Below are 144,179 nucleotides of genomic sequence, written 5' to 3' on the forward strand. Positions count from 1 at the left end.
AATTTAGCTGTTCTTGGATGCCCTGCTCCCAGTTCATTTGAAACCCTCACACTGCCATTCATCAAAATATCCATAAAAACCAATGTATATTGATTTTATAAACAAACTAGGATTACTATTCTTATAGTTTCAATATTACCTTATAGCTGCATTCATCCCGAAAGATGCCATGACCGTCCATCCCAGTATGTTCATGCTACAAAATTCAGCAATCCATAATTCTTCATTCTTATAAAATGTTGTTAATTCAAACTTAAAATTCACCCAATATTTTAAGTCAGGTCAAACACTATCTCTTATCTTTAATACGCCCCCACGAGATGTAACATTTATCGGAGACGAAGGAGTTCTAAAGCATCGAATAGATTATGAATCTGCCTTCAGATAATTATTAATACAAGCATCATTTTGAAATGCCATAAAATTATTGCTACGATATTATATTGCTACTGCTACATAGTAAATTATGAGTACTGGCTGCATCAATTTGAAAGTTTCGTTTAGATAATCATCAATCACATGGTTTAAAAAATAAGCAGCAATTAAAATGATTACCCACCAAATAGCCAATGCACCCACAGATACTTCAGCATCCTCTAGGTATCCAGCGAACAAAATCAATGCCATAAAATACCATACCTCCAAACTGCAATTGATTTATACACTTCTTCTTAAATTAATTCAAATATTTTTATTGACTAAATATAATTATTCAAGTGCGTAATAAATAAATATAAAATAATATCACATTGAATAAACATAATTGTTCTAAAATTCACCAATGAAAATTCGCGTTCAATAAAAAAACTAACAAACAAACAAAAATGACCAAATCTTTAATATTACATAATAACAGATTTATCACTATTTTTTTAACGACACATCATACATGACTCAAAATTAATCATTTATAATGTTAATTTTAGTTATCTCATATATCGGGGATTAAACAAAGGTTAAATTTTATTATTTGTATTTGTATTATGTAATATTATGAAATAAGTCTATGTGCATTAGCTTTTTTTTTAGTCTTAATCATTTTTAAATTTTATAATTTCAGTGTTGAATCAAACTGTAATCGTTAAATTTATTAAGACAAATTTCGTTATTTTGAAGAAAACAATTGTGCAGCAAACATATTATTACATGTGTGATGCTATGGCAGTTTGTTATTTTCACATATTAGTCACAAAAATTTTATATTATTTTATTTAGAGTTAATTGTATCATATGTAATCAAAGTATGATCCTAATTTTAAATTGGCCTCTAAAATTTTAATGTTTCAATTTTATCCCTAAGCTATAAATATTATTTTAAATTAGTCCTCAAACTTTTGAACATTTCAATTTCATCCCAAAACTATGACCTTCATTATAAACTGGTCCCCAAACTTTTTAAACATTCCAATTTTATCCAAAACTAAATGTATATGTTAATCACATCCCTTACTAATAAAATCGTTAGGCCAAGTGATATTATTATATGTTTGAAAAAAACTTTAGATTAAACTATGGTTGAAACTAATTACATATTTGGATGCATTTGAGGATGAAATTGGATGATTCAAAAGTTTGGGGACCAATTTAGAAAGAGGGTCATAGTTTCGGGATGCAATTGAAATATTTAAAAGTTTAAGGACTAATTTCAAAATGAAGGTTATAGGTTGTTGAAATATGATGCAATTAACTCTTTTATTTAATAAAATTTAACGTAGGACTGTAACTTTAAAATTCAAAACATATAATGATTAAAAATAATCAAATTGAAAGGTAAAGACTAAATGTAGTTCATTTTAGATTTTTCCCTCAACTATATATGAACCCTAACAAGTGTTATACTAGACTTACCATATCATTACTGCTGAAGCTAAAGACAATCTAACAAATCCCCATAAATGCTGAAACGCCTTCCAGGAGAACCCGGTCCAAGCCCGACCACAAGTGCCGCTAATTATGTACAAGAACTGACCCACGTCTATGAAAATCCACGACATATTCAAAACAATGGCTGCACCCACCAGCCCCCATCCCAGCTTCAGCATCAAGACCCAACTCAATACAACGTGCACAACCAACGCCACACCAGATATCACTGCCATCGCCACCATCTTGCTCTGCGCCTGTAAGAACTTCGCCATCGTAAAGTTAAACGCATAAGCAAACAGTTCCGGTATCATCCATATCGAGAAGATTCCGGCGGCCTTCGATATGCTTTCCGTTTGGCCTATTAGCCTCAAAATCGGAGCCGCGAATATGTATAACAAGCTTAGGAGCAAAGCGGTTGAGTTGAGGATGATCCATGATCTTTGCATGTATACCCCTAGCATATCAAGCTGCCCCGCTCCAAATGCTTGGCCGCATAGAGTTTCCACTGCACTTCCCATGCCAAGCTATTTAAGTTTAATCAAGTATTATTAGTATCTAATTTAAGTAACCAAATCAAAACTGTTAACCATGGAAATTTAATTCATTAACAGATTTACCATGATGCCAAAGGAGAAACCGGCGATGACGGTATTCTGGACGGAGACGGCGGCGAGAGTCAGAGTGCCAACATGTCCGGCAAAGACTTGAGTGATGGATCCGAAGGAGTATTGGCAGATGATGGTGAAGATGGCGGGGGCAGCAAGGGACCAGAGCTTCTTGGACTCAGTCAGGTACTCTCTGAAGAAGTCACGGACGCCGTCGATAGGTGGGATGTCTTCGTTGGTGGCGGTGAAGATGTTGGACGAGATGGAGCGATTCTCCTGGGCGCGGCTTCCCTCGCCAACTGGCTGATGAGGGGAAAGAAGCGATTGCTTAGCGTCCTCCATTGGAGACGATAAAAGGCAATGAATTATGATTATCAAGATAACAGTCCAAGATATATAGACGTTATGTTTTAACATAATATGGTATTGGGGAAGGATAATATATAAATAATTTTAAAAGTAAACGTATATTAGGGTAAAGTATACAAATGATTCTTTATTATATGGTAATGCTTTTTTTAGTTCCTAGACTATTGAAAATTACAAAATGGTCTTTCGATTATAGGACGTTACTTTGTTGAGTTTCTCTGCTATTAAAATTTATAAAATTGTCAATTGACTATTCATATGATCCAAACTCATTATTTTTCGTTAAAAAATTGACGGTTGTTTGAAATGGACATTAATACATTGACTTGGATATGATAAAATTTGATCACATAATTGTTTAAGGTTGTATTTAGTGGACCGACTCATCGTTTATATTATGTCATTGTACCAATGCTTGAAATATTATAACATTGAGTCAGTGTTTGAAAGAAACAACGGTGCCATTAGACATCATTAAAATATGATTTTATCATATCTCAGTCAGCAGGTTAAGGTCAAGCTCAGACGAACGTCAATTTTTTAACAGAAAATTACGAGTTTGAAACATATGAATAGTCGTGTGACCGTTTTGTTACTTTAATAGTCAATTAACTCAACAAAACAACACCCTATAGTCGAAAGACTATTTTACAACTTTTAATAGTTGAGACTCAACAAAACAGCACTTTATAATCGAGACTCAACAAAACAACACTTTATAGTCGATTGACTATTTGTATACTTACTATATATATTTAGATTTTTAAGATTGACTTTTAGCCACTCTCACGTTTTAATAAATCCACCTCTAGTGGAGTTTTTATGATATAATACTTCATTATGATTCAAGATTAGGTATACTTTAGGTAATAAAATTTAGTTTCGTGTTTAGTATATCGTTATTTTATAAATTAGAGGGTAACAACGACAATAATACAAATAATAAATTACAAATGTCAACTTCATTCAAGATTTTTAAGATTTGATGACCTTTATATTTATTTATTTATTATTAAAGGTATTAGATTTATATAAAATTTAAAATATTAGTAACTATTCTAAGAGATATTATTGGTTGTAGCGAAAGTATCATTCAAAAGTCAGATAGGATCGAAAATGACCCAACACAATTGTATTCTATATCTTTTCTGTAAAAATCATGTCTATAAATGAAAAATTAATTATACTGTATGATTTGATTCAATGACCATATTTGTTAAGGTTTAAATACGTTAGGATCCTATACTGTTTGAATATTTAAAACTTAGTCCTCGTGTTATAATTTTATGACATTGAATCTACATATTTTATTTTAATTTGAAAATCTTGGTTCGATATTGATTTTCATCAAATGTTTCCATGAAAAGGTAAAATAATCTTTTCAATCCTTCATATTTATAATTTTATCCTTAGTATTTAAAAATCTATAAAATATCATAAATTAAAAAAAAATTATATATAGGGAAATATCGTGTTACACAATGTAAAACTATTTTAATTTTACACAGATTTAAGACTGTTAGATGAATAAAAATAGATAGTTGAGATTATAGTAATTACTATAAGAAATGAGAAGATATTCACTGGGGAAAAAATAGCCAATCTTACACATCTATTTTTACTCATCCAATTGTCCTAAATATGTGTAAGACTAAAGTGTTTTACATTGTATAAGTGGATGTTAACCCATATATATATATATATATATATATATATCTGAAAATCAATAACAAAAAAAAATCTTTAAACAACCACTAAATATTTCTTCCTGAAATCACTAGGCTCGGGGATTTTAAAGTTTTGTTATAATTAATAATTTAATCCTAATAAGGTAATTTATGATGTTATAAGTTCTCATGCCTCGTAGGGATTCTCAATATCATTTTTTACCAAATAACGCATCTGCAGCTGTAGTTGTTGATAATGTAGAGAGAATCTCACACAGAGTAATTTGTGTAACCCATAACTAAGCTTACAAGGATAAGAAGAGATATTCTTATAAGGTACGATTTTGTGAGATATTTAATACAAAACAATATACTTTTTGAAGTATGTGACTCTCTGTAACATCCTCAATACCGGGTTAGTGATTAAATTGTAAGGTTTCAAAATTTGGTGATTTAAATTAGAATAATTGAGTGGTTTAAAGACTTATATGAGAAATGAGGGGTAAGATCAAATTGAAAAGAATGAGGAATGAAAGGATAGTATGGTCATTTGTAAAGAAAAGAAAAATATAATAATAATATATGGTATATATAGATATACGTGGAAGGAAGGAAACAAAGTTTAGAGGTTTCCAGAGTTCCCTTCTTTTTCTTCTTCTTCTTCACGTGTGAAGCCAAGCAAAGGTGAGTTTTCTCTTGAGTTGATTATGTGCTGAAATTTAAGTTTAGTTTTGATTATTAGATGCTAAGTAAGATTAAGGAAAGATTAATTTGCTTTAAAACAACAAAATGAAGAGTTTATGAGGATTTAAAGATTTGAAGTTTTTGAATGAAATATCGAAATAAAGTTTATATTGAGAATTGGAAGTTGAATTTGACTTGTCATCAAGTTAATTAAGGGATAGGAAGTGTTAGAATAGGAATTTGAACATGTTGCAAAACTAGTATAATTTTTGCAATTACATAGGAATGACTAGATTTGAAGTTAAAGAAGTGATTATGGAATAGAAATAAGTTTAAGTATGTGTATTAAAGTTAGGAGTATTAAAGGAAGTGAAATAGGAAGGTTTGAGCTGAAATAAGGTGATTTTCGAGCTCAAAATGGGATTTCTGGGCTAGGGGAATCGGTACCCATTCAAGGGGAATCGATCCCCCCTCAAACGAATATGAATTTCCAGAATGCTAGAGGGGAATCGATACCCCCAGGGGGGGAACCGATTCCCCCATAATGAAAAAAAAAGAAGAAGAAAGAAGAGAAACTAAACTATTAATCCCTTAAATTGGTAGGCTATTAGAGGTTAATTTCAAGACTTAGGCATCTGATAATCATCTTGAAAATTATGCTTATGTAGATATTGAACGTGACTTTGCTTCAAAGTAATCGAAGGGTTAGAATTGATTCAATTCAAACAAGGCTAAGGTGAGTGCATGTGCATAACATGATTATGTTAGTATATTCAGCTTTAGAATTGCGATAAGTCTAGATTTAATATCTTGATACATGATTCATTTAATATTATTAAATATGATATGAATTCATACCATATACATTATGGGATATACTATGCAGATTGTGGTAAGTCTATTTTCCAGATTAGAGCTTATATATGAATGAGTTACGAGATATCTATATTAGGTATATGAAGTGTGTGTGCTGTGTTTGTTATGGTTTATATGTATGAATGAGCATATGTATTGACATGTTACAGTATATATATATGATATGAGTTGTGTAAATAGGTAGATAAATGTGTTAAATATGTGAAATAGTTAAAATGATCAATATGATTTCATAAGAATATGAAATAAGAAGTATGAAAAGGACATAAGAAAGAATATGAAATATATAGAATATGAATATGAAATCATATGAGGGGTGACATGAATTATATGAAAATATGCTAGTGTGATGGGACCTAGGAACTAGTATACGTGATATATATACATTTATATAAGTTATTGGATGAAAAATGAACAAGAGATAAAAGAGATGAAGGATAATACTATAGGAGTATGATAAAAACATAAATGATGACATGTATGTATGTATGTAATGGTTATATGAAAAGGTATAGGTAATAAGATGATCATATGAACATGTGATAAAGAGCTATAGAAAAAGAAAAATGTGCTATGATGTATGAATATGTAATAAGGTAAAAGACAATGCCATGATATGAGTTATGAGAACTGTAAGTATAGTTGGCATGCCAAGAGTCGAAGAACTACCTATGTCTTTCGAGACATATGGACAGTATACCTATGTTCTAAGGAACATATGGATAGTTACCGAAGATCTTTATGACCTCTGGATAGTTACCGAGGATCTTTATGACCTCTGGATAGTTACCGAGGATCTTTATGACCTCTGGATAGTTACCGAGGATCTTTATGACCTCTGGATAGTTACCGAGGATCTTTCATTGAGCTGTGGTGACAGCATACGTGTGCACAACCTCATAATACTCGTATACCTTGGATTCTCAATAGTGTATATGGGCTTAAATAAGACATAACGAGGATGTATATAATTGTATCTTAATATGGTATTATTATGATTTATATTGGCTCATATGTGGTATAATACATGATGAGATGATAGTATAATTGTGTTTGGATAGTAGACGACCTGTTTATATTTTAGTAATTCTTTATTATGTAATTATGCCTCACTAAGTCTATGACTTAGCGTGTAAGTGTTTTTACACGTAGGTTTCGAAGAGCAGGAGAATCAAGAATAGGAATTTGCAGATCAACCTATCTCTACTCAGCGATCAGATCAGAAGTAAAGTCACAGTAGGTATTTTGTTGTATGTAGTGTGTTGGCATGTAAGAAAAGTGGTAGTTACAAATGCTCTGATTAGTTTTGTCTTGTTTTGGTTAACTCGTGTACAGTGACAATGTTATTTTAATAAAAGTTTTAAATTTCATTGGTTTTCGTTAAAAGATTAAAGTTTGAAAAGTCAATGTGACACCTCAGACTTGTATCCGGGTCGGATACGGGTTGAGGGTGTTACATTTAATGGTATCAGAGCTATGGTTTAGTCGATTCTCGGCATGAACCGGAGTCCAGAGTGTCTTAAAAAGTGTTCATGCCAATATAGTAGTAAGAACTTCTGATCTGATACGAGTAATGAGTATGTTGTTTAGCTGATAGAAATATTTGGTTATCTCTTATTAGATGTCAGGACAAGATAGCTCTCGGGGTGAAGCGAGAGATGATATATTAGCTGAAAGTAGTAATTCACCTGCCCTGGCCAAGCAAGGTGAAGGACAGGCACCCTTTGGAGTGCCTGTACAAGATCAAAATGTATTCTTCAGGACGTTGGGCATTATTTTGACACGTTTCCAAACTCCTGCATCCTCAATGCAGAGGATTAATATAGCCAAAGAGTTAAAGGGATTAGGAGCTCCAGAGTTCAAATGTGAAGCCGAAGAAGGTCCTGTTGTTGCGGACCTTTGGCTTAATGATGTAAAGATCATGTTAGAGGGACTCCACTGCTCTGATATGGAGAAACTAGATGGGATGGTCTCTTTGCTCCGTGGGCAAGCGAGAATCTGGTGGACGAATGTTATTCATAGGATGCCAAATGATCAGAAAACATGGTATTTGTTTTTAGAAGAGTTTAAGCACAAGTATATAGGAGATCAGTTCATCAGGGAAATGAAGCAAGAATTCTTGAATTTGAAACAGCTGAATCGCACTATGTATGAATATGAGTGTGAATTCAACAAGTTAAGTCGATTCGCGGCCGAATTGATTCGGACAGAGAAAGAAGCATGTGAGTGGTTTGTTGAAGGACTACGACCAAGGCTAAAAGAGATGTTGATTGTTTTGAACTTGTCATCATTTCAGGAAGTAGTAAATCGTGCTAAAGCTCTAGAAAGAGCTCAGAATGAGCGGTTTGGGGATCAGAAAGCTCAATCTTCCAAAAGAACGGGAGCTTCGTCGAGCTCTGTACCACCCAAGAGAGGTAGAGATTCTGGGTTCCAATACCAAGTAAGGTCTGAATCAGTGGTATCCTCTGCTAGAGGATCAAATCAGATGAGAGCTAGACAGACTCAATTAGGAAAGTCTGGTGATGGAAGAGCACAACAGAGACACTGTCAAATTTGTGAGAAATATCATGGTGGGGCATGTAGAGTTGAATCTGGAGCCTGTTTTCGATGTGGGGAAATAGGACATTTCATGAGAGATTGTCCATTGGGGACAGGAAAGCCTGTGCAGTCGGAGCGATCTGCTTCGATATCCCAGAGAGGATGGGGTAGAGGTAGAGGAAGAAGTCAGATAGAATTTTCTACTCAACAGGAAATGCGCTCTACGGCTAGAGTATATAATCTCTATATCAGTGAAGACAATGAGGATCCAGAGATAATAGCAGGTATCTTCTATTGTACAGTAAATGCTTTATGATATTAGTTGATATGAGCTTGTATAACCATATAAGAGTAGAGAATGGGTAAGAGAAATGCGAATTTAGTTAGAAGTCATTTTTTAAATAGTGTAGTGACAATTCCATTAAGGTACAGTGCTAAAGTAAACAAGATATGTTAGAAGTGTTATATTCGAATTCAGGGAATTTAATTCTCTGTTAATCTAATGGAGATATTTCTCAAGGGATAAGTAAGGAGATAGTGATTTATAAAGGAGTATATATATAGGGAATTAAATGAAAAAGGGGTGTAAAGTGTGAATTATAAGTTGATAAGGGGTAAGGAAATGGTAGATAATGTTATGAAAAGATTGATTGATTTCGTAAAGTATACGTTTAATAACATTTGAAGAGGTTTAGGGTTGTGTTCTAAGTTATAGAATGATGGAATAAGAGATTGGGTATGGTTATAAGGTAATTAGAAATGGATTGGGTTCTTTGGGAAGTGAAAGCAAATCATTCATTACAAATTGCAATGGGATAAAGTAGAGAAAGGAGCATGAGAACATTGAAAGATATGTTCTTATCGATATGTGTAATGGAAATTCGAGGATGAATTTTCTTAAAAGGAGGAGAGATTTGTAACATCCTCAATACCGGGTTAGTGATTAAATTGTAAGGTTTCAAAATTTGGTGATTTAAATTAGAATAATTGAGTGGTTTAAAGACTTATATGAGAAATGAGGGGTAAGATCAAATTGAAAAGAATGAGGAATGAAAGGATAGTATGGTCATTTGTAAAGAAAAGAAAAATATAATAATAATAATATATGATATATATAGATACACGTGGAAGGAAGGAAACAAAGTTTAGAGGTTTCCAGAGTTCCCTTCTTTTTCTTCTTCTTCTTCTTCACGTGTGAAGCCAAGCAAAGGTGAGTTTTCTCTTGAGTTGATTATGTGCTGAAATTTAAGTTTAGTTTTGATTATTAGATGCTAAGTAAGATTAAGGAAAGATTAATTTGCTTTAAAACAACAAAATGAAGAGTTTATGAGGATTTAAAGATTTGAAGTTTTTGAATGAAATATTGTTGAACTATGTTTCGATATAACAATTTAAGGCAAAAATGGTTTTTGGACTTGAATTGAATTTACAAAATGTTTTTGGACTTAATTGAATTTATTCAAAGTTTTTAAAAGGTTTCAAAAATAATTCAAAATCAATTAAAATTCGGATTTGAGCCAAAAATATTTTAAGGGGTTTCAAGATTGCCCAGGGGGTATAGATTCCCCCCAGGGGGTACAGATACCCCGGGTACAGATACCCCCCCAGGGGGTACAGATTCCCCCTGCAGGTTTTTGCCTCCGAGAAAAACAGAATGTCCAGGGGGTACCGATTCCCCCCCAGGGGGTACCGATTCCCCCCCTGTTCAACAGCCCAACGGTCATAATATTTGAATATTATGAAGGGGTATCGATTCCCTATGAAGGGGTACCGATTCCCTCTATTCTGGGCAACCTTTTTGAGTATAAAAATCATCCCCAAACGGCTCCAAAACATCCCCAACGGCTATATACGACTTCAAACTCATTCCAAGCTATAAATACAAGCTGAGGACACTTGAAGAAGAAAGAGAACAACTATCCAAGCAATCAAACACAAGAGAATAGTTTTTCAATCTTATTTCATCTTTCTCTTGTAAATATTTTGTTCTTGTGAGCTCAATCTTGTAAACACCTACCTTAGAGAGGTTTTCTTGTTTACACTTATTATCCTTTTGTAAAGGGGAAAGGTTCTAGCTTAGCCCATGTAAAAGCTAGGGAAAGGTTCTAGTTTAGCCCGGAAAAACTAGGGAGTTGTAAGGTTATCTCTTTGTCCTCAAAAGAAAGAACAAATTAGTGAATTTGTTGGAAAATCCTTGGTGAGGAGCTAAGGTAGTGGATGTAGACTTTGGTTGATAAAGTCGAACCACTCTAAATCGCTGTACAATTTTCTATCTTTCAATCTCCTTACTCCCTAAACACAAAACCGTTCCGACCCCTCTTTGCAAATCGTTCCGGTTGTCGTTTCGAGCTTCCGAAAATCCTAACAATTGGCATCAGAGCCTAACTCGTTAAGAAGGTTTAACCACCTTGAGACGATCCTCGAAGAAGCTCTACCAATTCCCGACACAACCGAGAAGATGGCTTCTACCTCCGGCTCGTTCCACATGGAAGACTCCCTACCAACCGACAAACCTCCATACTTCAATGGAGTCAACTATCATCATTGGAAGAAATTAATGAAAGTATTCATCCAATCCAATGATCTTGATGCATGGGAGATAATCGAGAACGGCTACTCTTCTCCAAAGAAGAAGGAGAAGAAGATGAGTGACAAAGAACGGAAGAAAGCTCAACTTAATGCCAAGTCCATGCACATGTTGTTTTGTGCATTTGGTCATGAAATCTATGAAGGGGTTTCTTCATGTTCAAGTGCCAAGGAGCTTTGGAATAAGCTTGAGGAAATCCATGGAAACAAGAAAGAAGAACCAACAAAGGTGGTGTCTCTAATGGCTTGTGAAGAGCCCGAGGTATCTTCTAACTCAAATGAATTTAATTCATATACGTTTGATGAGTTACAAGATGCTTTTAATAGGTTATATTCGGAGTTTGAGACCATGAACTCCAAATATAAGAAAATGATTTCAAAATTTAAAATCGAAAATGATTTTCTTTTGAAAACAAAAATAGATTTTGAAAGCCAAAATGAAATTTTGAAAAAGGATTTAGAGCTTTCAAAAATAAAATTTGAAAGTTTTGAAAAAGAAAATTTTGATTTAAAAGTTAAGCTTGAATGCTTAACAAAAGAAAAAGAAATCATTTTAAATAATTCATTTAGTTCAATAATGACAATATGCTCACATTGTCATTATCATGGTCATAAGGAACATACTTGTCCTTTGAAGAAAGGAAAACGTTTTAAAATTAGGCAAGTATGGGTTCCAAAAGGAACAAGGGGCATTGAAACTAACGTCCAAGGATCCAAAGCAATTTGGATACCAAAATCGAAATGAATGTCTCTTGTAGGTGTGTGGGAGCAATTGTGATGAAAATAATGATATTCAAGATGCTCTAGCCACACATGAAAAAGGAATGGGTAACCTCTAAGCTTAATGCTTTTAATTTTGGTTATTTGGTTGCTCATTTGATTTTAAGCATGCATGAGTTTTGGTTTTAAATGATTATGCATCATTGTTTTAATCTCATGTATGTTGAAAAGATGATTATGATGAACATTTTAAAGTTATATTAATTTTTAAGAATTTTTAGTTCATCATAATAAAATTTTGGTCAAAATTGGTTTTAATGCAAATGATATCTCTCTAACAATTGATATCAATTTTTCAAATAATTTAATTTTACAAATTTTAAAATTTTTGACCTAAATTTAAATGATTATGCATGTGGTTTAAATGAAAATGATATCTCTTTAACAATTGATATCAATTTTTTTATGCATAACATTTTTGGAAAACTTTATGCAAATGCACTTAATTTTAACAATTGATATTTATATCAAATTTCAACAATTGGTATTGCATAAAGTATTTTAGTCTTGGATAAATTGAATTTCATGTGCTACTAACTTGTTTGTTATTCTTTGTTGAAATTCAATTTTGTTTAAGTGTCAAGTTCTTAAAAGCTAAATTTTGATTGGAATGCATTTATTAAGGGGGAGCTTTTGATTTTTCAAATGATTTTAAATGTAAAATTTACTACTTACTCTCCAAAGTTATTTTGAACATCAAAGATTGAATTATTTTTAATATAACAAAAAGGGGGAGAAGTTTGGTTTAAAAAATTCAATTTCTTAATGAAAAGGGGGGAGCTTAACATTTTCATATGTTTTCCAACAACTAGGATCTTTTTCATTAAACATTTTATTAAGGGGGAGTTTTGCCAAAAACAATTTTTCAAATGTTTTGTTATATCAAAAAGGGGGAGATTGTTGAACTATGTTTCGATATAACAATTTAAGGCAAAAATGGTTTTTGGACTTGAATTGAATTTACAAAATGTTTTTGGACTTAATTGAATTTATTCAAAGTTTTTAAAAGGTTTCAAAAATAATTCAAAATCAATTAAAATTCGGATTTGAGCCAAAAATATTTTAAGGGGTTTCAAGATTGCCCAGGGGGTATAGATTCCCCCCAGGGGGTACAGATACCCCGGGTACAGATACCCCCCCAGGGGGTACAGATTCCCCCTGCAGGTTTTGCCTCCGAGAAAAACAGAATGTCCAGGGGGTACCGATTCCCCCCCAGGGGGTACCGATTCCCCCCCTGTTCAACAGCCCAACGGTCATAATATTTGAATATTATGAAGGGGTATCGATTCCCTATGAAGGGGTACCGATTCCCTCTATTCTGGGCAACCTTTTTGAGTATAAAAATCATCCCCAAACGGCTCCAAAACATCCCCAACGGCTATATACGACTTCAAACTCATTCCAAGCTATAAATACAAGCTGAGGACACTTGAAGAAGAAAGAGAACAACTATCCAAGCAATCAAACACAAGAGAATAGTTTTTCAATCTTATTTCATCTTTCTCTTGTAAATATTTTGTTCTTGTGAGCTCAATCTTGTAAACACCTACCTTAGAGAGGTTTTCTTGTTTACACTTATTATCCTTTTGTAAAGGGGAAAGGTTCTAGCTTAGCCCATGTAAAAGCTAGGGAAAGGTTCTAGTTTAGCCCGGAAAAACTAGGGAGTTGTAAGGTTATCTCTTTGTCCTCAAAAGAAAGAACAAATTAGTGAATTTGTTGGAAAATCCTTGGTGAGGAGCTAAGGTAGTGGATGTAGACTTTGGTTGATAAAGTCGAACCACTCTAAATCGCTGTACAATTTTCTATCTTTCAATCTCCTTACTCCCTAAACACAAAACCGTTCCGACCCCTCTTTGCAAATCGTTCCGGTTGTCGTTTCGAGCTTCCGAAAATCCTAACAAATATCGAAATAAAGTTTATATTGAGAATTGGAAGTTGAATTTGACTTGTCATCAAGTTAATTAAGGGATAGGAAATGTTAGAATAGGAATTTGAACATGTTGCAAAACTAGTATAATTTTTGCAATTACATAGGAATGACTAGATTTGAAGTTAAAGAAGTGATTATGGAATAGAAATAAGTTTAAGTATGTGTATTAAAGTTAGGAGTATTAAAGAAAGTGAAATAGGAAGGTTTGAGCTGAAATAAGGTGATTTTCGAGCTCAAAATGGGATTTCTGGGCTAGGGGAATCGATCCCCCCTCAAACGAATATGAATTTCCAGAATGCTAGAGGGGAATCGATACCCCCAGGGGGGGAACCGATTCCCCCATAATGAAAAAAAAAGAAGAAGAAAGAAGAGAAACTAAACTATTAATCCCTTAAATTGGTAGGCTATTAGAGGTTAATTTCAAGACTTAGGCATCTGATAATCATCTTGAAAATTATGCTTATGTAGATATTGAACGTGACTTTGCTTCAAAGTAATCGAAGGGTTAGAATTGATTCAATTCAAACAAGGCTAAGGTGAGTGCATGTGCATAACATGATTATGTTAGTATATTCAGTTTTAGAATTGCGATAAGTCTAGATTTAATATCTTGATACATGATTCATTCAATATTATTAAATATGATATGAATTCATACCATATACATTATGGGATATACTATGCAGATTGTGGTAAGTCTATTTTCCAGATTAGAGCTTATATATGAATGAGTTACGAGATATCTATATTAGGTATATGAAGTGTGTGTGCTGTGTTTGTTATGGTTTATATGTATGAATGAGCATATGTATTGACATGTTACAGTATATATATATGATATGAGTTGTGTAAATAGGTAGATAAATGTGTTAAATATGTGAAATAGTTAAAATGATCAATATGATTTCATAAGAATATGAAATAAGAAGTATGAAAATGACATAAGAAAGAATATGAAATATATAGAATATGAATATGAAATCATATGAGGGGTGTCATGAATTATATGAAAATATGCTAGTGTGATGGGACCTAGGAACTAGTATACGTGATATATATATACATTTATATAAGTTATTGGATGAAAAATGAACAAGAGATAAAAGAGATGAAGGATAATACTATAGGAGTATGATAAAAACATAAATGATGACATGTATGTATGTATGTATGTAATGGTTATATGAAAAGGTATAGGTAATAAGATGATCATATGAACATGTGATAAAGAGCTATAGAAAAAGAAAAATGTGCTATGATGTATGAATATGTAATAAGGTAAAAGACAATGCCATGATATGAGTTATGAGAACTGTAAGTATAGTTGGCATGCCAAGAGTCGAAGAACTATCTATGTCTTTCGAGACATATGGACAGTATACCTATGTTCTAAGGAACATATGGATAGTTACCGAGGATCTTTATGACCTCTGGATAGTTACCGAGGATCTTTATGACCTCTGGATAGTTACCGAGGATCTTTATGACCTCTGGATAGTTACCGAGGATCTTTATGACCTCTGGATAGGTCCTTCGGAATATTCATTGAGCTGTGGTGACAGCATTCGTGTGCACAACCTCATAATACTCGTATACCTTGGGTTCTCAATAGTGTATATGGGCTTAAATAAGACATAACGAGGATGTATATAATTGTATCTTAATATGGTATTATTATGATTTATATTGGCTCATATGTGGTATAATACATGATGGGATGATAGTATAATTGTGTTTGGATAGTAGACGACCTGTTTATATTTTAGTAATTCTTTATTATGTAATTATGCCTCACTAAGTCTATGACTTAGCGTATAAGTGTTTTTACACGTAGGTTTCGAAGAGCATGAGAATCAAGAATAGGAATTTGCAGATCAACCTATCTCTACTCAGCGATCAGATCAGAAGTAAAGTCACAGTAGGTATTTTGTTGTATGTAGTGTGTTGGCATGTAAGAAAAGTGGTAGTTACAAATGCTCTGATTAGTTTTGTCTTGTTTTGGTTAACTCGTGTACAGTGACAATGTTATTTTAATAAAAGTTTTAAATTTCATTGGTTTTCGTTAAAAGATTAAAGTTTGAAAAGTCAATGTGACACCTCAGACTTGTATCCGGGTCGGATACGGGTTGAGGGTGTTACACTCTCTTTAGGGTACTTAATTTATTCATGGATATGAGAGGGTAAATTTTTTATTATTAATGCATTCATATCCAAAGGGTTGAGTAATTCTATTGAGAAGGACTTGATGAACTCACTGATAAAAAAGTTCAGGTTTTACTCTTAACGAAATCATACTCAAAGATAGAGTGATTCTTTTGAGAAGAACTTGTTGAATTCATTGTATCTAAAACTAAGAAGATAAGGTTACAGAAACTATCGTAATGATTTCATATTCTTTATTCAGGCGACCTATATTGAGATAGATATGAGAATAAGAGATAATGCTACCTAAAGATGATGAGAATAAGGGAGATTATGACACCGATCATAAATGAAGATGTCACTGTCACCACCAATGAAAATTTGACTGTTCTTGGATGCCCTGCTCGTAATTCATTTGAAACCCTGGCACATTCATTCATAAAAGTTAACGCCTACCATAATTATTGATTAATTAAGATTAATATGCTTAGGGTTTCGATATTACCTTATACCTGCATTCATCCCGATAGATATCATGGCCGTCCATCCCGGTATGTTCATACAGCAAAATTCAAACTTCATATTCCTCTCGTATTTAAAAGAATTTAGTTTGGGATTGTTGTATACAAAATTAATTATTATTAATTAATTTTAGATTTAAATTATACCAAATTCCAATCATTTAATTTTAAGACTTAGGTTGGGTATAGATGCAGTACTCGCCAAATAGATAATGCATCCACAGAAACTTCAGCATCCTTTAGGTATCCAGCAGATAGAATCAATGACATAAAATACCAAATCTCCAAACTGCAAATGATTTATAGATTCAATCATTATTAATCACCAGACCTCTCTCTTTTCCAAAACTAAACTTGTTTGGAATCGGATATTCAGAAAAGAAAGCGATAATAATTTGAAAAAACCCTACTTTGTTTTGTTTTATTTGCTCGTTCGAAAGTAAATCTAATAGGCAAAGATTTGCACATATAATATATAAACATGTTGATGAAAATTTGTTATACTTGACTTACCATAGCATTATTGCTGAAGCTAAAGACAATTTAACAAAGCCCCATAAATGATGAAATGCCTTCCACGAGAACCCGATCCAAGCTGGACCACATGTACCGCTAATTATGTAGAGGAACTGAACCATGTCTATGAAAATCCACGACATATTCAAAACAATGGCTGCACCCACCAGCCCCCATCCCAGCTTGAACATCAAGACCCAGCTCAATACAACGTGCAGAACCAACGCCACACCGGATATCACCGCCGTCGCCATCATCTTTCTCTGCGCTTGTAAGAGCTTCTGCATCAGAAAGTTAAAAGCGTAAGCAAACAGTTCCGGTATCATCCATATAGAGAAGATTCCGGCGGCCTAGGATATGCTCTCCGTTTGGCCTATCAGCCTCATAATCGGAGCCGCGAATATGTATGACAAGCTTAGGAGCAAAGCGGTTGAGTTGAGGATGATCCATGATCTTTGCATGTATACCCCTAGCATATCAAGCTGCCCCACTCCAAATGCTTGGCCGCATAGAGTTTCCAGTGCACTTCCCATGCCAAGCTATTTAAGTTTAATCAAGTATTATTAGTATCTAATTTGACCAACTAAATGAAAACCGTTATCCATGGAAATTTAATTAATCAACAGATTTACCATGATGCCGAAGGAGAAACCAGAGATGAAGGCTTTCTGGACAGAGACAGCGGCGAGAGTCAGAGTGCCAACTTGGCCGGAAAAAACTTGAGTGATTGCTCCAAGGGAGTATTGGCAGATGGAGGTGAAGATGGCAGGGCCAGCAAGGAACCAGAGCTTCTTAGACTCAACCATGTACTCTTTAAAGAAGTCACGGACAACGTTGATCGGTGGGATGTCGTCGGCGCCGGCGCTGAAGGTGGTGGAAGGAGCAGTTGGAGGGTTTAGAAAGTAACTGGTCCTGACGGCGGCTGTCCTCGCCGATTGGCCGAGGGGAAAGAAGCGATTGCTTGCGTCATCCATAGGAGACAACAAAAAGCAAGGAAAAGAATGTAAATACAATAGTATAATTTGATCAATTATGGATAGGCCATTATTTAAAAGGTCGAGGCTTGGATGGTTCGCATTTGCGGCACGTGACATTTTGCTCCCTCATATTTAGGTTGATCCGGGTTCTACTTATCTGCGTTCGCGCGATTTTGTTTTTTAAGATATACTATATTTAGTATCGAAATTTTTATTTTATTTAATTTCAATATCTAAATATTATTTTTCTTAAATCATTTTTAACATTTAATTTAAGTTTTATTTTAGTATTCTACTATTAAAAATTTAACGATTTTGTTAACGTGTCACCATTAAATAATAACACTATTAATATTTTTATTAAATTTTTATCTAAATTTATTGTTATGTATGATTTAGGAATTCTTTTTCTACAAAAATTTATTATTCTTTTTCTTCATTATCAATTAAAGCACGAATTCTGTGGGATTATTTATTTATTTAATCAAATAAAGTAATTAAAGTAAATTAAATAAAGAAAACAATAGCACTAAAAATGATAAAATTTTCTTTAAACAATATTTAAATTAAAAATGATTAAAATATTATTATATAAAAGATTGTGGCCCAAGCCAATGCTTTAGTGGCTCCGTTGCCGCTTACTGCGATAATGATCTCCAACACTGTTTTCAGTCTTCTGACATTTAATTCGATGCCACTACTACCAATTCTATCACTGTCTAATCATTTACTTCAATGACTTAACAAATCAATACCAAACTTCAAGGCCACTTCACTCCCATGCTTCTCGATGAGCATGATAGTTAACCCAAAAAACAGTAAAAGTTTCAAGTTTAGAACGTTTCGAGTAAAGAAATATGTACTAACCATCATATCAAATGCTTGGATTGTTTTCTCGAAATCAACAGGCAAAGACAGATTTTGCCTGGGTCATAACTAGGCCCGTAAATATTCGAATAGAACTCGATTATTATTAAGCTCGATTCGATTAAAAATATATAAAGTTAAGTTTGACTTAATTCAAAAGTCTCGAGCTTAAAATTGTTAAGCTCGACGTGAACTTGAAATAAAAATGAAGATCAACTCAAGTTGAAAAAAATTAAATCTGAAATATTCTCAGGCTTAGCTCAATTGAAGTTTGAACTCGATCTCGGTTCAAGCTCGAACCTGAATTTTAAGTATATAAAAAATTATATTTTATTTAAAAAATAATATTTAAATATTAATATTATTAGTAATCTAATTTTAAATTTTAATATATTATTTTTTTCAAGTTACTTGTGAACTTTTTGAATCTAATATCATATAACTTGTTTCGATTCGTTAAAAATTTGAGTTGAATTCAAGCTCGATTTAAATTTATTCAATTTGAATATCGATGAAATTAAAATCAAATAATTTATTATCTGTTTAAGAATTATAATCATAACTTTTTAACTTCTAATCATTTCCCTTTGCGTTGGATTCTTTGCTTTTTTTTTTTTAATTGAACCATTGAAGTGAAAATAGGTTACACGCAGGAAGAGGAGAACATGCTAACGAGCCCAACACCAGAGCGAAAGAGGCCATAGATCCTCAAAACACAAAAAGGCCTAACAACAAAGTCGCCTCAAAACGCAAAGCGAAAGGAAAAAAGAATAATTTGTTGGGAGTTGGGTCCGAGAGGCTCTCATCCCATAAACCTCGTATCTAAGATTGTAAATGAATAGTGATTGGCGAATTGTTCGATGTTTGTATAAAATTTGATTATATTTGTCTATTAAGTTAAATAAGTGGATATAAATAAAATTTTTATGTTCATTTAGTAATCGAATAAACAAAATCATAGGTGTGTTTGATTCGTTTATTTTCACAAACAAACTCATTTATTAGTTCGTTTATTGACTCGTTTACTCAAATCTCCTTTTATATTTTTACATTTAAAATATTGATAAAGATGGGGACTAAATTAAACAAACGATAAACTTTTTAGTTTAAATTGTGAAGCCTAAAGAAATTAAGGACTAGTGGCATAATTTCACTAATTTTCTTTAACATGTAAATAAAAAGATAAAACAAAAGAGTGTTGGTTTTCGAACATTAAATAAATATATTCGTAAATGTTAAACGAACATGTTTGTGAATGTTAAACAAGCATGATCGCAAACATTAAACAAGCATAATCGCAAACATTAAACAAGCATGTCTGTGACATATAATTAAATGCGTTGAAAACAAAAAAAAATTACCTCTAACTAAAATTGAGATAAAACGTGCCGAAAGACAAAGATAAATGTGTCGAAATATAAAAATTTTATGTCATAAAAAATAAATTATTAAAAACAAAAAATATATAAAGAAAAAAAAAAGAAATATCAACGACGACTATTAACATTAAGATTACCTCTAACTAAAATTGAGAAAGAAAAAGAACAAATAACAGTTTAGAGAAAAGAAGGTATATTTAAATGATTACATTCATAGTTGCAATCTTAGGCTTATAATTAAACCAAGAAGCAAATATTGGCGTTGATGTAGTGAGATAGAACGGACAAGACATTAAGGGCCATGCCGCACCACCATTACCTTGATGGTTGGACAACATTGGCTTTTGCTTTGTATCCACCAAAGCTTACATCAATAAAGCAAAGTATGGGTCTTTTATTTCTTCAAAACCACCAACCATTTTGATTATTACTACGTACAAACAGTAATCTCACAAGAACCACAAGTTTCCCTACAAAATACACTCTGCTGCTATCACTTCTAAGGTATGTTATTCCAACAAATTTGATGCTTAGTGTCGAGTCCAAATCGCTATAGCATAGATCCTTCTAGTGGGCAAGATATCAAATATTAAATATGTTGTTACATAATCTGATCAGGGAACTCAGTTGGATTCATATGACACAAATATCAACATTCGGTTAAATATACATTATGAAGATGAAGTAAAATGAGATTTGCTATAGTGAATTAATAACAATAATAACAAACCGACACCTAATTGATCTAGTGGGACGATGTACTAAATTCCTTAAATAAGATCAATGATATGAATTCTGACGTTTGCGTATGGAACAAACTGAACCGGGAGGGTTGTTCAAGTGGATGCATTTATATATTGTCAAGTGGATGCATTTATATATTGTCGATCTATGAATAACAATCATGATTCTAAGACTGACATCAATGCACATAAAGGGTTGATATATAAACCTTTATGCCAGGCAAGAAGGATCTTTTTCTTCATCTCTTCCTCCACAGAATCTCTCACAAATTTTGTTCTTTCATTTCTCTTTTCATTATTAGAGTTTAGATTATAACTTTTCATCCTAATTAAAAGAGATAAATTATCTGCCGCCGCCATAATCTCTTTATTACTATCTACTCTCTTTGAGATCTAACACGTATATTCCTATAAAGAAATGTATGCAGGAGAGATAAATAGTAGGATGTAGTGTTGAGGTCAAGAACAATCACATTGCCCAAGACAGGATGATCTTGAGCAGTGAGCAAAACATTATTTTCATAAAGATCAAATAATTGATCACATTATTAATCATCACATAGTTTGAACCTCCAATAGAATAATTATTGTCTGATTATGTTGGTGTTCATGAAAATCATCACTCCGTTAAAAAAATGTTCAATAGATTTCCTTATCAAACAATATTAGACTGCTGCTGCTCTGTCAAGGAAAGTCAAATTCCAGTTAAAATTATTAATTTAAATACTTAAAAAAATAAAATGGATGGAGTATGAAGCTGAAAAGCAATTAACCCCTTTTGCTACCAAGTAAGAGTGGTCAACAATCCACGATTCTCTGTCCATTTACAACATGATCGGGTCAACCATTAAGCTTCTTACATTTCGATTACGATAATCATATTATTTTTCTAAAAAAACGAACAATAAATTTTTGACCGGAAAGCAGTAAAGGGAAGGCAATTGATGGTTCCGTTCAAGTTCCAAGCAAGTGCTTTTCACCTTCTAGTTTCTCAATAACGTCGTAATCAACGGTTTCTTTAGAAGGAAAAGTAAAAATATTGGTAATAAAATTGACTCCTCCTCTCTTTACTTGTTTCATTTTAATTTGTTGTTGTTATAAACATTTATTTATTATCCGTGAATTTCATTATAAATTCCATTCCACGCGCTGCGTCGAAAGTGGGATACCAGTAATAATATATATATAAAGCAGCACAATTACCTAGAAGAGTAGAGGACTTGCTAAAGAAACGTCTGTTGCAGCTCAGTTCATTGATTTGCCTACTTCTTGACTCGCGCGTCCAGGCTTACGTGTTATTAACCCCTCCCCTCTTTTATCTGGTTGTGCTGATGATGGGATCGGCAGAAGAGAAGAGAATCGAGGATGAGCTGTCGTATCCTATTTTGCTAGCCGAACGGGTTCGCGCTGCGGCGGAGGAGGCTGAGTCGTTTAAAGTAGATTGTGCGGAGGTCGGGAAGCAAGTGGATCGACTTTCCCAAATGCTTCGACCCCTAGTCCGGTCAACCACCTCGGTTCAATCCCTCTACGAACGTCCGATTCGCCGGGTCGTCTCCGAGGTTTCGAAGAATCTTGAGCGAGCTCTCACGTTAGTCCGAAAGTGCAAGCGCCAGAGCATCTTGCGCCGGGTCGTGAGGATCACGAGCGCCACCGATTTCCGCAAAGTGTCGAACCTTCTAGACGCTTCCATCGGCGACATGAAGTGGCTCATGGGAGTCCTAGACACCGAGAACAACGGGACTGCCAGCGGAATCTTCCTTTCCCTCCCTCCAATCGCCAGCAACGACCCGATTATTTCATGGGTTTGGTCTTACATCGCCACAGTTCAAATGGGCCAATTGGCCGATCGAATCGAAGCCGCTAATAACCTCGCTTCCCTCGCTCGAGACAACGACCGAAACAAAAAGATAACCGTGGAAGAAGGCGGAATCCCTCCTTTGTTAAAACTTCTTAAAGAAAGCTCCTCACCCGAAGCCCAAATTGCAGCAGCTAATGCGCTTTTTGCTTTAGCGAACGAGCAGGAAAGAGTTAGGAGTATTCTTGATGAAATGGGGGTTCCAATTGTGGTTCAAGTGTTGGGAGATTCTCCAGTGAAGGTTCAAATTCCGGTGGCTAAACTGGTGGCAACAATGGCGGAGCACGATCCGCTGGCTCAGGAGGATTTCGCCAGAGAGAATGTAATTAGGCCGTTGGTGACTCTGTTATCGTTCGAGACGTTTGTGGAAGATTCTAAGGCACCGTTGGGTAAGCAAAGCATTCATTCTATAGTTATAAATAAAGAATTGGAGAAATTTTCTTCAACTGGATCGAATTCAAGGAATTTTAGTTATAGACCGTATGGAAATTCTTACTCGAATTTACACTTGGAAGGAAGTAGTAGGGGAGGAAATCATAGGAAAGAAAGGGAAAATGAGAAGCCCGAAGTTAAAATTCAGTTGAAAATTAATTGTGCTGAAGCTTTATGGTTGCTTGCTAAAGGGAGTGTTTCGAATAGTAGGAGGATAACCGAGACAAAAGGATTGCTTTGCTTGGCTAAGTTGGTGGAGACAGAAGAAGGTGAATTGCAATATAATTGTTTGATGGCAATAATGGAGATTACAGCAGCTGCTGAATCCAATTCTGATCTTAGACGTGCAGCTTTTAAGACGAATTCACCCGCTGCTAAGGCTGTTATTGATCAGCTTTTGAGGGTAATCAAGGAATTAAATAGCCCTACATTGCAAGTTCCTGCTATTAGATCAGTTGGTTCATTGGCAAGGACTTTCCCAGCTAGGGAGACTCGAGTGATTGGCCCTTTGGTGAAACAGCTTGACAATAAGGATCAAGAAGTGGCAGTGGAAGCTGCAATTGCACTGCAGAAGTTTGCATGTCCAGATAATTTTCTCTGTATGGATCATTCAAAGTCGATAATTGAGTTCAACGGTGTTCCATTTTTGATGAGACTGCTTAGATGCGGTGACAGAGCACAGCTGCACGGGTTAGTACTGCTCTGCTACCTTGCCATACACGCGGGCGATAACGAGGCTTTGGAACAAGCTAGGGTTTTGACTGCCCTGGAGGGAGCAGACCGAATGGTGGTTGCACATCATCCTGATTTGAGAGAATTGGTGTCGAGGGCCATATATCAGCTCAACCTTTATCACACCGGAGCCCATCCGCAGAGGCAATTGTATGCACCTTGAATGTCCCCCTAAAATTCTATTGATCTGCATTTCAGGTTGGTATGAAGGCAAGCTGAGAGGGCAAAACACAAATATACAACATTTGGTCGGTTAGAAAAAAGGAATTGTTTTATCAAAGTTGACAGGTTCCTGCTCAACTAATTATTCACTGTTAAAAAAATGCTTAGATGCTTTATTGCTTTTTTAGTGAACATAAAACTGCTTGTGAATATTTCCATTTTTGTTATATGGACATTGAATATTTCCTATAGTTGCTAACAATAGTTATAGCCTTAATAATAAGAAGAATAAGAGTAAAGTTTATATAAATATTTATAAATTAATAATTAATTTTTTACTTATTCATATATTTATGCTCTAATCATATTATTTTCTGTCTTTATATTTCAATGATTTTATTATGTTGCATCTCAATTTGTTTCATATTTATTATAAGCTCCCAGTTATATAAACACATTTAAAAACAAAAGTTCAAATGTTTTCATATTTTATAGCAAAATAAAATTCAATAAGAGAATAAAAGTAAAACTTTAACATATATGTGTAAATGTGTTTTTAAAATTTTGAGTTTGGATGAGAAACATCATTGGCAAAGATGATTCTACCAAAAACGAGTCGAGCTCAATCCATTTGTGCCACAGGTAAAATTCCCCCCCCCCCCCAAAAGCCCACGACTCAACATAACTTCTCCTTTTAAGTACCTACTTTGTTTATGCTATGAAATAATTTTATTATAGATTTTAAAATTCAATATTTTAATTATAAATTTATTTATAATATAATAGTCGGTAAACTACGCCAGTAGCACCTAAATTTTAACCTTTGATCCAATTTAGTACCTTAACTTCCAATTATTTTAAAATTATACCAAATATTTAGTTTTTATTTCAATTTAGTATCTCACCGTTAAAAACTTAACATTATATTTTTTTAATTATTATTTAATCAATTTTATTCGAGTAATAAAATAATGACACGCTTTTAATTATTTAATTATTATTTAATCAATTTTATTCAAATAATAAGGTGGTGTACAAAACCAAGATTTAATTCCTAAAAGGGAGCATAAGAGGACTTGAAATCGGGTCTACTGGGGGAAGAGAGGCGCTTAACCATATGCACTAGGGCAGAATACTGGTTTGTCAACGCCAAGGATATTTAACTTATATTAAGCTGTCACTATAAAATGAAAGAAAATTGTTAGATATATGATTCGAACTTAGGACATCTCCCAAAATATTCAATCATTAAATCAGATTAAAAATTAATTTAATAAATACCAAAATTATTTTTTAACTTATTTTAATATAAAATTAAATAATTTTTTATTTTAATTTAAGATAATTAAATAATTATTTACATATTTTGTAAAATCAATATTAGTTTATTTTAAAAATCATATGATTATATTATAAGTAGTTTAAAATTATAAGTATTTAATAATTTAAAAATACAATTTAAAATTATTTCTATTTGTTTAATTATTAAAATTTAAATATAAACTTCTAATTTATAATAATTTATTAAAATAAATATAAATAATTATTTAAACAATTTTAAGGATATAATAAAAATTTTAATTTAATATTTTTCATAATTATTTAATCAAATAAATAAATATAAATAGTAATTTTAAATATTTATTGAATTATTTTCTTATTTCTAAATGATAAATTATTTAATTTTAATTTTTTATAAGTTAAAAAATAATTTTGGCATTTTATAGTGATATTTTAGTATATGTTAAATATACGCTTTGGCATTTAGGACCAAGGGTCTGCTGTAACTCAGATGGTTGAGAGACTCTCTCACCCTAAACCCAGGTTCGAAGCTGTAAAACCCTCCTTTGCGGATTTTTGTCTCCACCTTATTAGTCGATTTAAACTAAGTAAATAATAATTAAAAAATACCACATCGGTTCTGCCATAAAGTTTTTAACTTTAGGTACTAAATTAAAACAAAAACTAAATGTTAGGTGTAATTTTAAAATAATTAGAAGTTCAGGTACTAAATTAGATCAAAGGTTACAGTTTAAACTTGTTTTAATTAAATGCTAAGTGCGATTTTAAAATAATTAAAAGTTGAAGTATTAAATCAAATCAAAGGTTACAGTTTAAACGTTAGGTTAAGTATAAACGTTAGGTATGATTTTAAAATAATTGGAAGTTCAAGTACTAAATCGGATCAAAGGTTACAGTTTAGGTACTAATAGCGTAGTTTACCCTATAATAATTTGTAATGTAATTTACCTTAAAAATTAATCATTTTTATTGAGATTTCAACTCTATTGTTTGAACCATATATATTATAGTATATTTCATTAGAAAGAGATCCTGAATAAAGTCTTAAAAATCTATGTATTATATTTAAATTTTGTTTTAATCTCTATTATAAAAAGAAATATTGTAATCCTTATATTATACTTGAAGGTTCATTTTAGTTTCTTTATTATAAAAAATAATATCTAAGTCCTTGTATATTTACAAGGTTAACATTTGAGTCCAAAACACTAAAAATATTGTTAATAAATTTAAATATGTTTGGTTTAAACACTCGCCACGTCCATCTCAATTTTAAACTCGAGCAAGTTTTTTCTCTCTAACAACAGTTTCTACATAAAAATTTTAAATACTTATGAAATTAACTACAAAATTAATTCATTTTCTAACTTCAAACGTCTTCACTTACAATAATATTATAATAAAATTATTTAAAAAATATAATATTATCTCCAGGTGAAAGTGTCATCCCCAACTATCCTCCAACATTTTTGATAAAAGGTTGGTTTATCCTATTTGAACTCGAAGACTTATTCGAATACTATTTTATAAAAACATATTTAAATTAAACATTCTCAAACTAGACCGATAGTATTGTCTCATTGTCGTAGATATTATAGCTATTAGCTTAATGGAAGAATGATCTCAGATTGAACCAACAGAATTATAAAGCTTATGCTATGAGAGAACATTTACCCACTCATAAGCAATAAAATAGCTGTTCAATCTTGAATAAAATATATAATTGTAGACACACTTTTTCTGTCCATACGTATATATATTATGTATATATTATTATTATTATTATTATTATTATTATTATTATTTTCATTAAATTAACATACTTTTATTTGTTTTGTAAAGCCCAAACAGCCCAAGGTCCATTACAAATGGTGACCCAATGCCAACAAACCCAGTTGGCCCAGCAGTCCAACCCAACAGCATCCTAGAACTCTTGCAGACCCGAATCTTGGAGCAACCCGAACCAACCCAAGCTGTAACCCGAACGGACCTGACCTGAAACCCTAAAATAGATTAGGGTTTTCAACATCTCAGTCGCCAGTCGCCCCTCGATTTCCACCGTTAGATATGGACCCACTCAACGGTCCAGATCGCACTAGAGATTAGGGTTTCACAACCCTAAGCCCCCCACTCCAGCACCGTTCCAGCCGCATCCAACAACCCCTCCCCAGAGTTCTCGGCACCAACATCACCAAGTAAAAAAAACAAACAACAAGTCAGGATTCTCAACAACCGAAAAGCAAGCAGATTAGTCCTATTATGAGTTTAAAATCGAACGGAAATAGATTTTTTAACACTATAAATGGATGTAAAATCACAAGGCAAGAGGACAATAAATACTCATAAAATACACAAGAAAATCACGAGAGCAATACTCAAGAAGTCGAAGATTTTTGTAAATTTTTGAATAAAAGGTAAAGGTCTCACCTTTCTCGGTTTCGTGCTTGCATGTGGGTGTTTTGTATATTTTCTCTCTGTTTTGACCCCGAAAAAAAAAAGGTCGACTGATGAACATGGAGGAGGATTTCAAGAACTTTATTCTCAGATCTAGCCCTCCCTGAGGTGATTTTCAAAAAACCATTTTGATTTTTGAAAAGAGGGTGAAAGAGCTTTCTAAAAATGATTTTTTTTGTTCGTCACTGATAAACGACGACCGACCGAAATATGGGTTCATAGGAATCTAGGCGGCCGTGTTCTTCAACCTGAAGAACAAGTTAAGAGAAAACTAAAAGGGGGTTCGATCGGTTTGGAAAATAGAAGAATGAAAAGTTGTGTTTAATTTTTGGGTTTTATAATGACCCACCGACCTGACCTGTGACCCGATCCAACCCGGCCAGGATCCGCGTGTTTTCAATTAAAAAGGGGATAATTGCATTCACAGTCCCTCGTTTGTTTTTAAATTCCATTTTGACCCTTAAATTCAATTTTTACCCCGATTTGCTTTCTAATTTTACCACCCAATTTGATTTTCTTTTAATTTAGTCCTTCATTATTATTATTATTATTATTATTATATATATTAATTTTTTACGTTGCAATTAATTTCATTTTTTTCTTTATTTATTCTATTTATTTAACTTAATATATATATATATATATATATATATATATATATATATATATTTTCTTTTTATTTTTTATTTTTCATTTTATTTCTCTTCTTTTAGGGGTTTTATATTTTATTTTGTTTCATTTTTTTCATGTTGAATTCATTTTTTTATTTTAACTTTTTTCCTCTTTTCAACTTAGCTACATTTTTGGGTATATTTTTTTTATTTTTTTGCTATCTTTATGTGTTTATTTGTTTTTTTCCCTTATGTTTAAAGTATCATAATTTAATGTACATTATCTCATTTGATTTGTTTAGTGTTTTTACTTTATCAATCTAACATTTTTTTTAATTTCTTAAGGGTATTCTTTTAAATTCATTGAAGGTAAGTAATTTGGATCGAACTTTTATCTTTTTTTTAACTTGCAATTTTCTCAATTAAGACAACTGAAAATTAATTAGTACCGAAAGGGCAGTTCAAGGGTGTTAATCCTTCATTGACTGTAACCGACTCCCGAATCCGACATATTTTTGGTAAGACGCAGATCAAGTAAGATGGTATCCAATCAACCTAAATAATGTTTTTAAATGATCGGTGACGGCTCTAATATTTTCTCAAGTCGAAGCTTAATTCTAGGCCCACCCGAAATACAACTGCAACAATAATATTAAATCATTTTAATATAAATTAATATTTATGTTATTGTCACGTAAACCATTGAAAAGAAACCCAAAAAAGAGAAAATTTTGACACTATTTCTTTCATCATTGAACATTGTTAGTCATTGTATTCAAATTAAAAAAGGTTTACTAATTTCTAACATGAAAACTCTAATTTGATCTTCTTATGTCATTTTCAACTCATGCCTGCCTTTCAATTAAATTAAATTTAATTGATATTATTATTGATATAATATAAAATTTTATATATTTAAAATTTTATAATTATCAATTAACTTTAATTTAATTGATATTATTATTAATATAGTATATAAAAAATATAAAATTAAATATATTTAAATATTCATTTTTTTTAAATTTAAAATAAAATAAATTCTAAATAATCTGAGTATTATATAACAAAATTTTATGATGACCCCATGATCAATCAGCAAGTCCATTCAATTTAAAGCCTTCTAACCTTTGACCACAATCACTTGTTTACTGGTCAAAATTGTCGGAGGCGGCTTTCGCCTAACATTTCGCCTAACAGTCTTATCTGATGTCTCGCCTCAATACAATATTAAATTCAATTAGAGAATAAATTCATCAAATGAATTTAGTAATAAAAATAAATGTTATTTTTTAGAAATATAGGATTTTAAAATATGTATCTACCGTGTGTAGTTGGTTAAAAAAATTCTGAATAAATATTATCTTATAATCATTTAGATTTTGTAAATTGAAATTTAGATTTTGTTTAAATCTAATGAATTGAATAATAATATAATTAAAATATTAGATTTATTATTATTAAAGTTTACGGATTGATTACATGTTTAGTTAGTAGTAAATTTAAATTTTTTAAAATAAATGTGAAGTTCATTCATCTATATTATTATATTTTCTAATTATATTGCAATTATTATTAAAAAAAGAAGAAGTAAGACTGAAGTCTCCTCCACATCCACATGATGCTTTGGCAACGTAAACATCCCGCAAGATTTGTTGGGTCATAGTTGATCAGAGAGCAGTCCTCACACGTCTTCACTTGACTCCACCTTATATCACAATATTTGTTATTCTTCTTTCTATCCTACAACGTACCAAGTACCTCTTTTCCAATTATTTCTTCCACATTGCTCATGGCCCACCATTATTACAAAATAATATATATTTAAAAAAAATTAATCAGTTAATAATAAATATTCATATACTTTTATAAACGTCGTACTTAAACTCGAGACCTCAAAAGATAACAATTATTCCTTTAACTACTTGTTCAATGAATTAATCATAAATGTGAAACCAGCATAAAACATAAAATGAAATTCAACTTTTAATTATACACTGATACCATTATACCAATACATACAGGCACCGCGACGTCGACGTTGCATACCCCTACAAACCTAAACAAATGACACTGGTTTTGCCATGGGAAAACGACAAAGTTATAATCTTACAAGCTCTTCCTATCAAATTGTAACAAAATTCAGACCCCCATAAGGGTTCTGACAACCATCCATTTAAACCACATCTTTCCACAAGTGCTGTCATTTTTATTTTGAGAGAGAGCAGGTTTTTTTAATCCCCTTTTCAGTATTTATGGAGGCTTTGAAAACGGCCACTTCTTATGTAAACAATTTGAAGTGCCAAAGAGGAATTGAATTCGGATATGATTTGCAGCATGTTATAGTGGATATCACGTGATGTATACACTGAAGATTTCAGTGGCCCTACTACTGCGTATACCTCTAACTAGGTGGCATGTGCCATATTTAAAATCAGTATAATGACTTCAATGATTAAAGAATTGTAATTATTTATTAACGTTTTAAATTCGAACATGATGTCTATAAAAATATATGAATGTCTATTATTAAATTATTAAAAGTATTTCGAATATATACTACGGGTATAATCTGAATTCTCAGCATATTCTTATTACATTATTTACCGCATTGTTCCCTTGTCTCCTTTAATGGTACAGATGAAAACAGACTCAAGAAGAATGTATTACTTAAAAGAAAAGCTTTTTTTTAACAATGACAGATTAGCCACCCACATCCCATGTGGGTCTCCAATAATATCACTAAGTATTTGACCTATTAGGGTTGTTTAATGGTAGACAGTCTTTGTTGAAACGTGTTGAATCATTATCGCTTCAATCTCAAAGCTCTGATCCCTATAAAGCCTTGTCTAAAGTTTATATAATGAAAACCCCAGATTAGGTTAAGTCCCCCTTGTCACTTTTAAAACTATGCCTCCACATTCTCCTACTTTAAACAAATGGATTAACCCCCTTTAAAAAAAATAAACATTCCACTTTGATTATCCTAATTCAAAAGAATATTAATAGTTAGTACCGGAGAAATAGAAATGCAAGTGACATTGTCAATTATTGGTGTTGCAGAACTTGATCAGTTTAAACCCTTGCATAGGATTCTAATCCAGGTCTTACAACATGTGTATTGTCCTTTTCTTGGGGGTGGGAGATTGAGTTATATCACAAAAAGGTGAAAAGCATTACAAAGAATCTTCCCACTATCATAAGTCTTAAAAGTGATAATTATTATCGATATCCAAAAGAAAATATTATTTTCTTTAAAAATATTAAATTTGAATAATTTGATCCCTGAAAAGCCATGCTTAAAGTCTAAAAAGGGATAAATATGGCAGAGGCTCCCCTCAGTGGATCTTGTGTGCTAAGCGATTTGTCTCGGTCGATGAGCTAGTATATTGGAACATCCGTTCAGCATCTTCTTTGCCATTTTTCTTATTAATACATACCCATGACGATTGCAAATATTTTGAAAAATTTTGAAGCTTTGAATCTATTGGACACTTTATTTTTTACCAACTTTTGGCGTAAGTTGTATGACCCTTGGTAGATTTTGACTTGCATGTGTCCGCCACCCCCCCCCCCCGGGCGGGGAACGTGAACAGTTTCAAAAAAAGCAGCAGCAAGATATCAAATAAACTGGAAAATAAAAATTAAACTCAGTGAGTGCAAAATAGATTTGATACAAGCAAGAAAATATAGTTACTAACTAGTTAATACTACTACATATATAGAAACTTCCAAGGTAAAAAAGGGAAATGGAAAAGGAGTTAAATTTCGACATGTTATTTATTTAAGAATTCATCTGTACATAAACTTCTAGTGATCGCTACCATTAAAATACCCTAAAATAGGGGGGGGGGGAATGATGAACATGTTACAATAGATCATGGTGAGCTTTTTTAAACATGGCGTATGAAGACAGTCTCCAAATCCGGTGGAGTAAAGAACTGTCTAACAGTTACGTAATTACACTTCAAATTAGGCTTCCTCTTCATGGGAGCAGGTGGACATGTCAACAGCGTTGGAATTCTCGCTTCCCGTCCAGTTGGAGTGGTCGAACACGATTCTTCTTCTTCTTCTTCTTTATCTTTGCGATCATCCACTGGATTTGTGTAAATAGGGTTCAACGGAGCTCGTAAAGAGATGCCGGCAATGACCCATTTTTTGCCATCGGATTCCAAGCCTGCTCCTCCTCCATCCACCAGTTGAGGCTTCCCTGAAACCCCCATATCTCTTTGGAAGGGATGAAAGAATAAAGACGTAGTTTTCCCTTGTGCGGAGGGAATCAGTAGGAAAGGAGAAGGAAAGTCATGGAAAGGAAATGAAAAGGAAGAACATGGGAAGAATGGAGATGTTGGTTTAAATAAACAAAAAGGAGGAATTAATGGGGGAGGGAAGGGGGCAAAGCTTGAATGTTGTGTTTATACTGATCAGATAGAGATAAAAAAAGGAACCCGAGGAAACTCGTGAAATGACATAAGCAAACCCACTTCTATCCAATTAAAAAATTTGAAGTTAAAAATTAAAAATACTGACGGCAGAGGCAACTACTTCTATAAGTTGCCCGTGAAAATAGCTGACCGCGGGCACCCTTCCGAAATTTTTTTTTATTAATATGAATAATTACAATATAAAATTTGTTTAGAGATAATTTTTAATTATTTAATATTAAATATTTATACTTTTTATATTGTTGGTACTCGGATTTTAAATCCCAAATAATAATAGTACTTTTTTTATCATTAAAGCCAGTGGAGTTGGTGCTCTAAAAATTGGGGCTTAGGGATTGACTTGGATTTTGGCGCCAAACTTTGGGGTTGAAGGTCGTATGCTGAGCTATAGGATAACCCATGGTTTCCCTCTTTTATTTCTTTCTTTCTGCAGTTTTGGCTGTCTGGTTTCCGGTTATCTCGTTGCTGTTTGTAATATTTTCTAGAAAAAAATATTATAATTAATTACTATTATAGATATTGTTCAATATATTAAGAAAATGAGAAAAATAAAAAAATATATACCTATTTTATTTTTAAAAATAATATTAAATTTTTTGAATCTCTATATTAAAATTCCTAGATTTGAGAATACTATATATAGTTATAATGATTGTGTATAAGATACCGTCAACTACGATTATTATAAATACTTCTCATCTACAATTGAGACAATAATCTTTTTTGAGAAGTATCTTCTTTTATTTTTGACTTAAATACTCAAATATTTTCCATTATGTATTCGCTTGTCTTAATGGAATAAAAGAACAGATGATTGTTTTTATACCAACTACGACTCTCTATTAAAATAAAATAAAATAAATCATTAACGATCTATATATAACTCATTTGTTTTCATCACCATCGTATTCATTTTTATACAAATTTTTGTGATTAGATAAATCCTCAAACAAAATTTATATACGTTTAAATTAAGCGCATTACGTCTTTTAAACTACTTATTAAAAAGTGGTCGGTTGTTGAAGTTTTAAAAATTATTATTTAAGAAATATAATTTAATATTCAAACTTTATATTTTATGAAACAAAAAAACTCTAAATTTAAATGAAAATTACGGAAATAGTCCCTTTGGGGTTTGGCAAAGTTGCAGTTGTAGGAAAAATATGGATGAATAGATTGAATCATTACTATTCATGAAAAATAATTAAGTCTTTTATTTTTCATGAAAAATAGTTATTTCATTTTTTTCTAAAGGTCAAGTCTTTCCATGATAACCTTTTGATTAAAAGGTTATGATTTTTAATCAAATGGTTAAGTCATTTCATTTAAAGGTCTTAACCTTTCAATAAAGGTCTTAACCTTTCAATCCTCTCCCTATATAAAGGTTAAGTTGTGACACATTTCAACACACAACTTTCTACTATTCTCTTTCAAATATTTTACTTTTAATTCTCTGATTCTTTCAAAGTCATTTTCCGGTGATAGATAAAGACAAAGATTGTGTTCGATTGTTTACTACGGTTGTGCTTACTGTTGTGAACGTTTGTTGTTGTATCCTGAGAGACCGGCGTCCAACGTTACTTAAAACACCGAGGAGAGGACGAATATGTCTTAAGGAAACTGTTCATTCAGGCTTCAACAAAACTTTTCTTCTATTGATTCAGTTCCACCCGATTACAGGTTCTATTTTAATTTCACATTTTTTAAACGTTATTATTATTGAAACGAGATTTTTTAAATTATAATACTATTTTTTCAATATTTGCAACAACCTTAAGATAGAATTATTGTGTTGTAGTTCAATCTAAACTCAAATAGATTACCGTGGTAATATATTTAAGCTAATATATATTTCGTTTCATATTATATTTAAGTTAATATATATTTCGTTTCATATTATATTTATTATTTCGGTTTTGATTCCGATTACAGAAAAATGTCTGATACTTCATCCAATTCACAGTCCAATGCGATTGTCTCTACACAGACTCAGGCTGCGAGCCAAACGTTACCTATGACCATGAGTTATAATGAAAAGCCTGCGAAATTCAATTGAGAGAATTTCAAAACATGGCAACAGAAAATGTTGTTTTATTTGGCGACATTCAATCTGGCCAAATTTTTTAAGGATGATCCTCCTACTATTAGAGAGGATGAAGTGGATGCTGCAACCACATTCAACATTACCAAAGCATGAAAGCACTCAGATTTCCTATACCGTAACTACATCTTGAATGGTTTATCTGATGTATACAACGTAAAGAAAACGACTAAGGAACCATGGGAATCATTGGACCATAAATACAAAACTGAAGATGCTGGTGCTAAGAAATTCTTAGTTGTCAAATTCCTAAATTTTGTAATGGTTAATTCTAAAACTGTTGTGAATCAGGTGCAAGAATTCCAACTGATCATTCATGGTATTCTCGCAGAAGGGATGATTATAAGTGAATCCTTTCAAGTGGTGACCATTATTGAAAAACTTCCGCATGCTTGGAATGACTTTAAGAATTATCTTAAACATAAGAAAAAAGAAATGACAGTGGAAGATCTGATTGTGAGACTTCGAATTGAAGAAGACAATCGATGTGTGACTAAAAGGCTAAACAAAACAACCAATCATAACATTGCCAAGGCAAATGTGGTGGAAGTAAAAAAAGGACTTCAAGAAAAGAAAGCAAGCTCAAATTGAGTCTAAACTAGGACCAAAAGGCGGTGTTTCTAAGAAGCAAAAATTCCAAGGGAAATGCTTTAATTGCAATAAGATGGGACACATGTAATCCGAATGTAGGCTTCTAAAAAGGTCCAGAACAAAAGAGGTTAATGTTGTGACAGAAATTTCCAAGGAAGTATCTGAACTTGACATATGTGTTGTGGTCTCTGAAGTTAACTTGGTTGATTCAAATCCAAGAGAATGGTGGCTTGATACTGGTGCCACACGCCATATTTGTTGTGACTATGACTCCTTTGCTGAGTTGGTTTCTTGTGAGAAAAGAGAAAAGCTCTATATGGGCAATGCTGCAACTTCCAAGATCAAGGGGAAAGTCACTGTAATTTTAAAGATGACTTCTGGAAAAGAGTTGAAACTTCAAAACGTGTTGTATGTGCCTGACATACGAAAGAACCTTGTCTCTAGGACCCTCCTAAGTATACATGGCTTTAGGATGGTGTTTGAATCCCATAAGATAGTTTTATCAAAAGGGGGAATATTTGTGGGAATGGGATATGTATTGAACAATATGTGGAAACTCAATGCTATCTCTGTAAAAGCTAAAAATATAAATAAGAATGATTCTTCTTCTTTTTCTGTTTATATGAATGAGTCATTAAATTTATGGCATGGTAGACTCGAACATGTTAATTATGATACTTTACGTAGATTAATTAACTTAGAACATATTCCTCCATTTCACATTAATTATAATCATAAATGTGAAACATGTGTTGAAACTAAACTAACAAGGTCTTCATTTAAACCCATTGAAAGAAATATGTAACCTCTTGATCTAATACACAGTGATGTTTGTGACTTAAAATTTGTTCAAACTAGAGAAGGGAATAAATATTTTATTACCTTCATTGATGATAGCACAAAATATTGCTATGTATATTTGCTTAAAAGCAAAGATGAAGCTATAGAAAAATTTATTCTCTATAAGTAGGATGTTGAAACCCAACTTAACAAAAGGATTAAGAGGGTGAGAAGTGATCGTGGTGGTGAATATGTTGAACCATTTGGTCAATATTGTGCACAACATGGTATTATTCATGAAGTAACACCACCATACTCTCCTCAATCGAATGGAGTAGCAGAACGGAAAAATCGAACATTAAAGGAAATAATGAACGCTATGCTAAGAAGTTCTGGGTTGTCACAAAACATATGGGGGGAAGCTGTCTTATCAGTAAATTACCTTTTAAATTAGGTGCCTCATAAGAAAAAAGACAATACACCATATGAGTTGTGTACACCCTCCTACAATTACTTGAAAGTGTGGGGGTGTCTTGCAAAGGTAATGGCTCCTTTATCAAAGCAAATGAAAATAGGTCCTAAAACAGTGGATTGTATTTTCATTGGCTATGCTCACCACATCAATGCATATAAATTTCTTGTGCATGGATCAAAAAATCCAGAAATTCACAAGAATACGATATTAGAATCTAAAAATGCCTCATTCTTTGAAAATATATTTCCTTGTAAAATTAGAGAAGTTGGCTCAAGTTCAAGGAAACGAACTTTAGAAACTATTAATGAAAATAGTCAAGACTTCCAACAAGAGATTGAAGTCAAGATAGAGCCAAGAAGAAGTAAAAGGACACATGTAGAAAAATCCTTTGGATCGGATTTTCTAACCTATATGCTAGAGACTGAACCTGTAACTTATTGCGAAGCTATACATTCACTTGAAAGTAATTTTTGGAAAGATGCCATCAAGAGTGAAATTGATTCCATCATGCAAAATCATACGTGAGAATTAGTGGATCTTCCTCATAGAATTAAACCATTAAATTCTAAATGGATTTTCAAACAAAAAATGAAAGAAGATGGAACAATTGATAAGTACAAGGCCAGATTGGTTATTAAAGGGTACCGACAAAAGGAAGGTCTTGATTACTTTGATACATATTCAACCGTATCAAGAATAACTTCTATAAGAATGATACTTGCAATTGCCGCTTTACGTAATTTAGAAGTACATCAAATGGATGTTAATACCGCTTTTCTTAATGGATACCTTGATGAGGAAATTTACATGGAACAACATGAGGGTTATGTAACTCCAAGACAAGAAAAGAAAGTATGTAAGTTGGTAAAGTCATTATATGGACTTAAGCAAACACCAAAGCAATGTCATGAAAAGTTTGATAGTGTTATGATATCAAATGGATTTAAAATAAATGAGTGTGACAAATGTGTGTATGTCAAAATCACTGTTGATGGGTATGTAATCCTATTCCTATATGTTGATGACATACTCATTGTCGGAAGTAACAATAAAATGATAAAACGTACAAAAAATATGCTAAATTCAAAATTTGACATGAAAAACATGGGACTTGTTGACATGATTTTGGGCATCCAAATCAAAAGGTCATCTGAAGGTCTCATATTGACTCAGTCACACTATGTAGACAAGATTCTTGAAAATTTGGCAAGGATGATTCTGGTGTAGCCAAAACTCCGATAGATACAAGTCAACATCTATCTAAAAATAAAGGTGAAAGTATTAATCAAGTGGAATATGCAAGGATCATTGTAACATCCTCAATACCTGGTTAGTGACTAAATTGGAAAGTTTCAAATTTTGGTAATTAAAATAGAATGAATGAATAGTATAAAGATATATATATGATTGTTTAGGATTGAATTGAAAAGAAGAAGGAATGAAAGGACAAAATAGTCATTTGCAAGAAAAATTAGTTAAAGAAATGATATATATGAGTACACGTGGGTTGAAAATGAGAGAACACCATAGGCTTCCAGAGTTCTCTTATTTTTCTTTCTTCCTTGTACGTATAAAGCAAAACAAAGGTGAGTTTTCTGATTATTGAGTTTCTTGTTAAATTTAAGATTGGGTTTTGATTATTAGATGAGAACTAAGCTTAAGGAAAGCTTAGATTATCTTAAAATCAAAGGATGATGGAGTTAGAAGAGATTAAAGATTAGAGGTTCTTGAATGAAATTTTAGAATAGAGTTCATATATAGAATTGGAAGTTAAATTTGACTTGTCATCAATCTAGTTAAGACATATTAAGGGTTAGAAGTTGAATTAAATCATGTTGCAAAGTTGGTATAATTCTTGGAATTCACAAGGAGGATAGGATTCTGAGGTTTAAGATGAAATAAATGAATATAGAATGGTTTAAGTATGTGTACTGGAGTTAAGAATATAAAAGGGGATGAAACATGAAAGATTTAAGCTGAAATTGATGAGTTTTTGGGTTCAAGATATGAATTATGGGCAGAGTGCATCGGTGCACATTCAAAGTGTACCGATGCATCATGAGAAAATCCTAGAATTTGTTGAAAGTGCATCGATGCATAAGAAGTGCATCGATGCACTTATTTAAATTAATGAACATCGAATGTCATTAATGCATCGATGCATAAGGAGTACATCGATGCACCTGATTAAAATACAAACATCGAATATGATTTATGCACCGATGCATGGGTAGTGCATCGTTGCACCCGTCAAGGGATGCATCGATACATGGTGTAGTGCATCGATGCATACCTTCAATAAGAGATGAAAATAGCTTTCTTTTAGCCTAAGAATTAATAGTTTAAAATATATCAATTCGTATGCTGATAAGTATCAATGTATTACTATGTAGATTTAGAGCGTAATCTTGTTCCAGAACAATCGAAGGATTAGAATCGAATCAAGCAAGGCTAAGGTGAGTGCATTTTATAGTTAAAGTGTATAGAGACAAGACTTGTGATAAGTCTATCTCTGATAGTTGAATTAATGATTCCATACCCATGTGTATGCATACATATACTATTGTAATAGTGATTGCATGCATAATTCATTATATGTTCATATGACATTGAATGAACGAATATCATTGCCAGAAAATATAATCCAGGTATGTGAAATGCTGGAAAAGATTATGCGTTTACATGAAAAGTGATTAAAGATATATGAAATGAGAAACATATTCATATTAAAGCCCATGTTATATGATACGAGAGCTATAGGTATAGTTGGCATGCCAAGAGTCGAGAGTATATTAGTCCTTCGGGACATAGTGGTCCTTCGGGACATAGTGGTCCTTCAGGACGTATCCAGTGGTCCTTTGGGACGTATCCAATGGTCTTTCGGGACAAATACTGAACAAATGTTTGGTGCCCCATGAGGGAATTTATTGAGCTGTGGTGACAGCATTAGTGCACAACCTCAATGTACTCAAATACCTCTGTTCTCAATAATGTACATTGGCAATTGAAAGATAAAGTAAGGTGAAAGTGATACAAGAAAATAAGTTTCATCTGTACATGAAATGATTGTATCGGTTACAGTGAAATATATACATGCATATTGAAATGTTATGATCAAAGGGTAAGAATTCATATTCATGAATATATAGCTACATGTTTATTTAATGCCTCACTAAGTCTATGACTTAGCGTATAAGTGATTTACACGTAGGTACCAGGAAACAAGAAGAGCAGTACTAGAAGTGGCAAGAATAGCATCACTACTAAAAGATCAGATCAGAAGTAATTGGCAAAGTAGGTATTTTTGGGTTGTGTATAGAACTTTGGCATGTAATAAGTCGTTAATTACGAATGTTCTGGTCGATTTTGTATTTTGTAATCTCTTTTATGTAAATTAACGTATTTTGTTTTAATGAAAGTTTAAGTTTCCCTGTTTTTCTTTAAGTGTCAAAGGTTGAAAAGTCAATGTGACACCTCGAATTCATATTCCGGTCGGATACGGGTTAGGGGTGTTACAATCATAGGCAGTTTAATGTACCTTATGAGTTGCACTAGACCTGATATTTCTTTCAATGTAAGCAATTTAAGCAGATTTACAAGCAATCCAGGGGAGAAACACTGGAAAACAATTGTAAGGGTATTGAGATATCTAAGATATACTCAAAACTATGGATTGCATTATTCTATAGATCCTGTAGTGTTAGAAGGATTCTATGATGCCAGTTGGATATCTGATATTCAAGATACCAAAGGCACAAATGGTTATATTTTCACATTGGGAGGAGGAGTTGTGTCATGGAAATCCTCAAGACAAACAATTATAACCAGATCCACGATGGAATCTGAGTTTGTAGCCTTGGACAAAACTGGAGAAGAGACAGAATTGTTACGAATTTTTTTGGAGGATATTCCTGAATGACCAAAGATTGTACCCAAATATGTATACATTGTGATAACCAAGCAACAATTGGTAGAGCACAAAATGTAATGTATAATGGTAAGTCAAGACACATGCGACGTCGACACAATACCATTAGACAACTGATCTCAACTGGAGTTATTTCTATTGACTTTGTAAGATCAAAAGATAACATTGCGGATCCGCTAACCAAAGGGTTGAATCGAGATCAAGTTGATAAAACATTAAGAGGAATGGGACTAAAGCCCATGAATTGTTAAGACTCTATGTGAAGGAAAACCCAACATAGTTGACTGGAGATCCCAAGATCTAGGTTCAATGGGACAACCTACTTGCATAGACCTGGTAAGGTCACTGTGGGGGTTTTTTTATCCCCAAGCCCATTCTTATGATGAAAACAGTGACTAAAATGTGGATAAGGTTAAGCAATGCTTTTAATGACCAATATGTGTTTCGTTGAACCGAACAACATAAGTCACCTATGTGAGAGTGAAGTGGACCCGCTTCAAAGAGACTATTGGAGCATAGTTCTCTAAGCTCTTGTAGAACCAGAAGATGTCCACGGCTATATGGACATAACCATGAGAACCAAACTCTTGTCAGTAAGATATTTGTGTAAGGTATGTCATCGCTTACACAAACGACAGGTCAGTTCAAGGACATCACGTCTACGGGATAACCAGTAAGGTAAACATATTTTTCATAAGGGAATGTTCAAAGGGGGACACCTACCTATCCTATACAAATATCGAACGTAGAATCTATCACCACATTAACCTTTTGATTAAAAGGTTATGATTTTTAATAAAATGGTTAAATCATTTCATTTAAAGGTCTTAACCTTTCAATAAGTCTTAACCTTTCAATAAAGGTCTTAACCTTTCAATCATCTCCCTACATAAAGGTTAAGTTGTGACACATTTTAACACACAACTTTCTACTATTCTCTTTCAAATATTTTACTTCCAAATCTCTGATTCTTTCAAAAGTCATTTTTCGGTGATAGATAAAGACAAAGATTGTCTTTGATTGTTCACTACGGTTGTGCTTACTGTTGTGAACGTTTGTTGTTGTATCCTAGGAGACCGACGTCCAACGTTACTCAAAGCACCGAGGAGATGACAAATCTGTCTTAAGGAAACTGTTCATTCAAGCCTCAACAAAACTTTTTTTCTATTGATTCAGTGCCATCCGATTACAGGTTCTATTTTAATTTCACATTTTTAACGTTATTATTATTGAAACGAAATTTTTTAAATTATAATACTATTTTTTTTCAATATTTTGCAACAGCAGTTTTTAAGGACAAAATTTATCCCTTCTGAGAAAGAAGATTGAAAATGAATAAAAGATAAAATGGTAAGATCATGTCAGTGACAGCAGTAGCACTGTGGTCTAAAACGGAGAGTTTGACGTCAAATTATTGTCAGCTAATCAAATAAGCTTAGTTGGAGGATAAACTCGTCTGCAACACTTTCGGCAAAGGGAACAAAAATGTACAATCTTTAGCTCCTTAAGATCATCACTCACCGCCTGTCAGAGTCGGCCAACATACGATCATATTGCATTCAAAATTTCGGACAATATGACACCCAACAATCCTCAACGGCCCCCTCAATGACGCATATATTACAGCAGCATGTGCAGCCATGGATTTTGGCAGTGGAGTTTAATTAAAATTTTCAAAATTTAAAGATCTAATTGAAAATTTAAAAGATTCAAGGAGTTTCATAGCTAAATTTTCTTAGATAATGTAAGGGGAAAAAATGGCTCAAAGATGTTTGAAAAATTATCTTTTCAATTAAAAAGTTTTTTATAGTGTCTGTAAGAAGACGTTAAAACGTTTTCAAAAAGACGTAGGGAGCATTTTAGGAAGACACAAAGAAGATAAGATATTTTCTTCATCCTATATACAATTTGGTGAGATGTGTTCTTAATAAGTCTTCGGATCATTCAATTATCTTTTCAAAGATGTTATGTCTTTTTATTGACATTGTTATAAACACCTTAGTTGATAAAATTAATTCCTCATAATCTCATATGAGTCGTTATTTTTCTTTTAATGAATATTATCTAGGTTGAGTTTCATAAGATTTAAAAAAAATTAATATCTAAATAATTTTTTTAAAAGTTTTGAAATGAGAATTTCGGAAAACTTTAAATGGTCTAATAAAAAATATTCAAAAAGTTTGAGACAAAATTAAAATTTTTGAAAGTTGTAAAAGGTTTACTGCAAAATTCCCAAATTTTCCTCTGTGCATGTATTAGCATATGGGGGTAAAAAGCATGATTCAGAGTTTTTTTTTAAAAAAAAAACCCAAACATAATTCAGTAAAGAGAGATTCCATGAGAGATTTCAGTAGAGAAAAAAAAAAGAGAGAAACAGTGGGATAATCTTGAGTAGGATGAAGTTTTACAGCTCAAGGAAAAGGAGAAACACGATTCAAGTTCGAACATGTATAACAGAGCGGCCTGCAACAGCCAATTAATATTACAATACATCGATCCAAGTATCAAGGGCACTTCAACACATCCTTCACATCCTTGAGTGATTCCAGTTATCTTCATATTGATTCATGAACTCGTCATTGAATTTCTTGAAGCTCGACATGATCGCTGGCATGTCTTCCTCGGCAGGTAAAATTGTTGTCCTCAAGTGGAAGACCCTATCAGAAACAGTGAAACATTTAAGCATTTTGTAATACTATCAAAATAAATGGCAGAACTGATCCATGCAAATCATCGAACATAACTGGAAGGAAAATCCTCGACAAAGGGTATGTGGAGAAGTACCCGTCCTTTTGTCCGAATCCGGAACCTGGGACAGTGGAGATGCCTGTTGCTTCCAACAACTTGAGACAATAGAACACGTCTGGGACCTTTCCTGCCTTCTTGGCTGCTTCTATAGCTTTAGGAGGCAAGCGTATTTGAGGAAATGAATACATGGCGCCTGTAGGATTACCAAGAAGAAAACACTGAGGAACAATGGCGGAAAACGAAAGATTTCGAGTGATCAGTTGATGACAACCACAATTTACCTTCAGTGAAATTACAAACCACATTCTTGCAGCTGTTAAATCCATCAGTCATTATCCTTGCTCTTCTTCTCAATGATTCAAGGATTCCTTGGCTGCGAGTTTTAAACAGCATTGTCAGTTTAAACTTAACAGGAAAAACGTGCATCAAGTCAGTCTTCGTAGGCATACCTTTCCCTAACAAATTGCTCATATGAAATGTCTCCAGGTTTGAGTGGGTTGACCATCAATCCCATCTGTAAAGAGAAGAGGAAGCTTACTTATCTTACGGTTTAAGAGAACCGCAACTGAAACCTAAAATCGCAGAAAATCGGATGACATTGACTCACAAATATCTGAGCAGGAACATTAGGACTGAGTGCTATTGATGCAATCTTGTAGATCTCATCAACTGTCTGTAATATAAGATCAGGAAAGCAAAACAGGACTGAGCATCCATTCAATGATCGAAATTGTCCGATTCCAGAAGGAAGAAAGCCTATGATTGTTAAGATGTAACACAGCAAAGCAATTTAGTTGTATTGATAAATAGCAAGAATCATAATGAATTTATCCGTTTGACGATATCATCGAAGCAGGGAAACTTGTACACCTCTGAGAGTAATTTTAACATGGAAAGAAATTCTTGGCTCGCTCTGAAAAGCATGAAACTCGTTAAAGCTAATTAAAACGACGCAAACCTGGGGAGGAAGGTTGGTCATCTCAAAGTATCCCCCTCGCTGCCCACATTCACCCCAATATCCTTTAGACACAGTGTGGAAAGAAACGAGCTGCACTTCCTTGCTTATGGGAGGCCCCATATCCATCAAAACCTTCCATTGGTAAAAGGAAAAGAACGCAACTAGAAGAATTAGCATCCCATATAAATCATTCACATGTAGCTTGATCTAACAGCATGATAGAATCTACCTTTCTAGCACTGATAAAGGGACGCTCGTCTTGGTATATATTTTGTTGATAGACCTCATCTCCAAGTAACACTAAGTTTTCTTGGTAACAGAAGTTCAATATTTCTCTCAAGTTAGCTTCGCTGAGACACTGACCAGTAGGGTTCCCAGGGTTAATGATCACCATTGCTCTCACCTGGTCATATAAAGAATAAAAGAGTAAATATGGGAAGTTAAACCGTTTGGTGCCAGCCAAAACAAATCAGATTTTTAGGTCCTAACATGCAGAATGGGATTTTTTAGTCAAACAAATTATATACGCTTATGACTCTTAAGCAGACCACTTTTATCCATCATTTCAACTAATAATGAAGTTTGCGTAGTTTCTGACCATGTTTTTCAAATTCTTTTGTAAACGACAAAAACGAAAAAGTATACTAACAGTTATTCCTTTGAAGCGAGCCTGTGCAACTGATTCTCGAAGATTATTAATATCTAACCCCCAGTTTGCAGTCTCTTCCAGGTAGTATGGAACAAGTGAACCACCAAGGAGAGAGATTGTAGCCGAGTAAAGTGGATACTGTGGGACAGGAACCAAAATCTGGCAAAGGAAAAATTTTAATAGTATCATCAGAGCATTATGCACTGGGAACATAGTAAATCTCTAAATTATATTTCATAAGGTTGAATAAATCAAACTGAGACAATAAAAGAGATGCTACAGATAATGAAATTATCTTTTAGAAAAAATGGATGAGGAAAATATGTTACCCCATCCCCTTGGCCGCGGATAATACAATTCAAGATCTGCATCACACCTTTGCTGGCACCATCAGTGAGAAATATGAGTTCTGGGTTGCTGCCATTGGAAAAAGAAGCAAATAACCACTAAGCTTACAGCTTTGGTACCAAAAATGTGAATTTGTTTGTACGGAAGGCGATATCGTGAGTAATAGCATCTAGATTATCACCTAGGATACCCATCACGCCTTTCAATGAACTCAGCTACCTCCTTCCTGACTCCTGGAATACCTCTGGAATCACTGTATGCACCTAGATAGATAGTGAAGGAACAAATGTTATTTACATTGCAGATCATATTCAAATTCCTTTAAATACCATTGGGATCTGTTCATAGATCAGCTATAATAAGATACTTGTAAACTAATAACTAAAATATAGAAATAATTGAATTAGTAGATTATTTAACAAGTACATAGACAGAAGAAAACAAAGCGCAGAGGTATTTCAGATGGTTTAACAACAATTTTCATATAAATAGCTCAACGATATACCTAGACCACCAGAAGTCAGTGAAAGATAATGTTTTGCTCTTGCAAGTGCATCTGCGGGAAATAGAAGTCCTACATTAGGATCATCTAGCAGAAATGGAGCTTGGCACAGAGCAACCACCTGTAGTAGCACAGAATTATTGGATCAAATACATGCTATTAACAACTGAATGAGCAAAACACAGATTAATCCCAACAGCTGAAAACTGAACTACATAGAACTTAAATATACCTGGCGAGGGAAAGTCAGTGGTTTTTGTCCAAGAGCATGAGGGTTGCCAACATTTGTGAAAATAATCTGCAGATACAAAAATAAAGCCACGAAACAAATTAACATATACATGTCAGTTTTGTAACTGAAAATATAATGGCACCATGTTTTTAAAGCCCAGTTCACTAATCACATGCAAAATCATCAGCCATACTTCCCAAAACACCAAAAGTCTAAAATTCTGAAAAAACATACTTCCCAGCACATAGGGAACTCTTGTAAACTATAGGGATAACATATACTGCATAGAGGTTTATGCAGACATTTTAATTCCGTCACAAGAATTCCCTCGAGAAAAGTTCAGACAAACAATGAATGTAGAATCAACTCATCAAGGCAGGCATTTAACTAGGAAACTCTTAAAACACTAAATAACCTACAATTCCAAAAAGAAAAGAAAATCACAAGAACAAGTTCCGTGCTGTAAATAAGGACTGAACTAATAATGATAATTTCCGAAAAATGTATAAGAACAATCTGGAATTTACACATTCTTAGTTGATTACAAAAGCTAAAACCCCCAACATATAAACTACTGCTTCAACAAGTTGTTCAGCATAAGCTCAGAAGCAAGCAAAAACATACCTTCTTTCCTTCCTTCTGAAGCTCAGAAGCTCGAAGATACAATTCCCCTCGGACTGCATATTGAACTTTCTTCACGTTTTCATTCAGTGTCTCATAGTCTAATGCCTTAAGACCCATGATACCCAACTTCCTTCCTTAAACTTATCAATCTATGGACTCAAACCTGTAAGAAAACCTTAAGGCTTAAACCAGAAGTCAAATTTAACATTTTGATTTTGTATATTCGTTTTCCAGTTCCAATATGAGAATAACAATCACCAAAACAATTCGAACACAATAATAGAATCTCTCTTAAGCCTAAATCTTAAAAATCGGCTCCAAAGCTCATCTGACACCCAAAAGCACGCATCAACGAAAATGATTGCAAGGTATTAACTATCACTAAAAAACCCAGAATATTTGAAAATCCATGCAGAGAAATGCATTTAGAAATGAAAAAGGAAAAAAAAAAAGGAATCAATAAGTAAATGGTCTCAGTCAACAAAATCACATGGTTAACTTAAACACAAACCCAAGAATCCGCAAAATAATCAATTAAAGTTTCAGCACCCAAACTCATTTAATAGTGAATCACCAGGAATCCCAACAGATTACCCTTAAACTCAATTAGAAAACTGCAGAAACGCTAACCCGTGGGATGAAGTACACAGATTTTGTGTAGTTGGTTAAGTCGCAGGTGTCAGTAGACTTTTCATGTCGATGAAAGACTAATATATAAAAGATGTGGCAGTGTGTTAATGAGTTAAAAATGGCAGTGGCAGCAGCAGAACCACTGAAAATTGGATTATTTCAAAAAATGTGGGAATTTGGGTGTTTAATCTTCAAAAATCAAACGACAAAAAGGATAAAAGTGATCGAGGAAGTGTGGTGTAGGTTCAAACTGTGACTTCTTTGGTAGATATTGAACCTTGGAGGATTTCACATTGGTCGCATTCACCGAGTCCAAGTGTGGTTCATATTTGATTTCTTTGTAATGGAAATGGTAGCAGGGCAATTTGGTCAACATTTATGAGTGAGTCACTGTTGTTTTTTTATGGAATTATTTGGGTATTATTTAGCATAGTGACAGAATTAGAGGTAGACGTCTCATGATGGATGGCATATGCTTCTCCGTAGCTCTGATTATAACATCGTTGGTGATAATTCATCGGAGAAAGTTGCAAAATCACCTAAATAATGAGGTGAAAAAGTTTCCTCAAATAAGAATCACTGAAGTTTATTTTCTCAAATATAATTTCCATACAATAAATCGAAGAAGATGTATGGATTACACGACGTCTTTATAAAAACGTATGAAAGATTAAACATCTTCTTAACTTTTATGAATGACTTTGGATGCAAAAATAATGATGCGATTTGTTGATGTTCTTGAACTAAAGGGGGAGCTGGTCGAAGAGTAGACGCCATTGATGAAGTTTAGAAAGATGAAGAAGACAAGCACATAACCTAATGCGAGAAAATATTGTGTTTTCCAGGTGTCTTCCAGCAGATATCATATGATTCTAGCTTCCAATTGACACTGTAACATTCATCATATTTGAAAAAATAATTTATGTATCACCTTATATTAAAAAGTTTGTTCCCTCTATATTATCCCAAAAATTTTGCTGGAGATACATTTTGGGCATAAAATTTTTGAATAATGTTGTTAAAAAAATTGACCATATAAAGTGTATGAGATTTTTTTTTCAAGTAGGTGTTTGTTATAGTGCTTATTAGAAGTCGCTTGAAACACACATCGACTTCTGAAAGTTGTTTAAAGTAGATAACGTCTTCTTCTTATTTCATACATGCACGATAATAGAGATAACTGGTTGGTGCTGCAAAAGTTATCGAGTAATCCAGACGTCACAGAAGATGCCATGTGATTCAAATGACTTCTAATAGATAGTGTAACAAAGACCCTAGTTAAAAAATAATTTTTTAATCCTACACGATCAAATTTTTTCTAACACGTTATTATGACAATTTTATCCATTTTAAATATCTTAAAATATGAATATTCAATTATAAACGCCTCTACTTATTACTTTCAAATCATTATTTAATTCTATTAAAATTTTGAAAAATATAAAGAAAATAATTGGTTAGTCAGATGACTATATCTCTATTTTTTTATTTCATTGCCTTAATGGATTTGAAATACAACGTGGGCCGGGTTCACTTGGAATAATTAGAAATCTAGAGTCTATAGTCTACCTCATTTTCGAACTTCACTAAAAAATAATCAGAGAATTTAAGTGATAAAAAATGGCGGGATCTTTGGCATCTCTCCCTTCCACCGGTCCCTCTCTCGTACCTCTCACTAAGAGTCAACGAAGTCGCTCGGGTGGAGGTAACTGGATCGCCACATCATTTCCAGCCGCTTCTCTGCAGATCATCAATGAGTTCTCAAGCTCCGAAACTATCCTCGCCGTTTCTTTAAGCGGGAAGATCCTTGTAAGTTGTTCTTTACTAACTCTTCTAGATCAATCTCTTAAGCAGTTTATTAATTCTGTTTGATTGATCGTTAAAATAACGAGGAAAACGAATTTTCATTTTATCTGTACAAAGTTGACTGTTAAGCCAATTAGGATCTCGCTAGCTTTAAATTATTTGATCAATCTCTTAAGCAGTTTGTTAATTATGTTTGATTGATCATTAAAATAATGAGGAAAACGAATTTTCGTTTTATCTGAAATACATCGAGTGTTAAGAAAATGAGAATGAATCCAGGTTCGGAGAAGTGTGTTGATTGCTGATTTCTCATAGCCAGCATAGCAATTGCTCTCGATCCTTCTACTTTTCGAGAGCAAATTTGAATTTATATTCCCTTTTCATCGTCCTTCACTGTGTTTTCTTAGATAAATTTTCTGGAGCTTCAAGGAACTTGTCTTATAGTATTTACTTGTTGATTCTTTTCTTTTTCAATTCTCTCATTTATAATGTATAAGGAATGTTGAAAGTAGTGTAGACCAAAACATATCCAAGTTTAGACTCTGGCTGTAGTTGATTTGATCTCAAAATATCAATTCAATTTGCATTTTTCTTGTTAACAGATTGGCGGTTTGCCTAGCTCATTATTTTGCGATCTTATTTCATTTGGATTTGTGTCATCATGATTGTGTTCTGCTGTTATAAGGAATTGAATTCTGTTATTTGGAGTAGGAAGTGCACTACATGTCCAATCTGCACTTCTCCTGGCCTCAAATCCAATGCATCCCTGAAATTCCTGCTAGGGGCAGCAGAGCTGTGTTTGTAAGCTACAAAGACTGCGCTGACGAGGTAAGCCTATAAGGTTATAACAAGGGATACACATATAGATATGTTCCTTTTGCTCTTTCTTAAGGTCATTGTTACCGTTAAAATGTGTTTCATAGGAGCAAAACAGGAAAGGTATTTACGTGTTTGTAAAGTGAAAAAAGTATATAAGAACTGCATTAAACAAATGATGTAGGAGAAAAATGTTTGCAAACCTTCTTATTGTTTCTCATTCTAGAGCCACTTAATGAAGATATCGTCTCCCAAAGAGATCTTAGAATGGGAAACTATGCAGTCTAGGACAATATTAAGATATTTTAAATAGATCTAAGCAATACGAATTGTTACTTTTCCTTTGAAGGCAGACCTAAACAAAGTTTAGAATCTTTGTTCATCGCAGAAAACTCATGGAGCTCTATTTATATTTTTGCAGATTCAGAAGTTTGCTTTGCGATTTTCTACAAATCATGAGGCAGAATCATTCATGAATACTCTGCGGGTAGAAATGCAACTATAGAAATGTTTACTTCTTGTAATAACATTGACTTTTATTATTATCATAGATTCATCCATATCCAATAAATTTGCCCTGCTTCTGGACTTCTTTTCTTTTACACTGGAATGATTATTTTTCTTTCTCAGGAGAAGTTCAAGGGTGAAGTTGAAATTGAACCTTTAAACACAGATTTTGGATCTGATTTTTCACCACAATCAGAGTTCATATCTAGTAATGGACTTCCTTCTAGGTAGATATGAAATGCAACACTTACGAATTTGTTTCTTGCAGAATATTTTAATATATGTTATTGGATTAATCAGAAGACAAATTATTGGGAACACTAGGAGGTATGTCTTAAGGACAAATCTAAAAGGAGCTAATGACTGTCTGCAGAGACAATCAAGAGTTTAGTGATTTGAATCCGGATGGTTCTTACACACCACAAATGTGTCCCAGTTTGAGCTATGAAATTAGACAGCAGTCATTTGATCAAGATGTGATGCTTAATAACAATTCTGATGGTTCTTACGCTCCACAAATGTCTCTCGGTTTAATCTATGAAATTAGGCAGCAGTCATTCGATCAAGATGCAATGCTTGATAGCAATTGTGAAGGAATTTTTCCACCCTTTCCCCCTAGTTTCACGTCATTACTGACCAATTTCTGCCCTACCGCTGAAAAGGGTAGATTTCTTGACCTGAATATAGATAGGGATATCCAGCAACTGAATTCATAACACATTTTCCTCAAATGATGTAGCTGCCAATAAACCCAGAGTGTCTGAGGAAATCGATCTCAAATCCCAAATTGTGGTAATGGTTTCTAACTATTTCTCGATATTTTTGCTATTACTTTCAGTATTTAGAAGGTAAAGAGTACCTTATTGCTGCATGGTTTGGCATGTAACATTTCTTAAAACTGCAAGTTTTTCTAAATATGTCTACGAGATTGTTCCTTCATTGACAGTTCTGGTTTTTGTTTTGTTTTGTGCAGAAATTCATGGAAGATTCTTCCTTCCAAGGTACCTTCTATTTCTATTTCTATTTCACTTAAATTTTGCAAGGCCTGCAATCTCTGTTTGAATTGGGGCACTGTCTCCGTTAATAAATTGTTTGATGCCTATTTGCTAAAGTTTGAGAGATTATTTTTACAGATATGTTGACTAAAGTAGAGAAAATTATCAGTGACGTTGGAGCTGACATGCTGCTGTAAGTTGCTTTATCTGCTTGGGCTTTCGAACATGATCGAGGTGCTCATACATTGAATGCTAGGTTTCTTTTATTATTTTTATAATTAAGTGATGATACTACTATTTCTCAATTACGTTGTAAACAGACAAATTAGTTTATAAGTAATTATACTTAACTAACAACCTTGTAGCTGACTTACAAGTTCTAAGACCTCTCAAAACCAAAAGTCATTGAAATGCCACATGATTTCTGTTGACGAAAATGGGTAAAGAAAACGAAAGAACACGAGAATTTTACGAGGTTCGGCAATGTGCTTACGTCCTCGGTGCCTAGGCGGCGCTAGAATTTTATTCAATGATATTTTAGGTCTAGGTTACATCTCTATTTATAATAGAAAACCATGGTACATAATTACAAAATCAACCCTGTACCGTACCGCGGGGGCTACGCCCCCACACCCCCAACCCACATAATTCGTAACCCCACAACGAGACATTTTATGAGCCATACATAACAAATCTCCACCTTGGCGAATATCCTGCCCCTTGGAAACTTCAATGTGGGTTGGGTTACCTTGCTTCTTTAACAACTCGAAACATTCAACAAGTCCAAGCAATGCTTGAACTTGTCTGTCGTAACTGGCTTGGTGAACATATCAGCGGCATTCTCATCAGTATGTACCTTCTGAAACAAAACCTCTCCAGATGCAACCAACTCTCTGATCTTGTGGAACCTTACATCAATATGTTTAGTTCTAGCACGATACACCTGATTCTTAGCCAAGTGAATAGCACTTTGATTATCACAAAGCAACTGAACTCCACCTTGTTGAACACCCAACTCCTTCACTAAACCAGTAAGCCATAAAGCTTCTTTTGCAGCTTCAGCCGCTGCCATGTATTCAGCTTCAGTTGTAGATAGTGCCACGACAGATTGAACATTAGACTTCCAGCAAATAGACCCTCCACCAAGAGTAAACACATACCCTGTCGTAGATCTTCTATTATCCAAGTCACCTGCATAATCTGAATCCACATATCCTACAACCAAAGGATTATCCCGCTGACTCCCAAAAACAATTCCATGTCCCACAGTACCCTTTAAGTACCGAAAGATCCACTTGACTGCATCCCAATGTTGCTTACCAGGTTTAGACATGTACTTACAAACTTGACTAACAGCATGAGCTAAATCAGGTCGAGTACATACCATCGCATACATCAAGCAGCCAACAGCATTAGAATACGGAACATTTGCCATATTTTCAGCTTCCTTATCTGTCTTAGGGCACTGTTCTGATGAGAGCTTAAAGTGATTCGCCAATGGAGTGCTAACTGGTTTCGCGCTGCTCATCGCAAACTTTTCTAGCATTTTCTCAACATAACCCCGTTGAGATAGCCGCAGTTTCCTTGAGTCTCTGTCCCTGCAAATTTCCATTCCAAGAATTTTCTTTGCAGCACCTAAATCTTTCATATCAAATTCCTGACTCAATAAAGTTTTCAAACCGATAACATCATCCATGTTCTTCGCAGCAATCAACATATCATCAACATACAGTAATAGAAAAATAAAAGAACCATCATCAAGGCTCTTAACATAGACACAACAATCATACTCACATCGGTTGTAGCTAATCTTGATCATATAGGAGTCAAACCGTTTATACCACTGTCTCGGAGACTGTTTTAACCCGTACAAAGATTTCTTCAATCTGCAAACTAAATGCTCGTTTTCAGGTTGAGTGAAACCTTCAGGTTGCCGCATGTAGATCTGCTCCTCTAAATCACCATGCAAAAAAGCAGTTTTAACATCCATATGCTCTAAATGCAAATCCCAACTAGCCACCAATGCAAGTACTGCTCGGATTGAAGTGTGCCTGACCACAGGAGAAAAGATTTCATCATAATCAACTCCTTTCTGCTGTGAAAAACCCTTCGCTACCAAACGAGCCTTGAACTTCTCCCCCTCTTTTTCTGTTACTGCTGGTTTCTTCTTATACACCCATTTGCAACCAATCGGCTTCTTACCCTCAGGAAGGGGAACTAACTCCCATGTGCGATTGTGATTCAAAGACTCCATCTCCTCAACCATGGCTGCCATCCACTTGTCGTTTTCCTGACTAGTAACGGCATCATGAAAAGTAATTGGATCATCACTGCTAACAGTAAGTGCAAAAGATACCAAGTCTTCAAAACCCAATCTGTTCGGAGGCTTTATATTCGTCCGTCTCACCCTGTCTCTGGCGAGACTATAATCCTGCAAATCATCCGTAGTGGAACCACCAGAAGTCGGTTGAGAAGTTTCTGGTTTCTCAACTGGAAACTGCTCGAAATCTACCACTGTCGTGTCTTGCTTCTGCTGCAACATAGACTGTTCATCAAAAACGACATCTCTACTAATCACAACTTTCTTCGCAACTGGATCCCAAAACTTGAATCCTTTGACACCTTTCTTGTAACCCAGAAAAATGCACTCCTTCGATTTTGCATCAAGTTTGGATCTCTCATCAGCAGGTACATGCACATAAGCAGGACAACCAAAAATCCGTAAGTTATCAAAACTAACATCATGCCCAGTCCATACCTCTTCTGCAACTTTCCCAGCCAGCGATGCCCTTGGCGATCTGTTGATAAGGTAACACGCCATGTTAACAGCCTCAGCCCAGAAGTGTTTGGGAAGCCCCGCATTCAACCGCAAACATCTGGCTCTTTCATTCAACGACCTGTTCATTCGTTCCGCAACACCATTCTGTTGTGGTGTCTTGCGCACTGTAAAATGCCTCTGAATCCCATGCTCCTTACAGAATTGTAGGAAATGTGAATCTGTGTACTCCGTACCATTGTCAGACCGCAAACACTTGATTTTTCGTCCTGTTTGGTTTTCTACCTCAGCTTTCCACAGCTTGAACTTCTCAAAAACTTCAGATTTCTGTTTCAAAAAATACACCCAAACTTTCCGTGAAAAATCATCAATAAAAGTAACATAGTACCTAGATCCACCCAAAGACGATGTCGTGGAAGGCCCCCATACATCAGAATGCACATAATCAAGAATCCCTTGAGTTGTGTGCTTCGCAGTCTTGAAACGGACTTTAGTCTGTTTACCAAGAACACAATACTTGCAAAAATCGAGCTTACAGCTTTTGACACCATGCAACAAGTTTCTCTTGTGTAATTCTGCCATACCACGTTCACTAAGATGAGCAATGCGCATATGCCACAATTTTGTCGTATCATCACAGGACTCAACAGAGTGAACTCCACCTGCAACGGTACTCCCTAACAATCTGTAGATATTCCCTGCAGTCATCTTGCCTTTCATCACAGTCAATGCTCCTTTAACAATCCGAATGGTTTCCCTATCCTCGTCAGCCTTAGGGATAAAACCATTCTTGTGCAAAGTGCCCAAGGAAATCAAATTCTTCTTCAAGTCTGGGATATGTCGAACACCACTCAACGTCCGAACGGAGCCATCGTGCATCTTAATTTTGACATCACCAATACCAACAATATTGCAACATCGATCATCGCCCAAATAAACCGAACCAGAATTAACCGGCCTGTATGTCGAAAACCATTCCCTATTTGGCGTGATGTGATAAGAACATCCAGAATCAAGAATCCAAGCATCCGTCAATTGTGTCGTTGAAATAGAAAGCATATTACCCTCACTGCAATCAGAAGTATCATCCTCGACCACGTTCACAGACTTGGATGAGCCATCACGCTTCTCATCAGTCTGCTTTTTCAACTTCGGACAGTCTCGCTTCATATGTCCCGCCTCCTTGCACTTGTAACAGTGAATCGTCTTCTTATCCCTGGATTTGGATCTGGAATTCCGCTTCCCGGACCCTGCCTTCTCTGGCTTCCGTCCACGATCTCGATTACCCTTGACATATAAGCTATCGGCTTGAGAGCTTTCCCCTGCATTCTGCTTCCGCTGGTTGTGAGCCAACAAGGCTGCAGTAATCTCCTCAACGTTGATAGTCTCTTTCCCATATGTAAGAGTAGTCACCATGTGTTCGTAAGAGGAAGGCAACGAACACAACAGAATCATCGCTCTGTCTTCATCCTCAATTTTCACATCAAGCCGAGCCAGATCAGAAACGATTTGATTGAAGACATTCACGTGTTGCGCCAAATCGTGATCGTCCTGCATCTTCAGCCCATACAGCCGCTGCTTCAGATACAGTTTTGTCGTTAAGGATTTGGACATAAACTGACTTTCCAACTTCCTCCAAATTTCGTCTGGAGACGATAGATGCATGACGTGATACATGACCTCGTCCGCCAAGCATAATCGTATGGTTCCTGCCGCTCGCTGCTGCAATTCTTCCCAATCTTCCTCATCCATCGACGCCGGCTTTGTAGGTCGCAAAGCCTTCAAGATCCCTTGCTGCGCCAATAGATCCTTCACCCTCGTTTGCCATAATCCGAAGTTACCCTGACCATCGAATTTCGCGACTTCGAATTTTGCTCCTGACATCTGATACCAATTGTTGACGAAAACGGGTAAAGAAAACGAAAGAACACGAGAATTTTACGAGGTTCGGCAATGTGCTTACGTCCTCGGTGCCTAGGCGGCGCTAGAATTTTATTCAATGATATTTTAGGTCTAGGTTACATCTCTATTTATAATAGAAAACCCTGGTACATAATTACAAAATCAACCCTGTACCGTACCGCGGGGGCTACGCCCCCACACCCCCAACCCACATAATTCGTAACCCTACAACGAGACTTTTTATGAGCCATACATAACAATTTCTGTTTAGGATATTGTTAAGGAAAAGCCCAGCTGAAACGCCAATTCTACAGTAAAGTAAATTGTGAGGTAGATAGCACCGTAACAGATTCCAAAATCCAAAACTTGCCACTTGTCAGAAGATCTGACTGTTTGAGTCGAAATTATGGCATTTGTATGGCCGGCAGCGTGAATAGAATAGATAGCACCTAAATATTTACACGACGGAATACGCAATGAACGTTTAAGTTGTAACTCTTGTTTGACCAATGGTGTTGTTTTCCCTCCCTGTTAGTTTTTATATAGCCAGCAAAAGAAGGCTGCTGATAATTTTGAGAACAGATTAATAAAAGCTACTTTTGAGTTCCAATGCCTCTGGTTTAGTAGGCGAATAAATATTGAAGTCTACATATAGAATTATGCATGGCTTAATTATGTCAAGTAGTTGTTAAATTCTCAGTGCTCTGATTTAATAATGGTGCTTTTGTTCCTGTGCTTCCTATAGTTAGCAAGATAAGATTGCAAGCAAATTGTAATAGAGTTTACCAAAGCCTGTTGGAGCATGAAAGTGGGGGCAATAGAAGTGCCCGTAATATTTAAACCAGAGTAAAAAGTGTACTCTGAAAACCCAAAAAAAAATTACCTTTACTAGATAGGATTTCAGCTTAGAACTCCCAGCCTGAGTGCCTGTTAATCTAGTATTACTATCTTTTTACTGGACGTGAAAATACTTTTATTTAAATAATAATAATTCATTGTTGGAATGTATGCAGTATCCAAGTATCATAGCTGCTAATTCATTAATTACAGTATTTGGACCTAATTTCAAACTATTAAATTAAACAACTGGGAACACTCAATCGCCATAATAGAATATTCTGTTGCAAACCAGGAGACAGGCATGTCTATGGAAGGCGAGTTAACCAAGGTACTACAACTCGGTTTCTCTTGGCTTAGGCTAAAAAAATGTTAACGTCCTGTAAAATAATAGTAATACTCACATAAATATAAACCTCAGCTTATGTAGCCCTTGGACGTTTTATAAAAAATCTAAAACTCAGCATTGAACAAGCGAATGCCCTGCGTATTACAGCGTACAATATATTTAACCCACGAGAATGAGTAAGCTTCTCTATTGCATTTTCTTGCTTTAGAACTAATAATGTTACATATGATACGATTACACAATATAACATTAAAACAAACAAAAAAGTATGATATAAACTTAACATGAAATGAGTGTATAAGTTATTAATGACTAAGAAAGATTATGAAATTTTTTTATTTTGTAATCATTTCAAACTAATTAAAAAAGTCTTAACACGACATGAATACATGAACTATTAAGTCTAGTTTGTTCGATTAATCATGGCCTAGAGCCTAAAAGCAAGGATGGACGTAAGATTTTATATTAAAAAAAAAAATTTATAAAATTTTAGGGATGAAAATAAAAAATAATTAAACTATACATAATTTGAAATTTTCAGAGGCGACTGTCATCCTATGATCCATCTAAAATATAAGCAAAATAACTTCCATATTGTAAGAATCGACGAGTGTCCAATAAAAGATAAACCCATGACAATATTCCAAACTGTGGGTTTGCGAATTGTTTGTTTTCTCGTCTCCAAAGAATCTTAAACCTCTTTTTGCTTATAATAAACTTGGTGGGGGATTCCACTTGGAAGTTCTGAAACAATACCCCAATGAGCCAGCAAACATGTGCAAACAGAAATTAAAACAAAGACCATCATTTCTACCTCTTCCCTTTTCATTGCAAAGCATCGAGTTTCCCATGCTCATAACCATGGTTTCACTTTCACACCATCTCCTTGTTTGCCTTACGCTCCCTTTATTGGCAGCTCTACTTGCTAGAATCTGTAAAGCCGATGTTATGTTCCCTTTTAATTGCTCATCACAAGAAATCAAGAAATGTGATGCCTTGTTATACCACATCAATACTGGTCTAGACGACGACCAGATTGCCTCTTTTTACTCCGTTGATCCTTCCACTTTCCGCCCCATTTCCCACGGAAACAACAGGAATTACCTTATACCGGTCCCCTGTTCTTGTGAGGACATCGGTAACGATACCGTAGCATACTTCTACGATGCTTCCTACACGGTGAAAAAACATGACACATTTCAGGATGTTTCGACTAGTATTTACAGCGGACAAGCTCTCGAAGTTGGTGACGAAGTGAGTAGTTTCAATCCAGGGAACAAAGTACCAATGCATCTAATATGCGGATGCATAGAGAGTCCGTCAAAAACCATAGTCACATATACAGTTCAGCAGGGCGATGCTTTGACAAGTATTGCGACTCAGCTATGGACTAACATAAAAGACATAGAAAGATTGAACAGCAACCTGACTCAAAACCCTGATCTTATAATTTCCGGTTCGGTTCTATATGTGACTATGGACAATGATAGAATTCCAGCACCAATGAAAAGTGAGCAGTTGTTTCAATTCAAAGATCATTTTCTTTTTCATTTCAAAATATTATTTTTAGCAGATAAAAATGTTCACTGTTTTGTACTGATTTAATTATGGTATTCCTTGTTTTGCCATTAATTATCAGGGGGAGGGGGAGGAGGAAGAAGAAAATGGACAATCCTTATTGTCGTATTATCGGTAGTTGCATTTTTTTCAACAGTTGCATTGCTCATCTTTCTCATACGAAAAAGAAAAGGACAAAAAATGAGTGTGGAACATCCAAAGTCAGTATCCAAAAGCATGATGAGTGGAAGAACATTTTCATTGCAATCCCAGTTTTTCTACACGGAAAACATGGAAGGTCAGGAAGATTAGAACTACATACATAACCAAATATTTTTTTTTTAAATAGTCTGATGTGCTTAAAATGTAAGATCTATTCAGAATCTTTCTTAGCCATTCATAATGGACACACACACTCTAGACCCAGTTGCTCCAAGACTGAAGAACAACACTCCCTTTTACCACTGAAGCCACTTAATGAGCTATACATTACTAAAAATATTGATGAATAGAGTAATCCGTTTCTGGAGAGGAAGAGGTAATTAACTCATCTATACTGCATTTGCTTATTGTAGATGTAACAGCTTTTGAATCAGAAATACCAATGATATATAGCCTGGAGGAGATTGAAAAAGCTACAGATAATTTTGATGAAAAGAAGAAAATTGGAAGTGGGGGATACGGTTATGTGTACCACGGAATACTAAGATCAAAGGTACAAACTTTCGTTGCTAATTTTTCTACTTAAATGGAACGACTTAATCTTTCTGCACTTTCAGGAAGTTGCGATAAAGAAGATGAAATCGAACAAATCGAAAGAGTTCTTTGCTGAACTCAAGGTCTTATGCAAGGTCCATCACATAAACGTGGTAAATTTTCCGACCATTAACTCTTGTTAAATTTGTCTCAGAACATGAGTCATCATGTGTTGTACTTACAGGTTGAGCTCTTGGGATTCGCTAGTGGAGATGATCATCTCTACTTGGTCTATGAGTATGTCCAGAATGGATCACTCAATGATCATCTTCATGATCCGTTATTGAAAGGTCACCAGCCACTCTCTTGGATAGCGAGAACGCAAATCGCACTCGATGCTGCGAAAGGCATTGAATACATTCACGACCACACGAAAGCACGGTATGTGCATAGGGATATCAAGACCAGTAACATACTGCTTGATAAGGGTCTACGAGGAAAGGTACTAAAATGAACTCCATTGTATTATATTTACTGCTATAGTCTTCATGAGACAATGAATGTAATGTATTTCATTCGATTAGGTTGGGGACTTCGGATTAGCAAAGCTCGTTGAGAGAACAAACGAAGAGGATCTAATAGCAACACGATTGGTCGGAACTCCAGGTTACTTGCCCCCTGAGTAAGTTTTTAGTTTGCTATAAATCACTAATGAAATGTTCTTTTTCTTACAAAATCTGTTCCCAGACTGAGGTTTTTTTCCCGCTGTTTATATGGTTATGGTGGAAAGATCGGTGATGGACTTGCAAGTGACACCAAAATCCGATGTCTTCGCGTTCGGGGTGGTGCTGGCGGAGCTGATAACAGGCCAACGTGCGCTGGTTCGTGACAACAAGGAACCGAACAAAATGAGATCATTGATAACCGTTGTAAGTAAATTGATTCCGATACAATAACAGAAGAATTTAAGATTGAAACCTGTTCACTCACTCAAACATGTTTTCTATTTCTTTTCAATATTGTGGTAAGGTAAATAATATTTTCGTAGAAGAAAACCCGGAAAAAGCTTTAGAAGAAGTGATAGATGGAAGTCTTAGAGGAAGCTATCCTATGGAGGATGTATACAAGGTATACACACACACACACACACACAACCCTATCTTCCTTCAACAATCATAAAATGGAAAATAACATATATAGCTAGTGATGTTGCAGATGACAGAACTGGCGATGTACATACACACACACACACACGAACACATATAACCCTATCTCCCTTCAACAATCATAAAATGGAAAATAACATAAATAGCTGGTGATGTTGCAGATGACAGAACTGGCGATGTGGTGCTTGAGCGATGAGGCGGTGAACAGACCGGAAATGAGAGATGTTGTTTTAGCACTTTCCCAGATTGTGATGTCGTCGGTGGAGTGGGATGCGTCACTGGGAGGGAATAGCCAAGTTTTCAGTGGGATTTACAATGGAAGATGAAAACTAAACAACCTCCATTTTACTCATTTCTCAGCTATGTTATATTAAACATATATAGCTGCAAATGAAAAATAGAACTGCCTCGTTGTTATCTGTTCCATATAAGCTTTTCTTTTTAAAGAAAAAAAATTGTTGGGATAGAAATTTGGTTTCAGTCAAGGCATCAAGGGAGTTTGGAAGAAATTTGCGTAATTTTCTGATTTGTGTCTCTAATTGGAAAAAGAAAAACTTATAGCACATCTTTAGTAATCTAGTGGAAATTTAGGGATAAGTAATTTTTATTTTTTTTTAATTTCTTTTTAACTATATCTGTGATTTTTTAACATTAATCATTTAATTTACGATTTTCTTAAATTTTTTAATGATGTGATATTGGACATTAATTTACAATTTTGTTAAATGTACAATATATAATTTTAAAATGTCATATCATTAAAATGATAAAAAAATAAATTTAAAGTTAATATGGATAAAATAAATTTAAAAATCAAACTTAAAAAGTTGTCAAGTTTAAAGATTGGATAATGCTTTTATGTGCAAAAATTGTCAAGTTAATATGAATTAAATTGGTATAATAATGGAGTGTTAAGAGTTATTTTTTTCAGAATTAGAATCAAATTAAAACATAATAAATGAGGACTAAATTTATTATTATGTCCTATTCTTATTAACTTTTTAGCCAAAGAATGATCAACATTATTTTATAAATTTTTGTAATTGAAGGACTCAAAAAAGTGTCATGTGACCATTGAGACTATTTTCGTATTTTACCCCTATTAAAAACAATGCACAACATTGGCGCGTGAGTATTAAACGCAGCAAAGCGGTGTCGTTGACTTTTGTGTATCATTCTCTTCATGTTTCTTTTTTTAAATTTAGTCGGATCTTATGTTTCTGTCTACATACAGAGATTCTTTCGCAGGGATTATTATGCAGGGATTAATTTCCCATTACAGACGTACATATGATTTTAATGACTGCATATGAATACTGTTTAGCTATGTATTTATGTATTTATTTATACATGCATTACATTTTATCTAAATTTTTAATTTTCTGACTGTCGGAGGTCTTCCACGGAAGCTACTCTCAACCTGGCGTTAGGGTAGCTTACTACCCTACTCCCCTTACCTTATACATATGAAAATTGAATTTTGTTATTGTTGTTGTGGTATGGGAAGATGAAGGTTGAAGCCCATTGTTCTTACCATTTAAAATATGAAATAGAAAGAAAAGTAAATGAGTGTGTGGGCAGATCTTGTAACGAACATTCACAAAATATGGTTCATCTTCAACAAGCTCGCTCGACTTTGCACTCCCTTCATTTAGATCTCCCCTCTCTCGTTTGATTCATATCAGATCTCAAGTAAACCGTTAACCGCACCGATCCGATCTGCAAAATTACTAGGGATTTCGTAGGGACTAGTAATATAAAACCAAAGAATAAATGGCGGGGGCCGCATCTGCACTGTTTCTTCTAGATATAAAGGGCCGCGTTCTGGTGTGGCGTGACTACCGTGGCGACGTCTCCGCCGCTCAAGCTGAACGGTTCTTCACCAAGCTCATCGAGAAAGAGGTTCTTTTTGCAATATCAGGATTTCAATTTAATATTTAATTTCCGTTTAGAATAAATACGTTCCTTCTGTTTATTGCTTTGTTTTGATTTTTTAAGTTTGAATTTAGCTTATCTATACGTCGAATCAATTTTTAGATTGGTGGTGCTCTAATTCGTTAACATATCGTTGAATTCGGTCCTTTGGATTTGGCTCACAGGGAGATCCGCAGTCGCAAGATCCAGTGGTGTATGATAATGGAGTAACGTACATGTTTATACAACACATCAATGTGTACTTGATGATCGCAACAAGGCAGAATTGCAATGCCGCCAGTCTTCTTTTTTTCCTGCACCGTGTAGTCGATGTAAGCCAATTGTGTAATTTTAGTTTTGTGCCTTTTATATTTTTCAATTTTCGATTGAATTGTGTGTGTGTGTGTTACCTAATGAAGTAGTATATGGTATCCGTTCTCTGTATCGATATTAATGTTTCAGGTTTTTAAGCATTATTTCGAGGAGTTAGAAGAGGAATCTCTTAGGGATAACTTTGTTGTAGTGGTATGTGAAAATCAAACACATTTTTTTTCAATTTTTAGACAGTTCTGGTTTATAATTTTAGTCGAAGAGTTTAAATTGGCTCTTTTTCATGCTTCTGCCAGTATGAGTTACTTGACGAGATTATGGATTTTGGCTACCCTCAATACACTGAAGCAAAAATACTTAGTGAGTTTATCAAGACTGATGCTTATAGGATGGAAGTTACCCAGAGACCCCCAATGGCTGTTACCAATGCAGTCTCTTGGCGTAGTGAAGGAATAAACTACAAGAAGAATGAAGTAGGTGGCTTTTTTATAGTCATTCTTTTGATTTATTTATTAATGTCTTAAGACACTGGCTTATGAAGTTTTGTTCTTCATTTCAGGTGTTTTTGGATGTGGTAGAAAGTGTGAACATACTTGTCAACAGCAATGGACAAATAATTAGGTCAGACGTTGTTGGGGCGTTGAAAATGAGAACTTATTTGAGGTGTGTTTTCTGTTTGTTTCAAGATAAATGGTTTGTCTTTAAGGGAGTATGCTTTAGTTCTATATAGAACTCTATCTTTACTTATAGTGTGTAATTGCATTGTTTTTATGTGAATAGATTTAAGGTGGGTTTATAAAAAAGTGTCTATGTTGCAAAATTTATATTTAAACAAATATAGCATTCTAGAGAGAATGCATACTTATACTGTCTGGTCTGCAAGTTGCAAATAAAAGTTTAGCATTTGTCAATTTCTTGGGGGGGAAGGTGATGTTTATTGAAGTGGTAGACAACTGATATGATGAGACCTCAATTTCAATATACTTCGTGCAATCTGATAAAACATTATCAATTTAGAATTGGAAATTGGTGTCTCTTCATCTCTATTTTGCACCATTGTTGACAACCATTCATTTGAAACTTCTGGTTGTCATCCCATTCATGCTAGTTATGCTGGAAGCTATGATAATTTGGCATGTTCTATCTAGGCTATGTGATGTTAGGCAACTCAAACCTTCATGCATGTGACATTGTCCAAACAATTGTTTTTTCATGATATTTATGGCATCACAAAGTATGCTTTCATTTTGGAAGTTTTGTTCTAGGCTGCCCATTTATTTATTTGGGTTCAATTATCTTTTTCAGTGGTATGCCCGAGTGTAAGCTTGGGCTAAATGATAGAGTATTGCTTGAGGCACAAGGACGAGCCACAAAGGGAAAGGCAATTGATTTGGAGGACATAAAGTTTCATCAGTATATACCCTGACTCTCTTTTCTTGTTGTACTTTGTTTTTAATTATATGCTTTCTTAAGCATTGGCTGTAACTGCTACTGAAGTCTGATGTTGCTAATTTCCCTACGATTAATGCTTTGATCTAGGTGTGTACGTTTGGCCCGATTTGAGAATGACCGGACTATATCCTTCATACCTCCTGATGGTTCCTTTGATCTTGTACCAGATTAAAAAGCAACGTGGATGACGTGTTAGTGAGAGAAGCTCCAGCTTCTCTCTAACCTTGGTGTTTTCAAATTTCGAATTACAATAGCCCAGGCGTCTTTTGAAAAATTTTCTCTCTCCTCCGACATCCACCCATTGTCCGCTGCCACCGACAGCCGTCCGCTGCTGCCGCCGCCATACTCCGACCACCGTTTGAAGCTTTTTTCTCCTGGGAAGTTCACCGACTCAAGGTGATTCCAAATCTGGCTTTAGATTTGCGATTGAGACATTCAATTGACGCAGATCTGCTCGAAGTTCACCGTCGATTTACGCCTCTTCCCGCCGCTAGTGGTCGTCACCGCCTCACCACCGGACTCAGCTTCTTCTCGCGACCATAACTCCCTTTCCTAGTGTCGAAAATCAGTTCTATTTCCAGTGTACTGGTTCGGTGAAATCTTACCCTATCCAAGCTGTCTGTTTTTCCAGTTAATCCTCTTCCCAACTTCTCAGTTCTATCCATCTGGTTCGGTGAAATCTTACACTATCCTCCAAGCTGTCTGTTTTTCCAGTAAATCATCTTTCCCAGATCTCTCCATGGAACCTCTACGCTCGTCTAAGCACAGGCGTACTAGTGGTTTAGCTGCAACAACTGCGGCAGGTGCAGCGTCTGTGAACTCCATTAGTACTTTCTCTGGACCTGACAATGCAATCAATTTTTCATTTTCCGGCAAGGAAAAACGTGAGAGGGAGAGTGAAAAGGAAAGGACAAAGCTCCGAAGACGGAACAGGCGAGCCTTCACTAGACGTATGTTGGCCGGATTGCGGCAGTTTGGTAATTTCCATCTTTCAGAGCGTTCTAATATGAACGATGTACTGGTCGCCTTGGCCCGTGAGGCAGGTTGGACAGTTGAGGCCGACGGCACTACCTTCAGGCAATCGCCTTCGCCCCAAAAGCATCAAAATTCAAGAGTATTTTCAGCGAGGTTGGGTGATAGTCCTTTATCAACCGGGCGTTTGAAAATTGCTCTGCTAAAGCTACTTCAGACTATCACCCTTCTGTTGGTAGGATTGATGACAATGGACTGTCTTCTTCTCAAGGAGGGAAACAAAAGCTCGGAACTAATTCTGTAGTGCAGACAACACCAACTTTACCTATCGCTGATATTGTTCAGGATGGAACCAAGGAGAGCTTCATGAAAGGGTACTCTTATGAAAAGTTTTCCGAAGTAACGAGAAGGAGAAAAAATGAGTTTCAAAATTGGTCGAAGGATGGTCATCCAAGAATCGGAAATGGGATCAGAAATGGTTGTTTCACGATTTTTATCGAAAACCTTCCAGAGATGATCCATTGGAAGAGACTTGGGTTTATTTTGGCACACATGGTCATGTTATTGATGCCTTCATTCCTAAAAAAAGAAACTCGAAAGGGGTCCGTTTTGGGTTTATTCGGTATGCAACTATTGAAGAAGCAAGGAGAGCGATCTCAAAAATGAATGGCTCTCGTATCGATGGCAGCAAAGTTGGCGTTTCTTATGCTAAATTCAAACCTCGACATTCCTATTGGAGGAAGTCCTCGTTAGGTGTTCTTCGCAAGTCCGGGATAGAAGATGATTCGAGGAGGAATCATTATAAAGTTGAAGGTGTTATAGATGAAGAAAAACTTCAGGTGTTGAGCAATTGTCTAGTGGGGAGGTGCAAGGACTTTGTCAAAATTGGTCATCTCGCTAGACAAATGCAAGCGAAGGGCCTCACTGGCTTTACCTTAATGAGAGCTGCTGGTAATGCGATTTTAATGATTTTCGAAGACAATGCTTCATTGAGAAGTGTGAAGAACAATAAATCAAATATTCTCGCAGAGTGGTTCTCCATAGTCGAAGCTTGGTCAGAGAGTTTGGTAATGGAGTGTCGTCGAGTATGGTTAGTTTGCGAGGGTGTTCCTTTTCACGCATGGAATTGGGATACTTTCAAGAACATTGTTGATAAGTGGGGTTTATTAGCTATCGACGAAAGTTGTCAGTCTCCATCATCTTTTGATCGGGCAAAAATTCAAGTCCTCATAAAGGCTGATGCGAGAATTGATGCGATGGTGGAATTGAAGGTTGGTGACAACTTCTTCAAGGTCATGGTGCATGAGATAGAGCCTTCATTCAAACCAAACTCTTGGGCTCCTGAAGAATACGAGTCTCATTAGATCTTGTCTCTTCAATTGTGGTTTTGTTTTTATCTATATGGTTGTAGGTATTGCTTTTAATTTGTATTATGTTCTGTTGCGTTGTTTTAATCCTACTGCTAGTGGCGTAATTAGAAGGTGATTAGATTGTGGCTTTGGATGAGGTTATATAGGGTTAAGGTGTTTGTTGTAATAGTGTACATCACCATGAGAGGATATTTCGTGGTGTCTTTTATATCGGGTATTATTATCAATAAAATTTGAGGTACTCTTTTCTTCCTTCCAATGTTCGTTAACATACTTTTAGTATGTGAACGAATACGAAGGGAGTTTTTAATGAGACCTCCAACTTCTATCAAAAAAAAAAATGGTTCCTTTGATCTCATGACATACAGACTTAGCACTCAGGTGAACCATTTTTCTTGAGTTTTCACTCCCCATTCCTTCTTTCTTTCTTCCATTTCCTTCTTTTTTCTGTTTTTTATTCAATATGATAATTGATTATAATTATTGTTTCTGCTTTTAGGTAAAACCACTCATCTGGGTGGAAGCTCAAGTGGAAAAACATTCAAGAAGCCGTGTCGAGATTATGGTAAAAGCTAGGTCTCAGTTCAAGGAGCGTAGGTATTGGGGGTTTTATCCTTGTTCCTTCATATTTCATAGATTTCTAGGTGGCTTATTATTGTTTAGACTATCAAGATCTCATGAAGACAATTATTCTTTACAGTACTGCTACAAATGTTGAGATTATGGTGCCTGTTCCTGCTGATGCTTCCAGTCCAAATGTCCGGACATCAATGGGATCTGCAGCATATGCACCCGAAAATGATGCTTTAATGTGGAAAATAAGATCTTTTCCTGGTGGGAAGGTATCATCTGCCAAGTCCAAACTTCAAAAAAAAAAAAAAAAAACTTTGCCGCCATTATACTAATTATTTTGAAATTCATAACATTAGGAGTATATGTTGAGGGCCGAATTTACTCTTCCTAGCATAACAGATGAAGAGGCAACTCAAGAGAGAAAAGCTCCTATTCGTGTGAAGTTTGAGATTCCATATTTTACTGTTTCTGGGATACAGGTATGCCTTCATATCCTTTAATTTTATTTGGTTATGCCAAATGCAACTTTTTTTTTTGTCAATCTGTTCTTCCCCATGCTCAAAGATCAGTCAAGAACTAGAGTTTCTATCTGAATTGGGGAGAAGATAACTTTTCACTTTCATTATTAATATTTATGTTCCTAACATGCGAACTAATATGCTTGATCATAAAATTATTATTTTTTAAATGAATACATCACAAATGAAAAACACCAAATTTTGAATTTTGATTTGAGTTTTATAGTTGACTGAGAGTTAAGGTGAAAGATAGCCTAACAATTGGCCTAGAAACTCATAAATTCCAACCCAATCCCTGCAGACATGTAGAAATTCATAAAAACAACAATTGGATGCATACCCATGTTTGAGTAAACATAGATTGCTGGTGCTGGGTGTCCAAGGTGGTTGTTTATGGGTGGTGGGTGGAATGGATTAAAGATAGCAGTTTAACATGATGTCGGCATATCAAACATAAACTGCTGACCAAACATTTCATGTTTCATTCAAAGATTATTTTAAGGACGATTGGATAGCATGCTAGTTTTGCTTGCTAGCTGCTAGATATCCATCATAAACATGCTAATGATATAACTTTATGAATACGGGTCCATCTCATTCACTTGGTAGCACAATGTAGATAACTCTTGGATCTAGGAATTGCCCCCTGAATAATACCAACTAATGTTTGTGTTGCAATTGCCCCCTGAATAATACCAACTAATGTTCGTGTTGCAATTGCCCCCTGAATAATACCAACTAATGTTCGTGTTGCGTTTGATAATTTTCCTAATTCACCTGTTGGGGTTTGTCAGGTTCGTTATCTGAAGATCATTGAGAAAAGTGGTTACCAAGCTCTTCCATGGGTACGGTACATTACAATGGCCGGCGAGTACGAACTAAGACTTATTTGATAGCCATTGTTTTTAAGTTGTCATCTCCTATGAGCTTTTAAATGAGTCTGAATCATTGGGGGCACAAGAATACAAACACTAATCATTGGGGGCACAAGAATACAAAAACTAGTTTATAAAATCCTATGAAGGGCATGCAAGTGTGTTTTCCTGTGAAAAATCCTTTCTGCTTCATATTATACTTCCCTGTGTTTTTTATCTAATAGGTGTGCAAGAGTTTTGAACTTTTTTTACTTACCTTATCAAACTTGAAATTCAGTACTGTGAATTATCCCCCCCCTTTTGTTAATGATTTTTTTTTTGTAACCTCAGTGCAGTAGGAAATCATATGATGCTTGAGACTGTTTTAAGGGAAATTGTTTTTAGTTAAGAAAAGGATTTTAATGTGTTTAGCTTTGAAAGGGAACAAATGTTTTTTTGAAAACACTTTCAAGAAAAGGATTTTTGTGTATTTTTGCGTATTGTTTACGTGCACTACCATCATATTTACTCATTGACAGTAGTATAACAGTCAAGCTCGAGTAGTGTTGAGCTTGACTATATTCAAAAAGGGTTTGTGTTTGATTCGACTTGAAAACTTACGAGTTTAAAATTGTCAAGCTTAACTCGAACGCTCGTGAATTTAAAATTTTTAAGCTTCACTTGAAATAAAAAATTGAAGCTTGACTCGAGTTTGAAGAAAATTGAATTCGAAATATTCTTAGAGTTCAAGTCTAAACTTTAAGTACATGAAAATCTTTATATATATATATATATATATATATATATATATATTTAAAAAAAACAACGTACTAATGTTAATAATAATTTAATCTAAAAAAATCTAAAATTTTAATATATTTTTCCGAGTTGTTTGCGAGTTTATTGAATCGAATATTAAGTAATTCGTTTTGACTCATTAAGAATTCGAGTTGAGTTTGAGCTTGAGTTAAATTTATTAGAATAATAAATTGATTAAACTATAATCAAGTCGCTAGAATAATTTATTATATGTCAATTTCACTTACTACCCTAATTGGTACTGTGGGGTTTTTCATGTTTTTATTGTCAATGTCCGGAAGTGGAAGGCAGGCCAACTGGCCAAGGCTAAACACTTCCATAAAGGGTCAGGGCAGGAACAAGAGTAGGAAAATTCTGATGTTTGGCATCATTTTCATTATTTTTGGGAAATGCATAATGCAAACAAATACCTCTAACGTTTGACATTATATGTATTTATGCCCAAGTCGTTTTTTTGGATTAGTCGTACCCATCATGTTTAAATCTAATCCAAAAGTCACCTCGGTTGGATGGAAACCGTCAATCAACTGACGGTCAACGACTCTAGCTGACTAAGCAAGCACAGTTCATCAACGATGATGACATGACATGTCCACATTATTAATATATGCTGACGTGGAATTGACACATCAATATAAAAAATTTTATTTAAAAAATTAATTTCAATTAAAAAAAAATTGGTGGCAAAGGCATGCCATAGGATGGCCCTTGCCACTAGGCCGAGTATGCTATTCAGTTTTAAAATAAAACAAAAGATTATTTAACCCATATTATATGTTCAGGCCAACCATTTTCCATGGTTTTGCATTTCTGTCAGCTTGCATTGCCCCCAACTGCTGCTTGTAGAATTTTGTAGATATCTCAACACTTCGTTTTGCAAGCTTTTCCATCCTATCAGAGCTACTTAATGCCTTCTGGAACTCTTCCTCCCAGTACTTTTCATTCTCCGGTCCCAAATTCTTCATCTCCATCATCTTCAATGTCCACTACCACATTATCTTGATCCTCTGCTTCATTTTCATCTTTGCCATCATCCTCATCATCCTCAATCCAATCCGTGAACTGCTCCTCACCCGAATCTCGACGTCCACCGTAGGCCTCATCGTCATCCTGTGCATCACAACCCAACTCCATCTCCTCCAACTTAGCCTTCCATTCCTTTGTATAGGGATGCAAAAGTCGCACGGGATGGTTCTCCAACAAAAACCCCAAACACCTGGACTTCCCTTCTTCACTCAACTTCTCAAACCCTTTCACCACATCATCCACAAAAGCCTTTTGACTCACCTTCACAATCTTACACAACCCTTCGAAATAAAAACACATCGCCACACTCCCGTCCTCATTTTCGACCTCGAACAAGTAATCCCTTTCCGTTTTCGGATCGAGAAACGGTATCAATGCGTTAAAGAGCTCATCTTGGTCCTCAAATCTACACTGGTAAACAGGCTTCTTGACATAAATGATATCTGGTCTCGTCCAAGCTGCACATTGGGTAATCAATTATCTAGCTTTGTTTCCTAATCTTCCCATCAAACTCCACTTATCTAACCTCTCGGTTTTCTTTGCTTCAATCACAAAGTCCATTGTTCCCAAGGCAATTCATTTAATCTCCATTTTGGGTGTCTAACAAACACCCAGAAATACCTAAAACCAATGTTTTTATCCATCGTTTCCAATCTTTTCCCAAACTCTGAAGCCATCTCGAACTGCTCAATCTTCTCCCATTCCTCATGGTTCTTCACTTCCCCTATCATTGTCACCCTTTCATCCGAAAACCGTCTTTTTCCATGAACCGGACCATCCGGTCATACCCTAGTCCGATTGCCTCCAGCTCATCTTCGGTGAGGTTATTAGGATAGTTACCTTTTCCCGGTTTTTTTGACAGGTAAAATAGAGATTCGGCTCGCTTTTCCGATGCCCCATTGTCGGATACTTGCTAAACCACTTATCTTCTGCAGAACCGAGAGTGACTGCCCCATGGAAAATGGTTGGCCTGAACATATAATATAGGTTAAGTAATATTTTGTTTTATTTTAAAACTAAATAGCATACTTGGCCCGGTGGCAAAGGCCAGCCTATGGCATGCCCTTGCCCCAGGTTTAATTCCCCTTCCTTGCATGTAAGCAAGAGCCTTTATTCATTCTTGCCATTATACATTAATAAGAGAGTGACATGTGTCACTTTTTTTTATTGGTGTAAAATTTTAATTGAAATTAATTTTTTTAACCAAAAAAAATTGTTAATTGTCAATTCCATGTCAGCATATATTAATGACGTGGACATACCACATCATCAACACTGATGAGCTGTGCTTGCTTAATCAGCTAGAGTCGTTGACCGTCAGTTGACTGACGGTTTCCATCTAACGGGGGTGACTTTTGAATCTGATTTAAACGTTGTGGGTACAACTACTCCAAAAAAAATGATTTGGGCACAAATGCATATAGTGTCAAACGTTAGGGGTATTTGTTTGCATTATGCCTTTGGAAAATAATCACGTGGGCAGTCTTAATATACATCTAAAAAAAACGTTATCAGTTTTTTTATTATTTAAATAACAAAACCGGTAAAAAATTATCGAAAACATTATTATTTCTACCGGTTTTGTTATTATTGTGTGTTTTACCAGTTTTGTTAACAAAACCAGTAAAAACTACCGGTTTTGTTATTTTTTCTACCGATTTTTTTTATTGTTGGAAACTTTACCGGAAATATTAAAACACATTGATATTTTAGGTAAAAATAATAATATTTTAAATAATTCTTTTATCAATTTTATTATTTAAATAATAACAAAATCAATAACACATTTTTTAATTATATGTTAACGGTGTCCGTATAACTTTCCATTATTTTTCCTTTGAAGGGAGCGGAGGAAACGTGGATGTAAGTCAAACATGGATTGAATTTTGGATTATAAATACGGTTTGATTTTTCCTTTTCCTTTTCTTTTTATCATCAGCTAATAATCAGATTCAATACTCAAATAAAATGTCACATGGAAGATTATGGGTTTAAGGATAATATAAGTCCTCAAATATCTAGAAAAAAAAATATTTCTTGAATTTTTTCATCGATAATTTTCGTTGTTAATCATTATTTTGCTGACGTCATCGTTAACTTTACTAATTAAAAGTTAACGTGTGAATGATGAAATGAGAAATTTAATTTTTTTTTGGAAACTTTGATGATTTGATTGATTTTTACACAAAGTTTGAGAGTTTATTTAATATTTAATAAAAAGTATATAAATTTAAAATTTTAAATAAATTGAAATATTTAAAAGTATTTAAATATTTAAAAATAATAAATGAATATATTAAAATTTATAAAATAGCTTACAATTTATTAAAAGTAATACAAATTTCAAAAATATTTTTGAAAAATATTAAAATTTTAAAAATAAAAGTAGTAAGAAAATCAATTTTTTTTCTAGTCAAGTCTTCAATCTTGCTACTAGAATGTATTTCATTCTTTTAACATATTTTTAATGGCATCAGCAATATTGAAGTAACTATATCTTTTAAGGTTCTCTACTAGTTTAAACACATATTGCACCTATGTGTTGTTTATGATTTAAATCAATGTGTTCTACTAAAATCAAATTTTGATATTTAGATGGAGGTTTATGAATATGTGTGTTTACTTTCCAAAATATTTCTAAATACATTTATCAGAAGAACACTATATAAAACCACCTCCAACTCTTACCGCAAGAGGACGCTACCCTTAAAGCAGAAGCTTGCAGCAAAGCTAAGCTAGTATAAATTGCAACTAAATTATTGTCCAAGGATCCGACTAAAATATGAAAAATCATGTCTTGGCTCATATGATGACAACTGAGTTATTTGCATCCACTGGTAATGATGGCAGGCCTTGTCTACTTTGTCTTGGAAGCAAACAAAACATTAAGAAACCATATTCACAAATCTGTCACCTCAATGGGACATTTTCCTTTTTATTCTGTAATCTGCATTGTGTTTTATATATGTCCAGTGTAGGAGACAAGAGATCCCATCCCATGCATTTTATTCTTCGTTTGGTGGCATAAAAGTATACTTCGAAGTGATAATTAAGTTATTTGCTTTAATAATGATAATTAAGAATTTATTAAATCAGCGATAAATGATTCATCTCTTTTGATTTGATTTTTTGTGTTGGTAGCGATTATTGATTTAAGTCAAAGTGCTCTGTCTCCATAAGGAATTTGATTTTTGTATTGGTAACGATCATTGATTTAAGTCAAAGTGTTGCGTCTCTACAAGGAAGTAGAACAAAGATGAATGAGACTGAGTTCATCTAGATCACATCTTGCCTCTTGATCTTGATTTCATCTAGGCGGCGATAGATTTGGTTTTAGTAGGTCATTTAGGTCTCCCAAGGTCATATCAATGAATTGTAATATCTCGAATGATATTAGATATTTAAGATCATTCTTTTGAAGACATTTCTTTCTATACTTTCTCGAATTATATATCACACTCATGCCATAAAAGTTGCTTAGCAGAAATATTTTGCAAGATTAAGCAAGTAACATACATGCAAATGGGTAGATAGAGCCGACTGCTTAAACCATATATATAAAGCCCTATCTTTCTTTTCCAAGCTAGAAAGTTAAAACTGCATTCTAAACTTACTCCCTATGGGGATAAAGTCTAAACACTTAGGATATACACTTATACACCTAAAGACGAACAGAGGCCTTTTGCTCTCCATCACAACTAATAGTTTCCATTCATGGTCCCTTTGATTGTTGCCAACCTCTCCAGGAAAAGGTTAAACTCGTCGTCAGGACTCAGCATGCTAATCCGAGTATAATCCGAGTCAACCCCGAAATTTGTTCCGCCCCTAGTGATTATCTTAAACTCCCTTAAGAGATTGTCACAGTCCAAGCCATCCTTGATCTTCAACCATGCAAAGGCTGTACCATTGGGAAAAAGAAGAACAAATTTCATAAGTTTCGATCAAATGGGTGCTTTTATTATATGCCAAAAATGATGAATTACCAGGGCTTGGATCAGTGTCTTTTCCCATGAAGGTGCAGAAATCTCTAGGAAACTTAGGCAGACTGAAAACACCATTGCGCTTAACCACCTCCCGTAGCTTTTCCCATCGGTCCGACATGAGACGGTGGCCATATTCGAAGAAGTTTTCTTCTTTCTCAGGCCCGGGATTCGCGCAATCCTCGGCAATCACATTGAGAATCTTGGCGGCTCGAAGCTGAGCTTCCTTGGATACCCCGATGCTGCTCAGCTCTATGTACTTAACCATCTTGGCAGCCACTTCTTTATCCTTACAGATAGCCCAGCTGCAGAACAAAATGGCTATATATTAAATGATCAAAACATTTTTCTCGATTATTAATTATTTCAAGGGAGGAGAATCTTACCCAATGCGAGAACCAGCATGTCCAGTGGCTTTGGAGAAGGTGAAGAGCATAATATCATTATCAGCCTTACCAGTAATGGGGGTGTATTGGGGCCAATAGTAGGCTAAGTCATGAATCAGTTTACCACCATCGCGATTCACAACCGCTTCTCGAATCGTTCCATCGGGGTTGTTCGGAGAAGTCACCAACTCCACGTAAGCTCCATCTTTATCGAAGGAGTACGCATCACCTGCCCATTTGTACAACCCCGAATGAAGAAACTCTGTCTCCTCTGGATACGACTGCTAATTCGATATCGTAAGTGAACAAAATGCACATAAAAATATACAAAAACTGCTCAAAATATTGTTTAAAGTGGCTTTTTTTTTACACCAAATTTGGAACCAGACAGTGGAGAATCAGGGGGTTGACTCATCACATGGTTTAAGAAACTAGACATGCCCATGTTACCATGTTTTCTCTAAGATCCAGAAACAATGCCTACATGCATATGTTTGGAAAAACTAGTTATTACGTTTTTAAGAAAACATGTTTGTTCCTCTTCCCATTTCCTTCCACAGTAATTTGTCTATTCCGCATTCGAGACAACCCCATAGTGTAAATGTTTCCCGATGTCGTTTCTGAACCATCCTCGATGAAAACGATAAGAACGTAATGAATCCAACACGATGTGGGATACATTGATTTGACTCAACCGAGTTATAAAAAGGGCGGGGGGGGGAAACAAGTCAAAGGTCAATGGAATGAAGGGTTAAAATTGTATCAAGAGGGTTACCGAGTAGAAAGGGGCAGCGGCGACGACACTGAGGGGCTCATTGTCAGGATTGTGGGGGGAAGAGAGGGCGAAAAGCACCGCCTGGAAGAGCTGGGTCGAGCCAGTGCCGACAACGACATATCGGTCGTCGTCAATCACCGCATTCCCGACGACACGATGGAGTCTCCTGATTGCATCATCGAGCTCCGGCATCAAAAACCAGCACAAGTTTCCAGGGTCGCTGAAGTAGCTCATCAAATCATGACCGGGGATCACGACCGTACACTTGTCTCCCATTCTCCTCCAGTATGGCTGGTACATGGTAGGATCGCCACTGTGAAAGAGGGAAAAGAAAAACTCCCATTTATCAAACTTTCAAATCAGATCGCAATGCATGCAATGAAGTGGGATTTTAATGGAACATCAATCAATGCAACAGTCAGAAACCCCACTACTGAAAGGGGAAAGAAAAGGACGGGGATGCACAAACCGAGCCAAGTTGATAACGGAGTCGGAGGGGGGCGTCTTCTTGACGGATGAAACGACGGGATTCGTGGCGGAAACTGCCTTGTCAATGCCGACCACCATTTTCGCTTCTCTAAAACGGATTGCGGATTCCTCTCTTTCTAGTTTTACTAGTCAAATACTGTTGTGGGTGTGATTTGGAGTGTGGATATTTGGAGTTATATATAAGCAGAAAATGCAAGAGCTTCGGTGGTGTGGTGCATGAACCCTTAATTCATTTAATATTTGGTTTCGGATTCTCAGATTTTATCGCTTCAAACCGACAAAAAATGAGGTTTTAAAAGGCAAAAACTCTTGAAATTAGTAAATCCAAAATCTAGATTTGTACTTACCATAAACAACACTTGTCTCTTTTTGTCTTTGGTGCGCCTAACTTAATAGGATGAGGTGTTAGACTAGATTCCTCACAGAATTACAATAAATACAAATAATTAAATAATAATGAACTGGATTTCTTTTAAATATAAAATAACGAATTAGGTTTTAATTCAATTAAAAACTAAAATTTGATCGAGTCGTATTTATAAATGATTAAAACTGTAGTATCAATTTTGCCATTGTGTGTCTCGTGGAGAGTTTGGCAAGCATGGCGTAATTATTGGAATATGAATGTAGTGGTTCCAAGTTCTTTGAAGTCATTCCTTTTGACTTGGGATAATTTGTCTATAAAGCCTTCGTTAAAGCTAGCCTTTGTGGAACTTAACTTTTGTGGTATAGTGTGGACTATTTGGCTTTGTCGGAACCAGACCATCTTCAAGGGGAGGCACTTCGAAGTTGATTGGTTATGACCTCTCTCTACTCAGGATTGGTTTCTGGAGTAAAAGCAAGTGACTTGAATCCTTTTCATCCATTAACGAGATTTTTTTTTGCCCGACAGCCTCGACCATAAAGAGTACAAAAGAGCACACACTCATTGTCGGACCTCGGTTTCCTCCTTCGAAAGAGTGTTTTTTAATGTAGATACCGCAGTTAAAGGAAGTTTCAAAGAAGTAGGTATCAGAGGAATTTTAGGCGATCATAATGACGTTATACTCATTCGTTGCTCAAAATCCATTGGATGTTTGGACCTCACTGGAGCTGAACTTGCAACTATCCTGGAAGCGAGAAATGTATTTAAATCATCTAAATGGTTGAATTATTATAAGTTGATCATTAAATCCGACAATCCGTTACATGTAAGCTGGATTGAAAACCATAGTATTGCTCTATCTAGCTTTGCTGAAATTGTATCTAATTATGCTGCTTATCGTACTCAGTTTTCATGAAAAGTGTGTTTTACCTTTAGAGAACGAAACTGTAATGCTCACTCTTTGTCTCAAGCTGGTATTGGAAGACATGCATATTCCTCTGCTATGATTTTCATCGGTTAGGTAATTCTTTTAGTATTTTTGACATTATTTTTTTTCAATAAAGTTGCTTTGTATTAGTGTTTTACATTACGGGAAATTTGTTAGCACTAAATGCTGGGATGCTTTAACATAGGCTTGGGAGTGTTACATGGGAACGATATACGTTTTTATGATGAGTTAGGGTTTAAAGTTTTGTTGATGTGTTAAGTGCGGAATTGTTACGTCACACTCTGTAAATATTGATGTGTTGCACTCTTATTCATTAAGTTAGATATAAAGAAAGTTTTTAACGAGACACACATCAATGTATTCAAATTGTATGATCGTTGCTATATTAAGAATCATACTTTTTTTCTTTTAAAAGTATATACACGAACTTAACGTGGTAATTTGATTAGTTGGTATGAATTTTGATTTCAAATGTACGTTTGGCTTAAATTGTTTATATATTTACATACATTATTGTTGAACTGCAATTGTCGGCTTCACACCTAAAAAGAAAATTAACGACGACTTAGAATTAAATTAGTATATAAATCACAGTATTAATGAATTCATAAGGTTTGTTTGAACTTGTCGTTTACATGTCTAATTGTTGGGAGAGGCGAAGTAGGCATTGGGCCTCGTTCCTTGCATTGTTGAACGCCGTGGTTTATTACATGTTTAAGCACTAATCATGTTGGTTAATTATTGATGTTTATGGTTCAACATTTTAAGAGATATTATATTAGTTTCTGCCGATGAGATTTATATAGTTTGGTTGCCAACACATGATGTGACGAACGTCCGAATATTTTTTGACCGATTGTCGGCGTTAATTTCACGTGTTTGCAATTATCATAGCCCATGTGCCTTTTCATATTACGTATGCATTCGTTTTCCTATAGTTTTTTTTTCTTTCCTATTAAGAGAAACACAAATCTTACTTGTTTTATCATTAAAACTGAACTAATAAGTTAATGCATTGTAATATTACCTTGATGGTCAACAGATTTTTTTATAGGAATATTAGTAATGTACGAAATATATATATATATATATATATATATGATACTTAGTTTACTAATATTTAAATCCTATTTTTATCTTTGTAATCGACGGCGATACTTGTCTTAGTTTTGATCGTCAATCGTCATTATTCGTTGCTATTTTATTTTATTTTGTTATGTTGTATCTTTACATTTTTTTTATTTTTTATTTCTAATAAATGTCTTTATGGTATGTTTTCCTTTGTCTTTATGTCATGTTTCTTCTGCCTTTTGGCACATTTCCGATCATTTGACTGTTATTTTCGTTTATCTTTTTTCTCAGGGTTGGATTTGACATTGTCACGGTTAATCAAGATGGCGCTCATTTGTTATCACGTTGATATTTTCTGCTTTGGACTCTCGAATTGGATTTGGATACGCTATTTACGTTCATAGATATTTTTCTTACGTCGCTCGATTCTGATTTACGATTTATCGGTGGTCTTTCAATAGCTTAATCTCCTTTTTTGGTTTGTTTACCAATTCAATCAGATTTGTTTGTATCTACTTTTTATTTGAGTTTATTTTGTTAGCTCACTACAACAAAATTGACTTTTTGTGGCGTTTTTTACCTATAGCGGCATTTTTAAGCGCCGCAAAAAACACATGCGGCGATATGACAAACGCCGCAAAAGTTCGCAGCGTTTGGTAACAAAAAACGCCACAATAGGTAACGATATATAGCGGTGTTTTTTCAACAAAAAAACACTGCTCTCAAGCAGTAAACCAGTAAAACAATATGTATATATATTCTTTTCCTATTCGAAAGCTATTATATTTCTCCATTATGTTAGCTTTCTGGGGTTTCCCCATTTTCATAATACCAACAAAAAATAAATGAAAAAATTCAATAGTGAGAGAAGGGTTCAAACCGTTCAATCGTGAGATAACTGTTTGCCGGTGAGAGGGTCGATTTGGTCGCCGGGAGAGACAGAAGACGACGTCGCCTGGAATTGTATGAGGGTCGTTGTTGTACCAGATAAATCCCTTTTAGAGAAGAAGCGTTGTAATGATTTTAGGAATCGGGCAGGAGAGAAGGGTGGGGCATATATTGACCATTTTGGCGGCGTTTTTTAAAAAATGCCACCATAGTACATGTTTTTGTGATGTTTTTATAAAAACACCACTATAAACAAACATATTGCGGCGTTTGTACGAAAAACGCCGCTAAATTATTACTCTATTGTGGCATTTGTTTGATAAACGCCGCTAAATTACTTCTCTATAGCGTCATTTGTTGGATAAACGCCACTATAAACAACCATGTTGCGGCGTTTGTATAAAAACATCGCTAAATTACTACTCTATTGCGGCGTTTGTTGGGAAAATGCCACTATAAACAACTATGTTCTGACGTTTGAGCTATAAACACCGCTACATTACCACTCTATTGCGGCGTTTGTTGAAAAAACGCCGCTAAAGTATAATTTTGTGGCATTTGGATTGTAAACGCCGCTACATACTTAAATTTTATGGTGTTTACCCTGAAAACACCGCTAAAAAACACTTTTGCTATAGTGGCTTTTTAACATTTTTCTTACATTATCTTTTGTGATCTTAATGGCTAGTTTCTTGTGTTAATGTGGTTACATGAAAATGTTCTTATTATGTGTTTTAATTTATGATTGTGATTGTATACTTCCATTGTAATTTGAATATTTTTTTAATTTTGATAAAACTAATGGCTTCATCTTGTAAAAAAAAATTCCAATTTCAAGAAATATATATATATATATATATATAAGGAAGAACACAAAAATTTGTGTCAAGGGATGCGAATATAAAAATTTATATTTAAAATTTAGGAGTGCGAGATTATAAAATTTCAAAGGATGTGAAATCAAATAATTCAGATAAAATATAAATAAAAATTTTATTAACTAATATAAAAGTTTCAACAATTTCAAATATCGTGTATATGATAGGAATTCATATTTGAATAACTGTATATACTCGTATCTAATTTTCAACTGACCTTATCTGCATAAAAAACATGTTTCTGCGATGAAGATTAAATATTGATAGGGATGGGTAGATCAGATCTTGTAGGGTCAAGCCGCGACCAAGTTTTTCTGCTACCTTTATCAAACTTGAGTCTACTTGTCGGTTTATATCAGTATTTAAAAATTTATAATTAATATACTACTATTTATAATACAATTTGATTTAAGATTATTAAATAAGTAAAAATTAACAGATAAAATTAATAATAAAAAATAAAAAGATATTTATTGAAAAAAATAATCTCAATTATCGTTTTTACTTATCTAATAATTTTAGATCAACGTAAAACTAAAAATATATATAATTTTAGGAGAGATAGTTGGTATGCGATGAGTCGATTAGTTTCCAAATGGATCTTTAGTTTGTAGGATTGGAGGTCATTTGGGCCTACACACAGATCCAATTAGTGGCCCAATGAAGATTTGGTTCTTGCTATTGAGTGGATTGTTCTTTGTATTATTCAATTTAGATTAATCGATTAATGTGTTGGATGATTATACAAAAATAACTTTAACTATGTTAGAATTTTACTGATGTGTTATCTCTAGCCAATCAATGAATATCACTTGACTTTAAGATATTAATAAAGTTAAATTTTTTAGATTAAAGCACGTGACTGTTTTCAAGTTCACGTACTCGGTAGATTAAAAGATCAAGTATCAAATAGCTCTAAAAAAAATCCATGTACCAACTAGGTACTTAATACCAAGTGCAACATTTTATTGTTAGAGACACGCGGCATTCATTGATTGACTAAAGATGATAGATACATAATGAATATTTTAACAGACTTAAGTTTTAAAAACTATTTAACTTCAACTCTTCATTTTAAAAACAAATTTATTATTTATTATTTTTCATTTTTATATTTTATTCAATTTGGTCCTCCTATTGTAACTCTTTACAAATTCTTTTTCCTATTTATTCTTTGACTCATCTATACTCTCATTAATACTTTATTTGAATCAGTAATGAGCGATACTATAACACTATAAATAATTACATTTAAATTTGAACAAAATATCAAACAAATATATTTGACTCGACTTGAAAAAAATTCAAATTATAAAATAATTCTCATAAATTTAATTAACTCTATTTTTTTTACTTGACTACCCTACCTACATGTAAGGGACCAAGTCTTACATTTGACCTTTAAAATACTATCACGAATTCCAGAAATTAAAACTTTAGGATCAACGTGACGTAAATATTTTGCTTTCGTACAATCTTTTTAAAACATTGTTTAGAGCTATAAATAATACCACCAATTCCCCTCATTTGGTCGCATAATTGTGGCGGATCCACAATGGGGATATCCCTAGCTTTCTCTATTCTCACTTTCGTTTCCCTTATTCTCTATTTCCTTTACTTCAACCGTCGTTATCTTCCCCGTTTCGTTCGTGAATCAACGCTATTCAACCACGTACTTATAATCGCAACCTATTTGGAATGGGCTTGTGGTTTTTGTATTTGCTATCCTCTACTCCCATTCCACCATTACGTTCCGAGTATCCTGGCAGCTGAGGTTGGTGCAGTGCAAGGAGCGGACAACGACGAGTACTGGTAGCTAGCGGTGCCGGTCGATGCCGGTACCGAATGCCTTCTTTGCCCATATAAAGTCGAAGAAGGAGAAGAGATATGTGAGATGATATGTGGCCATGTTTTTCATAGGTTTTGTTTAGAGAGATGGACTCGACACCCTAACCCTGCATGTCCCATTTGTCAAGGTCCTCTTGATCTAACCAGATCGTTGGTCTCGGAACTCTACTGGTGGCGATGTTGCGGATTTCGAGTTCTTCCCACTTAACAAACCGGCAGGCCGGCATTACACTCGGTGGCTCCGATAATAAAATAATGTGCATGTTTCATGTTTTAGTGCATAATATATTTTTTCTCGGTAAATGTTTATATTAAGTTTAAATATATATATATATATATATATATAAAAAGCTTAAAAACTGGTCAAACCAGATAGTGTATAATATCTTCTTAGGGTTACTAAATAGGCTTAAATCAATTTTTTTCTTAATGACTTATTATGTTTGATACGCTTAGGATAAATATACTATGGTGAATCAAAAGATGACAGCCTAAAAAAATTATAATAATTATATTTATTTTAATATTTTTCATGGTTCACTTATAATGTTAACTTATATATTACTAAAAAAAACTTATACATTTTCAGTAAATTAAATTAAATTTATAGAATTATTTTTTAAAAAAAGTTGAATTTTACTACACTAACCACGGTTCAGCCAACAATACATTTTTTTTAACTAACAATACTTAATTATTTTTGGTGTATTAAAATCGAACAATTTGAGATTTGTTGTCATGTAAATTCGTGTTTTAATAAAATTTTAAATAACTGATTCTAATAACCTTTGATTGGATTTTGATAATTTCTGCAATGTTGTTTAGTACAATTTTGTTAATCTTTTGTATTTATTTTTTTAGGAATAATGTTAATTATTAACATAATTTTGGATTAATGTTGATGTAATTGTTTATCATTCTATACATTTTCAGTAACTCCTTCGCAAGATAGTGGCAGCCTCTAATAATTTTGATTAACATTTGTAATATATTTGTAACATTTGTTAAACTTTTGTCTTTTTTATTAAAAAAAAAGGTTTGAAACATTTTTGATAATTTTATATGATTTTTAATTCTAAAATTTTTATATTTACATAAACTCATAATCTAATTGAATTAAATAGAAATATTTCCGGTTAAATTGAGATCCCTACATCCTTAACATAAACTCATAACCTAATTGAGCGGGACACAAATTCTAAGTTCATTAAGCCTAAACCCAGAACCACTCTCAGCTACACTCCATTTCGCAGTCGCTCAGGGCTTTCTTTCATTTCCCAGAATTTCACCCAAATCCAAAGTAAATAACTAATTGAATTAAATAGAAATATTTCGGGTTAAATTGAGATCCCTACATCCTTAACATAAACTCATAACCTAATTGAGCGGGACACAAATTCTAAGTTCATTAAGCCTAAACCCAGAACCACTCTCAGCTACACTCCATTTCGCAGTCGCTCAGGGCTTTCTTTCATTTCCCAGAATTTCACCCAAATCCAAAGTAAATAATAAAAATAAACTCTAAAACCCTAACCTCTCCTTAAGCAAATCGATGGCATTGATGCAGCAACTGGGACGGACCAAGAATGTGACGACAAGATCAAAGAAGTACTTAGAGGAAGCACTTTACAACCGTCTTTTTAAGCGGCAGCAGCAGCTGTGTAACACCCCAATTTAGGGGCTAAATTTAAGAAATTATAAAATGGTGAATTAAATTGGTATTTGGAAGAAATTTGGGGATTAAATTGTAATATTTCAAAGTTGGCAGACCGTTTTAAGAAATGCATGAAGTTTAGTGGCTAAATTCATGATTTGACCATTTTTATTTTTGGGAAAATATAAACCCCCGTGCGCAGCGCAGGTTCAGCAGATTGTTTTCAAGATTTTCCTCTCCAACAACTCTCCTTTCAATTCCGATCTACTCGTCGTCCGACCTCCAAATGATGATCCGAAATCATCATCGTGTTCGTTGTCAATCGAGGAACAAAACCCCTCAAACATTTCGTCGTGAATCATTGCCGTTCGTCGTGAATTTCAGTCGGAAGTATCGTCGGTAATAACTCGGTTTTAGTTTGTTTTTCATCGATTCACGACGATCGGGTCATCCGTTTACGACACCTCCCACACCATCGCGTTCGTTGCATCGTTCCGAGTTTGCCGGTGTCATTCTTGGTCTCCGTCGACGGCGGCGCGTGAGGAGGTGAAGCGGTCAAAGTTTCTGATTTGTTGAAATCGAGCTCTCCGCCGTTCAAAATTGTGAACCGAGCATTGTAAGTATCTCGAAATCGTTCAAAAATAATTTTTAGAAATTTTTCCGGGATTTTAGCACTGTTCACGCGCCCCCACGCGCCGCCACTGCGCGTGGGGAAGAAAAAAATGACCAGTTTGACCGGTTTTGGTGCACAGTTGACCGGTTTGACCGGTCACAACCCGACCCGACCCGTTGACCCGACCCGACCTGTTGACCCGACCCGTTGACCCGTTGACCGTAGACCGACGTTGACCACTGTTGACCAAAACTTTGACCGGCTTTGACCGGGCATTAAACGACCTTTGACTTCGACCGAGTATACCTATCCTGACATTTTTCGACGTTCCAAATCCGATTCCGCAGTCCATTTTTCGAAATTCAGACCCGAAGGCATCGAAATTGCCGGTCAAACCTGTTGACTTTGATTTTGAATGAAAATTCTGAATTTCTGAAAAGTCATATTTTATGCTTTCGACGTCCTGAATCTGAATCCGAAGTCCGTTTTGCCAAATTCGAACCCGGTAAGCCGTCTTTCACTGATTTATCACCCGATTCGATCTGTTTATCGTAATTAAGCTCCGTTTCTGATATAATTTATGTTGATATGTATCTGAGGAAATTATTGGAAGTTGAATTGAAGATCAAAGGCGTTCGAATGGAATTTTTATGGTCGATCAGTATTGCACGGAAATCGAGGTAATACTTTACTACCTCTTTATGCTTTATGGAACATGTTGATATTGATAAATGCATGATTAAGATAATATTGGTCTCATTTGTGTAGTTAATTAGTTTCTACACTCGATCTGAATACGGTAAAAGGGTTCAGTAATTGATTATGGTTCAGATGATTTTTACAAGAAATTGAGGGATTGTTAGAATTAAATTACAAGTTCTGTGCTTAGTGATAAAGAAATTAACATGGGTTTGTAACTTATAGTTTATTTCATCAAAGGTTAAATGTAAAAGGTACTTGGATGGGAAATTATGATAATACTCCGGTAGGGTAAAATTACGAAAATACCCTTAAGTTGGAAAATGACAAGAATTGTCTCTGGAAGTGGATTAATAAATCTGAAAAGAATTATTGATCTGCTAAAACTATTGATGTGCATAAGAAATGTTAGTTTTACTTGGAAATTATGGATAACCGGTTTTTAACCCTAAGAAGGTTATGCTAGATACTAGAAGCCTTTTAATCATTTCAAGATCAAAGAATGTTCGAGGAAGCAATTAATCATAGGATCTCTATATTATATTTTCGTTAAGAGATATATCGAAATTATCTGGTTAAGAAATTACGAAAATACCCTTGAGAGGTAAAATAGTCAGAGTTGACCCTGAAGGAGAAAGTACTTTGAGGATTTGTACTTAACTCGATTAAGTACAAATTTAATTATTAATATTCTGTCTTTGTAAAGAAAAATTCATAATATTGCGTTTGTAAAATCCGAGAAGGCACTTGACCCGAAAATATCTGAGTTATGAGTAAATACCTGAAGAACAATTTATCGGAGGGTGCTCTTTTTTCATAATTGTTCGAACGAACTGAAATAGATGATAAATTGGAATTAAATAATAAGACCGGATGAAGGAAAAAGATTGAAATACCGTGGATCTGTAAAATGACCAAAATACCCCTGTAATGGAAATGACCCAAGAATATCACCAAGCTCAGGAATGATTGAATATCCTCGAGCTCTGAAATGAATGGAATAAAATTGAACATCAAAATTACCAAAATACCCTTATGGCCTAAATTAAGTAAATGTCTTGGATTAATTAAGGAATCCAAGTAAGCATGGGTATTAGACTACCTTTAAATGTAATGGAAAATAATTTAAGTGAGTAGATCAACCCTAAAGCTATGTCAATACCTGAATGACATAGATATTACTGGAACATGTGTTCGTCTTCTCAAGTTTGGCTCAATGATAAATTTTGGAAGTATTCAACTCAGCTCAACTCTAGATCGTATTCAGTATTAAGAATTGGACGTTTGTTCGACAATCAACCACGAAGACCAAATTTAATGGAATGGAAGTACAACATTTATCTGAAATTCAGGAACGTTTGACTTACTCTGGAAAATCCTGAAGTAACTGGAATGGAGATGACTGCTAAATGAAATAGGTAACCTCAATGACTGAGGATTTAGTAAGTGATTTGGACAAGTCTGGAAACTCTGATGAGTTTACGTAGTGTACAATTACAATGGGTTATGAACAAATTAATCAAGTACGTCAGCATTTCATGATATTGTGGAAGTGTGGAAATGAAATAAAGACATTGGAAGATCTATTCAACGATGATTTCGAAAATGGTCTATGGACAAGAATTGTGGTATTAAAGTAATACCCTGGAAAACAATGAATTGACCAATTGACCATTAGTTCTGGGAACTATTCATGTAAGAGTTGTCTGATAATCCGATCAACCGATATAGAATATAAATGTCCTGAACCTTCATTTCTTCCTTATCAGCTCAAGTCACATTCTGAATAACTGATGATTCTGTCAGTCATTGAACTCTTCCAATAGTGATTATGAATTCCGATATTCTATCGGTATACTGAAGATCCGTATTCCTCTACTTGTTAAGATTATCCAATATCTTTGAATACTATCTGTAAATTCTAGTGTGTTCCCTACTCACATGAATATTTTACCTGATTTTCGATTTGAATTCTGATCTGATACTTGACATGGATTCTGATCTGATATCTGACATAGATTCTGATCTGATACTTGACTTGGATTCTGATCTGATACTTGACCTGGATTTTGATATGATACTTGACCTTATTTATATTTTGATTTTTGATATATCCTTTTACGGACGAACATATTTTACTTGGGAGGGTAATGTTGGAGGAAGTATACCTGGAGGCTCCTCGGCTGTGTGCTCAGGGCCAACTGGACTTGATGGTGGGTGTATGGTTCTGGGGAACCTACACAATTTGGACTTGTTGGATGGGGGTATATACATATATATGTTTTAAAAGATCTGTATCTTTTTACTGGTTTTATGGGAACCCACTAGAAAACCTATTCTGATCTCCTGAACTCAGTCATCCGAAATATTTCTCTGAACTGAAAGCTCATTGTTCGTTACTACCTGAAATATCCGTAGAATCTCTGCTCAGTATAAAGATCTGTAAATGTCTGAATCGATAAGGAAAAAAATATGTTTATCTGTATCTGCACGTTCTTCAGCATCATCTGGTAGTTCTGTATTACTGAGCTTTCCAAAGCTCACTCTATTACTCACCTTTTCAGGTTAAAAAAAATTGTACCAGTGCATCTATCGACTTCAGTAAGGGAGTTCTTCCGGCGTTGTTGCAGAGAATGGTACATGTGATTAGGGGGCATGTAATTGTATTTTGATTTATATACGAGTCTGGAAATCTGTTTTATTTTTAAATAGTGACAACTGATTTTATAAGTTACATGTTTCAATAAAAGTTTTAAAATTTCCGCTATTTTTACAGTGGGTCACTCCGGTGGCCCTAATGTGACTTCCCGGATCGAATCGGGCTACCCGCATCGGTCTGGGGGTTACAAGCTGAATCAGTTCCTCAAGTGCTCCAAGCGTGTCTACAAATGGGAAGTTGACGAGACTCTAAAGAAGCTCTGCGACCGTAAGCTCTATTACCCTGCTCTCAAGGTTCGTTTTCCTCTATTGGATCAAAGATTCGGGTTTATCAATGGTTTTTATGCTAATTTATTATGTTATCCTAATAGATATGATTCATGTGAAGCTTTGTTGATTTTGTCTTGTGAAGTAATATGAATATGGGCTCATTTCATTTCAGCCGTTTTTATTCATTCGACTTTAGAGTACTTTTTTAGTTACTTATAAACTATGATTGTGTTATTCTAAAAAACAAGTGAAAGATTCAGAAGCGTTTTAAGATAGATAATTCATTTTGATTATCTCGTTATTCTACTTTCCCCCGGTTTCTCTTGTTTCGTTATTCTAAAAAACACAGTTTGCTTTTAGAAGGTGACATTGTCCAAAATCATGCAGAGACTGGTGCCTGGTTACGTATAATTGTTGATAATACTTGGTTCAGAATTTTCATACGAACGTATATTTCTCGTAATTCTGCTTTTTTCTTTCCTATTCTTATGTTTCATTAGCTATATCTGTGCACGTTTTTTTAGAAGTTAACATGTCCAATCGTGTGGAGATACATGCTTTTGTTCAGAATGTCTTATAAATGTATGTTTTTCTCTGTTTGAATTTACTAGTTACTAATTCAAAATGGATTGTGTATATCATTTTGTTTGAGTTTACAGCTCTCCGAAATGATGGCGACTAAGCGGGGCATGAATAAAACTGTTAGTGATCAAGCTATCCATCTTGATTTGGTTGCCAAAGCTCAAGGGGTTCCTGCGGCTGAAAATTACTTTGTCGATTTTCCTGAATCTTCAAAGAACCATCTAACTTATGGTGCCCTTCTCAACTGTTACTGTAAGGAACTGATGACTGAAAAAGCAGAAGCTCTCATGGAAAAGATGAAGGATCTTAACCTTCCTTTAGGCTCCATGTCTTATAACAGACTCATGACGCTTTACACGAAGATTGGCCAGCCTGAAAGGGTACCAGAAATCGTACAAGAAATGAAATCATGTGGTGTCATGCTAGATTCATATACTTATAATGTTTGGATGAGAGCTGTGGCTGCTATGAATTATATATCTGGGGTTGAAAGAGTTATCGAGGAAATGAAGAGAGATGCTGAGGATACTGATGATTGGACAACATATAGCAATATAGCATCAATTTATGTTGATGCTGGCTTGTTTGAGAAGGTAGAGAAGGCGCTTAAGGAACTGGAAAAGAGAAATGCTGACAGAGATCTTTCTGCTTTCCAGTTTCTAATTACATTGTATGGCCGACTGGGAAACTTGCGTGAAGTTTATCGAATATGGCGTTCATTGAGGCTCTCTTTTCACAAAACAGCCAATATAAGCTATCTGAATATGATTCAGGTGCTGGTCAACTTGAAAGATATATCCGGAGCAGAGAAATGCTTTAGAGAATGGGGATCGGGTTGCTCTACTTATGATATCCGGATTCCAAATGTCTTAATCGGAGCTTATGTCAAGGTGGGTTTGCTAGAAAAAGCTCTAGAGCTGAAGGAGAAGGCCCGCAGGAGAGGAGCGAAGCCTAATGCCAAAACTTGGGAGATCTTTTTGGATTATTACTTGAAAAGTGGGGACATCAACATGGCAGTTGATTGTGTGGCCAATGCAATTTCGACTGGCAGAGGAGATGGCAGAAAGTGGGTTCCATCATCCGAATCTATTGGGACGGTGATGCGACATTTTGAGCAGGTAAAAGATGTTGATGGGGCCGAAGATTTTGTAGAGATTTTAAAGAAAGCTGTAGACCATCTTGGAGAGGAAGTGTTTGAATTATTGATCAGAACTTATGCAGCTGCGGGAAGGAAAAGTCCCATGATGCGTTGCCGTTTGAAGATGGAAAAGGTTGAAGTGAGTGAGGGAAGTAAGCAATTGCTTGAGGTGATTTCGGTCGAGTGATTTTTCTCTAATGTGTTTTTTTCCCCTTCTAAAATTTCAATTCCTGGAGAAGTGATTTTGAATGGCTTTAATTATCTGCTGTTATTTTAGTAATAAAATGCAATTGATAATTATCATGTTGAACCGATAGGTAATATAGGACGATCTTGTTGCGAAAGACGACTATCGGATAGAGTAAAAACGTAACTAATAATTTGAGAGAATAAAGATGAAGATAAAAAAGACACAAAATTTTCGTGAAAAACCCCTAAATAATATAGGGGAAAAACCACGGGCAACGGTAGAAGAATTTCACTATGAAAAAAATAGGAATTACAATTTCTCTCGATCTACCAAGGAGAAAACAATGATAATTTTCTCTTGATAAAAAAAGGAGAAAATAACTCTCAAGAAACTCTCTAGATTCTCTAGTATTGGAAGAAAGTTAGAATGCTTTGGGATGATTTTGAAGCTAAATGGGATAGGATATTTATAGTTAAAGATTGAGGACTAATATTATAAATACCCTAAAATTAAAGTGACTAAATTAGGTATTTTACCATTTATAATTTCAACAATTTGGTGCCTAACTTGGACCAATTTTCCAGCCGCCCAAAGCACCCCCATATGGTGCCAGTCGCCCATGCTTTGACATTTTAACAATCTCCTACTTGAAGATTTGATTGGAACAATCATATCTTCACACCATTCTTTCTACCTTGTACTATCATGTTGCTTATGTCTCTGACAGGCCACCAGGAGGATCGACACTAGATAAATTTATCAGTATTGATTGCCTTCGTCATGAAATCTGCTATGTTGTCTTTGGTATGGATCTTCAGCATATCTACCGTCCCTTCTTCCACCTTTTCACGAATGAAATGGTATTGAACTCGTATATGATTTGTCCTTGAATGAAATGTTGGATTTCTTGCTAGATGCAAGGCACTTTGACTGTCACAAAACAGAGAGACATACTCTTGATTGAGCCCAAGCTCCTCCAATAGCATCTTCAACCAAATTGCTTCTTTACTGGCTTGTGTAGCTTCTACATATTCTGCCTATGTTGTGGATGTAGCCACAACTGACTGCAATTTTGAAACACAGCTTACAGCTCCACCAGTAACTTTTAACACATATCCTGTAGTAGATTTGCTTTTATCCAAATCCCCTACATAGTCAGAATCGACATACCCACTGATTAGTAAGTTCGATCCTCGGTAACATAATGCAACATTTGAGGTCCCTTTGATGTATCTCAGGATCCTCTTTACTGTATTCCAATGCTCTTTGCCAGGATTCACCATGTACCGACTAACCACTCCCACTGCTTGTGCAATGTCTGGTCTTGTGCATATCATAGCGAACATTAAACTTTCCACTGTTGATGCATACGGTACTCGAGACATCTCTATCCTCTCTTCTTCACTGCTAGGACTCATATTGGAGGATAATTTGAAGTTAATAGGAAGAGGGTTAGAAATTGGCTTACAATCTTGCATGTTGAATCGTGACAACATTTTCTTCAAGTAATTCTTTTGTGAAAGCCAAATCTTCCTATTACTTCTGTCTCGGTGAATTTGCATCCCTAGAATCTTGTTTGCTGATCCCAAGTCCTTCATTTCAAATTCCCTAGCCAGTTGTGCCTTCAATTATTCAATATGATCTTTGTTGGGTCCTGCAACCAACATGCCATCCACATACAACAACAATATAACAAAATCGTTATCACCAGACCTATTGAAATAAGCACAAGGGTCTGCATTAAGTCTGTTGTATCCAAGGCACATAATAAAGGAATCAAATCTCTTATATCAATGCCTCGGCGCCTGCTTTAAACCGTACAAAGATTTGTTTAACCTGCAAACCAAGTTCTTTTTTTCTTTTTCTTCAAAACCTTCAGACTGAAGCATATAAATCTCTTCTTCAAGATTTCCATGAAGAAAAGCTGTTTTAACATCTAGCTGCTCTAGATGTAAGTTAAATGTAGCACACATTGCCAAAACTACTCAAACTATTGTTAGTCAAACCACAGGAGAAAAGATTTCATTGAAATCAATACCTTCTTTTCGAGCATATCCTTTGACCACCAGTCTTGCACAATACCTCTCAACTTGATCGTCACCATTTCGCTTAATTGTGGAGACTCATTTGTTACCAATTGGCTTCCTTCCGTGTGGTAGTGGCACAAGGTCCCATGTATTATTTTTATGAAGGGCTTCGATTTCTTCTTGCATCTCCATCATCCACAGTGAAGCATCTGAGTTATTTATTGCCTCCTGGTATGTTGATGGCTCACCGTCCTCTGTTAAAAGGCATTATGCAATATTACCTTCTATAACATAATCTGAGTGCCAATTGGGACTTCTTCTCATACGATCTGATTGACGAGTTCTTGGAGCTTCAGAACTCTCTGGTTCTTATTCATCATGTGTTGGTTCTGCTTCAGAAGAATCTCCTTGTTCAAACTCCTTTTTCACATGTATCTGTGTAGTTGTTGACTTTTCAGTGCTATCATCGTCTTCTTTTCTTTGTAGTTTATCTTCTACAAAGATAACATCCCTGCTAATGATCACTTTGCGGGCAGTGGGATCCCACAAGTGATACCCCTTTACACCATTAGCATACCCCAAGAATTTGCATTTCCTGGATTTTGGATCCAGTTTTGAAATTTCTTGGGAGTTGCACATCACGTACACAATACTTCCAAATATATGGAGGTTTGAATAATCAGCTGGTTTACCAGTCCACATCTCCATTGGTGTCTTCAGCTCTATTGCAGTTGATGAAGCTCGATTCACCAAATAACAGGCGGTATTGACTGCTTCTGCCTAGAATGATTTTTCTAGGCCTGCATCCCTCAATATTGCTCTTGTTCTTTCTAACAAGGTTCTGTTCATACGCTCTGTCACTCCATTTTGTTGAGGAGTGTTCGCCACTGTGAACTGTCTTTTGATGCTTCTTTCTTGCAAAAGTCATCAAATTCTTCACTTGTATATTCTCCTCCATTATATGTTCTGAAACACTTGATCTTATTTCCATAATCAAGTTCCACCCGCGCTTTGAAGTTTTTGAAAGTGGAAAACACGTCTGACTTCTTTTTAATAGGATACACCAAACATCTCCTGGAGTAGTCATCAATAAATGAGACAAAGTATTTTGCTCCGCCTAGGGATGTAATTGGTGTTTGTCATACGTCAGAGTGAATCAATTCAAGAACACTTTTACCTCTAGAATTTGATGTGTTGAATTTCAACCGGTGCTGCTTACTTGTTATGCAATGCTCACACAAAGGAAGTGATACCTTTGTTAAGCCTGGAAGTAGCTTTTGCTCCACAAGGACTTTCATTCCTTATTCTGACATGTGTCCAAGTTTCTGATGCCATATCGTTGCAGAATCTGAACTACATTAGGCAACAGAGGCTTCTGCTTCTAGCAAAGTTTCTCCCTTCAGCATGTATAAGTTTGCAGCTATCTTTTTGCCTTTCAGCACCACAAGCGCTCCACGGAACACCTTCATGATTCCTTTCCGTGTTTCAATCTTACTTGCATTATTATCCAACAATCCGTAGGATAATAAATTTTCTTCAGGCCTTTCACGTGTCGTACATATCGAACAACTTTAATTGTTCTATCATACATCTTCAATTTGATGGTTCCCACGCCAATGATCTTTAAGGCATGATCATTGCAACTATACACAGATCCTCATGAGACAGGTTCATAATGATAGAACTATTCTCTTCTTGAGGTCATGTGATATGTTGCTCCGAATCAATGAGTCATATATCTACATATCTCTTTCTACCTTTCACGGTGGTTGACGCTTCATAGCATAGAGCATCTCCATCATCTGAAGTGTTGTAGTATTGCCTTGTGGATTGGAGTTTTTATTTAGACTCCAACAATCCTTCTTCAAGTGACCCTTCCATCATCTGAAGTGTTTGTAGTATTGCCTTGTGGATTGGAGTTTTTATTTAGACTCCAACAATCCTTCTTCAAGTGACCCTTCTTTCCACAGTTGTAGCACTTTAAATTCTTCTTGCTTCTTGACTTCGATCTACCATGTTTGTGACTGCTGCTTTGGTCACGTTCTGTTGATCTCCCTCTCATCGTTGTCAACGCTTCTGCTTGTTACAGATTTACTTGTCTGTCTTCCTTGTTCTTGCGCCGATTTTCTTCTTGTAGAACAGCAGCTGCAACGTCATCGAAGACTAGACTGGTGACATTACTGTTTGTCAAGTTGATGATGAGTTGATCATACGAATCCGGTAGACTTTGAAGTAGAAGTTTGGCACGTTCTTGTTCTACTATTTTACAGCTTAAGGATGTAAGCTGAGAAAATAAAGTGTTCAGTGTGTTTAAGTGCTCCGTCACTGAAGTAGATTTTGACATCCGGAGAGTGTACAATTTCCTCTTAAGGAAAATTTTATTGTGCAATGATGTGACCTCGTACAATTTGGTGAGATGATCTCATATCTCCTTAGCTGTCTTCTTCTCCTCGATGCTTGACAATACTTCATCTGCTAATGCTAGATGAAAGTTTTCCATAGCATTCTCGTCCATTTCGATCCATTTGTTGTCATCTGTGAAATCTACTGACCTTTCACTGATAGCTGGTAGACAACCGTCTTTCCTCATGATGGCCTTCATTTTCAATTCCACAATGAGAATTTCTCCCATTGAATTTTTCAATATCAAATTTCGTTGCCATAGCTTCTTTTACGGATAACTCCCACTATTTCACTATCGTGAATAGTTCTCTGGAACCTTCAAAGAATGGGTAATACCTTCTTACTTTCTTATGTTGGATGATCCACCTTTTGGTGGCAACCACAAAGACAATAAGCAGATATTACATACTCTAATCTGGCTCGGATACCATTTGTTGCGAAAGACGGCTATCGGATAAAGCAAAAACGCAACTAATAATTTGAGAGAATAAAGATGAAGATAAAAAGAGATACAAAATTTACGTGGAAAACCCCTAAATAATATAGGGAAAAAAACCACGGGCAACGGTAGAAGAATTTCACTATGAGAAAATAGGAATTACAACTTCTCTCGATCTACCAAGGAGAAAACAATGATAATTCTCTCTTGATAAAAAAAAAGAAAATAACTCTCAAGAAACTCTCTAAATTTTCTAGTATTGGAAGAAAACTAGAATGCTTTGGGATGATTTTGAAGCTAAATGGGATAGAGTATTTATAGTTGAAGATTGAGGATTAATATTATAAATACCCTAAAATTAAAGTGACTAAATTGAGTATTTTATCATTTATAATTTCAACAATTTGGTGCCTAACTTGGTCCAATTTTCCAGCCGCCCAAAACAGCCCCCATATGCTGCCAGTGCCCATGTTGAACCGATAGGTAATATAGGACGATCCATTCTAGAATATTCCTTTCATTTAGTTTGTTTGAGAAGAGATGTAATTGACTCATGCTATGTTATGAGATAGGATCTTTTCTTCTTCCTTTTGTTATTGGCATTTTATAATATATTTTATGGTTATATTATAGCAGCATGCAGTTGATTCATATTAGAGTAGGATACCATATCATGCCATCTCTACTCATTTTTATTATGCAATTGAGCTTCCCTCCTGTAAGGGCAGTCCTAAAGGCAAAGCTGCCATGTCCTCTTGTCTTCAAGAATCTGAATCCCCTGTTGGATTATATCCAAAAGTGGGATAGGTTCTGGTATTCTGTCTTTATCTGCCTCGATGCTGAAATTTTATCTTGGACCACCAAAAAAGGACCCCAAAAAAGCAGAAGTTTCTTCCCCCTTAGATTCTTAATTATCCAGTCCCTTTAGAATCACAACTTGTTCCAGTTTTCCACCCATCTTGAAACATACCTCTAGCCCGAGGCTCGCATTGTAATCCGTCCAAGCTTGGCCAAGGTTAGCTTGTCGGATTAACCTGGCCCTTACGGAGGGTCTCACACTACTTAGCCCTTGCCAATTGCCATGAGGTTAAAGACTAGAAAAGTATCACCAAAATGAAAGGCAAGGATATCAAGCATGGTTTTCTGACATATTTGAAGATACAAAGATGTCTAACTGGCCATGTTGGACGGAGACTGGGAGATGGAATTTTCCAATTAGTTTCAGTGATGAGTCGGTTTCAAATGTTCTATAATGTCCATTAAAGGACCCACAACAATCCGGTTATTCTAATTCAAAACAGCAGGCACCTTTAAACTGAATTTAAAGCAGCAGCAAATAGCAGCTACTAGGATCCATCAACTAGATTTGATATCTGCAAATCTCAACCCAACAATGCTTGCCAATTATATGCTTATATTTACACTATATAAGTTTATTTATGTATTTGCTTGTGGTTTAAGTAAAGTTTGTAATTTCATAGGAGTGGACCACCAACTTTGCTTCTAAGTAAAATCATTTTTTTAGAGCGCATCATTCCTTGCTGCTTTAAATGGGCACTATTATTCTATATATATGACCTTTCTATTAATATTTCTCCTCTTTTCATATAACATCTATTAGCTAAAAGGTGTTAATTAAAACTACCTTTAAGCAAATTTTGACAGGAGGTTAGGTCCAGAAATAAGAGTATTTTTTGTTAATTTTATCATAAACGTATATAAATATTAATATAATATTTTTTAGCACTTTAAATAATAAGATTTTTAAGTGAAATAATCGATCATTCTCTTTCCAATTTTTCCCTAATGATGACTTTTGTTCATTTCAGTTTGAATATTTTAAATTAAGTCTTGTATTAATGTTTTAGAATTTAAATACTTATTAAGTTATTATCTTTCAATATTTAATCTTCATTATGTATCTAAAATCAATGAAAAATATGAAATAATTTTAAAACTTAAATCTTTAATCGATTTCTATTAATTTTAAAATTAAATCATCTAAATTGATCCTAATTTTGTACTTAAAATCAACCCAATCTATAAAAATTACTAAACTAAAATAAAAACTCAAATTTGACAGAAGATCTGAGTATACAAAGTGGATAATGGCAAGACAAGAAAGCGTGGATTTAAAGTTAGACGGTACCTTTACCTAGAATATATGGGAGGCGGGTTAATACACGGTTAATATACGGCAGTACCGGATATATTAAAATGTATTTAATAAATTCGGTTTAGCGGTACCTATTATGTTGACAACTAATAATGTTTTAGGTAGAAAAGATGAAAAACTATTAAAAAATTTGGTAACCGGTAAACTTTGGTTATCGGTAAGTATCTATCCTTTTTATAAAAGTGTCCATACTTTTAACATATCAAGTAAATTTTACCGGTTTTATCATAATGAATCTGGTTTTGTCATATTTTATTGTTATATTGTAAAGTATCTATCCTTTTTATAAAAGTGTCCATACTTATTTCACTGTGAAAATATATTTATTATTATCTTTGGTTAATATTGTTAAATTTAAATTCTAAATAATATTTTATAAAATATCAAAACAATCAAATAATTTTGTGTGTAAATGAAATTATTAAATTAATATTGTAGGTGGAAAACATGAAACACTATTAAAAAAAATTGAAACATAAATTACATAACTTTAAAAAAAAGTATATATCATTTTTATAAAAGTGTTTATACTTATTTCACTGTGGAAAACATATTTATTATTATCTTTGGTTAATATTGTTAAATTTAAATTCTAAATAATATTTTATAAAATATCAAAAAATCAAATAATTTTTGTGTAAATGAAATTATTAAATTAATATTGTAGGTGGAAAACATAAAACACTATTAAAAAAAATTGAAACATAAATTACATAACTTTAAAAAAAAGTGTCGATCCTTTTTATAAAAAGTATTGACACTTTCAATATAATAGGTAAAAATATGATGTAATAGGTAGCGCTTATATAATGTAATAGGTATCGTTTATAATGTAATAGGCAGTTGTAAAGTATCTATCCTTTTATAAAAGTGTCCATACTTTTTTCACTGTGGAAAACATAATTTAATGTTATCTTTGAGTGAGTTTTAAGATATTAATTTAGTAATTATAGGCATCTAATGATTTATTTTTACGTTACGATATATATTATTAAATTAAAAACAATAAACATATATATTACATATTATTATTATCTTTGGTTAATATTGTTAAATTTAAATTCTAAATATTATTTTATAAAATATCAAAACAATCAATAATTTTTTGTGTAAATGAAATTATTAAATTAATATTGTAGGTGGAAAACATGAAACACTATTAAAAAAATTGAAACATAAATTACATAACTTTAAAAAAAGTATCGATCCTTTTTATAAAAAGTATGGACACTTTCAATATAATAGGTAAAAATATGATGTAATAGGTAGCGCTTATATAATGTAATAGGTATCATTTATATAATGAAATAGGTAGTTGTAAAGTATCTATCCTTTTTATAAAAGTGTCCATACTTTTTTCACTGTGGAAAACATTAATTTAAGGTTATCTTTTGAGTGAGTTTTAAGATATTAATTTAGTAATTATAGGCGTCTAATGATTTATTTTTTACATTACGATATATATTATTATTAAATTAAAACAATAAACATATATATTACATATTTATTATTATCTTTGGTTAATATTGTTAAATTTAAATTCTAAATATTATTTTATAAAATATCAAAACAATCAAATAATTTTTTGTGTAAATGAAATTATTAAATTAATATTGTAGGTGGAAAACATGAAACACTATTAAAAAAATTGAAACATAAATTACATAACTTTAAAAAAAAGTGTCGATCCTTTTTATAAAAAGTATGGACACTTTCAATATAATAGGTAAAAATATGATGTAATAGGTAGCGCTTATATAATGTAATAGGTATCGTTTATATAATGTAATAGGTAGTTGTAAATTATCTATCCTTTTTATAAAAGTGTCCATATTTTTTTCACTGTGGAAACATTAATTTAAGGTATCTTTTGAGTGAGTTTTAAGATATTAATTTAGTAATTATAGGCGTCTAATGATTTATTTTTACATTACGATATATATTATTATTAAATTAAAAACAATAAACATATATATTACATATTTATTATTATCTTTGGTTAATATTGTTAAATTTAAATTCTAAATATTATTTTATAAAATATCAAAACAATCAAATAATTTTTTGTGTAAATGAAATTATTAAATTAATATTGTAGGTGGAAAACATAAAACACTATTAAAAAATTGAAACATAAATTACATAACTTTAAAAAAAGTGTCTATCTTTTTATAAAAGTATGGACACTTCAATATAATAGGTAAAAATATGATGTAATAGGTGGCGCTTATTAATGTAATAGGTATCGTTTATATAATGTAATAGGTAGTTGTAAAGTATCTATCCTTTTATAAAGTGTCCATACTTTTTTATTGTGGAAAACATTAATTTAAGGTTATCTTTTGAGTGAGTTTTAAGATATTAATTTAGTAATTATAGGCGTCTAATGATTTATTTTTACGTTAGGATATATATTATTATTAAATTAAAAATAATAAAAATATATATTACATATTTATTATTATCTTTGGTTAATATTGTTAAATTTAAATTCTAAATATTATTTTATAAAATATCAAAACAATCAAATAATTTTTTGTGCAAATGAAATTATTAAATTAATATTGTAGGTGAAAAACATGAAACACTATTAAAAAAATTGAAACATAAATTACATAACTTTAAAAAAATTATCGATCATTTTTATAAAAAGTATGGACACTTTCAACATATTATAATGTAATAGGTAAATTTGCAATGCTATCAGTATAAATATACCCGTTTACTTATAAAATAGGTAAATATAAGCCTACCTATTACATTATATAAGCGCTATCTAGTATGTTATTGTACTTTATAATATTTTCGGTTAAATAATATAACATAACCGGTCTAAATTTTAACCGGTCACTTGTTTTACCGGTCACGCCGTATATTAGCCGTTTTTTAGGCGCCGCACCGCAGAACTACCCAGAATATATAGGTCTATTCTTCCTAATTATTCTTTTACCTGCAAAAGTAATAAAAAGTAAAAGAAAATAAATGATTGGGTCTAAATGTAGAATATATCTTCAAAAATTAATTAAATATTTTAATTATTTAGTAAAAAAAGTAAAGAGGTAATACAATTTATAACTTGCATTTAAATATTGAGAGGGAAAAAAAGCATAGAATGCATGGGATTAATAACAAAAGGACAATAATTAGTTGATTTTAACAAGGAAGAAAAAAATTTATAGAAGCAAGCATAGAATAATGATATTGTCCCTACAATAATAGCATGCGTGTAATTAATTTCATAATATATTACTATAATGTATAATGAAAGAGGTTGTTCCATTTGCTGCTTTTATCATCGAAAGCCGAAAGTACCCTAATCAATGCATAATAAAATTGAACTTTCGCCAATAATGCCTTCACTCAATAAATGTTTATAGATGGAAGGTTTAATATGTAAAAAGATTTAAAATTAAATATATTTAAATATTTAAATTTATTCGATTTAGGAACAAAAATAATTTTAATAATCTAAATATTAAATAAAAAGTATTTATAAACCTCTCTTTCAAAATCCAAACCACTTCCCCACATATATATTTAAAGATTAATTAAATTTCACTAAATGAAAGTATTTTTATTTATATTACTAGTAAAATATTTAATTGTGCTAAGATAGTAAATTAATTAGATATCAATTTTATTAGAAAAATGAACAGATCATTTAAAAAAAAAATACTGTTAGAAAACTTCTTATGTCATTTATTGTTTTTATACAACATTTAAAAAAAAATATTTTTAAACATAAATTGTCCGACCCCAATTTAGAGTGTAAGGCGATATTTTTCTCTTTAAACCCATTTTTTTCCTGTTTTTCAAGATTTTAATTTATCTTTCTTTTAAAATATAATTTTTTTAATAATATTATTATCGTGTATGAAATATTTTTAAACCATATAAAAGTTGATGAGTACATCAATTTGCATGAACCAAACAACTTCAATAATTAAAGTATTTATTGTTATCGTTTGAAGTTCTGAGTTCGAGTACTGTAAATGTAGTAATACGAGTCTTCATTATCGAAAGATTAAATTTTTTTGAAAATATTACATTATATTTATACCAAATTTATATATATATATAAAGTTGATGAGAGATAACGAATTATATGGTGACATATTAAGAAAAAATAATTAAAAAAATCCCCAACCGATTTTTTATAAATACAGATTAAATAATTTTTTTCGCTAAGATGATTGTTTATTGTATGAAGATAATGTAGAGAATGGCTTCTGTCGTAACCGGTTTTCGTCCGAGCACGAAATATTATACTTGGCAGGGAAATTGATGTGAATAAATAATTTTGAAAATAATTTGTGAGTCGCCATCGGCCTTTTGGATCAGGTAGGTCGAATACCTAAAAATTATGTTCTTTAAAAGAGTTTTAAGAAAACATCAATTAAAAAAAATGAACTGATCTGCGTTTTATAACCAAAAATTCGTTCTTTTTAATAATAAAAAGGGATTCGTGGTCGGTTACGTTTAGGGAAGGATTAGCACCTCTACAACGCCCAAAATTGGTACTTTTTAATTATAAATTGTCTCTATTATTAAAATTTAAAAATTCAAAAATATATTTAATTTATAATCCTATTATTTCAAAATTATATAAAAAAATTTATTTATTTAAAAATATCAGAAAAGAACTTCTAGGTGCTTAAGACAGCTCTTTTCTTTGATATTGATAAATATTAATTTAAATAAATATTGTTTAATTTTTAATTTTAAAATATCAGAATAGGACATCCAGTTGTATTAAGACTGTCATTTTCTTCGATATTAAAAATAAATATTTAAAAATTACTATTTATTATATATATTTATGAATACATGAAAATATTTAAAAATATAAACAAATAAAATAACTACCACTAAAACAATTTTAAAAAACAGTAAAATAAATGAAAACATATAAAATAAATGACTAAATTACAGTAAAAATAAAATTAAAAATCTAATTCATAATTAATCAAAATTATAGGGATTAAACATGCTATTTCTTTATTTTATTTATTTAGTGACTAAAATAAAATTATCTAAAATTCGGATATTAGAATAAAATAAATTAAAAATATAAACTAAGGATTAAAATATTATTATTAAAATTAAGGGATTAAATCTGTTATTTATCCTAAATATTATTTTAATATAAAGGACTAAAATAAAAGAAATTAAAATTTAAGATCTGAATTAAAAGTATTATAAAATCGATTTAGTGACTAGAATGTAAAGTTTACAAGTTAGGAGGACGGCGGACAGGGTTTAACTATTGTCTAATTACGCGCATAGTCCTTCCCGAAACGACGTCGTTCGGGAAGGCCTATAAAAGGTCCAAAACCGGCTGGCCCGAAGGGCCAGCTTCATTTCTTCATTTTCCTTCTCTCTCTCTTCTCTGAGAGAGAGAATTTTCTCTCGCTTCTCTCTAAAACAGAGAGAAGCCAGCCGGCCGGCAGCCGTCAGTCGGCGTTCGTCCGCCGTCAACCACCGTCGCCGGCCACCGTCTTCGGTGGCCAGAATTTTTTTTTTTACATCGAAACGTAGATCGGACCGTCCTAATGACGGTTCCGATGATATTTTCCTTTAAACGGCTCCCAATCGGAGCAAATCTAAAAAAAATATCTTTCTTTCTGTGATAGAGTCATTCAAAAGGTTGAATAAGTTCTTCTCTGGAAAGGCTGATGCGAATCTATCTCCTTCTGTGATAGAATTATGCAAAAAGTTGAACAAGTTCTTCTTATTATGAACTTCTTCTTCCTTCTTCAGATGAGTTCTTTTCATTATGAACTTCTCTGGAAAAGCTGCTCCATCAAGTGATAGATTTGAGCAAAAGGTTGAACAAATTCTTCTCATTATGAACTTCTTCTTCCTTCTTCAGATGAGTTCTTCTCATTATGAACTCGAACTGGAAAAACTGATCCATCAAGTGATGGATTTGAGCAAAAGGTTGAACAAATTCTTCTCATTATGAACTTCTTCTTCCTTCTTCAGATGAGTTCTTCTCATTATGAACTCGAACTGGAAAAGCTGATCCATCAAGTGATGGATTTGAGCAAAAGGTTGAACAAATTCTTCTCATTATGAACTTCTTCTTCCTTCTTCAGATGAGTTCTTCTCATTATGAACTCGAACTGGAAAAGCTGATCCATCAAGTGATGGATTTGAGGAAAAGGTTGAACAAATTCTTCTCATTATGAACTTCTTCTTCCTTCTTCAGATGAGTTCTTCTCATTATGAACTCGAACTGGAAAAGCTGATCCATCAAGTGATGGATTTGAGCAAAAGGTTGAACAAATTCTTCTCATTATGAACTTCTTCTTCCTTCTTCAGATGAGTTCTTCTCATTATGAACTCGAACTGGAAAAGCTGATCCATCAAGTGATGGATTTGAATCTTTGCTAAAATCTTTGAAATTCCTGTTAAAAATTCAACATAGATGAAAATGAATGAAAATGCACCTATTTTTGTAAACACCTAAAATATGATGCATGAATGTTGAGTTATTTGATTTCAGATTGGTGAATTGAGTATTTCTTCAATTGTAAAAACCCAATAGATTTTTCTTCTTCAAATGAGAGAATCTATCATCTTTGATTAATGTAGATATAATGTCACAAAATCTCTTGAGAATAAAACTCAATAGTATAGGCTCTTGAAAAGCTTGCATTCAGGCAACATGTTGATTCTGATAACAACTCATCTGATTATGAAATGACCTTTCAAGATGATTTCACAGATATCGATAATTCTTTTAATACCGAAAAATCTTGAATTCTGATTCTGATGAGGAGAAATAACTGTTATACTTGACAAAAATGGGATTCTCAAGGGCTGAAACTTCAATAGCCATGTAGAGACGTGGTCCAGATTCATCAATTGCAGAATTGGCAAATTTTATATATGCTGCTCAAATGGCTAATGTTACTGACACATTTCTTCCGGTACAAAATGGGAAGCCATTATACAATGATCCCAATTACAAGAAAAGGCGAAATTTGGGCTATGATTTTTGGGAAAGGAATAAGCAAAAGAAGCTTGATTAGAAACTTCTTAATGAAGACGATCATGCAGTTCATCTTTTAATTCCAATGATTGGTTCTGTAGTTCTTACCAAACCAGATCAGATAACTCAAAGAACACTTCCATAAGATGCTATTGAATTTCCTTATTTCTACTATGAGCAAATTCATCTTCCAAATTCAATGATTGGTTCTGCCAAACCAGATCAGATAACTCAAAGAACACTTCCAGAAGATGCTATGAGTAAATTCATCTTCCAAATTCAATGATTGGTTCTGTCAAACCAGATCAGATAACTCAAAGAACACTTCCAGAAGATGCTATGAGTAAATTCATCTTCCAAATTCAATGATTGGTTCTGTCAAACCAGATCAGATAACTCAAAGAACACTTCCAGAAGATGCTATGAGCAAATTCATCTTCCAAATTCAATGATTGGTTCTGTCAAACCAGATCAGATAACTCAAAGAACACTTCCAGAAGATGCTATGAGCAAATTCATCTTCCAAATTCAATGATTGGTTCTATCAAACCAGATCAGATAACTCAAAGAACACTTCCAGAAGATGCTATGAGCAAATTCATCTTTCAAATTCAATGATTGGTTCTGTCAAACCAGATCAGATAACTCAAAGAACACTTCCAGAAGATGCTATGAGCAAATTGCATTTATTCCAATTAAGGTTTGGACTGGGATATCACAGTACTTATTAGATGTAAAGCCATAATTTGTAGATTTGAAACATTTTCATACTACTACACTGACAATAGCTATATTCATAACTCTGCCAATTAAGAACAGATTTTCTCTTATTCTGCTTCCTCCATGTGCTGATGCTTTTTCATTGACAAAGAAATGATGGCTTTCATGTGATCCAAGAACAAAGTTGAACTGTTTAAAAACATGTACAGGAAGTGCCAAATTGACAGAAAGGATCTGTAAGGCTCTTGAAGGTTATGACAATGAGCCACCTTCGAGTATCCAGAAGTATGTTCTTGATGAGTACTGAAAATATAATCTAGTATGGGTTGGAAAGAATAAAGTTGCTCCACTTGAACCTGATGAGGTGGAAATACTTCTAGGTTTCCTTAAAAACCATACACAAGAATCTGTATAGAGATATGTTTCCCAGTGATATCAATGTCTTGTTTCTTTTTGCTGGAATCAATGCTGCAAAGATCGCATTCTACTGTCTTAGTATATCTTTGAAAACAGATGTGCAAGAACTGAATGGTGATCGGTTGGAACAATTGATGAGTAGATTTGGCGGATTCGACCCTGTTCAAGATGGTGATGATTTGCTTACTTTGTATTCCATGTATTTAAAAGTATTAACATAAAGTGATATTCAGAAATCTTTAAATTATTTCAAAATTATGTTAATTCAATAAAAGAATAAATTGAATTTTCAAAAATAAATTGAATCTCAAATAAATTGAACTTGAAATAAATAGAATTGTATTCAAAGTTATGGCAAGCATAAGAATGATAAAAATTCAAATGTCTCAACAAATTATAAGCATAAGTATTTCTAAATTAATCAAGTTGACACAATTTAGAGTAATGATGTAAGCTTTTGTCTGGAAGATCTCAAACGTTGTCAAAATGCTTGTAGATGTGAATTTTCTCCCAAACTGTCAAAATCTTAAGAGGGCTCAATTGCCAGATGCCTAATATCAACCTGCATTTGAGCCGCCTTTTCAGGTTTTCAACTCAAATCCTCCATTTGGTTGCAAGATGCCCTTTGCGGGTTTTCACCTTGACCCCCCTTTTTCTTTTTGTCTCTTTTTCTTTTTTTTTTTTTTTTTTTTTTTTTTTTTTTCTTTTTTCTTCAAGCATAATATTTCTTGACAGAATCCGAGTTTATTGGATTTCTCAGAATTTTCCATCCATTTCTGCCAAGATCAATGCTCCTCCGGAAAAGGCCTTTTTCACAACGTATGGCCCTTCCCAATTAGGCATCCATTTCCCGCGGAAATCTTTATGTATGGGCAAGATCTTTTTTAGTACTAGATCACCCTCTTGGAACTCTCTTGGATGTACTTTTTTTTCATGAGACTTCATCATCCGTTTTTGATACATCTGTCCATGGCAAATAGCTTTCAATCTTTTTTCCTCAATAAGGTTCAATTGATCAAATCTAGCTTGGATCCATTCAGATTCATCTAATTTTATTTCTCTCAATATTCGAAGCGATGGAATCTCAATTTCAATTGGTAAGACTGCTTCCATCCCGTAGACTAAAGAAAAAGGCGTTGCCCCAGTAGATGTTCGAACAGTAGTTCGGTATGCATATAGAGCAAAAGGTAACTTCTCGTGCCAATCTTTGTAAGTTTCAGTAGTCTTTGTAATGATTCTCTTGATGTTCTTATTTGCTGCTTCAACTGCCCCATTCATCTTTGGACGATATGCCACTGAGTTTGCATGTTTGATCTTAAACTGTGCACAAAGTTCGGTCATCATTTTGTTGTTCAGGTTCAGAGCATTGTCTGTAATGATCCTCTCTGGTAGGCCATATCGGCAAACTATCTCTTTCTTTATGAATTTGCAGACTGTGGATCTCTTAATATTGGTATATGAAGCAGCTTCAACCCATTTGGTAAAATAATCAATTGCCACAAGGATGAAACAATGTCCATTCGATGCTTTCGGTGTGATTGCTCCAATGACATCTATTCCCCACATAGAAAATGGCCAGGGTGCTGTCATTACATGTAAAGGAGATGGGGGTACATGAATCTTGTCTGCATATATTTGGCATTTATGACATTTCCTTGCATAATCAATGCAATCTGTGTACATAGTAGCCCAATAGTATCCATATCTCATTATTTTTCTGGCCATAGAAAGACCATTTGCATGTGTTCCACATATTCCACTGTGTATTTCTTCAATGACATTTCGAGCTTCACTGGTATTTAAACATCTCAATAGAATTTGATCATTGCTTCTTCTATACATAATCTCTCCATCAAGAAAATATCCAGCAGCCATTCTTCTCAAGGTTCTTTTATCAATTTCCGATGCATTTGGTGGATAACTTTGATTTTTGATATATTGCAGAATATCATGATACCATGGTTTACCATCTACCTATTCTTCCACACTATAACAATGTGCAGGAATTTCATATACTTGCATTTTGATTGGCATCATATCAACTTTCTTAGTTGCCTGAAACATAGCAGCTAATGTAGCCAAAGCATCTGCCATTTGATTTTCTTCTCGAGGGAGATAATTGAAGGTAACTTTCTCAAATTCTTTCACTAATTCGAGTGTAAAATTTCGGTATTCCAACAATTTGGGGTCTTTTGTTTCCCATTCTCCTCGCAATTGATACACCACTAACGATGAATCTCCATATATCTTGAGAAATTTGATTTTTCTTTCTATAGCTGCTTTCAATCCCATGACACAAGCTTCATATTCTGCCATATTATTGGTGCAAAAGAACTCCAGTCTACTCGTAAAGGGATAATAAACATTTTCTGGAGAAATTAACACTGCCCCGATTCCTCGTCCCAAAGCATTAGATGCTCCGTCAAAATAAAGCTTCCAAGTTGCAAATTCATCATTTGTTCTGACTTCTTCATTCATGGATATGCATAACAAATCTTCATCGGGAAAATTGAAGTTCAAAGGCTGATAATCATTTGATACACGACTGGCCAGAAAATCAGCTATTACACTTCCTTTTATCGCTTTTTGGTTGACATATACAATATCAAACTCAGATAATAACATCTGCCATCTAGCCATTCTGCCTGTCAAAGCTGGTGATTCCATTAAGAATTTCAAAGGATCAAGTTTTGATATCAACCAAGTAGTATGGTATAACATATATTGTCTGAGTCTTCGAGTAGTCCACACCAAAGCACAACATAATTTTTGTATTGGTGGATATCGAACTTCACAATCAGTAAATTTCTTGCTCAGATAATAAATAGCTTTTTTCTTTTCTTCCAGATTCATCATGCTGTCCTAGTACACATCCCATCGAATTTTCGAAAATCGTCAAGTAGAGAATTAATGGTCTATCAGGCATTGGTGATACTAAAATGGGGGCATTGGATAAATATTTCTTAATAATATCCAAAGTTTCTTGACATTTTTCATTCCAGACTTCAGGATTGTTCTTTCGAAGTAATTTGAACATTGGATCACATTTGTCAGTTAATTGAGAAATGAACCGAGATATATAATTTAATCTTCCCAAAAAGCCTCGAACTTCTTTTTTTGTATTGGGTGGTGGAAGATCTTGAATTGCTTTTTACTTTATCTGGATCAATCTCGATTTCTTTTTTGCTGACCACAAATCCCAAAAGTTTTCCGGAAGTTACCCCAAAAGTGCATTTTGCGGGGTTGAGCTTTAATTGATACTTCCTCAATCTCTGGAAAAGCTTTCTCAGATTTTGAATATGTTCTTCTTCAGTCCTGGACTTGGCAATCATGTCATCTACATATACTTCAATCTCTTTGTGCATCATGTCATGAAACAAAGTTACCATGGCTCTTTGATATGTTGCCCCTGCATTTTTCAATCCAAATGGCATCACTTTATAACAGAATGTGCCCCACATGGTTACAAATGTTGTTTTTTCCATGTCTTCAGGATTCATTTTTATCTGATTATATCCTGAAAATCCATCCATAAATGAAAACCATGCGTGCCCTGCAGTATTATCCACCAATGTGTCTATGTGGGGTAATGGAAAACTATCTTTCGGACTAGCTCTGTTGAGATCTCTGTAATCCACACACATTCGAACTTTCCCATTTTTCTTTGGTACGGGAACAATGTTGGCTACCCATTCTGGGTATTTAGATGCCTGTAGGAAACCTGCATTGATCTGTTTCATTACTTCCTCTTTGATTTGCAACAACATTTCTGGCCTCATTCTTCTGAGCTTTTGTTGGACCGGTTTATATTCTGGATTGATTGGAAGCTTGTGTATCACTATATCTGTGCTTAAACCGGGCATATCTTGATAAGACCATGCAAAGATATCTTTGAACTCTTGAAGGAGATTTATCAATTCTTGTTTTATCTGGATTGTCAGAGTAGTACCAATTTTCACCTCTTTCATTTCTTCATCTGTTCCCAAATTCACAGTCTCAACCTCTTCCTTGTGGGGTAGAATTTGTTTGTCTTCTTTTTCTACCAATCTTAATAGTTCATTAGGAACATCACATTCCAGTTCATCCTCACAACCATTGATTTCTTCCAGACATATAGGATGCTCTAAATTTATCACTGGATTAAATTTAGGAATACACATGCTATTAACACGGTGACACCTGCAAATTTAAGTCGGACATATTTCCGAAAGAATATAGTAAATAAATGTAAAAATGTAAGAAAATGTAAAGAATGATTGCCATATGAAAATTTTAAAGAACATTCCTTATATTTAACATAATTTCTTTTACAAGATAACAAAAAGTTTTCATATTTTTGAGCTAAACATAAAGATTAGTTCTGAATATTACTCTGCGTTAATATTAAAAACTATAGGAAGATCTTCAGTGGTCCAATTGGTGAGTGTTTCTCCAGGAAAACATGGTCGAATCCTATCCAAGTATTTGCCAGTTTTGTTGTCATTCATGATCATGTTGATAAATAATCCATTCATAGCTTCTTCAACTATGTCTTGATCATTCGTCAACTTTTCTTCTTTAAAGGCTTCAACAAGCTGCTGTTCTACATTAATTGTTCCCCCTGATCTGAATATGGTTTTCAACTGTGGGAATGATATGTGTTTCCAAAGGATTTCTCCTCCTTTCAATTTTGCCTTTCTGTCTTCACATCTTCTTTTCATCTCTTTGTTCTTTTGCTGAAAATTGGGCTTAAATCCAAGCCCAAAACGATCTTTCTTCATCTTTATTTTGAAAGGAACTGAAATCCCTTGAAGATTCTTTCCTAGACCTTTCCCAGCTTTAGCTCCGATGCCTAAAGTTTGTCGTACCGTCATCTTGGTGCAATCAGACAATCTGGGATATGGAATTTTGCTTCATTCTGCAATAAAGGTTGCATTTACAAATTCAAGAGCTCGGAAAGAGCATTCAAGAGCATCATCATTGGTGTCGATATATGGAACATCACTTGTTACTGACGCAATGATTTCTTCTTCAGCTCCTACACATATTAGTTGTCCATTAACAACAAATTTCAATTTCTGATGTAATGAAGAAGGAACGGCTCCTGCTGAATGAATCCATGGCCTCCCTAATAGACAATTATATGTAGGGTGGATGTCCATCACCACAAAGTCAATATTATACACGACTGGACCAATTAACAACGGTATTTCCATTTTCCCAAGCACCTCTTTTTGAGTTCCATCAAATGCTCACACTACATTCTGATAACTCTTCATGTGTGATTGATCCACAGGCATTATTTGAAGTGTGACTAGAGGCATCAAGTTGAGAGCGGATCCATTGTCAATCAATACTCCTGGCAATACATGACCATGACAATGTGTTGTGATGTTCAAAGCTTTTACTGACCCCATTCCGCCTTCCGGTATTTCATCATCCGTGAACGTTATGTAATTGTCAGCGGCTATATGTCCCACAATTCTGTCAAGTTTATTGAGGGATATATCTTCGGGGATAAATGTTTGATTGATAATTTTCATCAAAGCATTTCTATGTGCTTCTGAATTCATCAATAGATCAAGAATGGAAATTCTCGCTTGTTGTTTGTGTAGTTGTTCAACCACACTATAGTCACAATGTTTCAGGAATTTCAAAAATTCTTGAGCTTGTTTTTCTGTCACAGGCTCATTAAATGCTGGAAGGGATTCATCTTCAAATACCTTCTGAGGTATTGTCATGGCTTTTCCTTTTGTTTTCACTTGTTCTGAAGCATTAGATGTTTCGGGAGAGTAACATCTCCCACTTCTTGTAAAGAAACCGACTTCGCTCACTGCTTCAGACTTCGATGTTGTACCCAAACTCTGTATTTTCTCTTCTGTTTTTTCTAGAGAAACAGATCCTCCTACCATTGAAACATTGGTAGTATAATTCCAAGGTACCCTGCGGGTATCTTTGTATGGAAATGGTAGAGGAGTGTGATAACTACTTTCGGCTTTATTGGTGCAGGAATCACCGTAGATGATTTCACATTAATGATCACAGGATCATTTATTCTTTGACTTGGTTTAGAATCCTCTGATGAGCAAACATCATCTTCTTTTTTTCCTGGTTCTTCTTCAAAGAATTCTATTTCTCTATTGTTCATCAATTTTTGCACCAAATCCCTAAATTCAGGACATAGTTGAATTTGATGCCCTTTCTCCTGATGATATTCACAATAATTCTTGTCTTCATTCTGCTTTGGCCTGAATTGTTGTGGAACTATACCGGCTAAAGAGAGTTGTTGGAATACCCAAACAAACGGAGATTTAATTTCAGAAATGTCAGTTTTTGCTTTCTTTCTGTTCTCTTCCTGAATTGCATTCACGTTTTTATCTCCATGATTTGGCAATGGATGATTTGATGCAGATGGTGTATTGAATTCCAACTTCCCAGTGTTGATCAAATTTTGAACCACCCTTTTGAATGCCAAACAGTTTTCAATAGAATGACCCGTGATTCCTTCATGATAAACACAGTGTGCCTTTGTATCATACCAAGGAGGGAATGGTGGTTGCATGGGAACCAAAGGATAGGGCCGTATGACATCTGCTTTTAACAGTGAATCATAGATCTCAGCATATGGTACTGGTAAAGGTGTAAAAGACAACCTTTCATTTTCCATTCGAGATCCTCTGGAATCTGATCGATTAGTGTTTGTTTCCTCTTTCTTAACCCTTGGCTGGGTTATTGTAACACTTTTCGATGAATCCTTGCTGTAACACCCCCAACCCGTATCCGACCCGGATACGAGTCCAAAGTGTCACATTGACTTTTCAAACATTTATTCGTATAAAATATAGTGAGTAATTTAAAAACTTTGATAACATTTAAATTATTTCAAAACGTTTACAACAGATATCAGAGTTCATACCATTTATATCTTTAGACTACATGCCAACTACATTCTGTAAACAGTACATACATTTTCTGATCTGACATTTGGTAAGGAAAACTGACCTGTCTTGCTCCGCATTACTCTTTACTCTTCTCGAAACCTACGTGTGAAACAATCACACGCTAAGTCGAAGACTTAGTGAGGCATAACGACTTATAATGCACTTCATAACATATATCAATACATGCATGTTCTGTTCTATCATGTTATACCAATTCCATGCATTCTTCGTATCATATAAAATCATATCAGATTAATTACAATAAATACATACAGACACATAATTCATCATTAACAGTTTATCATGTAATCACATACTTTTATTGTTAACCTTTTCAATCAAACACTATACACACACACAACATCATATGGTTCACGTAACACATTTCAAACCACTTATAAACCCATCGTATACATATCACATTCAGTATGCTTGTTTAATCACTTTATTAGCCCATGTACACTAGTGAGAACTTAAGGTATGTGAGTACATTGAGGTTGTGCACACATATGCTGTCACCACAGCTCGATCAATGTCCCGAAGGACCAGTCCATAGATTCCGAAGAACCGAGGTAATCAGTCCATATGTCCCGAAGGACATAGGTAAACAGTCCGTATGTTCCGAAGAACATAGGTAAACAGTCCATATGTCCCGAAGAACATAGGTAAACAGTCCTTATGTCCCGAAGAACATAGGTAAACCCTCGACCCTTGGCATGCCAACTATACCCCTAGCTCTCATATCACATAACATGGGCATTATCATTTATAACAGTTCACATTACTTATTCATATTCTTTCTCTTATAACCACATAGCTTTTCTTTTCAGTCACGTATCACATGTACGTGTAAACATATATCTAATATCATATGTTGCATGTAATCACATAGATCTTATCTCATAACATATACTTGTTTTCACATATATATTTCATATCATTTCACATATACACTTTCATATCACATGCCATATAAGCTCATAGCTTCTTTCACATATACATGTAGTCACATAGCTTCTTTTCATATTCTCATAGGATCACATAGTTCATATCTTATACTTTGTTTTCTCATGTTCACATATATCATGTCATATGGCTCATATATATACATTACATAGCACATACTTCTCGTAACATTACATTCAAAAGCATGTTAACACATATAATCATGCATACATACAATTCATGTCATTCATATACGTATAATCATATATTCATGCATTCTAACAGAGGAAATAGGCTTGTCGCAAGTCTTGTTTCCATTTAGCACCATAAACTAATTAATATGCACTCACCTGGCCTCACTAGCCAATTCCAATCTCTTATCTTTCCCTTGATCGATCTTACTTGCCAAACGTTCCGGAATTTCTTTATGCGTAGAATCTATATAAATGTATATTTCGAGACAATCAATAGATACCTACACCTTGTAATTGGATACTATCAATTTAAATGAACTTATTAAATCCATATTCCCAATTTTCCTTTAGGGGGAATCGGTTCCCCCCCCATGGGGGTATCGGTTCGCCCATGACATACTGGAAATTCTTGTTCGTTTGAAGGGGTATCGGTTCCCCTTGAATGGGTACCGATTCCCCTTGCCCAGAAATCATATTTTCAACCCGAAAATTACTTCATTTCCTCTCAAACACTTCATAAATCACCTCCTTTTCATTCTTAACTCTAGTACACATACTTAAACCAATCTATATTCATTTATTTCATCTTAAACCTCAAAATCCTATATTCCATATGAGATTCAAAAATCATACCAAATTTTCAATGTGTTCTAATTCCAATTCTAACACTTCATACTTCTTAATTAGATTGATGACAAGTCAAATTCATCCATAAAACTTCAACAACCATACCCTATCAAAATTCCATCTTAAAACTCATATTGTAAATTCTTTCATAATTCCTTTATCTTATTGTTTAAATCCTATATAAGCTTTCCTTAAGCTTATTTAATACCCAAAGATTCAAAACCAACTTATAAATTCCAGAAATTAACAGTTAAAAATCAAACTTACCTTTAAGTTGGAGCTACGAGAAGAAGAAGAAGAGAGTAAGAAGAAGGCTTCCAGAACTCTCCCAAAACCCACGTGTATCACTTGTATTTAAAGAAAATACAAAATATTCTTTAAGCTGAAAAGACTAAATTGCCCCTTTAATTATCCATCTATGCTATTTAATCCATTATCAAAATTCTTTACTTAAATCCCAAAACTTTTAACTTATTTCAAAATTGAGCACTAAATTTCCCAAAATTTACATTTTAGTCACTGACCCGGCTTTCGGGATGTTACAAATCTCCCCTCCTTATAAGAAAATTCGCCCTCGAATTTTCACTGAACATCTTAGTAAGAACATATCTTCCAATGTTCTTATGTTGCTTCCCTGACTTATTCTTTCTCGTCATCATCGGAAACTTACTTTTCAATCCTTAAGTTTTCCAACTATCTTTTTCGTTTATACATTCATCTTCTGTTGCTTATCATATAAACAATAACCAGTAATACCAATCCATTGTTGTCTTTTCTCTCATTCGACTATGCATTTTTCCCTTGACCTTTCTAAAATTCTATATAATGTCACTCATCACGTTGACAGTAACATTCATCTCATCACTCTATATCAAAACTGTCCTCTGTACTTCCATACTTATCGTATCTGATTCTTTTAAATCAATCCCTTTCATTTCTTTACTCCTTATTCCTTATACATAAATCATATATTTCCTTTCATATTCACACTCTTGTCTTATCACTTATACTCATCTTTATGTACCAATCTTCATTGCATCCTCATTACTCTGATAACCCATTTCTTATACATAACTTCATTCTTTATCATTTCTTATACTTGTATTTTCCTTCCTGAAGGTTCCATGCAAATACTTATCTCAGTTTCTACATCATAGTTATCTGCTCAGAATATACAATCATATTCAAATTCACATCATAATCAATTAACTCCACTTTGTCTTTTCCTTCAGTCTTATAACTCTATCACCTTTACTCTGACAGCTAGTCAATAACATATGTTCAATCTAGGGTACAAACCCTAATCAACTAAACACATACATCCTTTCAAATCGAAATTATCTTAAAATTCGCTTACTCAACTTATCAATTTCACCTCTATTCTTATATATCCTGAAATTTCTTTTGCTCAAACTCAACATTCTGACTTCCTGTGTCTTATAATCTGATCATCAATATACACATTCTCAAACTCTTCTTATCAATCCTCAGCTTTACTTAAATATACAAATTCTTACTTCCTTTTCCTTTACTATACCACATTACTATGATCCAAATATGCAACTATATCCAGATCCATTGCAGATCTAGTTATCATATCTTGACAATATCTTATAATCTTATAATTCCAGTACATTCCCATCGCATATTCTTGTTAGCTAACGCTAACTTTTCCGTCTTAACTGCAAACCCTTATCATATAAACGCTCTGGCTTATACACAATGTTATTCCTTCATTTCGAACTCATAAGCTCTGACATATACATCTTATACGCTTGTCACTGATGCACTTATCCTTGAATTCTTCTATACGTAATCATCACGTCATTAGATCTTTTTAACATTCTTATGGTGACACCCGTTCACCATCTTCTATCTTATTCACATAATAGCAAAACTACTCTACATCGTTTTTCCAATTCCAAACGATGAAAATTTTCTATCATTATTCAGATATGATTTCAGCTTTCTGAAATCAACTTTTGATCTTACTAGGCATTTCCTGAGGTGTCCGCTCTTCATCCTGTCTGGCCAGGGCAAGTGAATAGCTATCACAATCAGGAATATCACCTTTCACTTACTTCGAAATTATCACGATCAGATTTCTACTGTATTAAACTATTCTTATTTTATTAGCAAGACAACGTATTCCTTACACTATCAGATCAGAAATTTTTCAATCTATGTTGGCATGTACACCTTTTATGACATTTTGGACTTCGGTTTATGCCGAGAATCGGCTAAACCATAGCTCTGATACCATTAAATGTAACACCCCCAACCCGTATCCGACCCGGATACGAGTCCAAAGTGTCACATTGACTTTTCAAACATTTATTCGTATAAAATAGTGAGTAATTTAAAAACTTTGATAACATTTAAATTATTTCAAAACGTTTACAACAGATATCAGAGTTCATACCATTTATATCTTTAGACTACATGCCAACTACATTCTGTAAACAGTACATACATTTTCTGATCTGACATTTGGTAAGGAAAACTGACCTGTCTTGCTCCGCATTACTCTTTACTCTTCTCGAAACCTACGTGTGAAACAATCACACGCTAAGTCGAAGACTTAGTGAGGCATAACGACTTATAATGCACTTCATAACATATATCAATACATGCATGTTTTGTTCTATCATGTTATACCAATTCCATGCATTCTTCGTATCATATAAAATCATATCAGATTAATTACAATAAATACATACAGACACATAATTCATCATTAACAGTTTATCATGTAATCACATACTTTTATTGTTAACCTTTTCAATCAAACACTATACACACACAACATCATATGGTTCACGTAACACATTTCAAACCACTTATAAACCCATCGTATACATATCACATTCAGTATGCTTGTTTAATCACTTTATTAGCCCATGTACACTAGTGAGAACTTAAGGTATGTGAGTACATTGAGGTTGTGCACACATATGCTGTCACCACAGCTCGATCAATGTCCCGAAGGACCAGTCCATAGATTCCGAAGAACCTAGGTAATCAGTCCATATGTCCCGAAGGACATAGGTAAACAGTCCGTATGTTCCGAAGAATATAGGTAAACAGTCCATATGTCCCGAAGAACATAGGTAAACAGTCCTTATGTCCCGAAGAACATAGGTAAACCCTCGACCCTTGGCATGCCAACTATACCCCTAGCTCTCATATCACATAACATGGGCATTATCATTTATAACAGTTCACATTACTTATTCATATTCTTTCTCTTATAACCACATAGCTTTTCTTTTCAGTCACGTATCACATGTACGTGTAAACATATATCTAATATCATATGTTGCATGTAATCACATAGATCTTATCTCATAACATATACTTGTTTTCACATATATATTTCATATCATTTCACATATACACTTTCATATCACATGCCATATAAGCTCATAGCTTCTTTCACATATACATGTAGTCACATAGCTTCTTTTCATATTCTTATAGGATCACATAGTTCATATCTTATACTTTGTTTTCTCATGTTCACATATATCATGTCATATGGCTCATATATATACATTACATAGCACATACTTCTCGTAACATTACATTCAAAAGCATGTTAACACATATAATCATGCATACATACAATTCATGTCATTCATATACGTATAATCATATATTCATGCATTCTAACAGAGGAAATAGGCTTGTCGCAAGTCTTGTTTCCATTTAGCACCGTAAACTAATTAATATGCACTCACCTGGCCTCACTAGCCAATTCCAATCTCTTATCTTTCCCTTGATCGATCTTACTTGCCAAACGTTCCGGAATTTCTTTATGCGTAGAATCTACATAAATGTATATTTCGAGACAATCAATAGATACCTACACCTTGTAATTGGATACTATCAATTTAAATGAACTTATTAAATCCATATTCCCAATTTTCCTTTAGGGGGAATCGGTTCCCCCCCCATGGGGGTATCGGTTCCCCCATGACATACTGGAAATTCTTGTTCGTTTGAAGGGGTATCGGTTCCCCTTGAATGGGTACCGATTCCCCTTGCCCAGAAATCATATTTTCAACCCGAAAATTACTTCATTTCCTCTCAAACACTTCATATATCATCTCCTTTTCATTCTTAACTCTAGTACACATACTTAAACCAATCTATATTCATTTATTTCATCTTAAACCTCAAAATCCTATATTTCATACGAGATTCAAAAATCATACCAAATTTTCAATGTGTTCTAATTCCAATTCTAACACTTCATACTTCTTAATTAGATTGATGACAAGTCAAATTCATCCATAAAACTTCAACAACCATACCCTATCAAAATTCCATCTTAAAACTCATATTGTAAATTCTTTCATAATTCTTTTATCTTATTGTTTAAATCCTATATAAGCTTTCCTTAAGCTTATTTAATACCCAAAGATTCAAAACCAACTTATAAATTCCAGAAATTAACAGTTAAAAATCAAACTTACCTTTAAGTTGGAGCTACGAGAAGAAGAAGAAGAGAGTAAGAAGAAGGCTTCCAGAACTCTCCCAAAACCCACGTGTATCACTTGTATTTAAAGAAAATACAAAATATTCTTTAAGCTGAAAAGACTAAATTGCCCCTTTAATTATCCATCTATGCTATTTAATCCATCATCAAAATTCTTTACTTAAATCCCAAAACTTTTAACTTATTTCAAAATTGAGCACTAAATTTCCCAAAATTTACATTTTAGTCACTGACCCGGCTTTCGGGATGTTACACTTGCTGTAAGAATTGGCATTGTTGACTTCATTCTCCTTTTTCCAGTACGTAGGTCTTTTGGAACTAGACCCATCATTTGATTCAATCTTGCCACTTTTCAAGACATTTTCAATGAGTTCTCCAGAAATGACCAAATCTGCAAAATTTCTGGTTGCATTCCCCATTAGATGATTTAAATAAGGAGCCTTCAAGGTATGAACAAATATTACTGTGGCCTCTTTTTCTGACAAAGGTGGTTGAACTTGGGCCGCAGTGTCACGCCATCTCTGGGCATACTGTCTGAATGTTTCGTTATTCTTTTTCTCCAAATTTTGGAGAGTCCATCTATCAGGGACCATGTCTGTTACATGGCGATACTGCTCTAAAAATGCTTTAGCCAAATCTTTCCAGGATCTAATGTTGGCTTTGGTCAATTGAGTATACCATTTTAAAGCCGGTCCTGTCAAACTATCCTGAAAGCAGTGAATTAACAATTTCTCGTCCTTCACATATCCTGCCATTCTTCGACAAAACATAGTAATGTGGGATGAAGGGCAGGTAGTACCGTCATATTTATCAAATTCGGGAGCTTTGAACTTGATAGGGAGGATTAAGTCTGGAACCAAACTCAACTCACTAGCGTCAAACCCATAGAATGATTCAGTTATTTCCACAGATTTCATTCGTTCTTCTAAGCTCTTGATCTGTCTGGTCAGTTCTTCATTTACTTTTTGTTTCTCATTCAGCTCATTCAAATCTGGGATCAAATGCTCAGTATTAAGATCCCCTATTTTCACATCGGATATAAGTGGATTTTTGCTTGAAGATGCAGGATTCACTTGTTGATCTTCATGTGGTTTGGCTTCTTGTAATGCAGATGTACGAGCATTGATTTGTATAGGTGTAGTACCAGAGTGATAAATTGATTCTGGTGGAAAACCTAGAGGATATATGGGTTCTTGGTCGAAAGATACAGGATTTTCATGCATTTTTCCACTGATAGCCTGCCTTTTAAACATGTCCTCTATTTTCTGTATCATGTTGTCTTGTGAATTTGCAATATCGGCTTCAATTTTCTCCAGCTTCATTCTCATTTCTGCTTGTTCTTTATTATGATGTTCCTCAATACGTTGTAATTTATCCTCCATAATTCTCTTAGTAGCTTGTCTAGTACCGTAGTGATGTTGTATTTCTCTTTTGGCCAGAATAACTGCGATTGAAAAATCTTTTGATATTATTTTTTCCAAATTTTAATTAATGAATTTTATCTTAATAAAATAATAATAATTCATAGCGAAAATTATGAAATGAATGATGAATGTATGCAAAATGTATGTATGCAAAAAGGTATTGATCCCAAAAAGTTAACTGTCATAGAACAACTTTCATCGGCATACAAAAGTTTCTTTATAATAGTTCATAACTACAGATAAGGCATAGCTTTCCTATTAAGCTCTATAATTTCTTTCATTAACCATGACACCTTCTTTCCGCACTTAGAGACTAGATCAACATGATGCTCAATTATTTTGGCTTCAACAGCTAGTTCCCCAACATATCTAGCAACTTCGCTCATTTGTACCATGGCCTCGAACACCATATTGCTTCTTTCTTCACTTCTTTCCACATAGAACTCAGTTGACTTTTGCCACTGTTCATTCATTTCTTCAAGAGTCTGCTCTAATTCAGTGATTCTGACTTGACAATTGTGCAGAATTTTTTCAAGATCTCTAATGCGTCTTCGTAGTGAAGCATTTTCCTCATTACTTTCTTTGAGATCATTAGGCCCTAGACGAACCTTTTCTTGAAATAATGATTCTTCAAGTTGCAAAATGTAAGCGTTAAACTCTAAGTTTTTGTTTCTAGACTGATCCAGATCTTCTTCAAGTTTTGTTTGTGTTTCTTGCATTCTTTGATTAAGCTTCTGGATTTGAACATCCTTGTTTCTGCATCTTTGCATCCAATTGCTAGCCACTTCCTGCTCCACCTCAAGTCTGGTGTTGAAATTTTTTCTTTCTAACTCCCATTTTTCTTTTTCAATATTGGATTCTTCCATCTTTTGGCCTCTGACTTCAAGTTCAGCAATTAACTGGTTCATTTCAGATTCAAATCCCTTGAACATGATATTTTTCTCACATTCAAATTTAACAAAGATGTCATTCTTCATATCTTCTAAATCTTTGACTCGATCCCTTTCTCTTTGCATTTCATTCATGATCTCACGGTGTTCAGCCTTGTGTTTTATAATTCGCTCTCTTCTGTCGACCTCAAAATCTTCCATTTTTTGCTTTCCTTTTTCAAGGCTTTTGAGTAGACGGCTATTCTTTCCTTTCAGATCTTCAACTCATCTTTTCTCAATGTTCAAATCTCGGGTCTTCTGTACCGTTGATTGGCTGGATCCTGATGCTTTCCGGGATTTATATAACTCCTGGTAATTTTTCTGTAATGCTCTGAATTCATCATCAACTTTTTCTTTATCTTTTCTCAACATTGCACATTGTGATGAATGAAAGTCAATGCCAACCCCCAACATAGCTTTATCTTGTCTCATTTGCTCTAATTCTTTCGACCAGCCTTCTCTTTCTGCTTCAAACTCAGCTCTCAGAATTTCAATCTCTGATGGAATCACCTTAATGCGATCTTCCATAGAAATATCCTCATTTTGATCTGGTAGAGGAATATTTTCGTTTTTCCTGACAGATCTCCATTCTTCATAATCAGGAGTTAGCATTTCTTTTGCTACTTTAGCTCGGATACAAAAAGTTGTTTTCCAAGCTGTAACGGCTTCCATGATATTTCTTTTATAATTTTTGTTGTGGAATGCGAACTCAGATGACTGTAATCCAGCAGTAATAGGTACAAATTGACGACCTTCATACTGTCTTATAACCAGAAGTGGTGCATATCCAATTCCTCCCCATAATCCGAGCAGCATTATCCAGTTGTAATCACCACATCTGTAAAAGAATTCCCTTTGTATTTGCCACGGGGCTCGCCAAACAACGTCATTGCTTTGCAGATTTCGAAAGGCATTGATCCACATATCTTTCTTAATTTCTTTCGGCCATTCCTGCTCCAGAAATTCTTTTAATGGTGAGTAATCCGTATTAAAGCGTCGGTATGAAACCTTTTCTGTATTCCAGAAATGACTACGGATCCAAACATATAACAACTGGGTACACCCTGAAAATCGTCCACCTCCTATCTTTCTACAAGCATTTAACGATCTGAAGGTCTCTGCTAGAATTGCAGAAGCAGGATTAGTCTTTTTCGGTAGCTGTTCAAACAAATCTACCACTGCAGCTTCAACATATCCCAATACTTTTGGGAAGATGACCATACCATATATACCCAGAGCAAATAAATCGAATCGTACTTTAATATCTGGATGGCTCTGAATAATTTCTCTAATGTTGGTCCAAGCAATGCCTTCGCTTTCGCCTTTTTGTTTTGTACGGGATGCCACCCATTCTTCGTACACCGGCAATCTTTGCTAATTTAACTCGAAAGGGTTGAGTTTTAATTGACTTTGAATAGATTCGATTCTCCAAAGCCCCTTCGATATGTAGCAAAGTTGTGTATTCTTCAATAGTAGGGACCAAGTCCTCTTTATTGAGAGTGAAGCAATTGTACCCTGGATTCCAGAATTGAATTAGGGCTCTGAGTAATTCATCATCAACTTCAACATAGAGCAAATATGGGATGTCTCCGTAAGTCTGATAAAACTGCAATTTTTTGTTTGAATCCCAACTTTCCCAAATGCTTCGCAAATCTTGCATATCATTTCTTTTTAGTGAAACTGGAGCATAACTGGCCAAGTCAGATACATAATCATCCTGCAGACTGTCTCCTTCTTGTCTTTGTAAGTCCTCATCCCACTGTCTTACTTCTGAGTTTAGAATTACTTGATTTGAACACTTTTTATCCATAGATGAAGGCTTTCCAATGAGACAATTAACACAAGGATCAATGTCTTTTATCCTGTATGATCCTATGCAAACAGAAAAATAAAGAACACACAAAAAAGAAAATAAATTAGTTTACATAATAAAGAAATTTAATAATAACATTTACATAAATATTTTTTTTATTTAAACATGCTTTTCTAAATTTAAATAATTTAAATATACATGTAATTTAATCATTAACGAAAATAAATAAACAAGAAAGTTTAGAATTCAATTCTCCTGTGTGTACACCTATTTTAGACAAAATTTCGGCATGACTTCAGATTGGAAGAGTTTCTAAGGTTTTTTATATGCAGGGTTTCAGATCTAGGAGTAAAGGTACTCGAATTGTCCATGTTAGTGCCCCCTTAGGCTGCTAACCCTCAATCCTAGTCCATCACAGACTAAAGTGGATCGAGTTCAATTCGAGGGGATACATTTCTCTATGCCTGACACGGAGAATAAATTCTCACGAAGACATAGAGCATATGAACCCCGAAAGTTACTTGCTAGGTCTGACACGGAGAATAAATTCTCACGAAGACGTCGCTTTCACTCCCACTTAAAAGGGACAACTCAATTATAGAGCTTTATGTAATGCAATGCAAGTGTTTTATGTGAGGAGAAATGTTCAAACCTTTGACAGAAAAATAAATAATGAAATAAAATACTTGCAAATAAAATAAAACATATAAATATTATAAAAATAATAAATAAAAAATAAAAAATTTGACAAGAAAGAATTAAAAAATAAATATATGAATTTTTAATTTTTAATTAATAGAGACAATTTATAATTGATTTTTAAAAGTTTGACCAGTCCCCAGCAGAGTCGCCAAGCTGTCGTAACCGGTTTTCGTCCGGGCACGAAATATTATACTTGGCAGGGAAATTGATGTGAATAAATAATTTTGAAAATAATTTATGAGTCGCCATCGGCCTTTTGGATCAGGTAGGTCGAATACCTAAAAATTATGTTCTTTAAAAGAGTTTTAAGAAAACATCAATTAAAAAAAATGAACTGATCTGCGTTTTATAACCAAAAATTCGTTCTTTTTAATAATAAAAAGGGATTCGTGGTCGGTTACGTTTAGGGAAGGATTAGCACCTCTACAACGCCCAAAATTGGTACTTTTTAATTATAAATTGTCTCTATTATTAAAATTTAAAAATTCAAAAATATATTTAATTTATAATCCTATTATTTCAAAATTATATAAAAAAATATTTATTTATTTAAAAATATCAGAAAAGAACTTCTAGGTGCCTTAAGACATCTCTTTTCTTTGATATTGATAAATATTAATTTAAATAATATTGTTTAATTTTTAATTTTAAAATATCAGAATAGGACATCCAGTTGTATTAAGACTGTCCTTTTCTTCGATATTAAAAATAAATATTTAAAAATTACTATTTATTATATATATATTTATGAATACATGAAAATATTTAAAAATATAAACAAATAAAATAAAAATACCACTAAAACAATATATTTTTAAAAAACAGTAAAATAAATGAAAACATATAAAATAAATGACTAAATTACAGTAAAAATAAAATTAAAAATCTAATTCATAATTAATCAAAATTATAGGGATTAAACATGCTATTTCTTTATTTTATTTATTTAGTGACTAAAATAAAATTATCTAAAATTCGGATATTAGAATAAAATAAATTAAAAATATAAACTAAGGATTAAAATATTATTTATTAAAATTAAGGGATTAAATCTGTTATTTATCCTAAATATATTATTTTAATATAAAGGACTAAAATAAAAGAAATTAAAATTTAAGATCTGAATTAAAAGTATTATAAAATCGATTTAGTGACTAGAATGTAAAGTTTACAAGTTAGGAGGATGGCGGACGGGGTTTAACTATTGTCTAATTACGCGCATAGTCCTTCCCGAAACGACGTCGTTCGGGAAGGCCTATAAAAGGTCCAAAACCGGCTGGCCCGAAGGGCCAGCTTCATTTCTTCATTTTCCTTCTCTCTCTCTTCTCTGAGAGAGAGAATTTTCTCTCGCTTCTCTCTAAAACAGAGAGAAGCCAGCCGGCCGGCAGCCGTCAGTCGGCGTTCGTCCGCCGTCAACCACCGTCGCCGGCCACCGTCTTCGGTGGCCGGAAAAATTTTTTTTTACATCGAAACGTAGATCGGACCGTCCTAATGACGGTTCCGATGATCTTTTCCTTTAAACGGCTCCCAATCGGAGCAAATCTAAAAAAAATACCTTCGGTTTTTCGAAGGTTTTGGTGAGATCCGGCGGTCGGCTTCCTCGGTAAGTTTCTCTCCTCCTTTTTCTTCTATTTTTGGTTGCTGGTTGTGGTATGTTGACTGAGATCGTTGGTAGTAGTTTTTTTTTCTATATTGTTTCTCTGTTTTTTCTTTTTCCGGCTCTGTCTCTCTCTTTTTTTTTTATCTCTTTTGTCTCTGTCTCTGTCTCTTTCTTGCTCGCAGATGGGGTGATGGCTTTATAGCCATCACCGGTGTTCGTCTCAGACCGGTCCGAAAGGGGTTATTCGGTGAGTCACCGGACTTCCAGTGGTGACTCACCATTTGGGAAAGACGTGTGCGGCTGGAGTGGCGGTGAGACTGAAGCAGCGCCGCGTGGTCTTCTGGAATCTACGGCGGCGCTGGGACGTGTCCCTAGGGTATTGATACCCTAGGGTTTCCTCTGGCAAACTGTGGACCGTTGGATCAAACCAGATCCAACGGCTGAAGCTTGAGCGGCGGCAGCTGGATGATACAAACCCTAAATTGGGTTTAGGGTTTACTGTAGAATTTTGGATCTGGGCCACTGTTTGTAATTGGGCTTCCATTTGGGCTTGTAATATTAAATAATATAATAATAATAATAATAATTATTATTATTATAATAATAATAATAATAATAATTATAATAATAATAATAATTATAATAATAATATAAATAAAATAAAAAATGAAAAAAAATGAATATCTTCAGCTTCCATCATGATTCCCAAAACATTACATCATTTCCAAACATAATATATATATTGTAATACGTGTATTCATATATTTTACTCGTATTTTATGTATTTATATTTATGTATTTATATGCACGTGGGTTGATTGATGCACCTAATTAAAACAGTGGTCCCTGTTACGATTTAAATGCTGTATTTTTCGATAGAGTCGCCATCGTTGAAAATGAAGTGCCACTTTCTTCAAACCTTTGCATTCTTCAAAATTGAAATAAAATAAAATTAATATACTAATTTTTAAATAAAATATATTAAATGCAACGAAAAACCCTAACTGTATTCACTATATTCCATCTCTTTTTTCCAAGTTTACATACAGTCCCAAAGGTGGTATATTTAATTGACACCTTGTTAGTTGAAAAATAAAATGAACAATTACAAAAGTTGGCTAACCAGGAAAATAATTATAATAATACCCCCAAAGACACATTATTATCTCATTATTATTAAAGCAAAAATTTTAGAAATTGTACCCTTATCTTTAAGGGCATTTAACATTTCTTCCAGGTCCTCCATAGTAAAAGTAATTGCCCCAAATTCTATTAATTCCTCCCTGAATATCATAACAGTTCGGATGATCCGCAAGCACTCGAAGATTTAACAATGGGACTAAGCTGTTGTCCCAATCGACGACTTGCAAATTCCGAAAATACGAGGCTTTTCGGAACCCTTCGCCGGCTAAATGACCGCTGCCCATCTCGGTCGAGGTGTGGAACCCACCTGCCCTCGAATTCACGATTTCGCCACCGAATTGAACCATGCTGGCATGATCACGTAGGTGGGTGAATAAAAACGATGGCCAATATCCTACTAAGATACCCGACCCGAATTCGAGCCACCAATTCCCATGCTTTGGATCCTATAGCCCAATTTATTTTGGTCATAAAAATATATGTTAAGTTAATAAAAAAAAGTAAAAGGAAGTTTCATTGTAAAAAATCAAATGATTATTTCTTCACAAAATGGAACGAATAGAATCTTATAAAGGAAAAGGCAGTAGGAGAATTACAGGCACTTCCGGTGGTTAACAGTGCACCATTTGGTTTCCATGGGAAATTTTGTAAAAAATTAAATGATTTTCGAATTTACTCGACTCGACTCGAATTTATAGATAATAATATTACCTTCCAAATCAAGAGGCTGATATCAAATTGTCCGCCATTATATGATGATGTGGGTGAGATTGCAGCTCCAATGGCTATTCTATTATTCGTTTGAACAAAACCAGAGCATAGCAAATTATAGCACCCAGTCGTTTGGTATGCGTCCGTCTGCCAATAATGTAAACAAAAGCATTCTTTTCCATTTTAGCTTAAAATGATTTATGTTAAGGCTTTATAACAATTAATTTATCAAAATCAAAACTAAATTTGTTTCCGGATAAATTCTAATTTACTTACGGTCCAATAAGTAAAGAATCTGGGATAGTTGTCCCCATACAGCTCTGGGCTGACCTGCATTTAACATAAAAACAAAACATTGACTCATATTACAATGCAAAATCAAACCCTAAAAAGATAATCCTGAAGATTATCAAGTAGGGTATTAAATAAAAAGGTAAACTACGGTTTTAGCCACTCAACTATCATTTTTGTTTTGTTTTGAACACCCAACTATTTTTTTTAAAATCATCGCTAATGTTACATTTAGTTTTATTTTGATCACATGCCGTTAAAAAATTAATAGAATTGTTGACATGATAATTTTTTTTATTTTTTTCAATGATGGCGTGAGATTATCTTACAGTAACACATTAACATCACTATTATTTTTTTACAACAGGTGACCAAAATGAAACTAAAACATAATACTAATGATAAATTTGAAAAAGATTTAAGTTACTAAAACAGACCAAAATGATAGTTGAGTGACTAAATTCATATTTTATCTTAAGTAAAATGGGTAGATTGAAATAGAAGATACCTGCCAGCCGGCTTCAATGATGTTGAGATCGTCGCCGAATGACCGGAGATGACCCACATTTGTGATAAGCTAAATTCATATTGATTTGAGACACGAGGTGCCCACACATTTATGCTTGCTTTTGCTCCATAATACTGATCCCCGCTCACATACCCAACTGCATTCTGTAATCCAATAACAATTCCATATAAATATTTTCGTATTTATGTTCGGACATGAAATATATCCTACAAGTAAATATCACTTATACATTGAAATTAGTGTGAAAGTGAAGTCTCATTGTCCGAAAACAGTTGGCCTCCATGAAAGTTTGAAAGTTTTAGAGGTATTTTCGAACAACGAAACTTACCTCATGGCCATTGCTAGTAGAGTCTCTTCGAACACGTCTTCTTGGTCTTTTTCTTCCAAATCTTCTGACAGAACTAGCCCTCAGCATGTCTGCTTCTGTTGTTCTTCTGATCGGAATTGTCCCTTCCGGACATGTCTCCCCCGACATGCTCCACTGTTGACAATCTTCAGCTCCCATTTCATTTGTGTTAACCCCACTCGGTCTCTCCGGTGGATCCTGAGAAAAAAAAAACACAATTCAAAGGTGTTGAAGGTTATAATTCATGAAAATGGTGGTAAAATCACAAAATTTACTAATAATTTACCAAGGGTTTTTGTCCTTTTAATCGAGGATGATCAAAAGCAGGTTGATGATGCAATAAAACACAATCTATGATATCACCATCTGGACTCTGCACCACCATTTCCAAAATGTAGTGAAAAACAGAGATCACTGCAAGTCAATGGCCAAAACGAAAAGATTAAAATTGCCTGAATTTTCTTGAATGCCGGCTTGTTGATCTTGTCGAGACGTTTTCTTATTATTTTCGAACTTTGTAACTCGTCTCCCGGCCGGAAAGTTTGATTTCTTGAATGGAGATCGCCGGAACAAAACGAAGAAGGAACAAGAAGAAAGAATACAAAAAAGGGAATGATTGGCGACATCTTACAACAATAGGAAGAAGTCATTTTCTGTGTTGGTTCTTGTTGTATATTGGTTTCTCTTTTTGTACATTGGTGGTGTCTTCTTCTTCTTTGACCTAAACAGGACAGCACCATTTGGAAACGAAGCTCGCTCCGAATAATCTATCCAACGTAACTTCACACCTCTAAGGAAACTTTCTTGACTTAATCTCTCACCATTTTCCAAAGCTCTCGAAAGAAAACCTTACAAATGAACAAAAAAATTAATACTAAAATAAATGAATAAATAAAACTTCTTTCTTCTTCTTCTTCTCCTCCTCCTTTTACAGCTTCAATGTCTTGGGTTCTATGTACTGGCACCTTGAATTGTGGAGCTTCTAAGCGTTTGAGTGATTAGAAAAAAGGGGAAAAAAACATAGAAATGGACTTTGTTTTCTTAAAGTTTGCCCATGTGGGTGTGGTGATATAAATACTAAGTAGTGATGAAATCATGCTTAGGGTTTATATATATATATTGGGGGAGAGAAAAATAGATTAAGAAGAGATTGTGTTTTCACTCGTACAAGTAAAGACAGACGTATAATTGTATGTTAGTGATGAATTTTTAATTTTTTTTTTAAATAAACAATTAATAAAAAAAAATACTAAAGAACATCTAAATTATATAAAAAAATGAAAATTTTAAAAAAACAACTGCCCCTCTATCATCCTTGTGTTATTCTTTGGTTCCTGATGAGATAAAGGAATTACACTTGATTCTGGCTCTGGGTTTCTAAATTTCTTTGCTTTAACCACTTCACTTGCTCATCTCCTTGGATGTTCTTTCTGTCAGTTCCTTGGATTTTGTTTTACTTGATGCATTGATGATAATACATACGAAAGAAAAGGAGAAATTCATCTGGTGTTGCCAATACTACAGTAACCAACATGTGGCTTAGATGGAGGGATTGCATATTTGGTGGGTCGATTCATACGGTCAAACATAGATAGCAGGAAAAAACCATTATATGTTGTTTTTTTAATTTGTGAGAGATGCTAAAATAACTAGTAATTAGAAAACAAGATTTTAAGGGTGTCGTTTTGCAATTTTGTTAATGTGCGTTGGCAAGTGGCATGCACGCGCACTTGGTTATGGTGCACGTCTTGGCTTTGGTTATATATTTGGCTTAATCTGAAAACAAGTGTCAAACTATACTTTAAATTAACTTTAATGTTTATAATTTTTTTTACTAACCTTAATGTTTAATTTTTAATTTCATTACAAAACTAGCTCATTTAATCTCCCCTTCGTGTCTAATTTATATTAAGCCTATATATATATATTAATTTTAAATTTCTTAAAATATCACTTAATATAAAATTTTGTTTAAAGAAATCTATTTCATTCCTTGTATAAAATAAGATTATATAAAAATATTCAATTAATTTCACTTCGGCTGGTGCTTTTTGCCGGAAGCCCAAAGCCGATAGAAAAACATGTTGTGGATCATAATAAGCCCATGTTCCCAGATGAATCCACGAGAAATGTTATGCGAACTGTTATGTTGTGTTATTGAAATTTTAGTTTTTAAATTAATTGTTGGATTTTTAATTTAATTTAATTTTAAGAAAGTTAATTTTTTTTATTAATATGTGTTAATACAATGCGGTATATGTCCAAATATAAGTCTCAATCTCCCCACGTTGAACGCTCACACTCCAACATTTATGGTGCTTGAACTCGGGTCCTCAAGGAATAACAACAATTCATTTACCACGGATGCCACTTGGCTCATGCTAAGAAAGTTAAAAATTAATTTAACTGAACGAGCACATTTGGTTAGTTGACCAAATTACTCATTTTTGTTTCTTTATATTCTCTTAGGTCATGAATTCTAGACTTGCTAAAAATCACTTTCCTTTCTTCTAAAGTCCTCCTTTATTTTCACTTTCCTTTCTTCTAAAGTCCTCCTTTATTTTCTCTTTATGTAAGATTAAAATAAGATTTAAAATTTGTCAAGAAAAATAATTCAACTAAACATATATGAAATCGATTATAAAGTTTAAGGGATAAATTTATCATTATATATTTTATATAATTCTAAAATTCTTTGAAGAGAATAAATGGTTTTGATTTGAGGCTTGTTGGCTTAACGCATAAGTGGGTGTTGGACTAAGAAATCAGGGTCGGGCCGGCGCAGTCTGGTTCTAAGCTTATCACTAAAATGACTTGGATGCCCAATAACAATGATTTTAAAACCGGATCGGACTTTAAACCGGTGAAGATATTAATTCACTAGTTCAACCGGGTTGAACCGGTTTATATAAAATAATATTTTTTTTTAAAATTTTAAATAATACTCAAAACAATATTAATATATACAACCATACAGAAAAATGTCTAAAGAGCATAGAAGAGTAAAAATAAGAGAACAAAACAATCTCACATGGCTAAGAAACATAGAAGAGCATCCCAACTAACTTCTATAAATAATAGATGTAATTTGACATTCAAAATCACAGAGCCTTGTGGTGAGCACAGAGCGAACTATTCTTTCGCTTCAATCAAGCTTGAGTTTTGGACTTCAATCGAGCTTCTGAATTTTTTTGAGTTCAAGCTTTTTCAAGCTCGAGTTTCAATATTATATTTCGAGTTCAAGCTGAGCTTGATAATTTTTAGCTTGCGAGTTTTTGAGTCGAGTGAGCTTACTTTTAAAGTTTTCGAGTTCGAGTCGAGCTCAGCAATACTCGAGTTCGACTCGGCTTGTTTAACAAACGACGTTGTTTGGTTTAATTTTAAAAAAAAAAAACAGAACCGACGGTTCACACTGATTTTGCCGGTTTTTAGCCGATTCAAACCGTTTTTACCGGTTCTACCGGTTTTTAATCGGTTCATTGCAAAACTGGTTTTGGAAGCTGACCGGATCGGACAGACAACTGGTTCCCGATTTAATCAGTTGAACCGGCCAGTCCGGTCCGGTTTTGATAACCATGCCAATAACACATGACATGAAAGAAAATATGGCAAATTGCTGGATTGGTCACTTTTTTCAGTTTTCTTCACTTTTGGTTACTTATTTTTTTCGAAAAAAGTTATATTTCGGTCACTTACATTCATTAAATGTCGATTATTTACATTAATGATTATTAAATTTTGGTTACTTACATTATTAATTGTTAATTTTAGTCATTGAGCCATTAATGTATATTACTTTGATGATATGGTGTGTTAATAAAACTGGTTAATTTTTAAATTAACCTCTAAAGTTTAGATAGAATATTAATTTAGCCCTTAAACTTTAGATAAAATATCATTTTGACCCCTAAACTATAGATAAAATATTGATTTGATCCATGAATTTGATCAAAGTGTTCCACTACCAATTGCCACTCACCATCGTTGTTCGGCCATCGTCAGTCGTCATCTGGTGTCTTAGTTGATGACTGTTGGACCGTAATATTTTCAATTTTTTCATTTTTAGCATCCTTAACGTGAAGTTGATGTTCGTTTCACCGAAAAATGCTTCGGACTCAACAAATCTAACTTAGATTCCTTTGCATTCCTTTACAATTAAACCATAATAATAAATTTATCGTTAGTAATTTTTAAAAACAATAATACTAAAAATTTAAATATATATCATAACCAAATTCATAATTTTTTTAATATTGTTATAATTGTAAATTTAAAAATGTGTCAATAATCTCTAGAGTATGTTGTTAAAAGCTCTCAGTTGACACATCTCCCCTCCCCTGAGTTATGGGTTCAACACCGATTATGAATAAAATTCTCTTTCCCCTCTTCTAAATATGAATTGTTTAAAAAATATATAAATATTTATAATTTATAATTAATATTGACATGTTAAACATGAATGTTAGGCTATTCACCAGACCTTCAACAAGTCTATCCTATGCTACCATTTATTTTCTTTTGTTTTTTTTTATTTTCTGCTACAGTTTGTGATACTATTAATCGTTTCATCATCAGTTTCTTTTTTTTTACTGTACCAGGTGCTAGTGTAGAATCACTACTAAATTTTCATGTATTAAAAGTTTAATTTAAAAATAAATATTTGAAGTATATAATTTTTTCACCTACATATCTAAAGTATTTATTATCTAAACATCAACGTCATATGTCAATTTTAGGTACCTAAACGAAAAAAAGATAATATACTTTGATTAAAAATATTTTAAATATTTAAATAAATGGATAATACACATTAAATATGTTTTGAAATAAACCTAAAATAAAATAAAATAAAATAAAAGATGATAAACTTGAATAAAACGACACGAAATATGATGGTTTGTTAATTAATTATGTCGTCCATGAAAACACCCACTAATAAAAGATAATATATATTAATTAATGAAAAGCACTTCCGCCACTAGTTTTATGAATCCATGCCTTTTCACTTTTGTACAATATCCCCATACAACATTTATATTTACATATTTCCAGTGCATATCATTCATAACCAAAACGGGTTCTTTTCCTGTGTTCTCGAGTCCTAGTAACGTACCAAAAACGGCTTATCAACTCCCTCATAATTGCTCAACTTGGGTTTAATTACTTGGCTTAATTTTTGTAAATGATTAGAGGAGGACTGCAATTTGGCGAGTTGCTTAAGATTTTGCGAAGTGGGGGAGTAAAGAAAGCAGGCCACTAATGCTTTTGATTAATATCTTTAAGATCATAACTTGATTCTCTTTGTCTGCCTTGTTTCACTTGTACTAGTTTGAAGAGTTACAAGTGGCATCTGTATGTGAAATACCACCAAATAAATGAACAAAAGCCAGCCAGCCAACTTTAGATAGGCATCCATTATGAACTTAAACTATATTATAATGTTTTTAAAATGTTGTTTTAGAAGCATCTATTAATAATGAGTCACGTTTTATGTATTTAAATATTTAAAATAATGATATATACTTTTAATTATTAAGTAACTTAAATAGATAAAATGTTAGGTTAATGATTTAAGTTAATAATAAGCTAGGTAATCAATAAATCAAATATCGTTATCAATCTCTCACATTAAATTAATTCTCCTCATAGATATTATACTTTTTTCTGGACAAAAATTAATTTTTTTAAAATCCCACAAGAGTGGAACTAACCAAAATTAATTTTATATGATTGCGATTTATTTTAGAATTTAAAATTTTAAGATTTACGATTTTAGGATTAACAACCTTATGTTTTTGGTTTTTAATTAGGGTCAAAACATTAAAGAGAACAAAGTTTAGTGGTGTGGTTGATGTAGTATATTATCGATGAAAATCTAGAGGTGATATATTATTAGTGGATGCTTAAAAATAATTCTTTCAATATCATCCTAGTCCAAATTAAACTCCTATGTTACATCTATATTTCAATCCTTTGTCCACATTTCTAACTTCACATTGGCATATAAAATTAGAGGTGGTAAATTGATCATTCGGATAAGGTTTGAGTTGAATTATTTTGGGTCGTCTCATTTCGGATCTAGATTATATTCGGTTTAATTTCAATCGGGTTGGTTTAGATCTGGTTCGGATTTAGTTCAGGTGTATGGTAAATCGGGTCGGGTCAATTTTCAGGTCGATTAATTTTGAGTTGGATTAATATCGGATCGGTTAATTTTTAGGTCGGATTAATATCGAATCTGTTAGATTTCGGGTCGGGTCAATATCGGATCGGTTGATTTTCGGTTTGGGTTAAACTTTGGATCAGGTCAATTCGGGTTGAATTGGTTATGAGTCTAAACAAGTAATATATAGAACTATTAATATATTCTTATAAAAAAATATGTCTTCTTGTTTGTTAATCTTATCATTTAGACAATTAGACTTAATTCCAATTCTCAATAGTTCAATATTTTGAATTAAACCATCATTTAGATATGATAAATTGATAATTTGACATAAATACAATCTTATAATGCGTGCTAGAGTTTGTTACCAAAATTTTATATTGATCTTGTACAAAAAGTTTATAATAACAACTAGTTGATAAAGAAATAAAGTTTTATTTTCAATTATAAATTTAATATTTTATTAAATTTTGAAAAATAATATATAACTTTATTTATTACGTTTTAATTGTAACATAAGTTCTATTATTTTTTTATTATAAATCTAATATTATTTCTTTTGTTTTAGTTGTTTTCAATTATTTTTATTATAAATTTAATATTTTTATCATAAGTAACATAAATAAATTTTATTTGTTAATGTTTTAAATATTACTTGTATTTCTCTTATTATGTAACATAAGTAAACTTTAGTTGTTTGGATTGCTTTCGGTTCGGATTAGTCTCGGTTTGGGTTACATCTGGGTCGGTTTAAATTCAGTCTTGATTACTTTCGATTCGTGTTATTTTTCGGTTCGAGTTGCTTTCGATTCAAGTCAATTCGATTCGGGTCAAATTGGATATGGGTTCATATTGATTCAGCTAAATTTTGGAATGAGTATGGTTCATGTTTCATAACAAATTTAATCATCATGTTCGAGTTAATATAAAGTATTGGGTCGGGTAAATCGGTTCGGGTAATCGAGTTCGGGTCCAGTTTGCTAAGTCTATATAAAATAAGATAAAAAAGAAAGGATAAAATCGTCACTCAAGTGATACTCCCATGGTTATATAAGCCAGGCCTGAGCCTCATAGTTATATAACATCAAATATTATCAAACCCCAACAAAAAATGGAAAAATTGTTTATGTTGCTATTGCTAGCATTAGCAGCTACCGGTAAGTCTTCGGTTGTTTCAGCCGCCGACGCCTACGAATCGCCGCAATTCAGAGTAGTACACTTAGAATCAGATTTCGAAATAAGATTATACAAGGAAATCTCTTGGATGTCAGCTCTTGTCAATGGAACTTCCTTCCAGAATTCCACTAAACAAGGCTTTCACAGGTTGTTACCCAAGCTTAAAATTTTATAAAACCGTTTTCCTAACATAAAATTTTACGTCGATTCTTATTCTAATTCGCTTGTTTTAGGTTGTATCAGTATCTTCAAGGGGCAAACCGTAACTCCACCTGTTTCTCGATGACAAAGCCCGTCTTAACCACCATCGTTCCTTCTCACAGCGGAGGGTCGCCGTCATCCTATATCGTGAGGTATTATCTGCCTGCAGCATATAACAATAAGTCTCCGCCGCCGCCTTTGGCGGAGTTGAACCTGCAGTTGGACAAGTGGAAAAGCCACTGTATTGCAGTGAGAAAGTTCACCGGATATGCTAGGGACGACAATGTGGAGAAAGAGAAAGATGGTCTGGTTGCTAGCCTTGGTAAAAGTTTGATGCAAGGAATGGATCAAAACCAGAATTATAACTACAGCATTGCGCAGTACAATGCTTCGAAGCATCCCACCGGCCGCATAAACGAGGTTTGGATGGATGTCTTGGGTTTTGCCGCCGAAGGATGTGCACAGTAGCCATGAAAAATTTCGACTTCGAAACCATAATTATGTTGTGAGATAAGTGAATAATGGTGTCAGTTAGGAAAATTTTATATTTGTGGATTTCTAGTAGCTTTTTAATAAACTAGTTATGTTTAGTGTGCACGTGAACAATAAGCTAATGCTATTTTTATACAATGTGAAAGCTAGGTATTTCTATAATTTTTTTGAACTTTAAAAAATAAAAATACCGGTTCAAAAAAAAATTAACTAAAGTTTTATGTAATTAGAACATTTGACCGTTTAATACTCTAATAATAATATCAATCCCATCGAGTGAAATTTTGCTTGAGCACATACTCTTTCAAATTTAAATTTTATTGTATTCACAATATTTTATATTTAGATTTGATTCAAGTTAGAAAAACTTAAAAGATCTAAATAATTTTAAATATTAAAAAAATTATAATTATTTTATTTCTAATATAGTAATTAATTTTAATTTTATAATATATCAATATAATCTAAATTCACCTCATAAAAAGAACAAAATTATATAATGTTATTTATAAAAGAGAGTTCATATAATAAAACTAAACGTGTTTATTATATATAATATTTTTAATCATATTGGATGTATATGAATTTTCTGCAATCGGTTATTATCTATAATGTTTAAAAGCGATTTTGGAAAAACATTTTATTAAATTCAAAAACCAATTCCATAAAATTCATATACATATATTATAGTCATAAATATCATATTTACTTTTTATTATTTATCATATTACTACATTGATATCCGAATAAATTTTATTTTAAATAATAAAATTATTTATTAAATTTAAGAACTCAATACTTATATTCTTAAATTAATACCAATTTATATTCTAAAAATTTAATTTTAAAACTCAACCCAAAATATATTAACACAAATCCGAAAAACAAAGCTACTTTTGTATCGACTCAATTATATTGGAAGGTTGGGACCTATGATTGGAGATGATCCCATTTCTCTATTGACCGAAAACAAACACAAGTAAAAAACCAAGAAAATTTACATAAGATAATAATAAATGTATAAAAAAATTATGCAAATAATATGTAATATCTTGAAATATGGATATAACATCGATCAAATAAATTCATTTTTTTAATTTATTTAAAGTAAGTATAATTAGTATTTGTTTTAAAGATTCTTAACCGTTTGATAATGAGAGTACCTTTGGAATTTCTAGTGCTCAAACTTAATTATTGAGGTAATTTGATTCATACAAATTAATTCATTTTTATAATCTCAAAACCATATTTACGTAAAATAATAAATGACTTTTGAAAACCCCAAAACCATGTTTACCTAAATTAACCAAGAACATTAATAAATGGCATTGCTCAGTTGTCATATAATCTATCTCCTCAGATTTTATATCAAGTTATCCCATATATAATATATATTTGATTTAACCATTGATCCTCATCTATTGATCGATTATAAGAGATAACTTTGATTATAGTGTCTACTTTAAATTTATTAAAAAAACAAGGATAGATGTAATCCAAATATTCAAAGTATTTCAAATGCATGCGCGGAGAACGTGAAATTCTGTGTGAAGTCCACGATACATGGCATATGTTAAACCAGAATTAAGTAATGATGTGGGATATACGTTTGAGTTGGCAATGCCTCAGTCGTCGGTAAAGAATTGTCCCGACAGGTTATCCATAACCGCGAATTGCATGCTCTCCGATGGTTTCCAGTGCCGCTTTCTTTGATTTATAAACCAGTTATTTATTTGTTTCTGGTCTAGTCCCGTCGATTCAGCCAATGCTATCTTGTCAGCTTCCTGAATGATTCCACCAGCCAAAATATGAAACTTCTGCCCGTATATTAGAAATATAACATGTACAGATGTACTCCACTAGCATAAGGAAATTGGGATGAAATTACCGTTGGATATGGCCATTTGTAGTGAACATTCCACCATTCCAGCAACATTTGTCGTGCTTCTCTTGGTAGTTTCCCTTTCTTCTTCTTCTTCGAGAACTCCAACTTCAAGCTACTTATATGACTGCCGAATCTCCGAAGCAGCCTATCTTTCAGACCTTGCTCTTCCCTTCTTGCCTTCCCTTCTACCACTTCTACTTCTCCACCACCAACATCTTCATCCGATGATTCTCCACCTTCATCTGCCCCTCACAACATAACACACAAACACATACATAAAAGTTCAATCACTTTGGAAAGATTACATACATATACATGTGCATAAATGTATGGAAAGATTACATTGCCACGATAATGTTTTCATTCCAAGCTAGGAATAGGATTCCATGGACCGAGTAACACAATCATTTTACAAGCGGATATGATCTTTCACGAGTTATATTTTCTACACTTTAAGATTGAAGCGGATATATAATTTCTGTGGTTTCAATGGAGCTAAAGCAGCCAGCTTAAACTATATGGCTAAACATTATACGTCTTATTAGCTTTCAGGTACCCTAAAAATAAGTTGTTAAAGTTTATTCAAAATATGCAATGTATTTTCAATAAAAAATTGTGACGATCGTATAGCTAAAAGAGCTGAGGGTGCAGACTGAGAGCACTGCAAAAAATACAGACATTACACAGTGAACAACATGGAGACCCAAAACGCAGAGACGTGACGATTCGGGCAAAGGACAAACAATATGACTGTCTGGTTAGGTTCATTGTCAGTCTCAATGGGAGACCCGAGTTAACATGACAGTACGGCCATCATATCACATAATACATTTGCCAGAAAAGTCAAGGAAATAGAACGATATGGAAACAAAGGATACCTTTTTTTCAGAAGGCTAAAACTACCCCCCCCCCCCCCGGCGAAAGCTCGGTCCCCCAATTATTAAGTGGTGTAGATATAATGCCCAGCAGATCCTCCCACTAATCTGACCCTAGCTCGGGTATAGTCCTCAAATATGGAGGGTCTTCACATTTCCAATTTTCTCTCATCAATTTTTTTTTAAAAATACATTTTTAACACCCTTTTGAGATTAATAATTGAAAATATTTTCATTTGATGAATTATTTGAGTGTTTAAGCAGAAGTATGGAAGCGGTGTGGGTGAGGAAAAATGTCTTGACAAAATAAAGAACGAATGGGGCGCTAAAGGTGGAGCCCAGGTTTCTCAGATATCATGCAGACACGTGTGTTGCACGTTAATAAATGCAGTGAAAGAGACTACCAGAGAGGTAGACCCACCAAGGAAACAACAATATCCATTGGATATGACATGCACCAAGCAAGAGCCAGCAGAGAGGAAGATAAGAAAAAGAAATGATTCTACAAATTGAATGAATCATTTTCTTTTTCAAATGAAAAAAACTGATGGGTTCTCAGCGAAACCCACGGGAGTTCATGTGAAAACTCCGACCACTTGAATTAAATCAGAGGCTTTTTCCCATACCTAAAAAAAAGGTTCTATTAGTAGTAAACTTTGCTTTGGGTTGGACCCCTTATATCAGCTGCAGATGAAGTGACCAGTTACGTACTTTGAGGATACCCCCTACGAAGCTCTTTCTTTTGTGGGACAACTATACCTTAATAGCCATTGGACATTCATCACTTGAAGCACAGACAATGATATTTCTTGTTACTATCAACCATGTGCTTTGCTAATCTCAACTTACTATTCCTAGAATAAATAAATTATATATAAACATGTAAAGAAGCTTTCATTTACTAATCTCATCATTCTCTTTGATGAATCAACTCATCATCCCTCTAACTAAACATATTTTGTGTGCACAAGTCACTTGATTTAATCATGTAACATAAAGAACAAAAAAGCAAGTAAAAATAGCTTACTGAGTCATGACAACTTCAAAACTATCAAAAAAACACCTAAAAAGGATTATATTGCTAAAAAGATGTTAAGCTCGATCCAATTAAAACCTAGTTAATCACGATATTGACAATATAAATAATGAAATGGCAGAAATATTAACATAAACACCTAAAAAAGGATCATATTGCAAAAAGATGTTAGCTTGATCAACTCAATAGGAAGAAAGCTTTTCATAATAGTCTTCCTTCCCTACACATCTCCACTTTTCTTTGGATTATTCTACATGAAAAGGAACCACAAAAGCTAAATCTACCATATGTCGGATAATTGCAGCAATATATATATATGTGTGTGTGCGTGCGTGCTAATGTTAATTTGGATAAAACCTATAGCTGTCCTTAAGTGGAAGATGATTCTATAAAAAAGGGGAGATGTCACAAACAACATATAATTTCAAATAGGCAGATAACATATCATACACCTAGAGAGCAGCCATGGCAGTTATTCATTTAAACACAAACCAAACATGTGAATTTATACGAATAAAATCTTCAAATCGATCCCTATTGAAGACAACATTATAATGGTTACATGTGTAACGAATCTTAGTTCTTTATATATATATATTTTTCTCTTTTTCGACCAGAGGACGGGTAAGTTAATACAATTCTGGCATAAAATAACGTGCACAACCGACCAAAGCAGAAGAAAGATAAAAGCAAATGAAGTGATTAAAGAGAATGATGATAGCATCATCAAAAAGGTAAATTGTACTTTGAAACAATTAACAATTATAGTTGCCAACCATCCACAACCAGAGAATGCAGTGATTTACAACCTTTTTGACAATGCCATCACTCTTTCAAAGTATGTATATAATATCTAAGGCTGCTATACACATGCTAATGGCACAAGCCAACACCCGTCCCCCGTACAAATGGAAAACATCAGCAGCTTTTTTCATAATGGATTCCTAAGATTTCTAACCCCAACTCAATAAAGAAAGAATTTGTTGAAGCAAAAGCAGTATCAATAACTAAGATTTTGTTCAAGCCTATCCAGTTTCCAGCATAGTGACAAAAAAGCAACCTCAATTGACAGTAAAATAATAGATATGGAAGAAACAAAAGATGGTTGTAAGTCTTAAACCTCAGTTCTAGTCCTTTATGGAAAGTCACCATGATCTACACTCACATGATCTCGGAAAACTCTTGTGCAAATCAATGTTTAACTTATATATTTTCAGAACTCAGCTATCCAAAACAACTTTCAATAAGATATAGATGTTGAAAATATATATATTACTTTAGCAGCATATAAGCCAGTCCTAAAGTAGAAAATTCTTAAAATTCTACACTTTCCACTATTCATATGCATGACAACTAATGCTCTATTGGAACTTGGTACGCATTCAAAAGACCAGACTGCACATCATTACAGACCATTATCATTCCACTAAAATAAGGCAAAACATCTTATTTTAAAGAACTGGATAAAAAACATGCAAGACACGGAATATGAATAATAAGCTTTATTCAATGTCATTACATTCCCACACGTGTGCAACTCAAATATGATAATCAAAGGCAACATATAATGACCTTCGTAAGTTTGAAACTTTGTAATAAGATGAAGAATATGCAATCAGATAACTTGTTAAACTACTAAGACACTGCTGCATGAAAAACCTATTTCTTACTTGATGCAGTGTACAAAATTTTAACTTGCTCTTTCTTGCTTTTAATCAATATTTGTTTTCTTGTTTATCCTTCTTAAATTTGGGTGTAAATACGAACTTTTTAACCAAAAATAATTAGTTTATTTCCCAAAACTCAACAATCTATAATCAATCCTACCATAAAATCATGATTAACAATACCATAGCACTCTATACATTACTGCACGTCTATGTTACACCAACTCCTAAAACACTTCTCGGAAACTTGACTGGCCACACAGGTACGTCAATAGGGTCTTAAAAGTAAACGTTTAAATTGTCAATAAACATGGCTTACTCGTATTCGTCGTTCTATCCTCAGTCCCCGCAACAACGATGCCGCTTCTGAAGTTAATATTATATTAACAAAAAATAACAAGAGAATATAAAACTCAATCATCAACATATCCAATAGAAAAGTTTTATATATTGACTTGCATGATGGGTTTGATTGACTTGCATGTAACCTTATAATGAAAAGGATTGTGTTGATAACAGAGAACACCAGGACCACAGTACGGTATAAGATTTCAAAACACAATAAAATACATTAACCAAGTGATCTTCAAAATCAATCCTTGTGCTTATACAGATTAGCTTTTTTATTCGGCCAACAAAGTTGGGGAAATAAGTGTAGTAGCACATTTTTAAGTATGACCTTTTGGATAACTAGATTGCTATCATCAAATTTCAACAAGGCTAGCTCATTAGTAGTGAATTTTGTGGACTCAAGTTCTCAACCAAACCAGACATGCATTTTCAAAAGGAATATGTAATTGTAATTAGTAGGCAAGTGGAGAGAAACGCTCGTTGGACCAAATCATCATATTACTTCAGATCAAAACAGATTACTTTGAGAACAAAAAATAAAACAAGGTTAATCCGGACAATATACTTCCAAACTGGAGAGAGAGAAAAAGAGTCTTTAGTCTAAACGTTCAATCAACTCAAAACAAAAGGGCCTTTGTACTCTATAAGTAGGTATTTCCATCATCAAAGGCATTGCATAAAAAAAAAAGAACAGTTGATAAGACATCATCATGTTCGGACCATCAAGCAAAGCAAATAGATACTATTACGCATGGCACACTAAACCCTGAAACGTCATTTCAGAATCTCTCAGAAACACAAAAGGTGTTTACATTTCAGGCTTCGTTTCTCTATGACTCGGCAAAAATGATGAAACAAGACCAAAAAATAAAAAGATTATCAGCAAGCAAAAATGAACCCCCCACCCCACCCCGGATCATCCATAGTATCATTCGTTTAGGACAATACAGATCAAAATGGAAGAAACATGAAGTCATCGTCACCATAACATTATTGGAAAACAAAAGAATTCAGATTATAAACACAAATTGGAAGGTTTAGAAAGGAATGGTGGAGAGTAAACCAAGGAAGGACACGGGTCTATTTCATCTCTAGGGTTTTCCGTTGTTTGTTAGTGGTTAGTATTATTATTTGACATACTCGAAACTTTGGATTTATTCTATTGAGTTACTGTTTGTGGCCTCCATTAGTGGGTTCTTTTTCAGAAAATGATAGATGAGATCTATGATTTATGACTAGGTAAGGAATGGTTATCGCTCTTTCCATGCCTCATATGTTTATCATATGCACCGGAAACCTACAAAACTCCCGAGTTTCGCCTGCTATAGTTGCAGAGATGATTTCGTTGGGAAATTCATATAGATTGATTTTTAGCTTGTTTAGGCGTTTTGGGGTGAAAATTTCTTCGTTAAGTGGAGCAGATACTGCAGGTATGGAAAGACGCAGATTTTGGAAAGAGCACAGAAACCAAGAACCCAGAAAAAAATAAACAAAGAATATAAAGGAATTTATATATATTTCAGAAAGAGAGGTGGACTGACCAGAAGGACCTCTAATAGAAGAACCGGTGCAGAGATTTCGAAGCTGTATTTCAATCTTGTTTAGAAAGGTGGTTGCTTCATCAAATGGCCTTGAGAGATCAGATTTAAATTTCAGTAACATATCGCAGTAAGTTTCCTGGAGAAAAAACACACGCACAGAAAGGAAATACAGCGAAATTCATTATATGTATAATGAAAATAGAAAGAATAAAAAGACAGCAAAAGAGAAAAAAAAACGGTAATACCATGAACTCGTCGAGCTCAGGGTCGGCTCCAAAGCAGGTTGGCCCGATATCCCGCCTGTTAACGTCGTTCTCCCTCAGAATTTCATCTAGTATACTCGATATCTCCGGTGGCGCCCCGACCTAGAGTACAAAACAAATACACAAACAACTGAACCTACTTTTCAAGAAAATTACAACAAACAGTTTACATGTGCTTTACTGAAATCCATCATATATTTTCCATAAAATCATGGGAATTGATGGAGGAAGAAAAAGGGTTTGGAGCCTGGAAACGAAAGGGTACGAAGTATAGTAAAATAAAGAGCTTTAAGTTCCAAAACCAGTAATATTTCGAGCTAAAAGCCTTTTGCGTCAAACTTTGAGAAAACCAAAGTAAACCCTCATTTATGGCGGAAAATTGAAACTCAACTAACTAACAAAA

At 34.0% G+C, this 144,179-nt stretch overlaps 11 protein-coding genes and 3 pseudogenes across 15 annotated transcripts in view; 6 read left to right on the forward strand and 8 right to left on the reverse strand.

Moving 5' to 3' along the window:
• The window catches only part of LOC120171077 (protein DETOXIFICATION 29-like), a 4,051-nt gene extending 1,208 nt beyond the window's left edge, over positions 1–2,843 (reverse strand). Inside the window, exons 1-5 of the mRNA XM_039178880.1 lie at positions 2,484–2,843; positions 1,849–2,390; positions 560–646; positions 140–196; positions 1–51 (exon numbers count right to left, since the gene is read on the reverse strand). The exon at positions 1–51 is cut by the window's left edge and continues 188 nt beyond it. Coding sequence (XP_039034811.1) covers positions 1–51; positions 140–196; positions 560–646; positions 1,849–2,390; positions 2,484–2,813 — 1,067 coding nt within the window. The 5' untranslated portion in view covers positions 2,814–2,843. The remainder of the gene's footprint in view (positions 52–139; positions 197–559; positions 647–1,848; positions 2,391–2,483) is intronic.
• Positions 2,844–17,073: 14,230 nt separating this feature from the next.
• LOC120171097 lies at positions 17,074–18,092 on the reverse strand (annotated as a pseudogene).
• A 4,163-nt stretch (positions 18,093–22,255) lies between these two features.
• LOC120171116 (ARM REPEAT PROTEIN INTERACTING WITH ABF2-like) lies at positions 22,256–24,486 on the forward strand. Its single transcript, XM_039178907.1, has one exon. The coding sequence runs from the start codon at positions 22,378–22,380 to the stop codon at positions 24,226–24,228; it is 1,851 nt and encodes a 616-aa protein (XP_039034838.1). The 5' UTR covers positions 22,256–22,377; the 3' UTR covers positions 24,229–24,486.
• Positions 24,487–32,372: 7,886 nt separating this feature from the next.
• On the reverse strand, positions 32,373–33,068 carry LOC120167091 (cyclin-dependent protein kinase inhibitor SMR6-like). The gene has a single exon (XM_039176208.1). It carries the CDS (start codon positions 32,812–32,814, stop codon positions 32,485–32,487), a length of 330 nt encoding a protein of 109 aa, XP_039032139.1. The 5' UTR covers positions 32,815–33,068; the 3' UTR covers positions 32,373–32,484.
• Positions 33,069–43,264: 10,196 nt separating this feature from the next.
• Positions 43,265–47,689, reverse strand: LOC120171127 (glutamate--glyoxylate aminotransferase 2). Of its 4 annotated transcripts, none has more exons than XM_039178920.1 (14): positions 47,603–47,689; positions 46,973–47,135; positions 46,349–46,414; positions 46,120–46,237; positions 45,796–45,877; positions 45,596–45,683; positions 45,267–45,425; positions 44,847–45,020; positions 44,618–44,749; positions 44,267–44,332; positions 44,109–44,173; positions 43,941–44,032; positions 43,696–43,852; positions 43,439–43,568 (listed from the first exon to the last, which is right to left on the reverse strand). In XM_039178920.1, the coding sequence occupies exons 2-14, from the start codon at positions 47,087–47,089 to the stop codon at positions 43,439–43,441; spliced, it is 1,446 nt and encodes a 481-aa protein (XP_039034851.1). In that variant the 5' UTR covers positions 47,090–47,135; positions 47,603–47,689. The 4 variants fall into 4 exon arrangements, with proteins under 4 accessions (XP_039034848.1, XP_039034851.1, XP_039034846.1 ...); XM_039178915.1 differs by having other exon boundaries at positions 47,567–47,668; XM_039178926.1 differs by having other exon boundaries at positions 47,619–47,655.
• A 1,533-nt stretch (positions 47,690–49,222) lies between these two features.
• Positions 49,223–52,041, forward strand: LOC120173813 (protein POOR HOMOLOGOUS SYNAPSIS 1-like). Its single transcript, XM_039180883.1, has 9 exons — positions 49,223–49,411; positions 50,120–50,236; positions 50,646–50,711; positions 50,855–50,958; positions 51,105–51,232; positions 51,326–51,394; positions 51,471–51,523; positions 51,705–51,732; positions 51,865–52,041. Exons 1-9 carry the CDS (start codon positions 49,223–49,225, stop codon positions 51,921–51,923), a joined length of 813 nt encoding a protein of 270 aa, XP_039036814.1. The 3' UTR covers positions 51,924–52,041.
• A 6,385-nt stretch (positions 52,042–58,426) lies between these two features.
• Positions 58,427–61,407, forward strand: LOC120167100 (lysM domain receptor-like kinase 3). Its single transcript, XM_039176215.1, has 9 exons — positions 58,427–59,100; positions 59,236–59,445; positions 59,723–59,862; positions 59,927–60,016; positions 60,088–60,345; positions 60,428–60,525; positions 60,634–60,772; positions 60,873–60,971; positions 61,171–61,407. Exons 1-9 carry the CDS (start codon positions 58,440–58,442, stop codon positions 61,333–61,335), a joined length of 1,860 nt encoding a protein of 619 aa, XP_039032146.1. The 5' UTR covers positions 58,427–58,439; the 3' UTR covers positions 61,336–61,407.
• A 1,109-nt stretch (positions 61,408–62,516) lies between these two features.
• Positions 62,517–69,191, forward strand: LOC120171152 (AP-1 complex subunit mu-2). The gene is made up of 12 exons (XM_039178928.1): positions 62,517–62,911; positions 63,109–63,255; positions 63,386–63,448; positions 63,550–63,726; positions 63,813–63,916; positions 64,559–64,666; positions 64,793–64,851; positions 67,391–67,428; positions 67,547–67,644; positions 67,748–67,889; positions 67,977–68,099; positions 68,933–69,191. Exons 1-12 carry the CDS (start codon positions 62,783–62,785, stop codon positions 69,029–69,031), a joined length of 1,287 nt encoding a protein of 428 aa, XP_039034859.1. The 5' UTR covers positions 62,517–62,782; the 3' UTR covers positions 69,032–69,191.
• Positions 69,192–70,581: 1,390 nt separating this feature from the next.
• On the reverse strand, positions 70,582–71,933 carry LOC120173822 (annotated as a pseudogene).
• Positions 71,934–74,520: 2,587 nt separating this feature from the next.
• On the reverse strand, positions 74,521–76,628 carry LOC120171162 (L-tryptophan--pyruvate aminotransferase 1-like). The gene is made up of 5 exons (XM_039178936.1): positions 76,448–76,628; positions 75,979–76,291; positions 75,204–75,484; positions 74,821–75,122; positions 74,521–74,735 (listed from the first exon to the last, which is right to left on the reverse strand). The coding sequence occupies exons 1-5, from the start codon at positions 76,543–76,545 to the stop codon at positions 74,536–74,538; spliced, it is 1,194 nt and encodes a 397-aa protein (XP_039034867.1). The 5' UTR covers positions 76,546–76,628; the 3' UTR covers positions 74,521–74,535.
• Positions 76,629–88,284: 11,656 nt separating this feature from the next.
• On the forward strand, positions 88,285–90,367 carry LOC120171173 (pentatricopeptide repeat-containing protein At1g60770-like). Its single transcript, XM_039178943.1, has 2 exons — positions 88,285–88,383; positions 89,019–90,367. The coding sequence occupies exon 2, from the start codon at positions 89,028–89,030 to the stop codon at positions 90,264–90,266; it is 1,239 nt and encodes a 412-aa protein (XP_039034874.1). The 5' UTR covers positions 88,285–88,383; positions 89,019–89,027; the 3' UTR covers positions 90,267–90,367.
• A 35,769-nt stretch (positions 90,368–126,136) lies between these two features.
• On the reverse strand, positions 126,137–128,993 carry LOC120171185 (annotated as a pseudogene).
• A 6,407-nt stretch (positions 128,994–135,400) lies between these two features.
• Positions 135,401–136,312, forward strand: LOC120171214. Its single transcript, XM_039178961.1, has 2 exons — positions 135,401–135,612; positions 135,699–136,312. The coding sequence occupies exons 1-2, from the start codon at positions 135,401–135,403 to the stop codon at positions 136,132–136,134; spliced, it is 648 nt and encodes a 215-aa protein (XP_039034892.1). The 3' UTR covers positions 136,135–136,312.
• A 1,413-nt stretch (positions 136,313–137,725) lies between these two features.
• LOC120171196 (homeobox protein knotted-1-like 6) overlaps positions 137,726–144,179 on the reverse strand; it is a 6,999-nt gene continuing 545 nt past the window's right edge. Inside the window, exons 2-5 of one of the 2 annotated variants that reach the window (XM_039178956.1) lie at positions 143,759–143,878; positions 143,523–143,649; positions 138,047–138,285; positions 137,726–137,942 (exon numbers count right to left, since the gene is read on the reverse strand). In XM_039178956.1, coding sequence (XP_039034887.1) covers positions 137,784–137,942; positions 138,047–138,285; positions 143,523–143,649; positions 143,759–143,878 — 645 coding nt within the window. In that variant the 3' untranslated portion in view covers positions 137,726–137,783. Of the gene's footprint in view, positions 137,943–138,046; positions 138,286–143,513; positions 143,650–143,758; positions 143,879–144,179 lie in introns of both variants that reach the window. The other variant, XM_039178951.1, reaches the window with a different exon arrangement.

Source organism: Hibiscus syriacus, unplaced genomic scaffold (assembly GCF_006381635.1).
Source record: "Hibiscus syriacus cultivar Baekdansim isolate YM2019G1 unplaced genomic scaffold, ASM638163v2 tig00003041_pilon, whole genome shotgun sequence".
NCBI classification, from domain to species: Eukaryota; Viridiplantae; Streptophyta; class Magnoliopsida; order Malvales; family Malvaceae; genus Hibiscus; species Hibiscus syriacus.

Excerpts from the sequence above, each read along its gene's own strand:
- LOC120171214 (XM_039178961.1), top strand. The coding sequence starts at position 135,401 with ATGGAAAAATTGTTTATGTTGCTATTGCTAGCATTAGCAGCTACCGGT. Across the intron at positions 135,613-135,698 it reads ACTAAACAAGGCTTTCACAG|GTTGTATCAGTATCTTCAAG; the intron begins GTTGTTACCCAA and ends CGCTTGTTTTAG.
- LOC120171162 (XM_039178936.1), bottom strand. The coding sequence starts at position 76,545 with ATGGTGGTCGGCATTGACAAGGCAGTTTCCGCCACGAATCCCGTCGTT. Across the intron at positions 76,292-76,447 it reads TCCGTTATCAACTTGGCTCG|TGGCGATCCTACCATGTACC; the intron begins GTTTGTGCATCC and ends CCTCTTTCACAG. Across the intron at positions 74,736-74,820 it reads AGACACTGATCCAAGCCCTG|CCTTTGCATGGTTGAAGATC; the intron begins GTAATTCATCAT and ends CCAATGGTACAG.
- LOC120171173 (XM_039178943.1), top strand. The coding sequence starts at position 89,028 with ATGATGGCGACTAAGCGGGGCATGAATAAAACTGTTAGTGATCAAGCT.
- LOC120171152 (XM_039178928.1), top strand. The coding sequence starts at position 62,783 with ATGGCGGGGGCCGCATCTGCACTGTTTCTTCTAGATATAAAGGGCCGC. Across the intron at positions 62,912-63,108 it reads CCAAGCTCATCGAGAAAGAG|GGAGATCCGCAGTCGCAAGA; the intron begins GTTCTTTTTGCA and ends TTTGGCTCACAG. Across the intron at positions 68,100-68,932 it reads TTACTGTTTCTGGGATACAG|GTTCGTTATCTGAAGATCAT; the intron begins GTATGCCTTCAT and ends GGGGTTTGTCAG.
- LOC120167091 (XM_039176208.1), bottom strand. The coding sequence starts at position 32,814 with ATGGGGGTTTCAGGGAAGCCTCAACTGGTGGATGGAGGAGGAGCAGGC.
- LOC120171127 (XM_039178917.1), bottom strand. The coding sequence starts at position 47,089 with ATGGGTCTTAAGGCATTAGACTATGAGACACTGAATGAAAACGTGAAG. Across the intron at positions 45,878-46,119 it reads ACTGACTTCTGGTGGTCTAG|GTGCATACAGTGATTCCAGA; the intron begins GTATATCGTTGA and ends CTATCTATCTAG. Across the intron at positions 44,333-44,617 it reads TGACCAACCTTCCTCCCCAG|ACAGTTGATGAGATCTACAA; the intron begins GTTTGCGTCGTT and ends CTTATATTACAG.
- LOC120167100 (XM_039176215.1), top strand. The coding sequence starts at position 58,440 with ATGCTCATAACCATGGTTTCACTTTCACACCATCTCCTTGTTTGCCTT. Across the intron at positions 59,101-59,235 it reads AATTCCAGCACCAATGAAAA|GGGGAGGAGGAAGAAGAAAA; the intron begins GTGAGCAGTTGT and ends TATCAGGGGGAG. Across the intron at positions 60,346-60,427 it reads ATAAGGGTCTACGAGGAAAG|GTTGGGGACTTCGGATTAGC; the intron begins GTACTAAAATGA and ends TCATTCGATTAG.
- LOC120171116 (XM_039178907.1), top strand. The coding sequence starts at position 22,378 with ATGATGGGATCGGCAGAAGAGAAGAGAATCGAGGATGAGCTGTCGTAT.
- LOC120173813 (XM_039180883.1), top strand. The coding sequence starts at position 49,223 with ATGGCGGGATCTTTGGCATCTCTCCCTTCCACCGGTCCCTCTCTCGTA. Across the intron at positions 49,412-50,119 it reads CTTTAAGCGGGAAGATCCTT|GAAGTGCACTACATGTCCAA; the intron begins GTAAGTTGTTCT and ends TATTTGGAGTAG. Across the intron at positions 51,233-51,325 it reads GCTTAATAACAATTCTGATG|GAATTTTTCCACCCTTTCCC; the intron begins GTTCTTACGCTC and ends GCAATTGTGAAG.